The following is a 144179-nucleotide window of genomic DNA, read 5'->3' as shown; positions in this document are numbered from 1 at the left end:
GACAAGGATGACCACTGTCCCCGGTCTTTTTTGCGCTAGCAATAGAACCCTTAGCAGCCAAAATAAGGCAACACCATGAGCATAGAGCCCTGGTGTACCCTGCGATGCAATTGCTAATTTTTCTCTACGCGGACGACATAACGCTATACATACACAAACCCCAAGAAAACTTGTACCCGGTACTGAAGGAAATCATGAAATTTGGAGCCATATCGGGGGTCCAGATCAACTGGTCCAAATCGGCCGTATTCCCTTTGACCAGTAGGACAGAACAACACCAGCTAGACTACCCCTTGCAGTGGGAGATGGAGGATTTCAAATACCTGGGAATACATGTCACCAGAAACAAAGACGAGCTAATGCGCATGAACTATGGTAAGGCTATTGATAAGATTACGGATAGCACTTCCAAGTGGATAAAGCTGCCCCTCTCGATGGCAGGATATCTCTTATAAAAATGACGATTTTACCCACATTTTTATATTTATTTATCAACATACCATACTACCCGGGCAGTTTCTTCTTCCGCACCCTCAAAACACAGCTGATTCGGCTCATATGGGGGGGGGGGAGCAGGCAAGGTTGAATTTAGCAACCCTGATGTTGCCATATCACCTAGGCGGATATGATGTCCCCAATTTCGAGCAATACTATTACTGCGCACAAGCACATTTTGCATGGTACTGGCTGCACCCACCCTTCTTCATGGCGCACTTGTCCGTAGAAGACGGTTACATGGCTCCTACCCCCCCCGAGGGCTATTTGTTTACACAGGTGAGGGAACGGGACCCAACCATAGTAGACTGTACTGTGGCAGCTTGGAGATGGATAGCGCGCACGATGGAAGCCCCTCTAATGTGTTCCCCCCGGTTAGCGTATTGTGTATTGCGTAATCCACTGTTGCAAGTTAAATGTGAGGGATTGGGTTGCAGAATGTTGCGAGCTCTGAAGTTCAACACTTGGGGTGATCTATACACGGGGGCCAATTCCGCACTGCAGAGCAGTTTTTGGGAAGTCAAACGCCCACTAGTATGGACACATTCCTCTACACTCGTCTCCGGCAGAATATTAAAGTACTCACCCAGACATTCCCAGCAGAACCTGATAAATTTACGCCACTGCATGCCCTACTGCAGGCTGAAGCCCCCACACACGTTATCTCCCTGCTATACAGACTGGTCAGGAGTTGTCCTCCTCCCGAGCCCTTGCGTCCTAGAGCAGAATGGTACAGGGACTTGGACTTGGAGGAGCCACTAACTGATGACCAATGGGAACAGAGCTGCAGGCAGACAGAAATGGTCACAGGCAACAGTCGGTTACGACTCATACATTTCAAGTTTCTACATCGCCTGTATCATACCCCTGCTAAACTGTACCACTTTCAGCTAAGGGAGGATGACAGATGTGAACAGTGCGGAAGTTAAGGGGCGGATTTCATGCATTTGGCATGGCGGTGTCCCAGAGTGGAAGCTTATTGGAAAGAAGTATTCGAAGGATTGTCCACGATGTTGAATATACATATCACAATGTCTCCACTGGTGGGTCTCCTAGGTCCGACACACACAGTACAGACAGTACATAAGAAATCCCTTGCAATGGGAGTCATGATAGCGAAAAGGAGGGTGGCATGTAGGTGGGGGCAAGGACGAGCACCCAAATTTAAGGAGTGGATAAAGAACCTATCCACTTGGCAGGAACACTTACATAATTATGCAGATCTATTACCTATTAAATCCCGACCCAAAGATATCTGTAGCCCCTTGGTGACATATCTCTTAGCACAGAATGTAGGCAGCGAGGAAGGACAGGGGGCAGGTGGGGGAGGATCGGACAGTATGGGGAATTAAGGAAGGAGTTCCACCATCAAATGTACTAACTGGGAGGCTGCGGAGCAACATGAAGGGTGGTGGCATTGTGACGACCGGCACTTGTCTGACGTGAAGGGAAGAAAAGGGTCATTGAGACATTCCGGAATGATCGCACTCTGAGTTAAGCGGGAGTAGTATACGTCCATGGTCCACAGCGTACCAGAAGGTAAAATGCTTGCTATGCTACAACCTTTAGGAATTCATATGGAGCAGGGGAGGGGGGGATTCTATGTTGATACCTGAAACAAATGTGAACTGAACATATGTGGAAGAATGCAAACAGTGAGTTACGTATTGTAATGAACACTATGGTATGTACTAAGCTTCAATAAATGTTTTTGAAACTTAAAAAAAAAAAGTTGCACTCACACACCTGTCTCTCCCATAGGGGTGCCTGGACTGCCCATTGTCATCCGCCTAACTGTGTTGCTGACCATGGCAGTGTACAGTCTCACACATTCCCTGTGCAGGATCTCATGTACCTACTCTGCACCTCGGACTGGCCACTCGCCGTGATGTTCACTGCTGTTTGCCCCTTCCCTGTGCAGCTTCTCATGTATTTACTCTGCACCTTGGATTGGCCAATGGCCTTTATGTTCACTGCTGTTTGCCCCTTCCCTGTGCAGGATCTCATATACCTACTTATTACTTTGTACTGGCCACTGGCCTTGATGTTTTCCCATTGCCTGTGCAGCTTCTCATGTACTTACTCTGCACCTTAGACTGGCCCCTGGCCTTGATGTTCTCTGCTGTTTGCCCATTCCCTGTGCAGGATCTCAAGTACCTACTCTGCACCTTGAACTGGCCACTGGCCTTGATGTTCACTGCTATTTGCCCATTCCTTATGCAGCTTCTCATGTATTTACTCTGCACTTTGTACTGGTCACTGGCCTTGATGTTTGCCCATTGCCTGTGCAGCTTCTCATGTACTTACTCTGCACCTTGGACTGTCCCCTGGCCTTGATATTCACTGATGTTTGCTCATTCCCTGTGCAGCTTCTCATGTACTTACTCTGCACCTTGGACTGGCCACTGGCCTTGATGTTCACTGCTGTTTACCCCTTTCCTGTGCATAATCTCATGTATCTAGTCTGCATTTTGTACTGGCCACTGGCATTGATGTTCACTGCTGTGTGCCCATTCCATGTGCAAGATCTCATGTACCTACTCTGCACTTTGCACTGGCCACTGGCCTTGCTCTTGACTACTTTTGGTGCCTACATGTGTAAAATGTGAATGAAGACAGTTACTCCTGTTGTCTGCTTTGTCAGTGTCCTTGCTAAATAAAGGGCGTTCTGTGTGATTATGGTTTAATGTGACACATGCTCTGTATGCCACTTCAACATTGCCAATGGCTTGTTCCACTTTTCAGGGTTTTGCAGAGGTGACAGGCACTTCAGTTCTTCTTGACTTTGAGGCTTGGGAGTGCAATGTTGGTGGTTTGTGATGAACTACTGTTGTCATAATCATTCTTTGGTCAGGTTATCTGAATTGTAAACATGTCATGTTTGGATGCACTGCCATCACAAAGTGGGATTCTATCCACAGGATTGCAGGCAGGCTGGCCATCATGTCTGTGTGATCTATCTGGATGTGTGAACAGCAGTGTTGGTGTATAGTCATCTTGTGATGGTCAGTCATCCTAGTCATATGGGTAACTTTTAATATGTGCACTTGGGTGGTCAAGAAGCGTGCAGTGTGAAGGGGGTGACTTTGTCAGTATTATTGATGTGTGTGCGCCCCTGCAATGACAACTGCACACATGTGTCAGCCAGGAGTTGAGTGCCTGTTAGTTTGATTAGTCAGCCCTGTGCTTGTGATTGTGTGCACATGTGGGAGTTGTAGGTTGTGCACTGTGTAGTGTGGCGGCGTGTCCTTGCACTTCTGTGGGATACCTACTTGTTGTTGGTGGCACTTGCGAGTATGCAGAGTGTGTGACTGGCAAGTCAGTGTTGTGTTTTGTTGATCATCCATGAGTCTTGATACTGTTTATGCTCACTGTGCAGACCTTGTGGGTGTGTTTTTTCATGCATTGCTGCCACTTGAGGCTTTTTTGGCTCCAGTATGGCATGTGGGTTGAAGAGTCATAACATCCCCTATATGTGCTTCTGATGCCTACCCATTATGAGTGTGCACGGCATCTATTTGTATATGGGGCTCTCGAGACATGTCCACTACTGACGTACACAACACTTCACTCTCATGTCAGCTTTCCCCTTGGTTTACCAGTGTGTGTGCCTCCCCAATACATTATTTGTTACACTTTGCTTTGTGGTGCTGATCTGTGCACAGGATCAATGTGCCACTCAGGAGAGTTTACCAATTGGTTATATGTGATTTTCTTGTACTGTTTTGAAGTCATGACTGGTCATATCCAGTTCAATTGTTTGTGCTGCACAGTCCTCTGGTCATGTTGTTTTTACCTGGATGTCTCATACTTGTGCATCTGTGGGTGATGGGTGAGATGTTGCTGAGCTACTACATCCGTTCCTGAGTGTGATGTTATGTAGTCCTGTTCTGTCTGGGCTCACATTGCCTTTCCCCAGTGTTACTGCACAGATCTGTGCTTGTAGTACTTCTGTGTTTGTTGTTAGTGAGTTTTGTGTCTGGCTGTTGTTTTTGTGCCAGCATTGATTCAGGCATCCCTGTGTGTGTGTGATGTTTGTGGATGCACCCCAGGCAGTGTGATTGTTGGTCAGTGTATTGACTGGACATTATTGGCACCATTCTGTGTGTTTGACACTTGTGTTGAGTGCTGCAGGTGTGGGGTATGTGTGAAGGATCCAACTTCTGTTTGACAGTCATGGAGTGTGACAATGGGCCCTGTGTATTGTGCTGCCTGACATACACCTGTCAAGTAGTTGATACAGATGTGTGGCTGAACACTGTTTGACTTCAGAGACTTCCTTTCATCCCTGTACCTTTGCATGGGCTGCCTTGCTGTCTCCCTGAGATGTTGCACAGAGCTGACTGTGGTTTCATTTCACTCACTGTGCCATCCATGTGTGATTTGATGGGCTAAGGGTGTTGTTATATGTTCCTTCTCTTGCATGTGATGTACACTTGTTTAGTGGCTAGCTCCTTGTCCTTCCATTTGGTCCACCTCACTTTAGCTTTCCCATTTCTTGTCCTCCATTGCTGCTGACATCTGGTCTGTATATGTGTCAGTGTGTCAGTGTGGGGTGTGTCTAGTTGAGTGATTGTTTCTATTCATTGTGAGTGCTAATTGTGTGATTGTACTCAGTTTGCTTGACATGAGTGTAGTGTGGGTGTGGTATGAGAGTTGCCCTGGTCCTGAGCTTATGTGCTGTGTGTTACTGTGCAGCACCACTTGCTGTGACTGTCTCCCTGGTTATTTGGTGTGTGGGGCAGGGTGTGGGTTCACCTGGCTTGTTATTGTGCATGGGGGTGCACAGGAGGGGCACATAGCATGTCCCATAAGGGGGGGGTACCTGGTGTGTAGAGGGTGGAGGGGTGTCCCTGTGATCTTTGTGGACTGCCCATGCCTGGCGCTGGCCCTGCCTTCTACGTTGTGCGCATGTTTTCCTCATCTTCACCTCTGTGGTGACGTGACCGAGACATTGCATTGATATCGTGGTTGATGGGTGACCTGGATGCGGAGGGGTGATTTAGTGACAGGTAGGTCATGTGTGGGCACACTTGTGGATGTGTTCCAGTCCCCACCAGAGTGTCTGGTGTGGACTGGAACTGTATATCAGCCCTAGAGTTGTGTGTTGTGGTTGTGTGTGTAGCTGCGTGATTGCGTACCTGAGGCGTCATCCGCGATGGTGCATGACTTGCTGGTAGTGGAACAGATACAGCACCGGGAAGACGTGTAGAGCTGGATCCATTGTGGTCTGGACCAGATGGAGTGGACCGGGAGTCTTGTTTGGCGCTCCGCAGTCGTGCTTCCGCTGTCTCTGGTTGGGCGGTTTCTCCGCTGCGGTGTGACTGGATGTTTGGGGCATCCTGATTTGTACAGCGGTCAGGAGGTCATTCCGTACAGCGGCGGGTCTCCATTAGCTCTCACCGCCGTGGTGGTGGGTGCATTTTGATGGCGGTTCGCGTTGCACCTCGGCGGATGGGAAAAGGGCTATGTTTGTCCATTGTAATATGGCAGGAGTGAGGACCGCTGCTCGCGTGCGGAAAATGGCATTTTCCACCACCGCCAGCACTGCGGTGGTGCCTCCGCCCACCATCATAATAGGCCCCATAGTGTTTGTTTGTCTGTTTGCTTAGTTTAGGTCCTATTTTGCTTAGAGATTGCTCTAGTCTGAGCTTTTGGTAGCTTTTATCTTTTTTAATAGCTTCAATAAGTTCGTGTAATGTTGGTTGTCCTCTTCCTATTGTACTTGGAAAGCATAATGGCATGCTTCAACTGCACTGTTTGTTTTGGCTTTTTGAGCCACAGAACTGGCATACACATTCCACCAGGGGATTTGAAATGTAGGTTGTCTATGATGCCCTGACCTATGTAACCTTCCCACCCAGGTGTCTTCAAAGTAGTCAAGCAGGTGACTTAATTTTGTTTCATTGGCTTGCTAGAAAGGACTTTCTATTAGTAAGTTGTAGTGATTGGCTACTTCAGTAGTAGGTACATAGGCCAGGGCTATTCATTTCTTAATTTGGTATGCAAAGTTGCTGTTAGTTGAATATTCTATGCTTAAAGTAGAATTTTGTAGGTGCCTCCATATGCTTTGGTTAAAATGGCAGCAGCACCCTTGTTTTGCAGTGTGTGGGTATAGTTTGAGTATTGCTTGAATCATTGCCTGTTCAAAATCTATTATTATTCTTTGGGGTAGTAATTTTCTGTGAATTGTTTTATTGTAGTTAGTACTTCTATGTAGGTGGTGTTATATTTATTAGGCAGCAATGCGTAAATGAATGGGATATTTGTCTCTTCAAATTCTCTATGAATTGTATAAAGCTGATAAAATGGTTTGAGACAGCCTTTAAAGGTTCCGTCCATCATCCACATTTCACAGTTTTTAAGGTTTTGCAAATTAGTATTAGTTGCAAACATAATAATTCTTTTTTCGTGACTTTTGTTGTCATAGAGCAAGAATTTTTCTTTGGTGCTAGTGTATTCTGGGAGTAATTGGATTTATCCAAAAGTTTGGGGGATAGGTGGAGTTTGATCTGAAGTTCTCTTAGTTTTTGATATTGATCTTTTGAAGTTGGGGATGGAAGGAAGTTGTCCTGTGACATGTTCTGGTACTGTGGTTTAAACATTTTTTAGAATTTGAGTACTTGTCTGCTGGGAACCTTTGCTTACTTCTCTTATTGACTCTAGGGCATCTCTTACTTCCACTTCAGTCACATTGGGGGGATGGTTGTGCTCTATAACATCCACAACATTTAAATCTATAGTAGTAGCTCTCCCATAACAGGCATTGGAATAATATTTGCTATACTTCGAATGAGTTTTATTTTCATAACTTTTTCTTGGATACAAGTGTAACCCATGTAGCAAAGCATTAGTTTCCCCTTTTGAGATGTAATAAACTTCACTCATTCTGCCATTTTTGGGGTATAGTTGTGAAGATATATAAATATGTGTTTAGTAAAGATGTTATTGTGAATTATAAAAATGCTAGTATTATTAATAATATAGAAAAAATACTTAAATTAGTGTTCTTTGACTTTTGTTAATGGGATTATTTGCTGCTTATTGTTTTTTCATTGTTTTATTTTCTGTTGGTGCGATAGAAACATTTTCATGTTAATTAAATGCTAAATATGTTTTTAATTTGTATTGTTTTCTATTTAGCACCGAAACAAATACTACTTACTTCTTGTAGTTGATGAATTTAATTTTGTGGATGTTCTTTGTAGATGCGGTTTGTAAAAGCTGTGAAGAAAAATGTGTTTTTTAGTTATGGTTTGTACTTTTTATACGTTTACAAAATCAGAGTTATTTACTTTCTTTATAGGTTAAGTTGTACATTTAATTATTTATATTCTTTATTATGTTAAGTTAAATAAGGTACCTAATACCATATTTGTGTTGTATTCTATTGGTGTGGTTGTATTGCACTTTTGTTTTGATTTAAAAAAGGGGAACATTTCATTATTTTAGTTATTTATGTTAAGGATGTCAAGGTATTTATATTTTGTAGAAAGTGTTGTTGTTACCTGTTTTGTGATATAATTTGGTATAGTAGTTTGTGTAGATTTTCTTCCTTTTCTGGCCTCTCTTTTGCAAAGTAATGCTCTCCCTCCGTGTTTGGCTGATAAACGATAAAATTGCATTCATTAATTGTTTGTTTTTATAGAGTTAGTTAACAATTTTTATTGGTTTGTATGTTTTTAGTTTAAATTTATTGGTTGAGATACGTTATTTGAATTTTTTCGCAATTACCTTTTAATTAAGTAAATATAAGTATTGTTTATTTCATGTTTATTTGTATGTTATTTGCTGTTATTAAAATATATTTATTAATAAATGTAATTTATACAATTTATTGTTGTTATATAATATATATATGTAATTTTAGTATTGTTGGAAAGTTATTTATTGTTATATTGTGAATTTATTTATTTATTTGGGTTCATATAATTACATTATCCTTTTTGAAATCATTTAATAATTTTTATATATGTTGTTATTATTTATTATAATTATTTGGGATATGTTAAATAATTACATAATTGTGTAGTGTTTATTCAATGTTAAATGGCATTTGTGATATTATTTATATGTATTTTAGCTGTATTTGTGTAGTCGATATTAGTGTTCTCGATATTTTTGCTGTGTGTCATTATAATTTAATGTTATCAATATTTTGTTATCTATATTTTTGCTGCCAATATTTTTGTAATCCATATTTAATTAGGCAATATATTTTTATCGATTTTTGTGTAATTTCTTGTTTAAGTATAGAGTATCGATATTTGTGTGTACGATATTTTTTCCGCGATATTTTCGCAGGTCGGTGTTTTTGTCATCAATATTTGATCAATGATCCAGCATTAGCAAAGCCAATAGGTTGGGCTTGTCAAGCTGGTGCAATGGGTAATATTTTTGTTTTTAGTGCAAGCATGTGCCAGGAAAAAAAACATGCCACCTAAGTGTGACTGCCATATTCTTGCAATACAAAGGTTTAAAACATCACTGTTTGCAAAGTATGTGGATCTAACCTTATATCCACAGCCAACCAAGATTATTGATTGTATCTCTCCAGGGTTTGCTGTCTAAAAATCACATGTCAAGATGGCTTTTCTCTTTTACAGCCTTGAGAATGATGCATCACAAAATAACCGTCCCTGATTTTTCATCATAGTCAACCTCTATTTATTATCATTTGTGTCCCTGATTTTTGTCGGTTTTATTAGTTTTTCGGTCTTGCCAAGCCAGCATATGTGCTGTCTCTTCGAGACATGCTGTTATCTATTCCTGGGGCTTTTGGCATGCCCATGGTTACATTTGTTTTTCCGTGTGCTGGTCAACTTTCTTGTGTTTTATTTGGTGGATCCTTCTCAATTGTCCCTCCTTCTGCTGTTTTGTTGACACTCTGGAAACTGCCCCTTTAGTGGACTACTCCCTTCACTGCACAGCTCCACCTGGTAGCTGCTGCCCCTGTCACTGCCGCTGACCCTCTGGTCAGGAGTTCGAGTCCCTGGTTTTCTAATGGTAGAGTGTCACTGCTCTGCTGCTGGGCTGCACTTCAGTCTCTATTTTTTCTGCTCTTCTGCTTCGTTTTGTCTTTTTCTGCTTTTACCTTTCTTTTCTGCTTTGGTCTTTCTTTTCTGTTTTGCTTTTATTTGTCCCTTTCTGTACTTTTTATTTTCCCCTAGTTCTTCTGCCTGCCACCCTTGCCGTAGTGAACCCTTGCTGCCCCGCCCCTCTCCAGTGACACTTCCTGCTCCCTGTGTTTCTCACCTTCCAGCTGTCCAACACCCCGCACACTACTTAATGGCGGCCTCAGCACGTGAAGGTGCAGTTCACTGACCTTTTAGTGGACTGCTCCCTTCCCTGCACAGCTCCACCTGGTAGCTGTTCCCCCCGTCACTGCTGCTGCTCTGGTTAGGAGTTCGAGTCCCTGGTGGTCTAGTGGTAGAGAGTCACTGCTCTGCTGCTGGGTTGCCCTTCTGTCTCTCTTTTTTCTGCTTCATTTTTTTCATCTTCTGCTTTTGCCTTTCTCTTCTGCTTTTGCCTTTCTCTTCTTCTATTGCCTTTCTTTTCTGCTTTTGCCTTTTTTCTGTTCCTTTCTACACTTTTTCTTTTTCCCTTGCTCTTTTGCTCGCCTCCCTTGCAGCTGTGATCCTCCATGGCCCTGCCCCCCTCCAGTGACCCTTCCAGCTCCCCATGTTTCCCAGCACCCTGCTGTCCAGCCTGCCGCACGCTACTTAATGGCAGCTGCTGCGCAGCCAAACTGAAGGCTCGCCAAAGGCAAGCCCATCTGCACCCATCCCTGCCTGGACTGCGCCCAAAGCCACGTACCCTGGTTCTCGGACCCTCCACTGATACGAAGCAAGCCCCCTCTTCACACTCATCATAGGACACCACACTGCCTGCCACTTCACATTGCCATAGGACACCCAATAACCCTTCTCCTGCCAGAACTGCATATGCACCTTCGCCCACCCCAATACTCCAGCTCCTCTCGCCACCCGGCCGACCAACAGCGCACCTGCTCGACATGCGCTCGCTCCACAAACACGTCACAGAAATCTGGGAATTCCTCGACACAACCTCCTCCAACATCACCTTCCTCACGGAAACCTGGACAAACCCCAGCTCTGGTCCAAACATCGCTACCGCCATCCCCGAAGGCAACAAAATCACCCCGACATTTAGTATTTGACCTTCAATTAGAATGCACCATTTATGCACATTTTACAGCTAACTTGCAAAAATATCAGATATAGAGATTTAATAGCAAGAAAAGCTTCCATAAAAGGATTGTTGCTTATGCATGCATGCATGAATGCACAAGCATGTGTAAGCAAAGGCAGCATTCTTTGTCTAGTTTTAAAGATGGGCACAACCTGCAGTGGTCACAATGCAGGATGCATTGAACTGCAACCAGATGCTAGAATTTGGAAGCAGTGTCTGAGCTGTTGAAGAATTGCAAAATGAAAACTTTTTTAAAGGGGCAAAAATGAATGTGCATGAAAAGAGGAAATATTGGCCCATCAGTCCTATGGACTGTAGAGGTCTACTTTTCAGGCACACGTGCAACTTGTGCACAGATGAATTAGCATTTCTCACAATGACTGGAGCCAATGGCTGAAGTGGTCTGACCCATTGTCCTGTGTTGAATGCTGTGGTGGGTGTAAAATGTGAATGACACTGCTACAGATCATGAGGACTTACTGAAAGGCCCGCTATGTATGTATGTGCTTAGACGTATGTATTGTTCTCTACTTTAATATATAATTATATATATATATATATATATATATATATATATATATATATATATATATATATATATATATATATCCAACCATCAGGAAGCACAATGAAGAAGGCCACAGGAAGCTGAGTAAAAGTTCTTATTTTAATGAACTTGAACACTTGCCTGCAGCTAAAGCACAAAACCACAGGCTTCTCTTTATGAATGATTTGCCAGACGCGTTTCAGGATAAGAAGTCCTTTCATCAGTGGCAGCAAGCGGAAATGAAACAGCGCGCTGAATTTTTTCAATTAAAACACCTGCCCATGTGGGCGTGGCATTCCTGATGCCTCATGGTGTTTGTAGTCAATGTTCCCAGGTGGGTGCGATGTTCATTCCTGAAATAAGTACAAATAACAAACCCATGTGGGTCGATGCACTTAGTTCAGTGCTGTGACTGCCCTGCTTTGTAGTTATCGAGGACGAACTTGGTGCAGGCTCCAGCTCTGAATTGCAGCCTGCCCTGCTTCCTCCTGGTAATTCCAGGCTCGAAGTCAAAGCCTGGACAGACCCGCAGATACGATGAGCCTTCTTCGTTAGGCGTGCAAAGCCCCACAAATCCAACCATCAGGAAGTACAATGAAGAAGGCCACAGGAAGCTGAGTAAAAGTTCTTATTTTAATGAACCCAAACACTTGCCAGCAGCCAAAGCACAAAACCACTGGCTTCTCTTTATGAATGCTTTGCCAGACGCGTTTCAGGATAAGAAGTCCTTTCATCAGTGGCAGCAAACGGAAATGAAACAGCGCGCTGAATTTTTTCAATTAAAACACCTGCCCATGTGGGCGTGGCATTCCTGATGCCTCATGGTGTTTGTAGTCAATGTTCCCAGGTGGGTGCGATGTTCATTCCTGAAATAAGTACAAATAACAAACCCATGTGGGTCGATGCACTGAGTTCGGTGCTGCGACTGCCCTGCTTTGTAGCTGTCGAGGACGAACTTGGTGCAGGCTCCAGTCCTGAATTGCAGCCTGCCCTGCTTCCTCCTGGTAATTCCAGGCTCAAAGTCAAAGCCTGGACAGACCCGCAGATACGGGAACAAACCCATGTGCACACCGCTTCCGTTAAAGCCCCTGAAGAGAAGCACATGGAGCTTCGAAACGCGTCGGGCAGATCCCGTATGGAGCGGCGTCTACGAGTGGATCCACCTCCTCACCTATACATAAACCAAGCTGCTGTTCGTGTGCTACTCAAAGGTGGACATCTTCGAGCATTGATTTATACACGGCCGTCCAGCCGCGGAGTATGCACCACCCCGGTACCCTGGGGGTCACTAAAGTGAAGCAGCAGTCGTACTTGGAATCGAGGACGGGCCCACTTGTGGAGTCCATACAGGACTTGATTGTGTGCTTCCCGGACCACACTTCTCAGAATGCACAGTCTCATTTGAGCCTCCCATCGGTGGGTGTGTTATATATAAAATGGGGAAGTGGGTCGGCGGTTGCGCACACCGCTTCCGTTAAAGCCCCTGAAGAGAAGCACATGGAGCTTCGAAACGCGTCGGGCAGATCCCGTACGGAGCGGCGTCTACGAGTGGATCCCCCTCCTCACCTATACATAAACCAAGCTGCTGTTCGCGTGCTACTCAAAGGTGGACATCTTCGAGCATTGATTTATACGCGGCCGTCCAGCCGCGGAGTATGCACCACCCCGGTACCCTGGGGGTGAAGCAGTAGTCGTACTTGGAATCGAGGACGGGCCCACTTGTGGAGTCCAAACAGGACTTGATTGTGTGCTTCCCGGACCACACTTCCCAGAATGCACAGTCTCATTTGAGCCTCCCATCGGTGGGTGTGTTATATATAAAATGGGGTAGTGGGTCGGCGGTTGCGCACACCGCTTCCGTTAAAGCCCCTGAAGAGAAGCACATGGAGCTTCGAAACGCGTCGGGCAGATCCCGTACGGAGCGGCGTCTACGAGTGGATCCCCCTCCTCACCTATACATAAACCAAGCTGCTGTTCGCGTGCTACTCAAAGGTGGACATCTTCGAGCATTGATTTATACGCGGCCGTCCAGCCGCGGAGTATGCACCACCCTGGTACCCTGGGGGTCACTAAAGTGAAGCAGCAGTCGTACTTGGAATCGAGGACGGGCCCACTCGTGGAGTCCATACAGGACTTGATTGTGTGCTTCCCGGACCACACTTCCCAGAATGCACAGTCTCATTTGAGCCTCCCATCGGTGGGTGTGTTATAAATATAATGGGGAAGTGGGTCGGCGGTTGCGCACACCGCTTCAGTTAAAGCCCCTGAAGAGAAGCACATGGAGCTTCAAAACACGTCGGGCAGATCCCGTACGGGCCGGCGTCTACGAGTGGATCCCCCTCCTCACCTATACATAAACCAAGCTGCTGTTCGCGTGCTACTCAAAGGTGGACATCTTCGAGCATTGATTTATACGCGGCCGTCCAGCCGCGGAGTATGCACCACCCCGGTACCCTGGGGGTCACTAAAGTGAAGCAGCAGTCGTACTTGGAATCGAGGATGGGCCCACTTGTGGAGTCCATACAGGACTTGATTGTGTGCTTCCCGGACCACACTTGCCAGAATGCACAGTCTCATTTGAGCCTTCCATCGGTGGGTGTGTTATATATAAAATGGTGAAGTGGGTCGGCGGTTGCGCACACCGCTTCCGTTAAAGCCCCTGAAGAGAAGCACATGGAGCTTCGAAACGCATCGGGCAGATCCCGTACGGAGCGGCGTCTACGAGTGGATCCCCCTCCTCACCTATACATAAACCAAGCTGCTGTTCGCGTGCTACTCAAAGGTGGACATCTTCGAGCATTGATATATATATATATATATATATATATATCTATAAATATATATATATATATATATATATATATATATCAGCTACCAGTTCAAATTCCTTATTTAAATCAGAGATCCACACCTGGGAAGACACCACACCACTCCTTTGGATATTAGCTCGTGGGTTTATTTACCGCTGTAACGCGTTTCGGCATTACTTGCCTTGATCATATATATATATATACTAGCAGCCCGTCCCGACGTTGTCCGGGTAGGCTTTGCTAGAGTACTCACCAGCATCGCCGCTCCTCCCCCAGCAGCATCGACGCTCCTCCCCGCCGCTCCTCCACGCGCTGGGCACTCCAGCATGTCACGTGTCGGTCCCGCGCCACCGCTCCTCCCCGCCGCTCCTCCCCGCGCTGGGCAGTACATTAGCTGGGCACTTGAGCATGTCGGGTGTGGGTCCCTTGCTCCTTCCAGCGCTCCTGTCCGGACCCCGAACGGTGCGTTTCCGTAACGCCCCGCCCACACACCATTGCGCGACGCATCTCTACGCTGTAGCATGTCCTCGCATCGTGGACAATGTAAACACCCACATCTTGCCCCTCTTAATGTTAACGCCCACATCTCCTCGCATACGCTCTAATACTGTTTTGTTTTGTACTGTTTTTTTACCGTGAAGTGTGCACTGCGCTGTAATCCTGTTTGGTTTACCTGTTGTAATACAGTTTGGTTTACCAGCATCTCCTCGCGTCGTGGACAATGTTAACGCCCACATCTTGCCCCTCTCAATGTTAACGGCCACATGTAACGCCCACATATCCTTGCATCGTGGACAATGTTAACGCCCACATCTTGCCCCTCTCAATGTTAACGCCCACATGTAACGCCCACATATCCTTGCATCGTGGACAATGTTAACGCCCACATCTTGCCAGATTAACGCCCACATCTATTCACACGCCCACAAGGGACTACTTTACCACTGAGGGCGCCCCCCCTTTTTAATGTATATGGTGTCCATATATATAGCTTATGTCCATCTCCTGGACCCCCCCTTTCCAACGCTATATTGGGTGTTGTAATTGGTGGTGTACTTTTCGAGTTTACCCTCCTCAAAGGTTCCAAGTTCTCCCTTTATAATAGTAGTATAGATATATATATATATATTACCTACTGGCGGTCGCCAGTAGGTATATATAGTTAGGATTTTTTCTCTATGGGTTTTTTGAAAATTCTATGTCTAATAACTTTGGCGTTTGTGGACGGAATTGGCTGAAATTTTCAGGAAAATGGCACATTTTGTTTCTGAGCAGCCCTTGAAAATTTGGGGGGGGTTCGTCCAGTGGGGGCCGAGAAAAAAGGGGGGTCCCAAAACGTGTTTTTAACATTGAGTTTTCCATAGGGCGGTTGGCCTCACTTTTAGCCCGAACGGCTGAATGGATTTGCACGAAACTTGGCAAAATTGTAGGGACTGGTAGCCCGATGTGCCTTTTGTAGGTCTCAATATATGTGCTCCAGTGGATTTTGAGAAATTAACGTTTAAAAAAAGATATATATCTGTAACAGCGGACCGGGCAGCGCACTGGTTCGCGGACTTTTCGCGCAACGGAGCTTTGTGAAGCGAAGCTGATTGGTTCTCCGGCGTCTGTCAACATTCCAAACAGTCCGTAGCGGCCGCCATCTTGTCTCTCGGTAGGATCGAGAGACAAGAGGAGGTCAAAACAAAGGGGGAAATAACTATAAGGGGGCATAGTAGATCCTCGCTGACCCCCTAGGTTTGATGTGGAGGTTTTAAAAGGGCCCCGCGGGGCAAAAAAAAATAATAATAATAATAATTGAACGGCTGAATGGATTTGCACGAAACTTGGCAAAATATTAGGGACTGGTAGCCCGATGTGCCTTTGCTAGGTCTCAATATATGTGCTCCAGTGGATTTTGAGAAATTAACGTTCAAAAAAAGATATATATCTGTAACAGCGCTCCGCTTCGCGTAACGGAGGTTTGCGAAGCTGATTGGTCATTCTGTCACTGGGCTATAGTTGGGCTACATCTGGCTGATATTTGGGCTACATTTGTTTTTTTGTGTGTCTGGCGGCCATCTTTGGGCTACATTGGGCTACATTGGGCTTCATTGGGCTACATTCGGCTAATTAGCAAATAGCTCATCGCAAACTAGGAATGGTAAAGAATCGCTATTTATTCCTTAAAGTTCGCTATTTAGGAAATGCAAATAACTTTGATGATACATATGGCGGTTCATCTCTAACAAGATAAGAAGCATAGGGATACATTTATGATGACTGGCGCATCACCAGGGATGTGTTAGTCATTCTGTGCCGCTGTTCCGTCACCTATGGTGTGCTGCATTTACAATGCGGCGCATCATGGGGCAAAAACAGCACAGATGCGTGATGTATCTGTGCCGTAAAGGTGGCGCATTGCTGGAGTTGTATCGCAAGTGTGATGAAGCTCCAGCAAGGGTCGGGGGTGCCCCTGTCGCAGGGTTTCTGTTCTCACACAGAACTGTGGACAGAGGATTGGAACCTCGGCGAATGCATTGCTGGAGTTGTATCGCAAGTGTGATGAAGCTCCAGCAAGGGTCGGGGGTGCCCCTGTCGCAGGGTTTCTGTTCTCACACAGAACTGTGGACAGAGGATTGGAACCTCGGCGAATTAGGGTGTCCCAAAACTCACGTTAGTAATCAAAAACTCCTTAGCAAGCTAGGTACAGTGTCACATTGGATATAACAAACTCTCAATGTTTAGACAATCCAGAATATGAACTTATAGTACCTCAGGATACGTGGAACTCATGAACAGTCGGTCGGTATAGATTTCTTAGAAACCAGAACATGGAGTTAAGAAGAACAGATGTGTATTTGAAATGTTTATTTACTAATGCCGTCTTCTCAGGCGTAGTACCTTAGATAATAAAAGTACACATATTATCAGTAGCAAAATTACCAGCATAGTTACTAGTACATAAAAAGTGAATGGTGATAGTATGTTAACATGCTGTAAATGAATAAGAGTTAGCAACACTTATAAGCAGCCGCGGGCCGTGGAGGGAGTTACGGTGAGGCAGGGAGGCGGGGAGGGGGAGAAGCAGGGTGGAGAATACAAGTACACATATTATCAGTAGCAAAATTACCAGCATAGTTACTAGTACATAAAAAGCGAATGGTGACAGTATGTTAACATGCTGTAAATGAATAAGAGTTAGCAACACTTATAAGCAGCCGCGGGCCGTGGAGGGAGTTACGGTGGGGCAGGGAGGCGGGGAGGGGGAGGGGCAAGGTAGAGAGGGCTCCACCCTGCTTCTCCCCCTCCCCGCCTCCCTGCCCCATCGTAACTCCCTCCACGGCCCGCGGCTGCTTATATCTCACCCTCCCTAATACACATATTATATTATTTGCTAAGAAGGTCTCTTTGTGTTGGTTTAGGGCGTGCCCATACTTTAGTGTCTTAGATTTGAAGGAATCACATCAGCATACACCAGCTCTCTCTTCATGTGAACCGCATCAACTGTTGTGTATGTGTGTTCGGCAAAGCAATATAAAACCCGCCTCATGCCCAGAATTGGCAGAAGTTGCACTTATGTTATGAGTATGAAGTCGTGGAGATCAGACCTCATAACAATTCTGTATCGTGTTGTTCTTGAAACTTTAGCACTCGCTGTACAGATATAGTTTAACAAGTAAAGCAGATAGTAGACCAATAACATATTATTCTCATGTAAACCACGATGAACTACTAGGTGGAAAGCTAAAGCAACAACTAAGTGTCGTGTGCAGAAGTTGCAAAAAAGGAAAAATGGCGTTTAAACCGGTAATGAGCCCATGCTAACTTAACACGGTGTAAAGATATCCAGGACCTAGATGACACCTCCTCATGATCCGGAAACGAACTGAATAAGATAATAGAAGTGCCATCTCATGAGAGCAGATTGCAAGTTTATATGTGGACGGTCCGCAAGGTAAAGCATTAAAAACTAGGAAAATTTAATGCTAAAGAAAAATAAAACAGCCAAGTACTTTATCGAGTCTTAAGCCAATAGGCAAGGTAAATAATAAAAACTTGACAAATAAGTCAATGAATTGTCAATGAAATGCTAGTACTCAGCATATCAAACATGAAAAAGGTCTATGACATAACTGTGTATGCAAAATAAGCTGCAACAGCCTCCAATAGGAAGTCACCGTCTTCATCCGAAAACAGTTCAGCCATCCAATTTAAAAGCGGAAAAGAACATACGTGCTCTCCCAGCACCGGATCCTCTATCACCATCAGAGGACAGCTCGGTGGGTTTTCAAGAAAGCTCTGTTCCAAGAAAGACTGTGCTGCCGCCAGTAAATTCCAGGGACCAAGTAGTCCATGCATCAATGCCACAGCCATAATCCTTTCGCCAGGACAAACCAACTCGTGAGTAATGATAGGAGTCATCAGCTGATTAAAGTCGACGTCAGGAGAAACCGGTCCGCAGAGACACAAATCAATGGCCCAATCGAAATCACAGGTCAGGCAGTGAAATACAGGCTGGACACAGGTGAAGTAGGAGAACCGAAAAGATAATCCATATGCCGTGCTTAATATCGCCAACGGCATTGTGCCATAATATTCTAGCATGCGATTGCGGAACAGTGTCAGCAGCTGCAGGGTCGGAGGTTGCATAGGAGGGACATCCATATTTAAAAATGTAAAAAAGCACAAGAGCGTCCGCTGGTAATGCAAGTAAAAATGCCAATCTACGAACCAGAGTGCAGAAAATACAATGAAAGGAAGCAGGGATGACTCCAAAGATTTTCTCAAATGAAGTCACGAGACCACTGGTAACAACTTTAAAAAAGTGTGCCAGGGACTTTGTGGAGGATGCGTTAAAGATAGTCGGAAACATGTTGCTGAAATTGAAAGGCAAATCTTAATTGAAAAGGGTGTGCACCTCTGTATGGGTGTTCGCTATGTGAAGTACGAAAGTTTCACGGGCCGAACTCAAGGCCACCTCTCTCTGAGACAAAAGAGCTCTTATTCTTGCCATGCCGTTGAAACGTGTCCCAAGGTTGGTATTTGTGGCCAGATTGAAAACTCCCTATGTTCATGTGTGGGAGGAAATAGAACATTTCTGCAGCAAATAACCCGTTCACTTACTGTTACGATAAAAGGAATACTTTTAATTAACTCAGAACAATCTTCATTATTGAGCATCAAATAACTACCATTTTCCAACAACTTGAACGTGGGGATGATAGCAGGAACTGGCGTGCCTTGCAACACGCAAGCCATATTTGGTCGGTGTTTGTTGCATGAACCGTGTAACTGTATGTGCCTACACATTAGTGAATGATCTGGCGTCTCAGTGCATTCCTCTCCATTCAGATAAACTTCTTGATCATCTTTGAAACATCTGTATGTGTATGGAAGCGACCAGACCTCATGAAGAAAAGCACTACCTAAAGGTTCATAACGACCTATTGGTATATATTTCATACAATTTGAAAACTTATATAAAGCAAAAGGCAGCGTTATTAAACCGTGGATAAGGCATGTTGCCAAAAAACCCGCAATCCTCTGCTGATGATGTCACTGAGCATGTCATGAATGATGTAATATGTGACATCATCAGCAGTGGATTACGGGTAATGGTATCTCTAGTTTACTCCCTTATAGCTGTGTTTCTTTTAACATAAGTGTCTGTTTCCTTCCCTTATACTTACTGTTTTTGGGTCGCTTCCGGTTCGCGTACCGGCGAGCGAACTAGGAAGCGAACTAAGAGAAATAGAGGTTGGCACAGTTCCAAATATTGTACCAATTTTTTAATAACGGGGAGGTAGTTCTGAAAAGAACTTTTTTTTTTATTTTTCTGAACATTTTTTTACTGTTTTTGAATTTTTCGGAACAGTTTTATATTTTTTTGGGTTTTTCTTGGAGGGGGCAATGAAAACGATTCATTGTAAAGGGCTCAACAGGAGCAACAAAACAAAAAAAAGAAGTATTTATTATTTTGGGCGTTTCGGACAAACTTGCATATGATAGTCAATAGCTCTGTTGATCAGAGTGATGCTTTTTTCTCCGTAGGAAATGAATCCATCGCAAAATGCGCAGATGTGTTTTACATCACCAAATCTCATTTGTATATTTGGCACCATCTCCCTGCCCTCTGGTCCCGTTACTTCCGGTACAACAGATCTTCTGGCCATAATAGGGAGATTATCTAGGTCGTTCCGAAACTGTGCAGCACTGTAGTTGTTAGGATGCCACCTAGTCATATGGCGATGCATTGTGTAGTTTCCGAAACTGTATTTTTTGTCGGTCCCTCTGGACAGTCTATCTTGACATATAAGGCAAGTTACGTATCTTGCATTTACTTTTTTCTGACCTTTGGGAATTTTAAAAAATTGCCAAATGAAGTTTTCTTTCCGGTGAGACGTCCTGGGCTGCTCAGGCAAAAACTGCCTCTCTTCGTGCTCGTCCTCCTGTTCCTCTTCTTCTTCTTCTTGTTGAATTACAACTTGAGCAGGTGGTCCACTCTTCCTTGGATGTGGTGGAGGTGGTGGGGAAGCACCAGCTGAAGCTACTAAAGAAGCCATTGCTCAGTGATCACAAAGGGTCTTTCTCTCACAATGATGAAAGTCAGAGTGAGGAAAGAAGGAGGGATTTTCATCATTTGGGAAAAACAAGAGTTCTCAACCAATCAAAAGTGTTCATTTTAGATTATATGACCTAGTCTTACATCATTAGGAAACCAAAAGTGAAATGAACCAATGAAAAGTGTTATTACCAAGTCACATGACTTGCTGTGTTTACGTTAAGCGCTTTGCAGGGCCTCCCGGTTTGCTTCCAGAAACCTGCGCTTTGCGACTCGCTTCGCGTACCAGTTCGCTAACGTAGCACGTCATATGACGTATCACGCGACAACGTGAAACGTCATGCGAACGGGAGGCGTCACGATGTTGTTTTCTAACGCGGCACTTGCGGTAAAGAAACGTTTACCGGCTCGCGGTCTATTTCGCGGCATCAAGGTCAGCTAACGGGAAGCTTCCCGATTCGCGAAGCGGGAACGAAGAAAAAAAAATATTTAAAAAAAAAATTATTCATAAACATATAAAATATATTTTTGGATTTAAAGAAGAATACATTTTACAGCTACAGATATTAGCTGTTAAAAAACCAATGAAATTCACAGAAAAAACCATAGGTTATAGACCATATATAGTTAGGAATTAGCATTTACAAAACCTTGAAAATTCACTGAAAAAACCATAGGTTATAGACCATATATAGTTAGGAATTAGCATTTAGAAAACCTTATTTTACTCACACAAAACCATTGAAATTCCATATATAGTTAGTTGCACTAACTATATATCGCGCACCCGCAATCCACTGCTGATGATGTCACATATTACATCATTCATGACATGGTCAGTGACATCACTGATGACATCACTGATGACATCTCAAATTACATCACGGATGACATCCCTGATGACAACATCCAGTGACTGTGTGTTTCTGTAAAGTTAAAATATGTCTTACATATTGAAGAATGAGTGGAAGTATAAGTGTCTGGACGAAGGATTTAGTAGGTGCATGACTGAATGTATGAGTGAGTGATTAAATGTGTCTCACTGAGTGCATGGGTTAGTGACTAAACTGTCTTAATTTGTGCATCATTATGTCTGTTGTTCTGTAAACTGCAGCATGTGTTGATCAGTAGCTATATGAGTAACTATATGGGTTATTGATTGATTGCGCAAGTATTTGCATGGGAGACTGAGTGTGTGTGTGGCTGGCTGGGAGGTGTGTGACTCTGTGCAGATCAATGTGTACTTGTATCAATGATTGTATAAGAGACTAAGTATGTGTTAGTATATGGTTGAAAACGTAAGGTGCTCTATGTTTAACTGTATAGATTAGAAAATGGAAGTGTGATTGATTCTTTACAGGACTGACTAGGTGTGTGAGTAACTCCATGGATGAGTGGCAGAGTGTGAGTGTCTGTATAGGTGTATGAGTGCATATGATAGTGTTGTAAAGATGATTGATTGTATGTATGAATGATTGTATGGGTGAATGAGTGAATGTGTGTGTAGACGTAGGAATCAGTGAGTGCGTATGTAGTAACTAGTATTGGTGTGTCAATGGTTTCAAAAATTATACTCTGTATTTAACACTGAGTGTAACAGAGGTTATATTAAAATGTGAGGAGATGCATTGTATTGTCACATGAATGATATCATCAGTGATGTGGTCATTGATGTCAAATGAGATATCATCAGTGATGTCATCCATGATGTCATTTGAGATGTCATCAGTGATGTCATCAGTGATGTCACTGACCATGTCATGAATGATGTAATATGTGACATCATCAGCAGTGGATTGCGGGTGCGCGATATATAGTTAGTGCAACTAACTATATATGGAATTTCAATGGTTTTGTGTGAGTAAAATAAGGTTTTCTAAATGCTAATTCCTAACTATATATGGTCTATAACCTATGGTTTTTTCAGTGAACATATATATATATATATATATATGTTCACTGAAAAAAACATAGGTTTCAGGTCATATATAGTTAGGAATTAGCATTTAAAAAACCATTGAAATTGCTCCTATATAGTTAGTTGGACTAACTATATTTCGCGCACCCGCAATCCACTGCTGATGATGTCACATATTACATCATGCATGACATGGTCAGTGACATCACTGATGACATCATGACATCTCAAATGACATCACTGATGACATCTCAATTGACATCACTGATGACATCACTAATGACATCATCCAGTGACTGTGTGTTTCTGTAAAGTTTAAATATGTTTTACATATTGAAGAATTAGTAGATGTATAAGTGTCTGGATGAAGGATTTAGTAGGTGCGTGACTGACTGTATGAGTGAGTGATTAAATGTGTCTCACTGAATGCATGGGTTAGTGACTAAACTGTCTGAATGTGTGCATCAGTATGTCTGTTGTTGTGTAAGATGCTGTATGTGTTGAACAGTAGCTATATGAGTGGCTATATGGGTCATTGATTGGTTGCCCAAGTATTTGTATGTGAGACTGAGTGTGTGTGTGGGTGACTGGGAGGTGTGTGACTCTGTGCATAGATGTGTGAGCAGTTGATTCACTAGGTGTATGAGTTCAAGAGTGCATATTGAAACAGCTCTATGGACGGTTTACTGTGTGCATTGGTGTGTTGGTGAGTGAATGTATATCTCAGTGCTACATGTCCAAGTAAGTACCTATGTAAAACACAGTGCATGTGAGAGTTGGTATATATAAATGACTATACATGAGAGCCAGTGATTATGCAAGTGGCTGTATGGATCAATGTGTACTTGTATCAGTGATTGTTTAAGAGAGTAAGTATGTGGTAGTATATGTTTGAATAAGTAAGGTGTTGTGTGTATAACTGTATAGATGAGGAAATGGGAGTGTGATTGATTCTTTGCATGACTGACTATGTGTGTGAGAAACTCCATGGATGAGTGAAAGTGTGTGAGGGTCTCTATAGGTGTATAAGTGCATATGATAGTATTGTATTGATGAGTGACTGTATGTATGAGTGATTGTATGGGTGAATGAGTGGATGTGTGTGTAGACCTAGGGATCAGTGAGTGCGTATGTAGTAACTGGTATTGGTGTGTCAATGGTTTCAAGAATGGTAGTTTGTATTTAAGACTGGGTGTATCAAAGGTTAGATTAGAGTGTGAGGAGGTGCATCGTATTATCACATGAATGATGTCATCAGTGATGTCAATTGAGATGTCATCAGTGATGTCATCAGTGATGTCATTTGAGATGTCTTCAGTGATGTCACTGACAATGTCATGAATGACGTAATATGTGACATCATCAGCAGTGGATTGCGGGTGCGCGAAATATAGTTAGTCCAACTAACTATATAGGAGCAATTTCAAAGGTTTTTTAAATGCTAATACCTAACTATATATGACCTGAAACCTATGGTTTTTTCAGTGAATTTGCACCGTTTTTTAAATGCTAATTCCTAACTATATATGACCTGAAACCTATGGTTTTTTCAGTGAATTTCCAAGGTTTTTTAAATGCTAATACCTAACTATATATGACCTGAAACCTATGGTTTTTCCAGTGAATTTGCAAGGTTTTTTTAATTGCTAATACCTAACTATGTAAGGATTCAAACCTATAGTTTTTTCAGTGAATATATATATTTTTATTTTCAAGTTTTTTTTTTATATGATTACAGGGTCCGCGCACCGTGAGCGCTCCGAAAGCACACCGTAAATGCTCCGAGCTCTTACCCCGACAAACTTTTTAAAATTTCTAAAACATTATATCTACGTTTATAACGTTGATTTTAAAGGTAGACAATATTTGCTTTAATGTAGAAAATGTTTTTTTCAAACTTTTAACAACAGTATATTACTTTTTAAAGTAGTAACAAATCTCGCGAGGGTGCGTCGCACGTGCACGCAACGTAAGAGCTCCGTCCGCGCACCGTAAAAGCTCCGAGCTCTTAACCCCGAACGTTTTATAAACTTTAAATCGTTATAGCTACATATTCATTGCACAATGTAAAGGTACACATTATCTGGAATAATAAAGAACATGTTAATTTAAACTTTTAAAGACCATATATAACTTTATTTAAGCAATTATAAATCTCACGAGGGTGCGTGCTACGTAAACGCTCCGTAAGATGACGTAAGCGCCCCGTAAACGCATCGTAAGCTTACGTAAGCGCCCCGTAAACGCAACGAAATCGCTCCGTAAGCTTACGTCCAACCATGTGACCTTAAACCAAAAGATTTAATTGGTTTATAATACTTCCTACTCCAATTGTTGAAAAACCCCTCCCATGTTCATCATTCTTCTTTGGCTTTCAGAGAAGCAACACCTTTTTTCTACAGCTCCTAGCTACAGAAAAATACTTCCAAATGGCTGAACATCCAGAGTTTGACCATTCTTCTAATGAAGAGTTTGTTGAAGAGGACCCTCACCCAAGTAAGAAGAAGGAGTCCATAGTCTGGAAATTTTTCAGTTTTCCAGAACATCAAATGAAAGTAAATGCAACATCTGGTCACCTGCAAGATCTGTGACACAGTGTTATCAAGAGGAAATCCAAATAAGAAATATTCATTTGGAACCCACACCATGGAACGCCATGTAAAAAATATGCACCCCAATAATTGGAGCAGAGCTGTGGTGCAAAGATGTCAGGAGGAGGACTCTTCTCCTAGTACATCTACAGCAAGAACCGGAGTACCACCAATGCCATCTTCAACGGTGGCGAACATTCAGCCAGAACTGAAAAATCTAATGATGCAATGCATAAATTGCAGTAAATTAGTAGCCTTCGGACAACAGTCCATTGAAGTAATTTTACAGAAAAACAGGAACCACAGATGCACGAAATAATTTTTTTCTTTCAATTTCATAGTTTGTTCCTGTTGAACAATTATTTTGTGTAAACAGTTCATTTTTCTACCTTTTTCAAGCAAAACAAAACCAAAAAAAAAAAGTTCTTTTTAGAACTACCTCTACTGGTTAAAGAAAGAACTAAATTTCTATGTTTGTATGTAAAAGTTTGTCATAGTGAATGTCAAAGTGCAAAACTATAAGAATGTGGTACAGCATAAACCTATAAGGTGTTTACCTATAGTATACTGTACTACTTCCAAAGCACTGAAATGTAATATATGTATATAAATATGTTACAACTCAATGGGCCAGATGTACGTAATCTCGATTTACCTACTCATAAATACCGAGGGCCCAATGTAGGTAATCCCAGATTACCACTTCTTAAATACCGAATCATACCGATTCTGTATTTAAGAACTGGCAATGGGGATGTAGGTATTTTTACCGAATTAATTACCGATTCGGTAAAATTCGGTAATTACCGATTCGATTATTACCGAATCTGTGTTTGTCATTGATTCCTATGGGCCTTGAAGCCCATAGGAATCAATGGCAAATACCGATTCGGTAATTACCGAATCGGTAAATACCGAATCCTGCCAGGGGGAACAGGGTGTCACTTTGGCACCCTGTAGCACCCCTGTTTTTGACTTGTGTGCAATGTGACACACATACATGCCCTTAGGGAATGTATGTGTGCCACATGGCACAGGTGTACATGCACAGATGTCCATGTTCACTGGAATTCCTTATTTACCACCCAATTGTATTGAGTGGTGAATTCTTAGATGCCTCTAGCACCATCAACAGTGCTACCTACATTAGAATTGACAGATTTAGTATTTTTACCGAGTCTGTATTTACCGATTCGGTAATTTTACCAATTCGGTAAATGCAGAATCGGTAAAAATACCAAATCTGTAAATAAATGCCTCCTACATAGGAAAAGGCATTGCCCGGGCAGTAACGGCCAAATTCAGCCGTTACCGACCGGTAAATGCCTACCTACATCGTGTCCCAAATCATACCACTTCAATATTTAAGAGTAGGTAAATGGGATGTATGTAATTTGTCTTTTGAAATTACCGAATCTGTATAATTCAGTCATTTTACCGAATCGGTATTTACCGATTCGGTAATTGCCATTGATTCCTATGGGCCTTGAGGCCGTATAGTATTCGGTGGTAACTAATGAATATTTAAGGGCCTGTGGCACTGTTTTCAAAACAAAGAAGTGTAAAGAGAGGGGAGAGGAGTTGGCCTAACGGCTAGGGCACTCGATCTCGGACCTGGGGATCTGGGTTCGAGTCTCGTAACGACGCCAAAACCTCCTGTGATTCTGGGCAAATCACTTAATCTCCCCGTGCCTAAAAATGAATGTGTACATCCTCATGTAACGTAACTGGTGCTATGTAAAGCGCTCTGATACCGGATTCGGTTCGGGTCTAGTTCGTGCTATATAAAACTCTTCAAAAAATAAATAAATAAACAAAAGTGAACACAAAAGGGAAGAGGTGTGAGAAACAGATAGAAGGAAGTGCACTGGAGGAAGTGCAGTGCCAATAAATGAAGGTTTACTAACAGGAAAGAAATGGATAACAGAGTAAAGGAAGGAGAATAAGATCAAACCTAACAAAATAAAGAAAGAGTGAAACTGACTGAGGTAAAGAGGAGGAGTGGTAGAAACAGAGAGCAAAGAAGATTAACTGTAAGGATGTGGGTGTGGGACAGCATAAACCTATAAGGTGTTTACTTATAGTATACTGTACTAATTCCAAAGCACTGACATGTAACATATGTATATAAATATTTTACAAATCAATGGGCCAGATGTACATAATCTCAATTTACCTACTCAAAAATACTGAGGGCCGATGTAGGTAATCCCACATTACCACCAGGGCCGGACTGGGAACCGAAATCGGCCCTGGCAAAGTGCTCAGCCGGCCCCCCCTCTACCCTGGGGGTGCGACCACACTCTTTGCCAGGGCCGATTTTGTTACAGGGCCGTTTTTGCAGCTATGCTGCAAAAAACGGCCCTGTAACAAAAAAACGGCCCCCTGGGGCCCAAAACCGGCCCCCACCCATGCAGCCGACCGGGGGATTGCCCGGTGCCTACAACGGCCAGTCCGGGCCTGATTACCACTTCCTAATTACCGAATCATACCGATTTGGTATTTTAGAAGTGGCAATGAGGATGTAGGTATTTTAAACGAATTAATTACCAATTCGGTAAAATTCCGTAATTACCGATTCAGTAATCACCGAATCTATATTTGCCATTGATTCCTATGGGCCTTCAAGCCCATAGGAATCAATGGCAAATACCAATTTGGTAATTACTGAATCAGTAAATACCGAATCCTGCCAGGGGGAACAGGGTGTCACTTTGACACCCTGTAGCACCCCTGTTTTTGGCTTGTGTGCCATATGTGGCACACATACATGCCCTAAGGGCATGTATGTGTGTCACATGGCACAGCTGAAAAAGCACAGATGTGCATGTACACAGGAATTCCTTATTTACAACCCAATTGTATTGAGTGGAAAATAACAAATTCTTACAGGCCTCTAGAACTGTCAACAGTGCTACCTACATTACAATTTACAGATTTGGTATTTTAAACGAGTCTGTATTTACATGGTTTTAGGGCATGCATATGTGCCACATACCACAAATTTGTAAAGAAATATGTAACCCTCAAAAGTTGTCCATCATTATATACATGTATCCATTGCACAATATAAAAGTACACATTATTTTGGATAATAATGAACATGTTTATTTTAAACTTTTAAATAACATATGTAACTTTATTTAAACAACATATATAACTTACAACATATATAACTTTAATAAAACACTTTGCTCTTGAAACCTAGAACCCATAAAACTTACATACCCATAGAACACAGAGAGAATCCATAGAACATGTACCACTCACTATTTACTTAAAACTTTTAAACATTATATATAACTTTAAATAAGCAACTTTAAAACAACATTTTTAACTTTATTAAAACAAGTATAAAACAACACATATAACTTTACCCAGAAAGAGAAAAATACCCAGAGAGAGAGAAATACCCAGAGAGAAAAGAGAAATACCCAGAGAGAGAGAAAGAGAAATGTGCTCTGCTCCCAGCACTTCTTTTAAATCAACAGCAAAACAAAGACAAAAAAAATGTTCTTTTTAGAACTACCTCTACTAGCTAAAAAAGAACTAATTTTCTATGTTTGTATAGAAACCTATGGTTTTTTAAAACCCAGAGAGAGAGAACCTGAGAAACCCATAGAAAACAGAGAGAATCCATAGAACATAATTTTTTTAAATACCCAGAGAGAGAGAACCTGAGAAACCCATAGAACAAAGAGAGAATCCATAGAACAGGACTTTTTTAAATACCCAGAGAGAGAGAACCTGAGAAACCCATAGAACAAAGAGAGAATCCATAGAACAGATTTTTTTTAAATACCCAGGGAGAGAGAACCTGAGAATCCCATAGCACAAAGAGAGAATCCATAGAACAGATTTTTTTTAAATACCCAGAGAGAGAGAAAAAGAGAAATGTGCTCTGCTCCCAGCAACTCATACCATAAGATTACGTCAAACAATGTGACCTCATAACAAAACATTTTATTGGTTTATAATACTTCCTACTCCAATTATTGAAAGACCCCTCCCATCTTCTTCATCATTCTTCTTTGGCTTTCAAGGAAGCAACACCTTTTTTCATTTGCACTTTGCTCTTGGAAATCTTTTGAAATGTTTCAACAGCAAGAACCTGAACATTCAGAACATGAGGAAGCTGAGCATTCTCAAGATGAAGATTCTTTGCATAGATTCTTTTCATTGTTTGTACAGCAGGAACCTGAAGATTATTCTAGTTCATCATCAGATGGGTTTTGTTGAAGAAACCCCTAGATCAACAAAAGAATCCATAGATTGGTAGTTTTTAGAATTCCCAGAAGGACAGAAAAAGTTCAATGCGCCTTTTGTAACATGCAAAATCTGTGGCACAGTACTTTCCAAAGGGAATGCAAAGAAAAAATACAGCTTTGGATCTTTTACCATGGAACGCCATGTCCGAAATTTACATCCCAACAACTGGAATAAAACTGCAATAAAAAGAGCATCAGAGGATCAGGGCTCTGCTCCCAGCACTTCCTCTAAAACAACAGCACCACTAATATAAGCATCAATGGTTAGAGGAACCTGACCATTCAAAACAGAGAGAGACTAGAGAGAGTCCATAGTTGTCTTTTCTTTATATCCTCTAATTGAGGCTTCCTTTTTTTGAAATATTTTCGCCAGTTCTTGGTATCCATAATCTAGTATGACTCTGTAGATATTTACTATCTGTTGAAAAGAGAAATATGACATATTATAGACCACTACTAACATAGCACATAGCAATCATATTATGCATGCAGACTAGGTGATACAAACGTGCTGCAAGGGGCTTCAATGTTAAATACTAATGCTGGTATAGAGATCATGTAATGGTTTAATTAGCATATTTACAAGCCCTGCCTGGACTAGGCCTGAAATTGTTCCACACCCACATAGTACTCCCCAATTCCACACCAAAAACCTGGACCCTGGGCCTTCCCCCCCAGCAACATGGCCAGACACTGCCTGGACCAGACCTCAAAATGGCCTCCACCCACATTGCCAGGCTCCAACAACACCCCCAAAAATACTGTAAAAGTTTCATTCATGTCTTGTAAATATGCCAATGAAACAATTACACAATATCTATACCAGCATTAATGTTAAATATTAAAGCCCCTTGCACCTCCTTTAACAAAAATTGGAGCATATTTACAAACCCTGGCCTGGCCATGTTGCTGGGGGTCAAGGATCCATTTTGAATCCAGGCAATGTGGTCAGGCTTGCATCCAGTTTGCCTTGCTTACACCCATTATGGCCAGGGGTAGTGAGTGGTGCAGAAGAGGCTTGTAAATATACCCTTTTTTCTATATTCTATCTCAATTGATACCAAGGGGCTTGTAAATATGCCCCTCTTTAATATGCACCACTCACTACCCCTGGGCATAATATATCTAAAGAAACCATTACAAAATCTCTATACCAGCATTAATGTTAAACATTAAAGCCCCTTGCATCACCTTTAACAAAAATTGGAGCATATTTACAAACCCTTTCTGTCACATTTAATAAAAAGACGATATACCAACATTTGAGCTAAGCATTAAAAACAATCTAGAAAAAAAGAGATATATATCAGAAAAAAGAGGGGCATATTTACAAGTCCATGTTAAACATTGCGCAAAATGTGACCCTTTTAAAAAATATTATAACCACACATTTCTCCAAAAATCATACAGCATGGTAAATCAGTTTTTCAAACAGAACACAGCCCATTTCAATATGCACTACATTACTGGGTGCAGGCCTGAGCACACTGCCTGGATTCAAAATGTAACCTTGACCCCCAGCAACATGGCCAGGCCCCAACACCACACCAAAAATTCGAAAAACACACAAACATAATACAATGCAGAAACCTCACTTATTTTTTAAAACCAACACTAATAAAGTCCAATATGTTTCTTATGCTTCCCAATACTGCTACCAGTACTCACCTTGAAAACCGCTTTTGAAAAAGAGAACAGTGTCAAAAAATACAGCAGCTTTTCTTAAAGAGAATGCCTGATCTGCACCTCATAGACTGGAAGCAGAAATGGCAGTTTCCCACTGTTCTTCACAGATATCTCTGCTCTTAACCAATCAACTTACTTCATACACTATTTCAAAACTAAACTAACATTCCAATTGGTTCTACACTCCCACACTTTCAAACTCACATAAAAGTCACCCATTCCCCTACTGCTCACTGAACCTGTTACCATGGAAACTCCCACCTAAGAACAGAGTTGAAAAGTTCATCAAACTAAGTTGCAAATAAACCCAGGAAGCTTGTTAGAGCTTTCAATATAACAGCTATTCATGTAAAATGTTCCCTTCAATGATCTTTTCTGAACCATTAGAATTGCATCTTTTAAAAAAAAAAATATGCACCCTAATTTACTGTTTTAATCACGGGGTGCTAGCACGGTGCGCGCACGGTGCGCGTACCCCCGCGATTTTTCGAAAAAAAATAATGAAAAGTGGGGCCTGTGGGGTCCTTGTGGGACCCCTGAGCAGGCCTAGGGGGTCAGGGTGCTTCTACCCTGCCCCCTTTTTGAGTTCTACATGTTTGTTTTTCTGCTTTCCTGTGCCTCAGTCTACCGAGGCACAAGATGGCTGCCAACAATTTCTGTTTTGGAATGTTGACAGACGTCCAACAGCCAATCAGAATTCCGCGCGCGCACGCTAAGGTCCGCGCACGTGCAAGGACGGTGCGCGCACGGGCGTGCACCGTGTCCTGCCTATAGATATATATTTTGAAAAAAGTCGATTTTCTCAATAATTACTGGAGGGATTTTTACCAAATATACAAAATAAATTATTGCATATCAGTCTTTACAATTTTACCAAGTTTGCAGTAATTCCATTCAGCCGTTCGGGCTGTAGCTGTGTCTAAAGATCCAATGCAAAATTGCATAGGACTCAATTTCACATTCAATTTTCTCTCAAAAACTACTGAACGAATTTACACCAAAAGGCACTGCTCCATACCAGGCTCTACCATTTTGCCAAGTTTTGTGTAATTCCGTTCAGCCGTTTGACCTGTAGCCTTGTCAGAATGTCCCTATGGAAATTAACATGGGGAAAACATGTTTTGGGACCCCCCTTTTATCTCGGCCCCCACTTGACGAATCCCCCCGAAACTTTTAGGGAAGGAGCGGAGCACAGTGAGGCAAGTTTGAGGAAAATTACAGGCAGATCCCTCAATCGGCACCAAAGTTATTCCCAATAGAATGTTCGCCATTTCCTATGGTAACTAGGTCCTAACTATATATACCTACTGGCGGCCGCCAGTAGGTAATATTATATATATATATATATATATATATATATATATATATATATATATATATATATATATATATATATATATATATATATATATATATATGTATATATATATATATATATCTTGTCTAATGCCGGACCTAAAAATGCAAATCTTAACACCAAACATAATAAAAACATTCATAAGTTCATTAAAGAGAATCAATTGATGTGGAAATACAAATGTGAAATTAGAATAATGTGCCAAGAAAACTAGAGAGTAACAAAATCAAAGTGAAAGGTAGAAAATAAACACAAGGGAAAGAAAAATTTACTATATCTGCATTTTGCAACATAACTTTTTGCTCCAATAAAAAGCTTTAACCATTAGACCACAATCCTTCTCGCGGCGCTTTAGATTCACTAGAATTCCAAGTCATTTTCTGAGACTGCCTCAATTGAATGTAGTAAAGAAATGCTTGTTCCCAAAAAATATCATTCAAAATAGTAGATGACAACACATTTTCCAGGAAATTGCTTAGGGACAGTCGTCACATTTGAAAACCCTTAGCCTTTGCCATTCGCAAAGGTAGTACACAAAAAGTAAATGGTTATTTCAAACATACTGACAGGGAGGGAGTATTCACAAAGCAAGACAAAGCAAAATATGAAAGCACATGTCCATTTTGTTGACTGCATTGAATGTATTTGAAAAGTCGGCTTTTGAGAATTTCCGTTCATAGCTGCAACACTGTTCATTCAAGCTTATGCCTTAGGATGCCATGAACTAAGTAAGCATTACAATGCATCAGAAGAGCATGGTGTTCTGAGCAGAACATATGTGATGCTTTTAATATAGCACTGATGCACATAACTGCACTTGGATAGCACAATATATGGACTGAACAACCTCTAGACACTAATGTTGTGGACAGTATGATAGTCTGCAGCATACATGCATACTCTGCTAAGTCGCACAGACACTAAAGACAGAGCAAGGAAGAGCATCAGGTCCTCTCTGTGTTTCCATAGCGCTCGCTGTGAATTTCTTGCTCTAAGTCACAAATAAAGCAAGGCAACCAAAAACAATTCTGAGAACTTATTAACCAATTGGAATAGAATCATCTACCACTAGAAGCACAATACATTACAGGAAATAATTGGATTCTCTTTCTTCAAACTTTATAAGATATCAGCCCTTTAAACTCGGGCCACACTGAAGCTCAGGCAATAGTAACATCGACCAGCAACAACAAGTGGATGACAAATCCACAGCCTCCAGAATGCATTGAACAGAAAACCATCACAGAGACTACTGCAGTTATCAAAAAGGTAAGAAACAATGTTGCCACAGGCCCTAAAGGCTTTCCAACAGCACTCTCCAAGATCAACTCTTGCTTCTGGTCAACTATGTTTGCCCAGCTCTTCAATAAATGCATATATTTTCAAACAATTCCTGATTCCTGTCATGGTTCAATTCTACAGCCAGTCTACAAAAAGGGTGGTTCAATCAGCCCCTCAAACTACAGGCTAATGGTCCTGCTGTATATAAAAGCAAAATATTTCACAGCCTGTATTGTACAAGAACTAAAAGAATAGATGGAAGGCCGGAGGATAATCCCTTTAACACAAACTGGCAAGCAACATGGAATAATGACCGACCAAAATATCACCACCTTTGCAGTCCTAATCAGAAAATCCCTAATAACGGAAAAAAATGTTGTATACCAGCTTCATCGACATTAAGGGCTTGATTACGACTTTGGCGATGTTGGCGCAGCGCGGCTCCAAAAATTCTTCATAAGCCATCACCTTAACCCACGGAGCTACTTACTATTTTCTCACAAATGGGCCCATCATTCTAACCTTCCATTCATACACACAATTATTCGGCTCCAAGGATTCAGTAAGGATCCAAAAGAGGAGACGCGGTGCTATAACGGAGTGCCTGAACTAAACTTTATTCATTATTTACAACTGCAGTTTTATTTCTAGTACCATGTTTTTCCTAAAAGTAAGAATGTTAGAAAAAACCACACATTTAGTAGATATTACTGTTATGGAGAGTTAATCTCAGAAGGGGTATACAAATTTTTTTGTTTCCACCTTGCTCTGCCAATGTGGCCCGAGTCTATCCCGCTGCCGCACTGCCAAAGTCATGGTCAGGCCACCTGCAAGAATAAGAGTTTCCTCCTATCTGGCGGGCTATGTTTTTGACGTTCCCACTACAGTGACCTGACAATGGGCACTGCAATGGGAACGCCAAAAACAGTTCCTGCACAGTGTGGACTGAAAAGTTCATACCATGAAGGAACTGGGGTGCATGCAAACAGGGGGGGCACCTGTTGTGCCCCCCCTGTATGCATTCACATGTGGAGGAGGCACAGCCCTCTTTCTTTCCTCTCCACCATGTTGTTCAGGTAGAAGAAACCTACATTTCATATATATATACCTATCCATCCTACAATACGCAGATGACACTCTCTTAATGAGCACTATCCATCCTACAATACGCAGATGACACACTCTTAATGAGCAAAACCCTGATTGGTTTACGGCGGCTATTGGAAGAATTGGGGATCCAATGAAAAAATGATTACTTGGCTATTAACTTACAGAAAACAAAAATCAGGATGATAAGTTTGAAAATTAATAAACCACGGACCTAGTTCATCAATAAATGAAACATCAAAATAGTATCTAGACATAATACTCGACCATCAATGCTACTTCCAAGTGCATAAAAACTTACTGAAGACAAAAGTTAATGCCCTGGTGTATGTGTTTAAATTGCTACACTCCATACTACAGGAACCTTCCTTCAAACCACTTCTTTTTTTTAAGTTTAAAGTTTATTGAAGAAAAGATTATAACATACAGAGAGAGAAATAATATAAAGGTAAAAGTCAATGGAAAACTGCTATGATTATTAAAAAGGGGGAAGAGGAGGGAGGAGACAAAGCAGGAAGGGAGGGAAAAGAAGAAAGGTAAACATTGCTACAATAGTAATATTATGAAATACATTATGAAATATATACAAAAGAAGCTATGCAAAGAAAAAAGGAGTGATATTGGAGAGCATTCAACAGGAGTGTAAAAATAAAAGACAACAAAAATTACGGAGGTTTCCTAACTCCATCCGAAGTCTTAACTATAGTGCAAGAGGCTGAGGCTAAATTTGTTAGATATGAGGATAAGGGGAGTCATAAAATATCTCTTTTAATACATAAAGAGATGGGGGTGACACTGCCTGTATCTAATCTATGCTGAAAACAAACAGCATTCCACCAGGCCATAAAAGTGATTTTCTCAGCATGTTTCCAGTTAGAGGTAATTAGATGAAGGACTATCGCTAATAGCAGATCAATGAGTGAGGGGTTGGGGGTTGAATGTGGCCAGGAGGATGATAATGAGCCTAAAAAGAGGCTGGAAATGGAGAACGGGACTTGGGTATTACAAATGTTATTCATTTGAGACCAGACTGAAAGCCAAAAACGGGAAAGAGAAGGACAATCAAAAAGCATATGTTTTAAATCAGCTGAGGAGCTTTTACATGACCAGCAATCTGAGGAATGATCTATGGAAAATGAGGCTAGTTTTGCTGGAGTGAAAAGAAGGCGTTTGTAGATGAAAAGCAAGGTCTGGGAGGTGTTAGCTGCTCTAGATGTTTTATGAATTTTTAACCATAATTTGTCCCAAAATGAAGTAGGCCAACATTCCACAAGATCTTTTTCCCAAGCCAACTCACATTTCCCCTTAGGCCTATCAGAAGAGAAAAATAAGTTACTATAGAGAGAAGATGCAGAAGTCGTAATAGACAATAAAGGAAATAGAGTAGAGCATTTGGCAGGGATAGTAGGATTAGGTGGCAAGGAAAGAAGATATTGCAAAAGAGGAGGGAGGAGTGATTCGTATTGAGATTTACAGGATGAGGGTAAAGAAAATTGTAATTGAAGATCCGAAAAAGAGAGAGGAGAATTATTAGATATCAATTTGGAAATCCAGAGTAAACCTTTGAATCTCCATGTTTTCCAATAGATGATACGGCCCTTAATAGTTAAGAGATGATTATACCAAATAGGTTGGTGATCTAATGAGGAAAGAGCCGGAAGAGTAGGAAGTTGGAAGAAGAGGTATTAATATTTTACGTGTGTAAGAAATTACTTGAGAACGAAACGAAGAAATAGTGTTAGTAAAAGTAAGAGATTCATTAAAATTCAAAGGGGCTATAAAGTGCTTCTCAATATTTAACCAGATGAACATCGTGAACTATATCAGAAGAAAGCCAACAAGAGGATTGTCTCAAGGAAAATGCATAATGATAAGATTTAAAATCAGGAAATTTTAGGCCGCCAGAAAGTTTATCAGCTTTAAGAGCATTGAGAGCTATTCGAGGAGACTTGTTCTTCCAAAGGAATTTGTTTAATAGAGAATCAATTTTTCTAAAATCAAAATCAGGTATATGGACAGGAATCATAGATAAAAGATAAGGAATTAATGGAGAAAGCATCATCTTAATAGAGTCTAGACGCCCCCACCAGGATCGTAAAAGTGGATGCCAACGATCAATAGATGCAGACAAAGTTTTGATCAGATTATCAAAGTTTCCTTTCAAAGTTTCTGGAATGGTGGGAGAGAACCATAAGCCTAAATATTTAATTCTAGTAGTTTTCCAAGAGAAACCAGTCGAGATAAAATTTTGCTTTAAAAAGAGAAAAGTCGGGGCGTGGCCAAGATGGCGGCCTGAGGAGACGTGTTTGCCGGAGGCTCCTCGTCCGATCCCCCTCACAGCAAAGTTTCCACGGGCTTCCCTGCCTCCCGCTAATCGCACCGGCGGTGCAGCCGGTGGGGAGCCGGGGGGAGGCACCGAGGAAGCCAAGTGAAGCCGGAATCGGCGTGTCCGGGACTGGGCACGGGACGTGGGCCGGCAGCGTGGCGGAGACCCGAGGGGCTTGGTGGCCGGAGGCCGAGAGGGGACGTGCCAGCAGCAGTAGCAAAGACGCCGGCAGGGCCGACTAAGGGGCCTGCAGCCGGAACACGAATAAGGCTGCCTGGAACAGCGCGGACCCCCCCTCGGCAAGCTGCGGCGTGCCCCTGCAGTGAGGAGAGACGCCGGGCCGCGGGGGGCGGAAAGGGAGGCCCCGGCTCTGGCCCAGTCAGCGGAGCGCGACGGCCCGCGGGAAGGGCCAGAGCACCGGATTTGGCAGAGACCCCGCAGCGAAGTAGAGTGAGGTGAGGTGGAGAGCGGTGGGGCGCGAAGCCGGAGCTGTGCCGCCGAGCCCGGGCGAGTGGTGGAGGAGCCTTCCGGCGGTGGGCTAAATTGAGGCCCCGGCTTCGGCCTGCACAGCGACGCGAGGGGGAGGCCCGATCCTCAGGAGGCAGCGGGGGCTGGGCAGCACCGGCGCAGGAAGAGCGGTGCCCGCAGCAAGGGCGACCGGCCACAGGAGCTCGGGGGCGGGAGTTCGGGCCCCCGGCGGACGCTGCGGTCCCGAAGCACCCACCGCCCATATACTGACACACGTCGGGGAAGGGACATCAAAGCCTGCAGTTGGTTCTGGGCCAGGGGCGGCAGGCCCACAGCAGTGACACCACGGACCATCTGCCAGCGAGGCGGTAGTCGGGGGGCAGGGACAGGGCCCCCGGCGGAGGAATGTGAGGGCCAGGCCGAGTGAAGGGTTTGGAGCAGGCCCAAGCACTACAAGAGGCCCAGCGTGAGCCCGTCCGCAACGGCCTAGGACCAGGGAAGCGCCCCTTTTCCTCCCACGAGGGGGGGAACCACACAGAGAGGGGCGATAAGCCGGGCCCCCCGCAAGTAGAGACGCCGGATTGGAAAACGGGGTCGCCTTTCAGAGAACAGGCATTGTGTGACAACGCGGACGGCGGAGGGGCGGCCTGGGCTCGGGAGGACCCACGCGGGCACACTGGGCAGAGCTGCGTGAGACCACGCCGAGGGCGAACTCCTCGGTCGCTACACAGAGGTGGCGACGGGAGAGCCGGCAACAGCCGGACGCATACGGGGCTCGAGGCAGTGGAGAGCGCGGCGCGCGGAGCCCGGAGACGATGTCCTCAGGTGTTCATAGAGGGACACGCACAATCCACGACATGTTGTCCAAAGGCTCATCGAAAGGGGAAAAGAGCCCGGACAAACTGACAACATCCATGCCGCCCAAAGAGAAAGACCGCGAAGGGGGGATGCCCCTGCTACGAAATCCTTTATGGAGTCTCTCTTTACCTCCCTGAAGGAGGACATCCAAACCCTCAGGCAGGACATGGCGGGACAATACAAGGAGCTGCGTAAGGATGTTGACGAGCTCGGAGAACGAGTGGAGACAGTAGAGACCTCCTGCCACGCTAGAGACGAGGAGGTGGACATTTTGAGACAGGAAATCCTCAGACTGCACGATCAGCAGACGGACCTGCAGTCTCACACCGAAGATCTTGAGAACCGCTCGAGACGCAATAACATTAGGGTTCGAAATGTGCAATCTAAGGCGGAGGGGGACAACATCACGCTGCACCTACAGGAGCTGTTTCGGGACATTCTGCAGGAGGATGAGAACTTTGTGATTCGCATCGACAGAGCCCATAGGGTGGGCCTCCCTCGCAGGGCGCCTGCTCCCCCTCCGGATATACTGGCGTTTCTCCCGGACTACCCTCTTAAAGAACGCATCTTGCAAGCGGCGAGGAAGGCGCAACCCATCACCTTCAAGGGTCACTCAGTGGAGCTCTTCCAAGATCTCTCCGCAATCACCCTACAGAAACGGCGAGCATTCAGAGTGGCCACTACCTTCCTACGAGACAAAGGGGTCTCCTACTCCTGGGGCCACCCATTCAGACTTATATTTAAATGGAACAGCTCCCTCCACCAGTTGCGGTCATTGAAGGACGCTTGCTCTCTGCTGGGTATCCAACCGGAGGGCGATGAGTCAGACGATGACAAGGAACCAAGATCCGCGCTCTCCACGGCGTCGCAAAAGTCCAGGGACGGTTGGCAGACAGTGAGGCGTCGTCGCGCAGCCAAGAAAGGATTCAAACCTGACCCAGAAACAGTGGCGCGGGGCCACGAGGCAGCAATTCAGGTAGTCACCAAGGACACAGGAGCCGCATAGAGGGACCAGGACTATGCCCGTGCTCTTTCACAGCACCACGTTGGAGGGGCGGGACGGGGGGCCTCGAGGCCGCCATTGCCACACATTCCCTCCCATTGACACTTTACCACAGGCCTGAACTGTTGCTGTATAGGCCTGGGACAATGTTCACCGGTTGGGGAGTGGGAGTTGGGTTCGGGGAAGAGGGGGTGGGGTAGTTGGGGCTGGGGGGGATCTCGAGGGGGGGGCCAGCTGGCGTTCGGGGAGTTCTGAGGTGGGGGGGGGCTCCGGGGTGTTCGCTCCAGGGAGGCAAGAACGGCAGGGACCCGAGGGGGCTCCGTACTGAGGTTTGTGGCGATAGACACGAGAGCCCGTGGGCGCACCCGGCACAGGCGAGATGGTAGCGGGGTAGGGCCTAGTCCCCCGAATGGTGTCTGATACCTTGCAGGTCCTAACTCTAAATGTTAAGGGCCTCAACAACCCTATTAAACGGCGGGCGGTGCTCTCTTACTTAGAGAACTCCGGCGCGGCAATTTGCCTCCTACAGGAGACACACTTGCTGGCAAAGGACTGGCATCGTATGCGATCCAGGGCCTTCCCGACGCAACTCTACTCCTCCACTATGGAGAAGAAAGCAGGGGTGGCCATTTTGTTCGCTAAGCACTTCAAGGGTCAGGTGGGAGACAAGGTGGCAGAAATCAAGGGTAGATTGCTAGCGCTCACTGTTAGCATTGATACTGTGGAGTTTACAGTGGGATCCATCTACGCGCCTAACACTAAGCAAGAATCATTTCTCACGGGGGCGTTGTCGGAGGTTCTGGGGGCAGCGGCAAAGTATACACTGGTGGGAGGGGACCTGAATCTGGTGATGGATAATGTGTTAGACAGGTCAGGGCACAGATTTGGCGACTCCGGTGCCCTCTCTACAGAAGGGAAGCGCTGGCTCGCCAGCAGGGGCTTCAGGGATGCATGGAGGGAGGTACACCACACGGCCCCGGGGTACACCTTTTACTCACATGTACATCGGACATATGCCAGGATAGATCACTTCCATAATTCGGCAGATATGGCCCCTATGGTAAAGGACATGGAGGTCACCCCTGCGGCCCTTTCCGATCACGACGCAATACTACTACACCTGCAAGTCCCCCGCATCCACTCACGCAAAGGTAGGTGGCGGCTCAGGGAATCCCTGCTCATGCGTAAGGGGGTCGCGCAGCAACTCTCCCAGAATATATCGGACTACCTTAGCAGGAATGACACAGGTGAGGTAGCCATGCCTGCGGTATGGGGGGCACTCAAGGCAGTGGTCCGGGGGGAACTGATGGTGATTTCGGCCGCAGAGAACAAGGAACGAAAGGAAAGACGTCAGGAACTGACCGCACAGGTATTAGAACTAGAGCGAGTGCATTGTCGGACGGGGGCCCCAACTGAAGGCTGCTAGAGCGCAACTTGCAAGTCTTGACTTGGACAGGGTGGAATATGCGGCGCTACGCCTCAAGCACACTTACTATGTGGGGGGAGATAGGACCGGTCGCCTGCTAGCTAGCAAACTCAAAGCGCAAACAGTCAAGGCCAAGGTGCAAGTCATACGCGAGGAAGACGGAAGTGAGCATTGCGAAGACGAGCACATAGCCGAGGCTTTCAGGGCATTTTATGCCAAGCTATACGAGGCCGATCCGGCCTCGGAGGAAGAGGTCGGAACAGAGTATTTGCATGAAGCCAATGTAACCGCCCTGAATGGTGCGAATTCAGGGGCGCTGGACGCTCCCATTCGCCTGGAGGAAGTGGTCTCTGCTAATGCGCGCCTTAAACCACTCAAGGCGCCAGGCCCAGATGGGTTCTCCGTGGGCTTTTACAAAGCCTTTTGCAAAGTTCTGGCCCCGGTGTTAACGAAACTCTTTAACTCATTTCAAGGTCCGGGCTCGATACCACAAGAGATGCTCGAGGAGGACATAATCGTCCTGCCAAAACCTGGAAAAGACACCTCTAAATGCGCGGCATACCGGCCAATATCGCTTCTGAATATTTATCTGAAGCTTTTTACCGGAATCTTAGCTGCAAGGCTGGGGCCGTGCCTCCCAGGCATAATTGAACCAGACCAGGCGGGCTTTATACCCTCACGTCAATGCGCAGACAACACCAAGCGCCTGCTGCATGTGATTGATAAGGCCCACTACAACGATTCGGATGCTGCCCTACTGTCCGTCGGCGCTGAAAAAGCGTTCGACAGAGTGGACTGGATTCACCTCGATAGGACACTGTCGAGATTCGGGTTTGGGGAGAGATTCAGATCCTGGGTAGCAAGCTGTTACGCGACCCCCCGTGCAACTATTAGGGTGAACGGGACTGGTTCCAAGCCACTGGACATCCGACGAGGCACGCGGCAAGGCTGCCCTCTCTCGCCGATGTTATTCGCCCTTTACATGGAACCGTTTGCCCAACGAGTGCGAGATAACCAGAACATCAAGGGTATCACCTTCGGAGGCGAGGAACAGACCATCGGCTTGTACGCAGACGACATCCTAGTCGCTGTTGAGGACCCGAGGGTCTCGATCCCCGCATTTCTGCTAGAAATGGAGCAGTTTGGGAAGGTCTCGGGCTTTAAGATGAACATCCAGAAATCTGTGATCCTACCGCTGGGGTCCAATGCGCGACAGCCTCACAGAGGTTCGCTCCGGATCGGAGGGCTACAAGAACGTCTGAAACTGCCATATTTAGGAATAGACCTGTCTTCCTCGATAGCCCAAACGGTGGAAAGTAACTATACCAAGCTCTTTCACCGTATTCAGGGAGATATCCTCCGATGGCGACACCAACCGTTATCATGGCTAGGCCGTGTGGCCGCCGTCAAGATGTCAGTGCTGCCGAGGGTGCTATACCTGTTTCAGACCATCCCGGTCACTCCCCCACTGGGCAAGATTAAAAAACTGCAAGACGCCATACAGCAGTATGTCTGGGCCGGAAAACGCCCTAGAATGCGTCGTGATCTCATCTCGCGGTCGCAAGCCGAAGGGGGGCTGGGGGTCCCTGACCTGCATCGTTACTTCCAAGCAACCCAGCTGCGGTACCTTTTGGAATGGTCCAGACCGACCTCGGAGAAAAGGTGGCTCTTTCAAGATAGGGCAATGGCGGATATGCCACTGTGGCGGGTCCCATTCCTGGCAAGACGCGACAGACCAGCATATATCAGGAAATCCCCCATCACCAGAACACTCTTACAAGTGTGGGACGCGGTAGCAACAACTAGAGACCTCACCTCCTTTCCGTTGCCGATGACGCCCCTATTCGATAATCTGGCGTTCATCCCCTGGACGGCCCCAAGCGCCTTTCCTCAGTGGCGGTCCACAGAATGTCGCTTGGCAGGACACTTGTTTGACCGGCAGGGCTTTATGACGTTAGAGGCTCTCAAGGAGAGTTACGGGAAAGAACGCCCGCACAACTTCCAATATTTTCAACTAAGACATTGGCTCACTCAAAAAGACGTCGCCCCGCAGGTGGGCCGTTTCCTCGCTTTTGACCAAATCAACGATAAGAGGGCAATCACCGAACTCTACACACTACTGTCCCCACCAGCGCCGGTTGCTAGGTCAGCGGGGCAGAAAAGGTGGGAGAAGGAGCTAGGGCGGACGCTCTCTGACAAGGAATGGCACGATATATTTTTCAGGGCCCATCACACGGCTAGGAACATGGCGAGTAGGGAGGCTGCGGTCAAAGTGGCTTGTTACTGGCACCTGACTCCGGAACGCCTCCACCAGAGCAATCCTAGGCGAGACCCCAAGTGCTGGAGGGGATGCGGGCAGATTGGGACCATGATCCATCTGTGTGGGAATGCCCAGAGGTGCAGGACTACTGGGAGGAGGTACTGAGGGATATAGATTTACACTTTGAAACGGAGGTTCCGCGCTTCCCGGCGTACACGATTCTAGGTCTGCCTAACAAATTGACGTTTCCACTCAAATCACTCCGTGGGAAGCAGATGGGGCTAGCAATGGGCGCAACAACGCAACACATCCTCTCACTGTGGGGCAACTCGCGCAAACCCTCCCACACGGGATGGCTCCACAAAATTTGGTTTATAATGGGGATGGAGCGCATACAGGCCTCTCTCACACAAACCACGGACACTTTCCGGGAGATTCGGGCGCCCTTGATTGCACTACTCACCACTGAATTCCACGAGCTGACATGCCCCAAATATCTCAAAGTTCTCAGGCTAGTTGATGAGTTCCACAAACCTCAAGAAGCTCAAGGACAGACAACAAAACGACGATGGCCCAGGTGATTCCCTAATAAGGCCACGACAGAACACACCGGGGAGGGGGGACGGGACGGGGTATACTGCTGTTGAGTTGGGAGGGGTTACGGGTGGGGGGTTGGGGAAGGGAGTTGGTTGGTGTTTCTTGTTGCTTGATAATGGCTTCCACTGCATACATGGACACATGGCCCAAGGCCTCACGATTTTAGAGCCCCATGCCGGGAGCCCTGGGTGGGGCGTACAAGGTTTGGAAGATTGCAATTGTCCTATCACCGTAATGTACTATGTTGTTGCCAATAAAAACAAATTTGATCCAAAAAAAAAGAGAAAAGTCAAGGGGAGAACTTCACATTTGTCAGAGTTAACACGATATCCGAAAGGTTGAGCGAAATTATTAACTTGAAATAGAAAAGCTGGGAGGGAAGTAGAGGGATTGGAACAATAAAGAAGGATGTAATGGGCGTAAACAGACATTTTAACATGTGAATTACCTAGTTTAAAGCCAGAAATACTATCATCTAACCTAATTTTTGTTCAAAAAAAGGCTCTAAAGCAATTAGAAATAAACGGGGAGATAACCTTGTCGAACACCTCTAAAAAGGGAAAAGTATTCAGAGGATTTCCCATTAACCAAAATAGAGGCTTTCGGTCCTGAATATAATAATGTAATGAGAGGAATTAATTTAGCAGGGAACCCAATCCATTTAAGTGCTTGAAACATAAAATCCCATCCAATTCTATCACAAGTTTTTTCAGCATCTAATGCAATAGCAGCAATGGGATATGTAAGAGAGGAAGCTTTACTGAGAACATTGAAGAAAACCCGGGAATTATCTGAAGATAATCGGCCTTTGACAAAGCCAGATTGCTCCGGTCCAATAAGATTGGGTAAAACGGGGTGAATACGGAGGGCGAGAATTTTTGCAAAAATCTTATAGTCTAAATTAACCAAGGAGATTGGACGATAATTTTTACAGAAAGAGGGATCTTTATTGTCTTTGGGAATACAGCAGATCACGGCCTCTTGAAAAGAACTCGAAGATGCACCATCCTTTATAAAGAACTGATCAAGCGAAAACAAATGGGGGAGTAATAAAGAGGAGAAGTGGGCTTAAAATTCAATAGTAAAACCATCAGGGCCAGGAGCTTTCCCCCTTTTTAGTTTGCAAATAGCATTTTTGATTTCAGATAAGGTAATGTCCGAATCTAATGAGGTAAAGTCAGTGTCATGTGCTGGAGGGGGGAGAATCAAATGAAAGTAAGAAGAGAGTGAGTCAGAGGAAGGTTGTTGCTCCGGTGTATATAAGGTTTTGTAAAAAGAAACAAACTCATTAAGAATATCATCATCCTTGAATAGTGAATCACCAGCATTGTTACGGATGGATTCAATTTTAGTCCATTCTCGACGAATCTTCAAATAATTTGCAAGTAATTTACCCATTTTGTTCTGACCTCCATAATATCGGGCACTGCTTCTTAAAAGACAAGAGGAGGCAGCTTCTGTAGAGGACTTATTGAAAGATATCTGTGCCTCAATGAGATTCTTTAAAGAAGTCTCAGAGTTGGAACGATAATAAGAATATTCAAGATGTTTAATTTTAGCTAATAGTTGGGTATTTTTGTTTTCAAAGAATTTCTTTTTCCGAGAGACAAGGTTCACAATAAAACCTCTAGCCGCTGCATTAAAGGAGTCCCAAATCATTACCGGAGAAGAATCTGGAGTAGAATTAATAGAGAACATTTTGGAAGCAAAGGATGTAAATTGGCCTGTGAAGTTAGGATCTGATAGTAATGAATTATTGAAACGCCATCTGCCACCATGAGGAGAGAAAGGAAGTAGATCAAAGTCTACAAAAACAGGGGCCTGGTCAGAAATTAGGATGGAGCCAATCTCGGAATGTGAGACAAGTTGGGACAAAGATTTGCTAAAAAAATAAATAATCTATTATGGATTGGGAGTTGTGAGGGGGAGAATAAAAAGTATATTCCTGTAAATCCTGATTAAAAAGCCTCCAACTGTCAGTTAAATCTTTGCGACGTATTGCAGAGGTGAATTGTGAGTGCATCTTAGTGTTAGAGAATAGGGTCGTGGACCTGATTACAATCACCTCCAAAAATAATATAGTCATCGTCAAACATGACAAGCTTGTCTGAAATTAGCTTCCAAAACACATTATCAACAGTAACAGGGGCATAAACATTGAACAGTACTAAGGGTATTTGATCAATAAGTAACTTAACAATAACCCAACGACCCTCAAGATCATTTTCCTGATGTAGTATTGAAAATTGGTGTTTTTTATGACATAACATAGATAAGCCATTCTTTTTCCCTAAGGCTGGGGAGGAAAAAAATGACCCACCCAACCTCTTTTTAACTTGGCAGCTGCAGTATCTGATAAGTGGGTTTCCTGAATAAAAGCAATATCAGTATTTAATCTAGCTAAATGAGTTAACACATGTTGTCTTTTTATAGGATTATTAACTCCTTTAACGTTCCAAGTTAAAACTCTAAATGAGAATAATTAAAATGAAAACATGCACAATTGTTGTAAAAAGCATTAAAATGATACTATCAAAAAGAACATAAACATGAATGCTTAGAAAATAGGTATAAAGATAGGTCAAGATGCCACTATTAACAAAAACATGCACAATTCCTGTAAAAACAATAAAAAAATGCCAATGAACTATAATAGTAACAATAAATGAGTAAATACCATAATATGGTAAAACATTCTTACTAAGAGGAAAGAAAATAAAGAAGATAAGAAGGGAAAGTGAATTCAGGGATAAGTATGAAAATAAGGTAAAGAGAAGGAGAGAAACAAGGGGGAGAAGATACAAAAAGAGAAGGAGATGGAGACGAAAGATGTAATTCAAAATTAACACAAAAGAATGAAGAAAGACAAAAAAGAGACATACCACATGAAAACATTGATAATGGGGATGGTGGAGCCACATGAGGAAATGAACACACCAAACTGTAGACAGGGCGGAGCGCAGGGGGAACAACTTCCAAGTGAACATGAAGAAAGAACGAACAGGTCAGGTCAAGGGAACACACCGCCGCACCTAGAAAAAAACAAAAAAGAGAATATTAACAGAATAGGACCACAACCAGACCAGAAAACAAAACAAGAATACAAAATACAGAGCACAGAATAACAAAATTCTAAAAATACGAACGGGGAAGAGGTACAAAGAGGACACCGGGATAAGACATCACTGCAATACATAAGGAAGGTCCGCACGGTAATTATGAATGAGGAATTTCCATCGATTCATTGGTACAGGAGTCAAGAAAATGCTGAAGTAGAGCAGGATCTTCATAGTTTGTCGTTTTGTTGTTATAAGTCACTTGAAATAGGCAAGGATGGAATAAACCATAGCGGGCATTCAAAGAACGAAGAGCAGGTCTCATGTCCAAACACTTCTTGCGACGGTCAGCGGTACTCTTTGCATAATCCTGTGCGAAGAAGAGATTGGAGCCATTCCAAGTAATTTTCCCTTTCTGCTTGGCAATTTGAAGAACCTTGAGTAGATCTTTATACTCCAAAAAGTATAGAATAACACCTCTGGGTTTTGCTGTAGAAGCAGAAGAGGTAGAGATACGGGAAGGTGGACCTAGACGGTGGGCTCGCTGGATGTTTAGAGCCAGAGAGTCTGGGAAATCAAGAAGCTGAGGTAAAAAGATTTGAAAAAAGGATATGGGGTTCGACCCCTCAAGACCTTCCGCAAGTTCGTAAATGCGAAGATTGTTGCGCCTATTGCGATTTTCCAAATTTTCCACTTGGGTCTTGAGACTTTGAATTTCTCTGGGCATATTCGGAACTTGATCGGTGAATACTTGGACTGAAGAGATAGTTTTCTTGAGGAGATCTACCTTTTGCTCCGTATGTGACCAGTTGTCTTCAAGACTTTGAAGGCGAGCGTTAGTGTCCGCCATGTAAGGTTTGAGCGAGCGTATTTCCTCCATATATGGTTTCAGTGAACACATTTCTTCTAGTAGAAGTTCTAAAGAAATAGAGGATGTCGCGTTAGGAGGTGATGGAGGATTTGTTTTCACGCGTTTCCCTGTAGAGGCAGACAACGAGGGAACTTTGGAAGTACTTTTGTTATTTGAGCGAGAAGGAAGAGGAGAGGAGCACTTAGTGGAAGAAGAGGAGTCATTGGATGCGCCTTCTATATTCTCTTCTAAAACACTGAAGGGCTTGGCATCTTCCAGAGAAATTGTAGAAGAATTAACTTGTTGCGCAGAATTGCGACAGTGGTGCGACATTGCCATTGCTATTGCGAGACAAAAAAGTTGAGATAAGATGCAACAAGTTTCAGAGATTGAATGAGTCAATATCTTGAGAGGAGAATGCAGTACTAAAACATTTGTTGAAAATAAAAAGAAAATTAATCCTCAAAAAGAGAACCAAACATATTCAATATGAGAGAAAGGATGGTTCAGAGCCGCAAAAATAGTAATAAGGATTCACAAAGCACAGTTAGAAAAACAAATAAATATGCAGAAAATGCAGGTGAAATATCCTGTAATACAAAGTTCTTGAAAGTATATGTGCAGAAACTCACATACTAAATCATCTTGTCAACATTGTAAGTCCCAGTGGAAGCATAGTAGGAGAGACCAACTGCCAGCGTGAGAGAAAAGGTTCAGTCTAAAATGGCGGTGAAATAACAACAGTGAGGCAAATAGGTGAAGAGAAACATTCCAGCATCAAAAATCTCTTTAGTGCCAAGAACGTCACCAAAGGCAGACAAAAATTAAGACTAAGGGCATAGAAGGTTGTATCCAGCATCTCGTGAGTTGGCTCATGTGGGAAAAACCTGCAGCGCACGTCGGGGTGAAAAGCGCATCAAAATGGCGGGCGCATCAAGGGCGAACCGTCACTGCAGAGAGAAAAACGGCAAAAAACGCTGCATAGCGCTCAACCCATATATCGGCAGGGACATCAAAAGAGGCAGCCAACAGTCCAAAAATTAAAGCTGCGGCCGGGAGACCCCACAAATCGATATATGCACTCGGAGTGCTCCCGTCCCGCTCACGCCGCTGCGGTGCTCCCCGGCAAGGTGGCCATTCTTGACGGCGCCGAAACCACACCCCCTTCAAACCACTTCTGAATACCATCAAATGGAAACGAGATCCAACGCTAAACTGTGGTCTGGCTATATATACATCCAATTGATGTCACCTCTTACCTGAATACTAAAATATCAAAAGTATATAGAAATATATTTTGAGTACACCTAAATTAGCCTGAAATTCTAATCAAACAGGAATTTAGGCTCCAAAATCAACAGATAGTAAGATACATTAAGTTGTTACACCAGGCTGGAAATATTCAACAATCCCAGCCCCAGGAAAAACTGATGGTTTGAGTTACTAAACACGCCAAGGAAATCGCTGGGCGGAGAAGACCTTTGATCTGGTACAATAAACCATAACCTATTAAAAAAATCTTGCCAATAGAATGGCCAAGAAGGTATCCTTCAGCAAAGACTAAATGCTCCCACGCGTGGCCAATCATCAATTTATATAAAGAGCCCAGACTCCGAGAATGTCTGCAGCAACTATAAACATCGAAAGCAAAAATTGAATTATTGCAATACTGATTTGATCTATTACCATCAAAAGACAGAGCATAACAATCCAACTCCCGGTGAGTTGCTGGTTCATCAAATACTTTACAGCAGTAGCCTTGTCATTGTCACTACAATCTAGAGTTATATATATATATATATATATATATATATATATATATTACCTACTGGCGATAGCCAGTAGGTATATATAGTTAGGATTGTTTTCCTATGGGATTTTTGAAAATTCTATGTCGAATAACTTTGGCGTTTGAGGACAGAATTGGCTGAAAGTTTCAGGAAAATGGAACATTTTGTTTCTGAGCAGCCCCTGAAAATTTGGGGGGGTTTCGTCAAGGGGGGGCCGAGAAAAAAGGGGGGTCCCAAAACGTGTTTTTCCCATGCAATTTTCCATAGGGCGGTTGGCCTCACTTTTAGCCTGAACGGCAGAATGGATTTACACCAAACTTGGCAAAATTGTAGGGACTGGTAGCCCGATGTGCCTTTGCTATGTCTCAAGATATAGGCTCCAGTGGTGTTTACGAAAATTAACTTTGAAAAATATATATTGGGCTACATTGGGCTATATATATGTTGGAGCCCAAATGTAGCCCAATGTAGCCCAATGTAGCCCAAAGATGGCCACCAGAGACCAAAAAAACAAATGTAGCCCAAATATCAGCCAGATGTAGCCCAACTATAGCCCAATGACAGAATGTCCCAGAGTGTTCTAAAGAACAACTAGAGTGCTAACAGTCCTACTTATTACAAAGGTATGGCACACCTGAAGCCATCTTGATTGGAATAAAGTGGTAACTCTTAAAACATTTAATTTAAAAAGGAAGAAAATGAGGGGGTTCATTTTGCCATAGAAAGTATGATTAGCGAATATATGACGAAATCCCGCATACCATCAGTCCGCAAAAAAAATCCCGCATGTACTATTAGGCCGCAAATTAAAATAACGAAAACTTTTAGAACGAATATGCCTTTAGCATACACTAAACAACTAAACTACCCTAAACCCTAAAACACTACCCCCAGCATGACCCTACACTACACAAACAGTACAACACTACCCTAAACCCTAAAACACTACCCCCAGCATGACCCTACACTACACAAACACTACAACACTACCCTAAACCCTAAAACACTACCCCCAGAATGACCCTACACTACACAAACACTACAACACTACCCAAAACATTAAAACACTACACCCCAGCATGACCCTACACTACGCAAACACTACAACACTACCCTAAACCCTAAAACACTACCCCCAGCATGACCCTACACTACACAAACACTACAACACAACCCTAAACCCTAAAACACTACCCCCAGCATGACCCTACACTACGCAAACACTACAACACAACCCTAAACCCTAAAACACTACCCCCAGCATGACCCTACACTACGCAAACACTACAACACTACCCTAAACCCTAAAACACTACCCCCAGCATGACCCTACACTACGCAAACACTACAACACTACCCAAAACCCTAAAACACTACACCCCAGCATGACCCTACACTACGCAAACACTACAACACTACCCTAAACCCTAAAACACTACCCCCAGCATGACCCTACACTACGCAAACACTACAACACTACCCAAAACCCTAAAACACTACACCCCTGAATGACCCTACACTACGCAAACACTACAACACTACCCTAAACCCTAAAACACTACCCCCAGCATGACCCTACACTACGCAAACACTACAACACTACCCTAAACCCTAAAACACTACCCCCAGCATGACCCTACACTACGCAAACACTACAACACTACCCTAAACCCTAAAACACTACCCCCAGCATGACCCTACACTACGCAAACACTACAACACTACCCTAAACCCTAAAACACTACCCCCAGCATGACCCTACACTACGCAAACACAACAACACTACCCTAAACCCTAAAACACTACCCCCAGCATGACCCTACACTACGCAAACACTACAACACTACCCAAAACCCTAAAACACTACCCCCAGCATGACCCTACACTACGCAAACACTACAACACTACCCAAAACCCTAAAACACTACCCCCCAGCATGACCCTACACTACGCAAACACTACAACACTACCCAAAACCCTAAAACACTACCCCCAGCATGACCCTACACTACGCAAACACTACAACACTACCCAAAACCCTAAAACACTACCCCCAGCATGACCCTACACTACGCAAACACTACAACACTACCCAAAACCCTAAAACACTACACCCCAGCATGACCCTACACTACGCAAACACTACAACACTACCCAAAACCCTAAAACACTACACCCCAGCATGACCCTACACTACGCAAACACTACAACACTACCCAAAACCCTAAAACACTACCCCCAGCATGACCCTACACTACGCAAACACTACAACACTATCCTAAACCCTAAAACACTATGCCCAGATTGACCCTACACTACGCAAACACTACAACACTACCCTAAACCCTAAAACACTAGCCCCAGCATGACCCTACACTACGCAAACACTACAACACAACCCTAAACCCTAAAACACTACCCCCAGCATGACCCTACACTACGCAAACACTACAACACTACCCTAAACCCTAAAACACTACCCCCAGCATGACCCTACACTACGCAAACACTACAACACAACCCTAAACCCTAAAACACTACCCCCAGCATGACCCTACACTAAACAACCACCACAACTCTACACTACACTAACACAACACTACACTACACAACACTACACTACACTACACAATCACTAACCCACGAAAAAATTAACACAAACCCACTTACCTCTCTCGTCATCGTGGTTTTCACAACGCAAATGCATTTACCATACATGCCTTTAAAACGTAATTCTTTGTAAAGGCATGCGCGATAAATGCACATGCGTTTTGAAAAAATGCGGGATAATGGTATGCGAGGTCAATGACCTTGCGGGATAATGGTATGCGGACTGAAAGTCTGCGGGATAAAAAATGCGGGAAAATGGCTGCAAACCATGATTAGCAGCAGACTTCCCTGGTGAGCACTAGCTTTACTACAGTGATCTAATGAGCAACTAGAGTGCTAACATTCAGAATTTATGGCAAATGTGTGACACATCTGAATGCCTTCTTGATAGAACCAAAGTAAAAAAGCATTGAAAATGCAATAGATCTCGCCCTCGTTTAAGTTAAAGCCATTCTGTTTGTAATGAGGTGGCTTTTTAGCTTTGCTTTTATTAGTGTTTTTAAAACTTTCATGTAAATAACATGCATATGAATGCATATATGTATATGTATGCATGCATTTATATTTATATAGATATGCAGATTATATATGTTTATATATGTATATTACCTACTGGCGATAGCCAGTGGGTATATATAGTTAGGATTTTTTCTCTATGGGATTTCTGAAAATTCTATGTCTAATAACTTTGGCGTTTGTGGACAGAATTGGCTGACATTTTCGGGAAAATGGCACATTTTGTTTCTGAGCAGCCCCTGAAAATTTGGGGGGGTTTCGTCAAGGGGGGGCCGAGAAAAAAGGGGGGTCCCAAAACGCGTTTTTCCCATTCATTTTTCCATAGGGCGGTTGGACTCACTTTTAGCTCGAACGGCTGAATAGATTTACATGAAACTTGGCAAAATTGTAGATATGGTTTGCCCGACGTGCCTTTGCTATGTCTCAATATATGTGCTCCAGTGGATTTTGAGAAATTAACGTTTAAAAAAATATATATATCTGTGACAGCGCTCCGGTTAGCGCCCCGGTTCGCGTACCTGACGCGTAACGGAACTTCGCGAAGCGAAGCTGATTGGCTCTCCGGTGTCTGTCAACATTCTAAACAGTCCGGAGCGGCCGCCATCTTGTCTCTCGGTACGATCGAGAGACAAGATGTGGTGAAAAACGGAGGGGGAAATGAAGGAAAGGGGGCAAGGTAAACCCCTCCTGACCCCCTAGGATTGATGAGGGGGATATTAAAGTCCCCCGCGATTTTTGACGGTAGAGGCGCTTCCCGGTACGCGAACCGGGCAGCTAACCGGCAGCGTAACGGGAGTCCGCCATCTTGTGTTTTTGGAGCGTCCGGTTCGCGTACCGGGTAGCGTCCCGGTAAGCGTAACAAGGGGAAAACCAAGAGAAACAGTAAAAAAAAAATTAAGGGAATAGATTTCCAGCAAACTTGGCAAAATTGTAGGGAATGTTTGTTTGATGTGCCTTTGCAAGGCCTCAAGATATGTGCACGTGTGGATTTTGTCTAATTAAGGTTAAAAAAAATATATATATCTGTAAGCGTGCTCCGGCACGCTTACGTTACGGGTTTTGTTTGCGCTGCAGAGCCGATACGTCACGGTTATGCGACGCGTCATGAGGCGTCTCACGTGGCTACGTGATACGTCACGTAATAAAGAATATATTTTACAGCTATAGATATTAGCTTTTAAAAAAACCAATGAAATTCACTGAAAAAACCATAGGTTATAGACCATATATAGTTAGGAATTTGCATTTACAAAACCTTGAAAATTCACTGAAAAAACCATAGGTTAGAGATCATATATAGTTAGCTGGACATTTTATTGACATAAAACCAATGAAATTCCATATATAGTTAGTTGCACTAACTATATATCGCGCACCCGCAATCCACTGCTGATGATGTCACATATTACATCATTCATGACATGGTCAGTGACATCACTGATGACATCTCAAATGACATCACTGATGACATCACTGATGACTTCTCAAATGACATCACTGATGACATCATGACACACCAATACCAGTTACTACATACGCACTCACTGATTCCTACGTCTACACACACATTCACTCATTCACCCATACAATCACTCATACATACAGTCACTCATTATTACAACACTATCATATGCACTCATACACCTATGCAGACACTCACACACTGCCACTCATCCATGGAGTTACTCACACACCTAGTCAGTCCTGTAAAGAATCAATCACACTTCCATTTCCTCATCTATACAGTTAAACACAGAACACCATACTTCAGTGACATCACTGATGACATCTCAAATGACATCACTGATGACATCTCAAATGACATAACTGATGACATCATGACACACCAATACCAGTTACTACATACGCACTCACTGATTCCTACGTCTACACACACATTCACTCATTCACCCATACAATCACTCATACATACAGTCACTCATTATTACAACACTATCATATGCACTCATACACCTAGTCAGTCCTGTGAAGAATCAATCACACTTCGATTTCCTCATCTATACAGTTAAACACAGAACACCATACTTTTCACACATATACTAACACATACTTACTCTCTTATACAATCACTGATACAAGTACACATTGATATGCACAGAGTCACACACCTACCAGCCAGCCACACACACACTCAGTCTTCCATACATCCACTCATTCTTCAATATGTAAAACATATTTAAACTTTACAAAAACACACAGACACTAGATGATGTCATCAGTGATGTCATTTGAGATGTCATCAGTGATGTCATCAGTGATGTCATTTGAGATGTCATCAGTGATGTCATCAGTGATGTCACTGACCATCTCATGAATGATGTAATATGTGACATCATCAGCAGTGGATTGCGGGTGCGCGATATATAGTTAGTGCAACTAACTATATATGGAATTTCATTGGTTTTATGTCAATAAAATGTCCAGCTAACTATATATGGTCTCTAACCTATGGTTTTTTCAGTGAATTTTCAAGGTTTTGTAAATGCAAATTCCTAACTATATATGGTCTATAACCTATGGTTTTTTCAGTGAATATATATATATATATATATATATATATATATATATATATATATATATATATATATATATATATACATATACATATAATCCATATGGCTCGCTTTTTTCCCAAATGGCGCTGCTAAACGTGGCCGCGTTGCTCCTGCGGTTGAGCCAAACCGCTATAAATCCAAACAAAGATTCCTTCCGCGGAAGGGAATCGCGGAGTCGCAGTTAACCCACACAATTATTCAAGGAGATTGATTCAAAGTTATTTATTTGTATCCATAGGGTGCCAAAACCAAACGAAAACCAACGCGTTTCGACAGCCTCCGCTGTCTTGTTCACGGTCAGTTTGTAAAGTGCAAAAACACAGACATAAGAAGAAACCACATTTCCTGGAACCCAAGGTTACCTCCCCCCGGGGGTGTGGTTTCAGTCAATGTCCCGACCCAAGGAATTCTGGTCTCTGTAGTTTGGACAGTTTTCCCCCGGTTAGTAATGCATTTTTCCTTTACCCCCTTAGTCCATGTAATTTCCAATTATTTTGGTTTTGTTGAATAGCGGTCTCGCTGATTTTGTCCAATCAATTGTTTGTTTATTTGTCTGATTACGATCAAGGCTCCACTCATTTTAGTCACCGCTCCTTTGTGATGTTTCCCAAGTAAATGGTTTCTGGATGTTGTAGTTATTTGGTACGTTAGATAAATATTTCCACAACGAGCCTCGTTTTCTCGAGTTTGGTATAGCGGGAGTGATCTTGAACGCACTTTTAAGTATGCCCTCCAGTGGGCTTAGCGCAACGCTAAGCTCACTGGAGGGCATACTTAAAAGTGCGTTCAAGATCACTCCCGCTATACCAAACTCGAGAAAACGAGGCTCGTTGTGGAAATATTTATCTAACGTACCAAATAACTACAACATCCAGAAACCATTTACTTGGGAAACATCACAAAGGAGCGGTGACTAAAATGAGTGGAGCCTTGATCGTAATCAGACAAATAAACAAACAATTGATTGGACAAAATCAGCGAGACCGCTATTCAACAAAACCAAAATAATTGGAAATTACATGGACTAAGGGGGTAAAGGAAAAATGCATTACTAACCGGGGGAAAACTGTCCAAACTACAGAGACCAGAATTCCTTGGGTCGGGACATTGACTGAAACCACACCCCCGGGGGGAGGTAACCTTGGGTTCCAGGAAATGTGGTTTCTTCTTATGTCTGTGTTTTTGCACTTTACAAACTGACCGTGAACAAGACAGCGGAGGCTGTCGAAACGCGTTGGTTTTCGTTTGGTTTTGGCACCCTATGGATACAAATAAATAACTTTGAATCAATCTCCTTGAATAATTGTGTGGGTTAACTGCGACTCCGCGATTCCCTTCCGCGGAAGGAATCTTTGTTTGGATATACATATACATACATACATACATGCATACATGCATACATAGATACATATATATATATTACCTACTGGCGGTCGCCAGTAGGTATATATAGTTAGGATTTTTTCTCTATGGGTTTTTTGAAAATTCTATGTCTAATAACTTTGGCGTTTGTGGACGGAATTGGCTGAAATTTTCAGGAAAATGGCACATTTTGTTTCTGAGCAGCCCTTGAAAACTTGGGGGGGGTTCGTCAAGGGGGGGCTGAGAAAAAAGGGGGGTCCCAAAACGTGTTTTTAACATTGAGTTTTCCATAGGGCGGTTGGCCTCACTTTTAGCCCGAACGGCTGAATGGATTTGCACGAAACTTGGCAAAATTGTAGGGACTGGTAGCCCGATGTGCCTTTTGTAGGTCTCAATATATGTGCTACAGTGGATTTTGAGAAATTAACGTTTAAAAAAAGATATATATCTGTAACAGCGGACCGGGCAGCGCTCCAGGACGCGTACTTTTCGCGCAACGGAGCTTTGTGAAGCGAAGCTGATTGGTTCTCCGGCGTCTGTCAACATTCCAAACAGTCCGTAGCGGCCGCCATCTTGTCTCTCGGTAGGATCGAGAGACAAGAGGAGGCCAAAGCGAAGGGGCAAATGACCATAAGGGGGAATAGTAGATCCTCGCTGACCCCCTACGTTTGATGTGGAGGTTTTAAAAGGGCCCCGCGGGGCAAAAAAAAAAATAATAATAATAATCGAACGGCTGAATGGATTTGCACGAAACTTGGCAAAATATTAGGGACTGGTAGCCCGATGTGCCTTTGCTAGGTCTCAATATATGTGCTCCAGTGGATTTTGAGAAATTAACGTTCAAAAAAAGATATATATCTGTAACAGCGCTCCGCTTCGCGTACTTTTCGCGTTACGGAGCTTTGCGAAGCTGATTGGTTCTCCGGCGTCTGTCAACATTCCAAACAGTCCGTAGCGGCCGCCATCTTGTCTCTCGGTAGGATTGAGAGACAAGAGGAGGCCAAAGCGAAGGGGGAAATGACCATAAGGGGGCATAGTAGATCCTTCCTGACCTCTTAGGTTTGATGTACCATTTTGCCAAGTTTGGTGTAATTCCGTTCAGCCATTCAGGCTGTAGACGTATGTAAATGTCCTATGGAAAATTGCATGGGGAAAACACATTTGAAAGTGTTGAAATTTAGAACCAATTAAAATGTTAGTTTGGTTTTGTATTTGTGTGTGATGAAAGTTAATTGGTTATGTATATATTTCAAATGAGAGGAAACCACAGCCATTTTGTGATACTACTGTCTGAGGTACATTTGTAAGGAATTTTTGGTGGTGAATTTCTGGTGTTTGATTTACACAGTACTAACACTTCTCCTACTTTTAAAAAGGTGAGTTGTTAATTTGTAAGGGGAACTATGTTGTACACTTGAAGATAATTTGAAAAATGTTTTCTGTTATTTATTTGCAGTCCTTCTGTTATACTAAATACTTGATAAAGTTAGTTTTATATTATGTATTACTAAAAACGATAAATGAAAGTGATTATTTTTTTCTGCAATTTACAGCAAGCAATTTCAAAATAAAATGGCTCACAATGAAGAGACCGTGGCAATTTCTTTTGAATTGTCCACTACATTGATTGAAATTGAGAGCACCAATAATGAAATATTGTCACAAGGAGGAGATGACTTGTATGATTCCATTAGATTGATTGAAATGGACAGCACCAATAATGAAATATTGGCACAAGGAGATGACTTGAATGATTCCACTACATTGATTGAAATTGAGAGCACCAATAATGAAATATTGTCACAAGGAGGAGATGACTTGTATGATTCCATTAGATTGATTGAAATGGACAGCACCAATAATGAAATATTGTCACAAGGAGGAGATGACTTGAATGATTCCACTACATTGATTGAAATTGAGAGCACCAATAATGAAATATTGTCACGAGGAGATGACTTGAATGATTCCACTACATTGATTGAAATTGACAGCACCAATAATGAAATATTGTCACAAGGAGGAGATGACTTGAATGATTTTTTTGATCAATCTCTTGATGGCGAATTTATCGAATGTTTGGAGACCATAGAGTTACAAGAATCATCATTGCAGACTTTTCATGAGGACATTGCTGATGAGGACATGTTACTAGTTCTTTCAAATTTAGAAAATTCTGAAGAATAAATTTATATTTAGAAATCAAAAATTGTTTGAGACATTATTCATTTTTATTTTTTATTTATGAGGTTGTAGCGAAGTGATTGTAGTATAAAATGAGACTTCTAGTATAGAGTGCAACATTTTTATGTTACATGGTAAGTTTACTCATATTTACTTCCCTTCTGCCACTATATTATCTCCAATGTGTATTTGACATCTCTTCTTCATCTCCGGCCTCCTTTCTCTCACTGTGTCTCCGATGCATCTTATCGCTGCTATTTTGTGTAATTACAGAAGAGAGTAAAATAAAATAGTTCGGAACGTGAAAAAGGGGCAAAGTAGAGTACTCCTCACCCCCTAGGCCTTTTTAGGCGGTCCCAAAAGGATCAGTTTCTGCTTTCCTGAGAGATTATGGTATGAGTTCCATATACCACAATAACTTGCATTACAACATGCAAGATATCTATCTCCTTTTGGAGATATTCGCGCTAAGCGCGAATATCTCCAAAAAGTAACACCTGCCCTGAGCAGTTCTTAGCCATGTTATCCAATGGGAGGTGGATAACATGGCTAAGAGCATTAGCTCGGTAATGCATGAATATCGCTGAGTTTTTAGCGATATTGATGCATTGCGGCCGTTTATTATCGCATTTGCGATAAACCTTGATAATAGCAAGGTTTATCTTCGATAATTTCTGACGATGCTTAGCGGTAAAAAATTCGTTGGTAAGCATCGTTAGCGATAAATATCGCTTAACTTTGGTAATATGCCCCAACGTCTGTTAACGTTCGATTCAAAGGAAATGAGGAAGTGTTGAAAAACATTGTTTGCGCCATCTTGCCTTTTTTGAAATGCCACACTTTTGTGGTGCACGGCAGCCATTTTAGATGTCTTGACCAGACCCACTCTCTGCACGCTGTCGATTCGTAGCATGGCTCCTCACCCTCGCAAGCATCTTCCCCAGGCACTGGTCACCCCCGCTCTCTGTCTTATGCATGGGCAATAAACCTCCCCCCATCTGCGCTGCTCTTCCCTGAAAATCACACTCTTTGCCCGCCCGACACCTCCCTTTCGCCCTATTCACTACCGCACCCTCTGACACTCCTCTTCCTCTGTGTCCAATTGTCCAGGCTATCAGCTAGCCCTGCAGATGTAGTTTATGGCCCCAGCTGTAAAGAATCACCCCTCTTCAAAGGAGTTATAGTAGATCAAGGCCCACACCCGATGAGATCCGTCACACCACACGCGTTCCTACTATCTGAAAACCATCCTGTATTGTGATTGGGGAGGGGACCGAGCCTGAAGCGGAAGATTCCAGGAATGACTCTTGGTACATCAAAGTTTTTACAATTATGTGTCACATTAAAAATATGTAGCACTCCAACAAAGTAGTAGGAATATAAAACTTTAATAACATATAAATATATACAACAAAACAAAAACAGTAAAAACATTTAAACAACGAAGAGACCGTGGCAATTTCTTTTGAATTATCCAATAGATTTATTGAAATTGACAGCACCAATAATGAAATATTCTTGTCAGTAGCGGTCTGTTGTGCGAATAGTTACAAGGCAGCAGAACGCGCTGAAATCTAGATGGCACGAAAGTGATGTCTAGTAAGTTGCCGCCCAGCAAATAACGGCGTGGGGCGCCGCGGGGTGAGTGAGTCCAGTAGGCACCACAGCTATTCTTACCGGCATCGCAGAATTACTGCTGGGGACAATGCCTGTGCTGTAGCAGGGTCACAGCAGAAACAAAAAGGATTTTGTTGAAGATGTTGTTGGTTTTAAATTTGAAAACAGTTCTGGTGTCAACTGCTATGCTAATGTAGTGGTTAATGTTTTGTTTTCTCTAGAAAATGTAAAAGAGGGGGAGGCAGTCCAAAGTTCCGTTAAAAGGGCAAAGGAAAGGATCGGTGGTTTGAACTATCAGTGAAAAAGGGGAGGGGGTGCAACAATTTTTCCTACCGGGTCACACTGTGCTTTCACCGGAACTGAGGTCTGCAGGATTCTAGTAATTCAAAGTGAGGCTGGCGCCAGCATGGGAGCGCCGACGTCCCGCGGATACAGTTTCGTCACTCCACGGGCGATCATGGCAGTCATTCCCCATCGGGGGTCGGAGACTCCCGCGGCTCCTCTAGAATCTTCAAGGTCGTGGAGGACTACGGTGGTGGAGTCAAGCAGTGACCGGGCCATTTCTTTATGCTGGGCCCGCTCTTGCCAGGTCGACCGCCATTTTGAGAGTTCGGTAGCTACTAGCGATCGCGGGGTCAAATGAGCGGACGGGCTCCACCCTGCCGGGCGAGACGTTGCAGCATGGCCACAGTGGAAGAACCCTTTTCCGGGCGCCTGGAGCGCTGAGGGTGCAGCTGGGAAGCCTCCACCTGGGGAGGCGGGAGAGGCCTGTTCGCACCATCTCTCCCTCCCAGTGCACCCCACGGCGTCTCGCTTGAGATTTGTTATGGCCGGACCAGGCGATGAGGACGAGGGGGAGGGGGGGGTCGGAGGCATGTGCAAGAAATCCCCCCCCAGTGTTGTCGCAGCCATTATTCAAGAAAGAAGAAGTGTCCCGTCCGTCTTCGGGCCGGGCTTCCGGTAGATGTCGGCCGGACGCCCCTGGCTCTGGCCCCATGAACGGGTTTCTTGGTTTATCGGCTGCAGCCGGATCCCGTCGTCCTCGGCCCCCCGACCGTTGGTGGCCGGACCGGAAGAGCATGTGGCGGGAGTACCTGCAACTCTCAAGGGCCACCGCGGCCGGACTGGGAGAGAGACGGGAGGGTCGAGGAGACATTCCCCCCCCCCTGCAACTGTTCAGCGTTGTAAAGGCAATCCCCTGGCCGGGTCCCGCTGGCCTCGGCCTCTCCTCCGGCTACACCCTACGTTAGGATCTCCTGGCCGAGGCGTGGCAGCAGGACCTGCCTTATATGGGCTGCTCCCGGCTGGGCGTAGCCGCAACCCTGCCCCACCTTGGAAGTTTCCAGAGTGGGGGCGGATGTTCTACTGACTTGCATTTTCCCTAGTCTATCGATTTTTTTGGCGTGGCAGGCGGTGGGACAGCGAGGGGTGATTTGGTTTCTCTTACTGTTTTTCTGGTCTCTCACCACTGGCATATTTTAACGTTTTCTTGTTTCTAGGACATTAATAGGTTTTATCATTACGTTATGTTATCGTTTCTTTGTTCGTTGTTTAATAAAAGTTCATGTTCATCAGTGGCCTACTGATTTTCGTTTTCCTATTCTTTTCTTTCCAGGTTGTTTCATGCTAAAGTTTCTGTTAACAGGATACAGTGATCACTTCGTTATTATTGCATATGTCCTTTTCACTAGGGGTGCTCTCTGGTCGGGCCAGATAACGTATCTCTAGTAAATGGTCCGGGTGAAACAGGTGCATCAATCAGTGGGGAGTAGATAGGCATGACAGATTACAACGGGGGAGAAAGGTCCGCATTACGTACCCTTTCACTACTTGCAAAGATTTTCCTACGTTTATTTGCAAACAGGGAATACCTCCAAAAAGAACTAATTCCCAAACAGTCAATGTTCGGACAATCAATCAATCAATGAGGAATGAAATAGGTACGACGTGTTAAAGGCTTGCGTTACCTACCCTTCACTATCTGCAAAGGGAGAGAGAATATTCCTATTCTTCCTCGTTTGCAGGCAGAGAAGATCCTTAAGAGAACCAACTTCGAACAATTCAATGCTCGATTGAAACAATCAACAAGGGGTACTGTGAACACAAATGAACGCCGCTTATGTACATACGCATTGCTATTTTCAACAGGTTGTTCCTAATGTTTCTATTTTAGCGAGGTCAAAAAGAGATCCCATTAGTGGCCTACTGATTTTGTTCGATTCCTTTTGTTTTTTTACACGATTTTTCGCTATCTGCAAAGACTAAACAGAGTATTGCGACTCTGTGCTTGTTTGTAAATAGAGAATGAACCAAAGAGAACAATCAATCAAATGGAGAGAGAAGCAGGCACGACGGATTACAAAGGGGGCAAAGGGCTGCGTTAACTACCCTTCACTATCTGCAAAGAGAGAGTACTCCTAATAGAAATGAGGGGTGGGGGGCAGCATTCAAAGCAGATCAGTGTGCATAAACACGAAAATGTTTTTACTTACCACGTACTTGACATTCGACAGCTTATGATATTTGCTATTAAAAAACCATTGAAATTCACTGAAAAAACCATAGGTTATAGACCATATATAGTTAGGAATTAGCATTTACAAAACCTTGAAAATTCACTGAAAAAACCATAGGTTATAGACCATATATAGTTAGGAATTAGCATTTACAAAACCTTGAAAATTCACTGCAAAAACCATAGGTTAGAGACCATATATAGTTAGCTGGACATTTTATTGACATAAAACCAATGAAATTCCATATATAGTTAGTTGCACTAACTATATATCGCGCACCCGCAATCCACTGCTGATGATGTCACATATTACATCATTCATGACATGGTCAGTGACATCACTGATGACATCACTGATGACATCTCAAATGACATCACTGATGACATCACTGATGACATCTCAAATGACATCAATGACCACATCACTGATGATATCATTCATGTGACAATACAATGCATCTCCTCACATTTTAATATAACCTCTGTTTCACCCAGTGTTAAAAAGAGTATAATTTTTGAAACCATTGACACACCAATACTAGTTACTACATACGCACTCACTGATTGCTACGTCTACACACACCTTCACTCATTCACCCATACAATCATTCATACATACAATCACTCATCTTTACAACACTATCATATGCACTCATACACCTATACAGACACTCACAGTCTGCCACTCATCCATGGAGTTACTCACACACCTAGTCAGTCCTGTAAAGAATCAATGAGACTTCCATTTTCTTGTCTATACAGTTAAACATAGAGCACCTTACATTTTCAAACATATACTAACACATACTTACCTTCTTATACAATCATTGATACAAGTACAGATTGATCTGCACAGAGTCACACACCTCCCAGCTAGCCACACACACACTCAGTCTCCCATACTAATACTTGGGCAATCAATCAATAACCCATATAGTTACTCATATAGCTACTGATCAACACATGCAGCAGTTTACAGAACAACAGACATAATGATGCACAAATTAAGACAGTTTAGTCACTAACCCATGCACTCAGTGAGACACATTTAATCACTCACTCATACAGTCAGTCATGCACCTACTAAATCCTTCGTCCAGACACTTACACATCCACTCATTCTTCAATATGTAAGACATATTTAAACTTTATAGAAACAAAAAATCACTGGATGTTGTTATCAGTGATGTCATCAGTGATGTCATTTGAGATGTCATCAGTGATGTCACTGACCATGTCATGAATGATGTAATATGTGACATCATCAGCAGTGGATTGCGGGTGCGCGATATATAGTTAGTGCAACTAACTATATATGGAATTTCATTGGTTTTATGTCAATAAAATGTCCAGCTAACTATATATGGTCTCTAACCTATGGTTTTTGCAGTGAATTTTCAAGGTTTTGTAAATGCTAATTCCTAACTATATATGGTCTATAACCTATGGTTTTTTCAGTGAATATATATATATATATATATATATATATATATATATATATATATATATGACATCTTGTTTGATTCCTATTCTGGAACAAAGGTGAGCCGCACACGAAACATCAATGCATACAGCATTTATTTGAGCATGTTGCAAGCGGTCTTCCTGACACGTTTCGTTCAGTGTCTCTGAACTTTTTCTAAGGTACACCCTCAAGCGGAAATGTTCGTTAGCCACAGCTGTTGTTTCTTTTGTACCATTACCGGCCTCTACTGGACTATCACGAAGGAGAATTGCCCGGCATGATGGTACCTGTAATCCGATATTCCCTGTGTCTATTTTCTGAGTGATCTTGCCGCTGGGTTATGCCTGCATTTTCTACTTGTCTCACTGGAGTCGAAGCATCCAGAGGTGTTTCTCCATCACAATCCTATTTCTTAGATTATGTGGAACCATACCAGGCTCTTGTGTCTGGTGGCAGCCGATTACCCTGTTAGTTGTGCGACCGAGTCTTCAAGGAAGGTCCTGGGCGGGTATTGATGTCGGCGCTCTAACTGGCGGTGCGTTTGCTCTGCGACTGGACCTGTGTCGCTTCATATGACATCTTGTTTGATTCCTATTCTGGAACAAAGGTGAGCCGCACACGAGACATCAATGCATACAGCATTTATTTGAGCATGTTGCAAGCGGTCTTCCAGACGCGTTTCGTTCAGTGTCTCTGAACTTTTTCTAAGGTACACCCACAAGCGGAAATGTTCGTTAGCCACAGGTGTTGTTTCTTTTGTACCATTACCGGCCTCTAGTGGACTATCACGAAGGTGAATTGCCCGGCATGATGGTACCTGTAATCCGATATTCCCCGTGTCTATTTTCTGAGTGATCTTGCCGCTGGGTTATGCCTGCATTTTCTACTTGTCTCACTGAAGTCGAAGCATCCAGAGGTGTTTCTCCATCACGATCCTATTTCTTAGATTATGTGGAACCATACCAGGCTTTGGTGTCTGGTGGCAGTCGATTACCCTGTTAGTCGTGCGACCGAGTCTTCAAGGAAGGTCCTGGGCAGGTAATGATGTCGCCGCTCTAACTGGCGGTGCGTTTGCTCTGCGACTGGACCTGTGTCGCTTCATATGACATCTTGTTTGATTCCTATCCTGGAACAAAGGTGAGTCGCACACGAGACATCAATGCATGCAGCATTTATTTGAGCATGTTGCAAGCGGTCTTCCAGACGCGTTTCGTTCAGTGTCTCTGAACTTTTTCTAAGGTACACCCACAAGCGGAAATGTTCGTTAGCCACAGGTGTTGTTTCTTTTGTACCATTACCGGCCTCTAGCGGACTATCACAAAGGTGAATTGCCCAGCATGATGGTACCTGCAGTCCGATATTCCCCGTGTCTATTTTCTGAGTGATCTTGCCGCTGGGTTATGCCTGCATTTTCTACTTGTCTCACTGCAGTCGAAGCATCCAGTGGTGTTTCTCCATCACGATTCTATTTCTTAGATTATGTGGAACCATACCAGGCTCTGGTGTCTGGTGGCAGCCGATTACCCTGTTAGTCGTGCGACCGAGTCTTCAAGGAAGGTCCTGGGCGGGTAATGATGTCAGCGCTCTAACTGGCGGTGCATTTGCTCTGCGACTGGACCTGTGCCGCTTCATATGACATCTTGTTTGATTCCTATTCTGGAACAAAGGTGAGCCGCACACGAAATATATATATATTGTAAAGATTTTAATTACTCTATCAATATATATTTTCTACCTTCACAAATAAAGCAAGGTAGTGCAGACGCTGTGGGCATCATGCACACTTGTGCACATGTACCGGCAAAGGTTGTGTGTGCTCTCATCTTAATACAGCCCCCCCGCCCCCTCCCCGGTCAGAAGAGTAGCTACCAGTGGTGCAGCTGGTGCAATGTACCAAGACCCAGAGGTGGGAGGGGGCACAACTACAAAAGCGCCTTGAACCCCAAGAGGACGCTAGTAGCATAGGAGTTGGAAGTGTGGGGTGGGGCCAAAATTACCTTGCTGCAGTTCCAAATGTGAATGAACGTTAAAGATGATTTAAAATGTTGCTTTTATCGTGTGACATTTCCTGGGTGTTCAAAGACAGAGGACAAATGTCAGTCTAGCCTTCTTACAAATTGCAGCTTATTCTTTTAACATGGAGACAGGAGTTTACCTTTCTTTCTCTTACTGAAACGTGTGAGGATTTCGTAGAGTGAATTGTGTGGCAAACTTGCTGGTATGAAAAGAAAGGCTGCAGGAAGCTATTTCCTTCTAAAACATCAAAGGTAAATACCTATAAATGAACTGTACAAATATTTCTAAATATTTAAAAAGTTAAGGCACAAATGAAGCACTTTTTTCTAATTCCGAAGTGTGATGGAAACAAAGGGCCTGATTTTGATTGTGGCGTCCAGCGAAATATAAATCCCATTGTATCATATAGGTATTATATTTCAGCGGACGGGATAACCGTAACCGTTGTTTTGAGTAACCCTTCAGCCGAGTTCTAAATCAGGCCCAAAGATTTTAATAGGATCAAAACAAATCAAAACACTTTACTTGAGAAGCGCAACTGAAAATATTCACTGAAACCCAATTTCCGCACATTATTGTTTATGCGCTATATAGTATTATCCGTAAAACGGTATGCCTCTGCAAATTTAGTGGTAATTTCAACGACAAAACTGCTGTATGTAAATTTCAATGTGCCATTGTGACAATATGCTATTCAGCCATACTTTTACAATATATTTGTGATAATGTACTCTTAATTGGAACACCATCTACATATTACACCCTTACCACACTCCTGCTGAATTGGTGTGGCTCATTGGAGACACTTATTCTTTGTGTGATACTTGAATTTGTCGGCATGCCTGTGAGATTAGAGATATAACATTGATGGCAGCACACCCAATATGACAATTATCCCATCCCCACTACCTACAAGGGCCCTGGGACCTTTTACAGCACTGGGAACTTGCAGTTAACTCAGTTCCCTCAGCAGCTGGAGTCAGACTTTGAGCAGCAGAATCCCCTAAAGCACGTACGGGGGCATTGCAAACCCCTCAATGCACATGCACTGAGTGGCCGAGCCACGGGTACGCTCACTTTTTAAATCCAAAGTACCCCATTTGACCCTGGCTACCTGTGCTAGCAGTGGTCTAAGAAGAAGAAATACCCATGCTGCAGTGTGGCTTTTGAAGACAAGACAGTTACAGTAACCATAGTGCCCAGCCTGATGGGTGGAAGGCAGATGATGGTGGTTAGTAAAACATGGGGCTCGATTACGAGTTTGGTGGTGTGTGAGCGGACCGCCACGCAAGCGCCCCGCTCCCACACTGCCAAAACCGAAGACCACCCACCAGATTACGAGTAAAATCATGGTCTGGTGGACAGGTGGCGTGGTGGTCCTGTGGCGTTGCAGTAAAAAGGCTCAAATGTGAGCCTTAATGCTGCACTGACATGGGTCAACCACAGCGCGATCAAGCCTGGCATTTGCTGGGACTGGGGATGCATGCACAGAGGGTGGTACAACATGTGCCTCCTGCATGCACCATCATGCATGGGGCAAGGGGGGGGGCTGTAGGGCCCCCTTTGTTTCCTGTCCGCCAGCAGTTTCACGGAGTAAGAACCTCCATAACCCTGCCTGTGGTAAGGAAACTCGTAATATGCATGGTGGTGGCTCAGCGGCACCACCAGCATATTGTGAGCCTCTGAAAGCTGCACCACTGCCAGGGCATGTGGTTCCCTCTGGGTTGAGGAAGTCCAATGGTGGTTTGACCACCAAAGTTGTAACAAGGCAGTCGGACCGCCGGAGCAGTGGTGGACGGACCGCCACGCCACACCACCATGAGTTTGGCAGTCAGGCCCATAGACTTTGGGATGAGTACTAGAACAGGGAAAATTAAGTATTTAGGCATTGCTTCTGTCATTCTATGCTAAAACAATGCACAGGAAATAACTTCTTAGGGTTGTTAATGCACAAATTATTCTTATTGAAAGTAGAAGTAGAAATAGTTACCCTTCAGTGACCAATGGAAATTGGCCAGAATCTCAGAAAACAAGATGTTGCTCCCAGTGACATACTAAGAAAGAGGGAGTTACTTGAGTAACTGTTATCCACGGTAATGTAGCAGAGGTAGACCAGCCAACAAATAAACAGGGAGAGCCGAGCCAATGGTCTGTCTTGCTCCAAGAGCCCATCTTCACTCTAGGAGCCCAAGCACAAGCTGTGCCATTGGAACATTTAGCATGGAAATAGTCCAACAAATATTATGTAAAAATACGATAAAGTGTCTTCAAAATCCCCCAAAATATATTTCTTTAACAAGCAAGCGCTTCACCTTAGTACCTCCAATAATATCACTGTATCGAAAGGCATGTATTAAAAGTGATAGTCTTTAAACATTAACTTCAAAACATTGATGCCTGCTGCACATCGACAGACCATATTATTAACGAGCTAAAAGGCAAGGCAATTGTCATAAATCTCCTATATGTGGAATATATTCTTATTTTATACGGAGCAACATTATAGTCCATTAAGACAAATTGAAGAGAGATTTTTGTGCAGAACTCATCCTCATGTTTTTCAAGGTTTTCTCATATGCATTAATAAAAATCGCAGGCAAGATAAAATGAAAAATTTTCCTAGGATCACACAATTTGGTCAAGTGATGAAACTGGAATAGATCCAAGGGTTTCTGGTTTCACATTGTGCAATTCAGCCACTAGATTGGTAATGCTTTCTCTCTCCTGACTGACATCAAAATGTAATGCTTTTCCTTTCATTCTTATTGCATGAGGTCAGAGTTTGAGTAGCAGGCAAAAGCCACATGAAAGCTCAGCTAAATTTGGACTCGCGGGCTCAAGAGGACCCCGAGCTGAATCAAAACCTGGCATCTGACTCAAGTCATCACTGGCTCACCAACCTATATACTTTACTCTGGGTATTCTGTGCCTGAACTAAGCTTAGATGCTCCTTCCAGTGTCATACCTGTTTTGTATGAGAAAATATATTAACTTACACTACTGCTGACCATCTTGTTCCGGGTGTGAGGGGAACTTACACTGCTACCAAATGCTGCAGTGTGTGTGGGTGGGAGAGACAGTGTGTGTGAGAGGTGTGTGTGTGTGTATGTACTTACACAAAGGGTTGCACTGCTGCTGCAGATGCTGTCCATTTTCTGTACATGCGAGGAAAGATTGCAATATTCCTGGCCAGATCAGTATCTGCTCTCTGGGTGTGAGAGAAGGTTGTACTCCTGTTGGTGCTGTGCCTGTTTTGCGTGTGGAAATCTTGCAATGTTTGTTAGTCAAGCTTGTACTCATGCACCCCAGGACTCTTGCTTACACTTGTACCAAATCTGAAATGCTGCTTATTCGTTGTAGCTAACAGAAGTGTTGGATGGTACTGCCCAGTGCCACCCTTGTTCCATGTGTTTGAAGGAAACGTGTGGTGGCACTGCAGTACCACACTTATTCCATTGTCTTTGAAGGACACTTGCACTGGCTGGTTCTGCAGTATCCCATATGTTTCATGTCAGCAAGCTTGCACTGCCCTGCAGTGCCACACTTGTTCCATGTCTTTAAAGCATGCTTGCACTTGCCTTAAGGTACCAAACTTGTTTCATTTATTTGAAAGAAGCATGCATTGGCTTTGCAGGGCTAGACTTGTTCCATGTCTTTGAATGAACTTTCACTGGCCCTGCAGTACTACAATCATTCCATGCCTTTAAAGGAAGAATGTACTTATTGGTCCTGCAGTAACACACTTGTTCCATGTCTTAGAAGGATGCCAGCACTAGCTGGCACTGCAGTACAGCAGCTGCTCCATATATTTAAAGACAACTTGCAGTGGTCCTGCAGCACCGTGCTTGTTCCATGTTTTCCAGGGAAGATTGTGATGCTCTTGACCAGTGCCGTATGTTTTATGCATGTGCGCCAAAGACTGACTGCACTCCTGCTCCCTGTGTTCCATCTATTCCTCTGTGTTTTAGGTCTGACTAAAAGACTGTTTTAGCATTTTCACTAACCTCATGTTTCTAAAAAATAATACCTAATCCTGCTTAGAGAAGAGGGCTTTGGGTAAGTCCACTTCAGTTATTCATTTGAGAGTGTGTTTTCGCCCTTTAGAGCAGCATACATCCAATTGGGCAGTGCATCAGCCCTCTTCAACCACTGGGTTTGTTGTCAGTGTTTGACTCTGCCTATTAGAGGATCACTGGTCTTTAGAATGTCAGGTAGCCTGAGCAAAAGTATTCTGCCTGCTTACTTTGAATTACTCTGTGTCCTGATTAGTTTGACCTCTGGAGATATTTGCCTTAGTTCATCCACCAGCAGGTCATCCATAATTGCAAATTAGTGCTAATGGAGTAATACGAGTAGAAGCGGCTCTGTCTGCCATTGCTACTGCACCACAACATTCTAATGCAGAGCACCATGCATCTTTGCTGCAAGCTTCAAAAACATGCCACCAGCTTGAAATAGTTTTCTGCACACTGTCATTTTTACACCAGTGTGAAGCTTTACTATTTATTGGTTTGTTTTTGGACTACATGTCCTCCACATTTAGGGGGTCATTATGATGGCGGATTTTCCGCATACTCCGGGCCGGCGGAAGCCACCGCCGGCCCGGAGTATGCGGGAAATCCGCCGAGGAGGCCTGAAAGACCCACCGCCAAATCAGGATGGCTGGTGGGTCTCACAATCTGTCCGCCGCTTTTCCGCCGCGGTCGGAAGGCGACCACGGCGGAAAAGCACTAACATGGCTGGCGGTGTCTATCAGACACCGCCAGCCATATTAGGATGTAGGGAAAGTAATGCTTTTCCGCGGCGGCTTTTCCGCCGTGGAAAAGCGTACGGACAATCACTTTGGGGGCCCGTTGCGGGCAGCCTGGGTGAAGGTTGCATGGGGGGTGCACATGGGGGGTACCTATGGTACCCCCCTGCCTTTGCGTGCACGAAGCGGCAGGCACCGCGCGGTGCCTGCCGCTTTGTGCATGCAAATGCACAGCTTTCGTTTTTTACATTGCGGCGGGTGCTGCTTCAAGCAGCACCCGCCGCAATGTAAAACATACAGGATGTGACCGCCAGGGTGGCGGTCACATCCTAATTGCCATGGAGGGACCGCCGCTGCCCATGCGGACGGTCCCTCCTACTCAGGGGTGGCGGACGGACGCAAGTCCGTCCGCCATCCTAATCGGCCCCTTATAGTTGGCATATTTTTCCTTTGTTTTACTTTCTTTCTGCATATGCCCAAACTGCAAAGAAACCCACCACTTCGTTTTTTAGAAGGCATGTGGGGCTTTATTTTGATGCCAAGACTCTTCCCGCAAACGTCTACAAAGATCAGGCTTGCAGAGGTTGTAGTGCTGGTTAAAGTGTGACTGGTGGGAGATTGGATAACCTCAATGGAAATTCAGGCTTCAGTGAAGCTTACCTCACCAGCTTTGAATTACACTAGTGGATCGATGGACCAGATGCTCAACCTGTGCCTTCTATGCCATCATCTGTCCTAACTCTGCTCCTTCCTTGTGAGCTGTATATCTGAGTGTGAGCAGTGTGATCTGTGAGCAGGATAGCTATGATGTTGTGGTTACATTGCATTGTGAGGGGTGTGTCTGTGTGAACGAAATATTAACATTGTCTTTTGTGTGTGGAGGGTAAGCGGTTTACAGGTTGAAATTTGTGACTGTGTGAGTGCAGATTGAGGCATATGCCTGTGTGAGTGCAACACAAGGAGTATGACCATGTGTGGGAAGCAGTGTGAGTGTGGGTCCCTGCATATTATGTCTTTGTGCGCATGCACTTTACAAGGGCCGCACATATTGGCTTTGGCAATGCTTTTTAAGGTTATGGCTTTGACTTTCAGAAATGCAGTGCAGGGTGTAAATATACAATTGTGTGTGTATGAAAATGGCAGTGAGTTTTGATATGGCAGAGGCAGACTTTGTCGAAGGAGATTGAGGACTGTCAGGGGTAGCTGACAGACTGAGATGTCACCCTAGTGAGGGGACCCAATTAGTTTGTTTGCACTAGGGCCCATGGAAACCTAAACATGTCACTGCCCCTGGTCTTACTAATGCCAAACTCAATGAAATGATATACAGTTTATTTCCTTGGGTTAAGTGTTGTAGCTGGGATTTCTACATGTGGCCTATAAGTTACAAGTGGTTCTGTGCAATGAATGTAGTAGACTGCTGAGTTATCCAACCAGGTTTGGGAGTGAAATGCAGCAGACTGTTGCTATGTCTGTGGAATATGTTATTTTTCATTATTTATCCATTTCTGATTTGTGAATAGCAAGGTACTTCCTTCTGTAGCATTGCCTGTCTCACTCACAACAAATGATGTGTCTCATTTAGAGTGTAGGGAAATGGGGTCTCCATTGTGAATCAGTATATTTCTTGCTCCCCCACAGTGATGGTTCACCTGCCTCATTTAGAAATGAAACCACTGGGTTTCTGATGGCAGACCCTTTGTTTTTTTCTCTATTGGAAACCATTTATCAGTGGTTCATTTGTCAGACGATAGCTGGAAAAGCGCAACATCCCTATTTGGTCGAGACCGACTGTCCTGCAATTTTGGAAATAGCTAAAAGCATACCTCTATAGAGAACACTACAGCTTGAAGAACTAACAGTCATCTTCCATTCTCAGAATCTAGCTACCTCACAATTTCTTATCAATTGTATCTTTGCCTTTAACATTGTACAGCACTCCACTGACTTTCAGCTAGGTTTGTGCATTACAAATACCACATAGATACATACAAAGCAGAGTTCAAAGGTATACATTTTATAGGTACATCCTTCCAGTGGTCTTTTTGCTGGTCATTACTGTCATGAAAATTACACTGGTCTTGAATAGGGAAAAATGTTGACCAACTTCCCCCACATGCGGGATGTTATTTCTATTTATTATTTTCCTGTTTGATCTTGAAACAAAATTGAACAGGCAGCAATGACATATCCACCTGTCCAGAATCACATTGTATGAAATGTTTTCTTGTTAGTGCAAGCTCTTTCTGTAAACACCAGCAGTGGCCTCTCCATAAATTTTCCCTGACGTAAAGAGTCTGTCAAGTTGAGGAAACAATCTTTATGTTCAGGTCAGGCAGTCAGCTGCTATACATGCATTTGATGTGCAGGCTCCTAACCATGGGCATCAGCAGGGGGAGGGCAAGGAGGGGCGCTTGCCCCCCCTGGAGCACCCCTCCTTGCCCCCCCTGCGGACGCCCATGGTGCCAAAGTCTGGAGGCCTGCGCCTGGGAGCTGGGGCCATGATCCTGGGACCCGCTGGAGCACGGTGACAGGGACGGCGCTGCAGTATTACAATGGAGGTGAGAACCAGGTGGTGGACTTACCAACGGTGTGGTGAGCTGGACTGGAACATATGGCCCTACGGCGCCAGAGTACTAGGGCTGGGGGCAGAGGCGCAACGCCCATTGGACTCAAAGGGCTTCAGCCCCCCCACGTGTGTGGCAGCCCGGGCTGAGGCACACACACAGCCGCACCAGAGTACTTCACAGGTCTTTTAAAGACCTTTTGCTTGTTAATGAGGCTTTGATGTCCCCCCTGCTTAGAGCCCCTGCAGCTCCACTCTGCCTTTTTCTTGAAGAATCAGCCCCCCCCCGAATTTTGTATTAGCCCCCACCCCCACCCCTCCCCCCCCTGAAATGTGAATCTAGGTGTGCCTCTGGCTGGAGCTGAACCTGGAGGTGTGCAGCCTGTTCTGTGCATATCGTGGCCTGGGTCGCACCGAGAGCAGGCTGTTGGAGATAAAGGCTCAAAGCTAAAGCTTAATATAAATTGCCCACACCAACGACTCCATTGCTAACTAGCACACAGGGCTGCACCAATGTTTGAATCTGTGCTCTCCCTTTCCACCGTGGGTGTTGTGGTGGATGTCTCCTGGCTTAAACTGGTCCCTTATTGAAACGGACTTAACATGTGCGAGACCTGATGTAAGGGGCAGAGGCATAAGCTGTGCAGCGTTTTAACCCCCACGATACCATTGCCCACTGCCTTATATCCCTCGGTACCCCACACCTTGTTCTCACTGCCTTATATCCCTCTGTACCCAACACCTTGCGCTCACTGCCTTATATCCCTCTGTACCACACACCTGGAGTTCACTGCCACAACATATCCCTCTGAACCCCACGCCTTCCGCGCACTGCCTTATATCCCTCTGCACCCCACACCTCGCGCTCACTGCCACAACATATCCCTCTGTACCCCACACCTCGTGCTCACTGACACATCATATCCCTCTGTACCCCACTCCCCGCGCTCACTGCCTAAAACCCCTCTGTACCACACACCTCTCGCTCATTGCCTTATATCCCTCTGTACCCCACACCTCGCGCTCACTGCCTTATTTGCGCCGGTACCCCACACATCGCACTCACTGCCACACGGTTAGTGTGCTCTACCTCGGACCTGGGGATCTGGGTTCGAGTATCTGTAACGACGCCAAACATCCTGTGATTCTGGGCAAATCACTTAATCTCCCTGTGCCTAAAAAAAATAATGTGTGTCCTCATGAAATGTAACTGGTGCTATGTAAAGTGCTCTAATACCCGATTCGGGTCAAGTTCGCGCTATATAAAACTCTGCAAAAAAACAAAAACATATCCCTCTGTACCCCACACCTCATGCTCACTGCCACAACATATCCCTTTGTACCCCACACTTGCGCTCACTGCCACATATCCCTCTGTATCACACTCCTCACACTCACACTGCCCGATCGCTCACTTTACCCTGCCATTCATCTTCTACGTGTTTTCTCCCCTTCCACTCGTTCTACCTCTGTTCACCCCCTTACTCCTTTTAGTACCTTACTCCTCAATACTATCTCAATACCTCTACTTCTTTTCCTCTTCAGTAACATCTCTCTGACACATCTCTGCACTTCCTTCCTTTATATCAACACATCGCTCTACCTCACCTGTCTACCTCAGTATTTATTATTCCCTTTTCCTCAGCTGTCTCTAACACACCTCACACTCTCTCTACCTGGCCCTCTCACATTCTACAACTGCGTTATTCTCCCCTCTATATCTTTGATTTACTTGTCTCTGCTCCTGAATCTTTTTCTTCTACACCTCACTTCTTTGTCTGCCCTTCACCCCTCGCTACCCTCCTGTTTGCCTCACTACTGTCTTTACCCGACCCACCTTTCAGTGCCTCTTCCCATTTCGCCTCCCTCCCTCACAGCGCTCTCCTAACATGCATCTGTTTCTCCCCTCACCACCATGCCTGCCTCTACCCCTCCATACTTTCTAACCAGCCTAACTTTCTACCTTCCTGTTATTTCTGGTAGTGAACCTTTCATTTCACGCCTCCGGTTGTATTACCTATGCATTCAAATTGAGTAGGTCATTGCTGTGCTCCCAACCCGACATCGAGACCCAGTCCCCTAGCCTCTCAACATGACCACATATAACAAGCAGCATTGGCATAGCCAATAGTTCTCGCCTTTGGGACCTGCTGCATAACTAAATACTTATAAGGTCCCAAAGGCGAGACCTATTGGCTATGCCAATGCTTGCTTTTCTCAGCTTTGCGTGAGCATTACCCGATCCTGATTGTCTGCCATTTTAGCCCCACCCCTATTGATTAACATTAGCCACGCCCCTTCATTTGCCAGGTTAGCCCCCCCCCTGGAAGCATTTTTGCGGACGCTCATGCTCCTGGCTGCCTGAGTTGAACTTTGCCAGGCTGAAGATGCCGTAGCTTCTGTGGGCGTGACCTCTTCAGCCTGTCAAATTGCTTTGAGGACCTTCCGCTCATGAAGAAAGGAAGCATCATTGATAGTCTTGGACCTGTCACTTTAGTTTTAAGCCCTAAAGTGCCCAGGGCTGAGTGTCTATCACTGACAACTCATCACAGAGTGGAGTGGGGTCAGCAGTCACCCTGACCCCATCCCACTCTGTAGTGAGGTAGGGACTGTTCCCGGAACCTCCAAGGACTCCCTTCAGAGACACTGCAGAAGGTAAGCGTTATGTTTTTATTCAATGTTTGGTGTGTGCTGTATATATGAATGCAGTATACATATATAAAGTACGCTTGGCCCGCATGGGGTACTTATTTTGGGGTTTTTGGGCGCTCAGGCATTAAACAGATTGCCTCTTGCCTGTTATGCTGATAGCCTCCATTGATTTAGCAATTTTTAAGAAACATTTAAAAATGTTATGCTGAGAGCCTCCATTGACTTAGCAATTTTTAAGAAACATTTTAAAACGTGACTTTTTAAAATTGAATTAGCCCCTGAGTCCTGCCTTTCGATCAGTCAGAGCCAGGACACTCTTGTTGAGTACCTGTGCATTATATCAAATTCCGTTCATTCATTTATTCATATGTGAGTGTGTGATGTGAATGGGTGTGTGTGTGTGTGCCTGTGAATGTATCGGTGTGAGTGAGTGTTCATGTGTGGCCCTCCACAACCTTCTATGCTCTAATTATCGGCCACCACTTGTTAAAACGCCCAGCATCAGGGGACCTTGACGTGCAGGCTGTCATTGGCCTGGCACAGGTGGTGTCACCACTAGCTGAAGAACTTGGTTCATCCATTAGAGGTTGGCATTATATATTAAAGTGCTCTTGACTAAACAAGCCTTTCTTGCACACACAAAAAAGCTATCAAGTTCAGAATTTTTCAAATAAGGAAACACAAATAGAAAAATATAAATGGAAAACATGGAAAAAAGTAGAAATTTTCAAACAAATATTAAGAATTGCGTAATATCAAAAAAAGATATAAGTACATTTAACTCATCCAAATAAGTCATACTCTAGAAAGGGATTGGGCTGAAGGGCTCTATGTAAAGGGATTTAATAGGCAGAGGATAGCCACTTCTGTATCCTATAAGGATACAATCCTTGCTGTCTTCCCACTGAGGAGTATGGATGCTTTTTATCAGTCTTAATGCTATATGCCAAACCACACATGGACCTGCCTCATAGTTTAGCCAGGTCAATACATTTTTATGAATGGTTTCTTTGTTCTCTGTAATCAAAGTGTTACTTTTGCCTTTGATCTAATTCCTCAGCTTATTGTCTCCGTTCTCTGGTATACAGTTATTTTTGGTTTCAAAATGTTCCACTGGTCTGATTTTTCTTCTTGTAGAACATTGGGCCTTCGCTTTCAAGTCTTTCTTTTTGTCTGCCAAGCTTCCATGAGCAGATGATATGCACAGTGATACTCTAATTATGACATTTTTCCTGCTGACCTTGATTGCTAGCACATTGGGTGTTGGGCTGAGTACTAACATCTTTACTCTGTACAGAAGGGACAGCATACTTGTCCAATGTCTGCTGTGCAGCCTTCTTACGTGAAATGGGTCTATTGCTTTCCCTTATTTGCGAGGAAGAATGAGTGAGCACAGTATTGGAATGTCAATTTGATGCTAGCCTTGATGAACGCTCCAGATGCTATAAAGATTACCCTGTGATTAGCTCCTCCTAGAGTCTGCCAAAAGTTTCCTTTCAGATTTATAATATGCTTAATACATCGGAATTGGGGGCTTCAAGAGAAGTCTGGTAATGTAAGGATTCCAGTTGTATCTAAGCTGCATTGACCATGTGATTTGTACACTTCATAGCATCCTTACAGTCCTCCCTAAGTGGACTATTAGAAATTCTGTTGGCAGCCATGTGGGTTTCCAAACCTTTTACTCCTGAGGACCCCCACTGAATCACTACTGGAATCTGGGGATCCCCAAGCAATTTGTACGATTTAAATTTCAAACATTAGCTATGAAATACAATTATTCAGGAGTGCCAAAGCTATCTAAGTGACTTAGTTACCCATAGCGAGCAAAATAATAAGCCTGAATCCCCTTGAAGTCATGTCCTCTATTCATTCATGTGTAGCGTGTGGGCGGAGCAGGGCAGTAGATCAAGAAGGTCATCTTAACCACTCCCATGCTGGTGACGAACCCCAGCCGTCATGCTCCGCAGTGCTAGTGTGCGGATGACGGCTGGGGTTCGTCACGGCCCCGCCCTGTTCCTTTGTTTACCGCACAGTTGTAAAATTGCGGCCGCAGCGAGGGGGTTAATTGTGTTTATTCAGATGCACTTTTTTAGAATAAGCATCCTGGATTTTTATAGCATTTACTTTCACTTCCATGAGGCTGATACCAAAATACAGAAGCACTTTGTAATTATAATGGTATTTACATAGGGGTGCCGAAAAATCTAGCAGTGCGGCTTTGGCTAACCTGTTAGATCCACGGCACTCACATGAGGTTGCCAAACCACCTGGTATGACGTGAGTTGATAATAACAATAACACTCCATATTTATGGCGCTTAAATCATCAAGCCAGTGTCAGTAAGCCCCCTGCAAACATTTTAATTTTTAATAAACTTTCGTTTAATAAAGACTACTCCTATAAGTAATTTGGCCTCAAACTTACTTCCAGAACTTTATTTCACATGGCTGTCGAAAGCAACAGGACGTCAGACACAATAAAACATAATTGTGAAATACACAAAAAAAGACGTATCGCTAACTTTATTAAACTTACTGCATGAATCCATCATCTGGTAAAGAGGTTTACATATATTACTATAAATGGTGACAGTTAAGGATATACAAACACATTAGCGATTCACCCGTTCCAAGAAACTCAATTATCTTTTAAGTATGATTTTAGGAAAAAGTGCAAGGCTATAGCATGTAAAAGGGCAGCGCCGAGGTAGGACCTGTAGGATTCCTAGTCGCATAATACAACACACATTCACTGGTGTATCAGTGTCAGCCAAAGGTCAAGTGCGACCCTGTGCCCATTTATTTGTACCCAAGAACTGAGCTTGGTCACGAGGGGTGGTGCATGGCTACAATGTAGTGTAGCAGCCGATGGACCTCTACATCCCTCCTTTCATTTAGATACAGAATAACTGGAAATGTGAAGAGAAAGATGAAAGGAACATCAGAACAAAAGTAAATATTACAACTACAAATCATGATGCGGAAGTCTAGGCTTGGGTTTGCCCGTGACCAGCACTCCAACACACATAGGGGGTCAATAGGATCTCGGGCGGTTCACCTCCACCCACAAGACGGTGGCGATCCGCCCAAAATCTGTCCCCACCCACCACCCATTTCCCCCGCCATTTTACTATGGCAGGGGGACCACGGCGGACGGAAAGACCGTCCTCCGCTTTTCCACCCGGTCGACAAGTCTATCGGGCGGAAAAGAGTTTAATATGGTGAGGTGTCTGCTAGACACCGCCATCCATATTATGAAGGGGGCGGACACATGCCTTTCCGTGGCGGCAAACACACATGCCTTTCCGTGGTGGCGTTACCGCCACTGAAAGGCATGTGGGAATCACTTGCGGGGCCCGTTACGGTCCCCCAGGGACTCTGGGGGGTGGGGGATGCACATGGGTACCCCCTGCATTTCAATATACAACATGGCAGGCACCGCGCAGTGCCAGTCACATTGTGCATTGAAATGCATGACGTGCATTTCTAGCATTGCGGGGGCGGTGCTTTCAGCACCGCCCGCCACAATGTTAAATAAGCGGGATGCGCCCGCCACTGTGGCGGGCACATCCTAATGGCCCCCACGGGACCTAATGGCGGTCCCTTTTCACGTCAGGATGGTGGGCGGACAAAGTCCGCCTGCCATCCTGATGTGCCCATAGTCTCTTAACTTCTGGCTGAGTGCGGGGTTGGGTCGGAGCAGGTACCGTTGGCTCCAAGATCCGTTCACCGGTTTCAGCTACGGTGTTTTCCGGGGATCTCTCCGTCTCATCACTCTGTGGTGAGTCTCCTAGGCTTTCCCCTTGGGCACCGGTCGCTTCACTTCCTGCTGTCAGCACTGGACTTGCACTCCGGTCTCCTGCTGGTCCGGTACCCTATGCACAAATTTGTCGTATTCTTCTTCAGGGGATGCCCTGCTAGCGCGCAGGCCTCCGGCGCTTCTTTGAACCAGGACACATATCGCACTGGCTCGACATCCGAAATGGCGGCAGCAAGTCGGGATCCTCGGGGATGAGGTCTTTTGGTGCGTGCTTCAACAGAAGTGTAGCCGGGGCACACCCCGTTGGTGAGTAATGTGCTTGCCGATAGGCTAGCAGGAACTGGTGTAGGCACTTCTCCGGATCTTGGTGCTGTTCCACGCCAATTCGGATGGCTCTGTTGAGTGTCCTCATGAAACTCTCGAATCTGCCATTGGTTTGAGGCCACTGAGGTGTAATGTGGCAGTGTTGAATGGCTCAACGTTCTAGGAAGTCATGGCCCTGGAACGGGGGTCTGTTGTCGGACTTTATTTATTCCAGCAGTCCAAACATGGCGAAGATTTTTTCCAATGCTGGTTGGACATGTGTGAATGCTATGGACGACACCAGCTCCACCACTGGGAATATGGAGAAAGAGTCCATGACAACCACAGTATGCCGCCCATCCGGGAAGTTTGCAAAGTTGACACTGACCTTGTGATCTTGGTCCACGGCATGCAGCATAGTTCTTCCATGATCACAACAGCGAGGTCTACCCTGGTGATAGCGCAGGGATGACACTTCCTGACTTCTTCGTCCACCATGTTATCCATGCCAGGGAACCACACCTTCGCCCTGAGCCTGGACTTTGTCTTGGCTGTGCCCTGATGACCTTGATGGGCCAGCACCACCATTTGTTGGTGTATATCCTTAGGCACCATGATCCTCCGCCCTTTTAAGACCAGCCCGGACCCACTGACGCTGAGTTTGTGTTGTACTCTCCATATTTGGGACCGGAAATTCTGTTCTTCCTCAGTGAGTAGAGGGAGATCGTCCAGGAATCGATGCCACTGTTCTTTTTCGAGAGTCTCATTGATTCTTATCAAAGTGTTGTCTGTTTCTGTAGCTCTGCTCTGACTCTTTGGTCACTGCGAGGGAGCAGGCATTGTCTTCGACCATGCAGACAAAGGCCTCCGTGTTTGAGGTGTCACTCTGGATGGGTTCTCCCTCCTTTGCCATGGGGTGCCTTGACAGGAAATTGGCCGGGTTCTCTGCCCCATGTCAGGATAGCAGCTGAAACGAGTACGCCTGGAGTTGGACGGCCCACCTATTGATCCTTGGGGGTGCCAGGCGCGTGGACCCGCTGAACAGCGGTATGATGGGCTTTTGGTCCGCTATGACTCGAAAGGGGTGGCCTCACAGGTACAGCTGAAAATGCTGGCATGCCAATCGTATCACTAAAGCCTCCCGCTCTATCTGCGCGTATCTTGTTTTTGTCGGGGACAGCGCACGCTGGCATAGGCCATGGGAAACAGGTTCCTTTGGTGTCTTCCTGCATGAGAGCAACCCGAGCTCCACCGGGCAGGCATCAACTACAAGTTCTGTCTTCCTTTTGGGGTGAAAATATGGCATTGTTGTTTGGTCGAGGAGTGCTTTCTTGATGCGTTGAAATGCCGCCTCTTCTTGGGGCATCCATTCCCAAGGTGTTCCAGCTTTGGTCAGTTGCCAAAGGATATGGGAGGGAGGTTCGGGAGGAACCTCCCACAGTATGTCGCCATCACTAGGTAGCTTCTTATTTCTGTGGGATTCTGTGGCACTAGGGGCTCCTGATGGCTTCTGCCTTGCAAGGGTCGACCTGAAGCCCTTCTCTTGAGAAAACATAGCCGAAGAAGTCAATACCCCTGGTAGAAGGCACACTTTTTCCTGTGGAGAGTGAGCCCACAGTCGGCCAGCCTCTGCAAAGTGGCTCTAGGTCGGGCATGATGCTCTTCTAGGCTCTGTGAATATATCAAGATGTCGTCACTTAAATTGATTACCCCCCACTAGGTTGGAGAGGGCTTCCTTAATGGAATTCTGGAACACCTCCGCCGCGGATGACACTCTGAAGCTGGGTCAGGCGTACCTTCTGAGTCCCACATGTGTGGAGAAGGTGGTAAGGTGGTAATGTAGCAACTCTCCTGTGCCAACTCCAATTAGTGGTATCCAGACTTCATATCGAGATCAGAGAACCGTTGTGCGCCATTCAAGTCCACCACTATATCATTCATCATCAGGGTCACATGCCTCTCTCTGCAGATGGCCTGGTTAGGGAGCCTCATAGCCACGCACAGCCGACTCGCGCCCGGTTGCTTCAGCTTGGGCGCCACCAACAGCGGGGACACCCATGGAGTGGGCCCGATACCTTCTCTATTCCGCCAAGGTCCTCCAGGTTCTGTAGTTCTTGCTCCACTAGGGGGCAGAGGTGGAAAGGTATGTGCCGATGTCTGAGTGCACGCGGCTGGACAGCTTGGTAGATGTGCAGCTTTACTTGGCACCCTCTGAGCTTGCCCAGCCCTTGGAAGAGTTGCAGGAATTCCTTCATCATGTCCTCGGCATGATTTTCCTGAACCTGCTTGGCAAAGAAAACTAGCTCCAGGTCTTCCGCCATGTGGCAGCTCAGCAGTGTCCCATTCTTTCCCTCGGTTATGTGTAATTTGGTTTTCACTGAGTACTTGGAGTTTGAAATCCCAACTTCCATCATCCCACGCAGTGGCAGCAGTTCTGTGCCCCCATACGTGTAGATCTTGGCAGCACTGGGCTGTAACCTTGGTTTGGGTGACAGCCTTTCGTACTGGTCTGAATCCATTACATTAACTGATGCCCCTGTGACGATCAGGACTTGTACTGAGGTTACGTTGACCTTGATGCTGCACATCAGAGGCGGAGGCCCCATGCTACCCGGCCTTCCTGCGAAGGAGATGATAAACGTGTCATCATCGTCCTCATAGTAGGCATTGGCACCTTGCTCAGGTGGAAGTTCGGGGTTCTCCCATTCTTCCAGTGTGAGGTTTCGAAGGTTCGTCGATCACCCTCTCAGCAGTCTGCCATGGGATCTCCCTCCGCTACTGCGGCAGATGCTGGCATAGTGATTGGCCTTTCCACATTTTAGGCAGGTTTGTCCTCTTGCGGGGCATCTGTCCAGCTTCCAGTGCCTCTGTGCAACCTCTACAGTCTCTTCTTTCACTGGGCACTACTTTCTGCATAGATGCGGCTGGAGTGTTCCTGACTCAAACCACTTCCACGTCTTCGGTCCACTTGCCCGACAGCTTGTGGGAGCGAGCAAGGATCAAGATCTTATCGAGGGAAATTCCTGGTTGTCGGAGCATCTGGCGCCACAGGGCAACGGACTTGCTTACCTGTGTGATTTGTGCCATAATTTCTTCGTATGGTCGATGCCAGTGCACCTCCACACCAGTTTACAGAGTATGGCATAGAACATCTCCACTGTTTCTGCCTCTGTTTGCAGGGCCTGGCGCAATTTAAACCGCTCATAATCTGGGTTAATTTGCGGGTCATAGCACTCAGCACTCAGCACTACAATGGCTGCATCATACTTGTGCGCCGCCCCTGTGTCCGGAAGTGTCACGAACAGTTCGTAGAGTTCGTCTCCCCCAAAATGCATGAGCAGGGAGCGCTACACCATTCCATCAGTTTCTCGCGTCCCTGTGAAGTAGAGAGTTTCCATCTGGGTGCGGTGGTGGCAGTGTCTGCGAGTTGGCTGAATGGCGCTATCGGCATCACTGATGCATGAGAGCACGGTGCTACTGGCACCTGTGCTTGTTGCTGGGGTGGCGGGGGATCTCCCATAGCATGCTTGGGGTGATGTTACCCTTACGACACCTCCCTTGTTTTGAGTGGCATGTAGTGGTGCTGCTCTTTTCCTCCTTCTGAGGTCGGTGCCTCCTTTGTCTTTTGTTTCCGCAGTGTCTCTTGCTGGGACTCTCCCTGACCTTCTGCCGTTGATGGAGCCTGTATGCTGCCCTGGGCTACCTTGCCCTTCAGGGCCTCTCCTGTTGGGCTCCCCTCACTGCGTTTGTTCCTTTGAACTATTCACTTTCTTTCCTTTCATTGCCCCCTTCTTCTCTTTCTCTGTCCTTGTGCTTCTTTTCAGGGCTTCTGCCTTGCCTGTGTATGCCAGTCTCTGGGGTGCTCAGCCACGGATCAGGCTGCAGGAGGTGACCTCCTGCCTGTGCTGGTCTTTAGGTGCTGTCACTCTGAGGGAATCTGCACTCTTGTGGCATGAAAGCCCTGCCCTCAGCCAGGAGGCACACGTGGCAGGCCTCGGCTTCACAGTGGGGCTGACTCGGAGCAACATGGACGTCACCCCTAGCCGCCGAGCAGAGTGGTTGCTGCGGCTTTCCTTGACTCACCGCTCTTATGCTTGACCGCAGGGGGGGATCGGGCTGCATGGAGAATGGCGCAGTGTGCGTCAGCAGGCTTCCTGGGCGTACGCTGTCGCACTCAGTCTGTCGGGAAAGCGGCTTTGCAGCGTGACAACATGCAGGGTCTTTTCACCTCCTCATCGCCAGTGTAAAAATGCTGCGCAGAGGTAGGGCCTGTTGGATTCTTAGGCGCACAACAGAACACACGTTCACTCAAGTATCAGTGTCGACCAAAGGTCACGTGCAACCCTGGGCCCATTCATTTATACCCTCGGACCGAGCCCAGTCACGAGGGGTGGTGCATGGCTACAATGTAGTGTAGCGGCCGGATGGCCGTCTACAAAGCCCACATTAGGTTGTGATATCACTTGCAGCAGGCCCCTGCACCTGCCTCCACGCCTCCCCTCCCATCTCTCTCTGGCAGAACTCAGTGCTCCACTTTCTCTGTTCATGACTCTTGGGCCCTAGCACTCCTCAGCGAGTCCATTTGACCTACGATCTCTTTTCATCATCCCTAATTACTATCTCACCCTCCTACCGGCAACCCGGGAGTTTGGCTCCTCACCTCATGTTGGCGGCTAGGTCTAAGAATGGAGTTTTTAATGCATGCGTGGGCTTTTACGGTATGAGCATGTCATCAACGCAGAGTTGTGTATCCTGCAGGAGAAAGTACATCGGTTTATGTGATGACCATCACGCTGTACTCATTTTGAGTAAATACGATATGTATGTGTTTTAAGTTATTTTAAGTACGTGTGTGTAGCAGCAAAACATTGATGTGTTTCTCTTTGAGTGGCCCACAGATTCAGCAGGATAAGTGCTTTCCTGCAGGCCTAAAGTGCCCACACACTGTTCGGCGTCGATGCGAGGCACAGCCCATCCATGGCCAAAAATAAAGAGGAGACAGGCATGGGCAAAAAAATGCTTTGGGGCTGGGCCAAAACACAAGGGGGCATAAGTACTTCCGCACTGGCATGTTTCTGAGGCATCCAGACAAAACCCGATAATAAAATATGGCCGATCACCACCCTTCAGCTTGCACCTAAAGCTGAATGGGCAGATTTTATTGTAGTCCCGCCACCCCTGCGCTGTTAGTCACAGCTCTTGTGTGCTTGAGGGCACATGGACGTTTTGTTTATTATGACAAAAGGCGTTTAAGACCTGCAGAGCCCCTGGGAATGTGTCAAGGACCCCTAGGAGTCTGCCGACCACAGTTTGGGAATCACTGTTCTAGAGGAAATAAAATTATGAGATTAAGACTGCTTCTCTACTTTTTCTGTTTCTATGTTGCGCAACCATCAACAGGAGCATTTATGGTATATGACCATATAAGAAATCACATCACTTTTCTGATTGGCTCTTCACCTCATTCTAAGCCATGTGGTGGGAGATAGATGCAAGAGGTACTATGGCCTTATACAGTTTTAGAAACTGCAGCTTTGTATTCTGAGGTGCTTCTTTGTCAACTTCCTCATCTGCCTTATTCAAGCAGATTTTTAAGTGTTGGCTCACTCGTATCAATAATAGGTTAAAAGAAACAATAGAGTCAGGGAAAGATTTATAAAAACACTCACTCGTCAAACGTGGGGTCTTCTGAAACAAATGCTTCAAATCAACAGTCTAAGGAGGACTCATTTGCACCATCTGTCCTCACCCCCACTATCAATCTTGTAGGGAGGCCCTCTTTCCTTTACATGTCCTATCCAACCTTCCAACATTCTTCTCTTTTTCTTGAACCTCTACTTCACAAACTTGACAGACTGTGAACAGCCTGCTTTCACAAGAGTAGATGTGTGTGCTAGTCATAATCTCAGAGTTTGATTTTCTTCATCGTCTTCAATTACAAACTGGTACCCAGGTGGCTCTATACATTGATTTGTAGTCTCAGATATGTTTTTGAAAAACATTTTATTTATCCGTGCTATTATACAAATACCCTAACAAGCAAATGTCATGCTGATGGTAACCTGTACATTTAGCATACTTTTGTGGAAACATTGCAGTAAGGCGGATATGACAAAAATAATAAATGTAACAAGGGAAAGGAGATGCAATATGGCAATATGAGTGGAGGAACTGACACATTGCAGGCATGTGCATACACAAAATATTTTGGGAATTGAACAAATCTTTGTTTATCCAAACATAATTGGAAACGTTTTTCAAATGAACCAGAGATCACGATTCTGTGTTCATTACCACATTTGCTTGTTGCACACTTTTATAATAAAATGTTGCTTGATCTAAAGCCTGCAATGCTCAGCTTGCCTCACTATGTAGCCAACGCAGCAGTTCTTTTAGCCTCTGTTTTCCACAACCCAGATTTACTCTTCCACAAGCAAATGGTAATGAAGTGTATGCAAGCAAAGTGCCTTTCTTCCTACCACAAAATAACAGGTAATGATAGAAAAGTACTGTGTATGCACATGTGCTCTGAGGTTTTCTTTATTTAACCTGATTGATAAATGTCACACATTTAGTATTGCGTGTCAGAGAACAAGCAACCGAACAAACTGAAAGGAATTATGCTCATTGTTAGTAAACATCTTATATAACTCTCCCTTGGAGCTTCTTGTGTGTGCAGTTGCACCATTGTGTATCCCGGCTATTCAGAACCTTTTCACTTATAAAGAGAATGTTTCCAGACCATTCCCTCGACTGTACCATAGGAAATATCTATCTCTTTTATGTTGTACCCGCAAATGTTTGCCTCAATAGTTTTTGCTTGCTGTAGAAATCTGTGCCTAGTCCACAGTATATGGTAAAAAGTGTACCCAGTGTTGTGCAGTTCCCACTAATCCATAGGAACTGCACATTTGTTGGACAACATAAACTTTGGGTGAGGTGCCTAAACTGATTCCTAGCACCCCACAGGATATGTTGCCCTAGAGACCAGCTAGCTCACAGTGCCAACATTAGCCCCCCTAACCCTACCAGGGAGCAAATAGTTTCTGGCAACCACTGAACATGACAATCCTGAGCCCGTGAAGGATCCTGGAAACAGATCAGAACCTTTTGCTCAGTCACTCATGCTTACTTGTTCTCAGAGAAATATACAGAGAATACACAGTGGGACGTTTTCAATATGTTTATTGAACCAACATTATTCTTGAATAAAATACATGTGCTGCGATAATCAGTAGACAGAAGCAGGTGAAAGTGATTACAAGCACCAAAAGAGTAAATAGCAGATATAGTTCTAATATGGTGCTAAAACAGTATATATATGCAGGCATATAATACAAGATAGTAATCAGGCATGTTAGACCTGGCACCATTGGCGTGGGTCTCCCTTCCAGTTTTTGCTATTGCCTCTTATGTTTTTACTGGTTTTAGATGCTTTTGTGCACTGTTCAGAAAAGGGGGTGGTGATGAACAGAGTGTCTGAATTAAGCAGACCACTCTTACCCAGTCCAAAGATCAGGGCTTGATCCATCACCGTTATTTATCTCACTGCCCCATCCCAGCTCAGAACCTGGCTATATGCAAATTAGTCTGTCCCTGGCCCAGTGCATCATGGGAACAGGGCAGACCAAACTACCAAGCCAATTCTTCACCAGAAAGGAGACAAGCTACCGGGGACCGGTTTCTGGCATTTCAGCCTCTTCGGCCCGGCTTGCTTGAATCCTGATGGAGCAGTGAGAAAGGGACTCATGTCTGAGTATACCCTGCCACACCTATAGTGGCCAAAAACGATTCAGAAAAGGGGGTGGTGATGAACAGAGTGTCTGAATTAAGCAGACCACTCTTACCCAGTCCAAAGATCAGGGCTTGATCCATCACCGTTATTTATCTCACTGCCCCATCCCAGCTCAGAACCTGGCTATATGCAAATTAGTCTGTCCCTGGCCCAGTGCATCATGGGAACAGGGCAAACCAAACTACCAAGCCAATTCTTCACCAGAAAGGAGACAAGCTACCGGGGACCGGTTTCTGGCATTTCAGCCTCTTCGGCCCGGCTTGCTTGAATCCTGATGGAGCAGTGAGAAAGGGACTCATGTCTGAGTATACCCTGCCACACCTATAGTGGCCAAAAACGATTCAGAAAAGGGGGTGGTGATGAACAGAGTGTCTGAATTAAGCAGACCACTCTTACCCAGTCCAAAGATCAGGGCTTGATCCATCACCGTTATTTATCTCACTGCCCCATCCCAGCTCAGAACCTGGCTATATGCAAATTAGTCTGTCCCTGGCCCAGTGCATCATGGGAACAGGGCAGACCAAACTACCAAGCCAATTCTTCACCAGAAAGGAGACAAGCTACCGGGGACCGGTTTCTGGCATTTCAGCCTCTTCGGCCCGGCTTGCTTGAATCCTGATGGAGCAGTGAGAAAGGGACTCATGTCTGAGTATACCCTGCCACACCTATAGTGGCCAAAAACGATTCAGAAAAGGGGGTGGTGATGAACAGAGTGTCTGAATTAAGCAGACCACTCTTACCCAGTCCAAAGATCAGGGCTTGATCCATCACCGTTATTTATCTCACTGCCCCATCCCAGCTCAGAACCTGGCTATATGCAAATTAGTCTGTCCCTGGCCCAGTGCATCATGGGAACAGGGCAGACCAAACTACCAAGCCAATTCTTCACCAGAAAGGAGACAAGCTACCGGGGACCGGTTTCTGGCATTTCAGCCTCTTCGGCCCGGCTTGCTTGAATCCTGATGGAGCAGTGAGAAAGGGACTCATGTCTGAGTATACCCTGCCACACCTATAGTGGCCAAAAACGATTCAGAAAAGGGGGTGGTGATGAACAGAGTGTCTGAATTAAGCAGACCACTCTTACCCAGTCCAAAGATCAGGGCTTGATCCATCACCGTTATTTATCTCACTGCCCCATCCCAGCTCAGAACCTGGCTATATGCAAATTAGTCTGTCCCTGGCCCAGTGCATCATGGGAACAGGGCAGACCAAACTACCAAGCCAATTCTTCACCAGAAAGGAGACAAGCTACCGGGGACCGGTTTCTGGCATTTCAGCCTCTTCGGCCCGGCTTGCTTGAATCCTGATGGAGCAGTGAGAAAGGGACTCATGTCTGAGTATACCCTGCCACACCTATAGTGGCCAAAAACGATTCAGAAAAGGGGGTGGTGATGAACAGAGTGTCTGAATTAAGCAGACCACTCTTACCCAGTCCAAAGATCAGGGCTTGATCCATCACCGTTATTTATCTCACTGCCCCATCCCAGCTCAGAACCTGGCTATATGCAAATTAGTCTGTCCCTGGCCCAGTGCATCATGGGAACAGGGCAGACCAAACTACCAAGCCAATTCTTCACCAGAAAGGAGACAAGCTACCGGGGACCGGTTTCTGGCATTTCAGCCTCTTCGGCCCGGCTTGCTTGAATCCTGATGGAGCAGTGAGAAAGGGACTCATGTCTGAGTATACCCTGCCACACCTATAGTGGCCAAAAACGATTCAGAAAAGGGGGTGGTGATGAACAGAGTGTCTGAATTAAGCAGACCACTCTTACCCAGTCCAAAGATCAGGGCTTGATCCATCACCGTTATTTATCTCACTGCCCCATCCCAGCTCAGAACCTGGCTATATGCAAATTAGTCTGTCCCTGGCCCAGTGCACATTGCAGGCATGTGCATACACAAAATATTTTGGGAATTGAACAAATCTTTGTTTATCCAAACATAATTGGAAACGTTTTTCAAATGAACCAGAGATCACGATTCTGTGTTCATTACCACATTTGCTTGTTGCACACTTTTATAATAAAATGTTGCTTGATCTAAAGCCTGCAATGCTCAGCTTGCCTCACTATGTAGCCAACGCAGCAGTTCTTTTAGCCTCTGTTTTCCACAACCCAGATTTACTCTTCCACAAGCAAATGGTAATGAAGTGTATGCAAGCAAAGTGCCTTTCTTCCTACCACAAAATAACAGGTAATGATAGAAAAGTACTGTGTATGCACATGTGCTCTGAGGTTTTCTTTATTTAACCTGATTGATAAATGTCACACATTTAGTATTGCGTGTCAGAGAACAAGCAACCGAACAAACTGAAAGGAATTATGCTCATTGTTAGTAAACATCTTATATAACTCTCCCTTGGAGCTTCTTGTGTGTGCAGTTGCACCATTGTGTATCCCGGCTATTCAGAACCTTTTCACTTATAAAGAGAATGTTTCCAGACCATTCCCTCGACTGTACCATAGGAAATATCTATCTCTTTTATGTTGTACCCGCAAATGTTTGCCTCAATAGTTTTTGCTTGCTGTAGAAATCTGTGCCTAGTCCACAGTATATGGTAAAAAGTGTACCCAGTGTTGTGCAGTTCCCACTAATCCATAGGAACTGCACATTTGTTGGACAACATAAACTTTGGGTGAGGTGCCTAAACTGATTCCTAGCACCCCACAGGATATGTTGCCCTAGAGACCAGCTAGCTCACAGTGCCAACATTAGCCCCCCTAACCCTACCAGGGAGCAAATAGTTTCTGGCAACCACTGAACATGACAATCCTGAGCCCGTGAAGGATCCTGGAAACAGATCAGAACCTTTTGCTCAGTCACTCATGCTTACTTGTTCTCAGAGAAATATACAGAGAATACACAGTGGGACGTTTTCAATATGTTTATTGAACCAACATTATTCTTGAATAAAATACATGTGCTGCGATAATCAGTAGACAGAAGCAGGTGAAAGTGATTACAAGCACCAAAAGAGTAAATAGCAGATATAGTTCTAATATGGTGCTAAAACAGTATATATATGCAGGCATATAATACAAGATAGTAATCAGGCATGTTAGACCTGGCACCATTGGCGTGGGTCTCCCTTCCAGTTTTTGCTATTGCCTCTTATGTTTTTACTGGTTTTAGATGCTTTTGTGCACTGTGGCACTGCTGTTCAGTGCCACAGTGTAAGTGCTCCCTATGGTAAATTGATGTATGGATTAGTGACTCCATGTTTGGCTTGATTGGGTTACTTGTCAGACCCTAGTACAGTGCACTGCGTGTGCCCAGGGCTTGTAAATCCAATGCAGCTGGTGGGCTTGCAGCACTGGTTGTGCCACCCACCGGAGCAGCGTGTAAAGTGTGTCACCGGCCTGCCATTGCAGAGCCTGTGTGCAGTCTGGTACTGCCATGTTGACTGGGCAGGTGCACCCACTTGCCAGTCCCGAGACCTTCCCTTTTATACATATTAGTCACCCCTATGGTAGGCCCAAGGGCAGAGTGCATTGTAGGTAAAAGGTAGGATATGCCCTGATGTGTGTTACAGCCATTTTCGTTTTTTACTATTGCAAGGCTACCTCTTCCCCAGAGGCTGGAATGGGCAGTTTTATTATAACATCTTATAATCCTAACTGACTCAGGGAACTAGGTAGAAATTCGAGTTTAGTATGCCTGAACTCAGAATGATAAAATACATCTTTTAGTGAAGTTGGTTTTAACATTCTGTGTTTGAAAATACATATTTTTAGAAAGCAGGTATTTTCTTGCCTAACTATTTAAGCCTGCCTCTGCTAGGTTGTGTATTCCTTGTCTGGAGTTTGAGTGACAGGGGCTGAGGGATTCCAGGAGACAGGGTGAGTCAGCACAGTGTGTGAATAGAGAGATCTGCATGCAGATGAGAGGGAGGAGTTGCACCTGGGACCTGAATAGGGCTGTGCCTTCCCTCCACAATGCTGGCTCCACCTCCTGTGGTGCGTCTGATGTCCCTGGCCTACACTGTGAAAGGAAAGAAAGAGTCTTGTCAACAAAGTGCTCCAGGACTGACCAGAACTGGTTTGGACAAGGTAAAGGCCTCTCTGCCCTCAGAGAACAAAGAGAAAAGGAATATAAATATTGGGACCCAGACCCAAGAACTTTAGGTCACTTCTGGGAATCAAGATGAACCTTTGCTGAGGAGAAAAAACAGGAAGCTGAAGGAGGAGACTACCCCTGTGCTGTGTGTTTAGGGGTTGGCCTGCAGTGGTGGCTTCATTGCCAAAGAAAGGAGAAAAGGACTGAGTGTGCTTTTTATCCTACTTGAAGAAGAATCTCCAAGGGCTTGAACTAGAGCTTGCCTCCTGCCTGAAGTCTCAGGGATACAAGACTTCACCAACTAGCTCCCCTGATTTCCCTTGTTGGGAATTGAAGTGCCTGCTGTTGTGCTGGACCTTCTGAGAGACTGCGTGTCGCTGGGAGCTTGAAGAGCGCTGTAACGACAAGAAGCGCGTCGCAGCTCCAGCAGCTGTTGTCGCATCGCCGAGGAAGCGAGCCGCCGCTGCCACTGTGATCATTGCATCGCCGACGTGCGGCGCATCACCGGAGAAGTGGGATGCCACCACAGAGGCCGCATCCCTGGAGAAGCCGCGTCGCAGTGCCTGTTGCGGCTCCAAACATCATCAAGTCGCTGCACGGCCGTCAGGCGTGCACACATCACACCAACGTTGTGGCATCGCAACCAAGACACCATTTTGTCACATCGCACACGAGAAGAGTATCGCACCGAGGTGCCATCTTGTCGCATCATACCGGAGAGTAGTAAGAAACTGACGCATCAACTCCCCACACAGTAAGGAAGCGAGAATCAACTCCCGGGCGCAGCAGTAAGGAACCAACGCATCCACTCAAGGAGATGTCAGAACGCCGCGTGGTGAAGTCTCAGCATGCAGGGACCATTGGTGTCAGCTGAAGTGCCTCCTCTGCTAATCCTTTGGGATGCTTGTTATTTATAAAAGAAAGTATTCTTGTGATATACATAGAGATTAGCAATGTTATGGATCTGTGGATAGCCTTGTCACCCCTTGGATGAAGACACAACAACATTTGTACATTGTGCATATAAAGGACTTGTACATGTTGTTCGAGGCACCGGGATAATGTTATAAGAAGCTAGATGTGTAAACTGAAGTTGTTTCAGAGAAACAAATCCAATATTATCATGCACGCAAATATGTGCAAAAGGTCACAACAGAAATGTTATTGTGCAAATTAGGACAATGGAAGAAAATGTGCAGCTTCGTTACTTGGGCCTAACCAGGGCACATAACACCAGGGCCCGTAAATTAAATGTTGCTAGAGCATTGCAGCACTCATTCTGCCACCCACCACAGTAACAGTGTAAAACATTGCTTCAGGCCCACCATGGTAGCCTGCTTAAAGCAGCTTTTAAACTGCAGTTTAACTGCAAAATAAACCCTTTTGACAGGGTTTTGACAACATCTTTCCTTTAAATATCAATAAGCCGTACATATGTAGGCCGTACTTCCTATAAGGCATGGTGCAAGTGATTTAAAATTAGGACGTGGAAAATTGTAATGCTAAAAATGTCCTTACAGTGAAAAGGCCCCAAACGCTCTTTTCACTTTTCAAGGCTGACTGTTCCATAGGAAAACACTGGATTACATTTGATAATGCTAATATCTGTTAAGAAACAGCTAAAAAAATATCGTTCATGGACTATTTTAACAATTTAAATAGTTAATAAAATCAATTTTGTATATCAAATTGATTTTTAAATAATTATTGAGGAAAAGGTACTTTCAGAACATTCTTTTCCCTGCCTAAAGCCTCTGGAGGCCCATTTGTATGAGCTTCAACTATCATTCAACAGCTGAAAATGTTCCTTGATGAGGTGGGAAAACTGCTCCCAGATCAAAGACAAAGGCTTGGGTGTGGCGAGATGTTCCTGTTGGCAAGATGACCATGGAACTTGATTAACTTCAAAGAAGGAGTTCCCTCTCACAGGAACATGTTAGCAGACAACTGGACAGGGCCCGTCTTTGTGCCCTTTTGTGCCCCCAGCCAGGCAGGCTTTATTCACAGTGGGAGAGGATCTGCCCCCACAACTGGTTTAAGATGACGACAGAGGAAGTCATTTCCCAGACCACACCCCTAGGGTGGGCACACAGGCTCTACACAAGGGAAGAAAGGCCTTACAATCTTGGATTAAGGCAAAGTGGGGCGCTCTGGGATTATTTACCATAGGGCACACAAGAAAAACTGCAAATATGTGCAGGATTATCCCTGGGATCTTTTACCCTATTGGTTTGGGAGGGGCTCGGTGTTAACCACACCCACAGGCTTTTGCCAGGCATTAATGTGGCACCCAAACTACCTTCCTGAGAACACTATGACCTGTGAAATATCAAAAGAGGACTGATCCTGCTGCTGCACCTGAGAAGAGCCCTGAAGGACTCGACCTTCTCTCCCTCTTGTAGCCAGGACAAAGAAGTGGACTCTAATGGACTCTAAGATCCATAAGACTGTACTCCTGTTCAAGCTACTGGGACATAAGAAGCTACAAGAGGCCGTTCCTGCAAATTCCCAGCTGATCAGTTCGAATTGGGCCTGATCTAGACCCTGCAGTTGATTTCTACTGGAGTGATTCTTGACTCCTAAGTGCTGTTATTGATGGCCTGGTAACATCCTATAAGTGAAATCTGGAACTTATAAGCTTTTTTGGTTTCAAAGAACTCCGGAGGACTAGGACAAGCCTGCCAAGTCGATCTGACAAAGGTGCATTACCACTAGGCTGATGAACATTCAGTTACCCATGCCCTGAGCTTTTTCGTAGCTGCAAATCCCATTCAGTGGGACCTCGCATAGAAGGTATACAGCATCGTGGAGCCCTCTTGGTCTACATCCTGTAGGCTTGCCCTAATGGAGGAACGCAAGCTCCAAAAAAGTGACTTAGGGTCTGATTACAAGTATAGATGCTATTTATCGCAGCTGGTAAACAATGATACTACATGGTTAATTCTTTATCATGTGCAATAAATAGCTCTTATTCTGAGTTTTTGGGGACTAACATCAGATTTTGGTGTTTAGTGCACCAAAAGCTGCATGATAAGGTAATTACCTATGGTTATCCCTGTTCAATTTCAGCACGTTTAGCCTGCCAAAATGTAATGAAAGTTGTGGTATTTAACGCATCCTTTAATCATGGGCTGCCTTAAATAACATTCAAATCGTAATACCAAATCGTGCATAAACAGGTGCTTAGGCACAGGTGCTTGACTGACTCATAATCAGACCCTAAGTCCAAACACAGAAATCTTTACTGGATGAAGGCACCAAAAGTATTCGGTCAGCAAATGACCTTTCTTGAGCACAAAATTCAAATTTCCCCTGCTTTGAGCTTTTCCCCCAGAGTCAACACCTTCACCAGGACCTTGGATGATAGCTATCCAACCTCGTGGAACCCTTAACCAATTGAACGTGGGTGACAATTAATGCTTTTTTTAATGCTTTTTTTTTTTACTTTCCGAATTCATACCTCTAGCACCCATTATTGAATTCTTTTTATCTTAGTGTCATTTTATTTATTAAAATGTACTTTATTTATCTAAAATGTTTTTTGATTTTTTGTAGGATGTGTTTTGACTTTATTACTGGTTTGCTACTGTATAAATACTTTGCACATTGACCCCAAGTTAAGCCTCTCTGATCTGTGACATGGCTACCAGGAGGTTGAATTCAGGTTCATTTAGTGACTTTAGTGATTCACCCCAACAAGGATTGTGGTTATTGCTTAAAGTGATTTGCCACACCCCTTCACCAATATCCCGATTTTCTTACACATTTATTTTTTCCTGAGAGAAGAAAAATACCACCATTTTCATTAAAAATGATTTAGTTTGCCTATTTGCTTTGAGGAGTTGGAGACCCCTGGTTCCAGAGATTTCCCAATGGTAAAGTATATGGAAAAGTAAATATGTTTATTAAAGTTAAGCTATTCAGTAGTAAAAAAATTCATTATGTTAAATGCTGATAAAAATAAATACTATGGGGCAGATTTACAAGGCCCTTGCGCTACTTTTGCATCACTTTTAACATGGGAAAAGTAGCGCAAAAGTGGCGCAAGGGCCTTGTAAATCTGCCCCTATACATGTATGGTGAGTGCAGAACAAAACAGAAAATGCTACAACATTATTAACCCCTCCCATGCTCGTGACGGAACCGTTCCGTCACAAGCCTCGGGTGGGCTGTGCTGGTGACGGAACGGTTCCGTCACGGCCCGCTCGCCGTGCCTGCGTGGCGCAACTTCCACGCCTGAGCTGACGTTCTGAAGAGCGGGCGGGGCCGTGACGGAACCGTTCCGTCACAAGCACAGCTCACGGGAGGGCCGTGACGGAGCGGTTCCGTCATGAGTACGGGAGCGCCGCGCGGCCCCGCCTCCCCCTTAGCGCTGCGGCGGAATAGCCGCCGCATCGAAGGTGTTAACTTAATTTAAATTTTTTTAAATGTCATGATTTTGAATACTTTAAGGTAAATGTAAATTATTTTCTGTATTTGAATTTTAGAATAAAAAAAATCAAAAGTAATGTATAGTGTTTCATTAAAAGTAACTTGATTACATTTTTTTAAAGAGTAATATTAAATTTGTTTTGTAAATTCAAAAATATCAAAATATACAAAAGTAAATGCATTTTCAACATTAAATTAAAGTATACTTGTAACTATTTAAATTATTTAGTTTAACTTATTATTATTTCTAGTGGGGTTTTATTTTAAGTCCCCCACCTCCATTATTTTCCATGGGGGGTGTTGCAGTTCCAGTGGCTGGCCATGCAGGTTGCTGGACATACTCCATGCCTGAGCTGGACTACATTAAATGCTGTTCTCGATCAATCAATCAATAAATCAATCAATCAGAACATTTGTAAAGCGCACTACTTACCCGTGAGGGTCTCAAGGCGCTGGGGGGGGCGGGGGTGTTGCTACTGCTCGAATAGCCAGGTCTTGAGGAGTCTTCTGAAGGTTAGCAGGTCCTGGGTCTGCCGTAGGAGGATGGGGAGGATGTTCCAGTTCTTGACGGCGAGGTGGGAGAACGATCTGCTGCCGGAAGTCGCTCTCCGGATGCGGGGTACTGTGGCGAAGGCGAGGTTGGCAGAGCGGAACTGGCAGTTGGGGTGTAGAAGGTGAGCCATCTGTTAAGGTCCTTTTTGGGTACAGTAGCTTCAGATGTGCAGTTTGTGAATAGCAATGTACTTACTCTTTGGTGGGTGGGTGCATATCTGTCCTTAATCCCCTCCCTACCCCTCACTGGACTGCTCTTTATACCTCCTAAAGCCCTCTCATTTAGTATTAAGTATGTCCCTTATCCACTCCCTACCTCTTATCCCTCCCATGTTAACTACTAAGGGGCCAATTACGATCTCGTTAGGAAAGCATTCCTACCGAATCGGTTCCGGAATGCTTTCCTAACAACTCTGTTTGGGGGAGTCCGACTGAGCGATTTGGATGCTTCAGGATGCATCCAGATATGATTCGGTCAGACTCCCATTGACTTCAATGGGAGCCTGTGTACCCAATGTGAACACAGGCTCCCATTGAAAAGAGGGTGGGTGAGGAAAAGCGTGCAATCTGTGGTGGGCACCCCATTGTGCCCACCACACTGTGCATGCATGGAAAGAGGGGACCCATTGGTATCCCCTCGCAACCGAGTCAGAGGGCCCCAGCTGAAGTAGGCCTGCTATGGGCACCCAAAGTCCGATCCCCACAGCCCCTTTGTCTCGTCAAAACCGAGTCGGTACGGCTGTAAGAATCAGTCATCATACTCGCTTGTTCAGAAATCGTCCCCATTGAGCTGTACAATTCGGCTCAAACGAGTCGGACAGCCTCAATCACGTTCCGAACTGATTCGGTCAGCCTGGATGACTTCCACGTATCGTACTTTTTCGTCCGGAAGGGTGGACGATTTAGACGGAAACATAGGCTCTGAATCGGATTCACTTAATCCGAATCCCATTTGGAGCCATTCCTAACAACATCATAATCAGCCCCTAAGTAGTAAACTTACAAATGTGAGGATCTTCCCATAAAAAAGATATGAGAGGGAGAGGTGGAAATTTACACTTGTAGGTTTGTGAATTACATTTGGTAGCAAGTAAGTAGCACTGCTGTAGTGCTGATTTACTTACTACAAAATGCAGTTTGCAAATTAGGCCCAATATATCTGTCAGTAATGAGGATAAGTAATATAGTGTAAACACACATAACTATAGAAGCCTAGGCAAGGACAGAGATTGACTCCACAGTGCCAAGGAAGCACTGTAGTATCGGGAGTTCACTGTGTAATTAAGATAAGTGCAGACAACCTACACCAAACATGAGAGAAACATATGCAGAGCAAGAAGGCAGCTCTTTACTGATCTGGAGATTCACAATCCAGTTGTTCTATGAGATGTTCTATTAGTCGTGACTAGCTGGCTAGCAGAGAATGAAGGGGCAGACATAGGTGTAAGTTACTTCTTCTAGGGGAGGGACCTTTTGTAGTGTAATGAAGTTCTTAAGCACCGCCCAGATGGGCATCATGTCAGGGGGAAAAACATCTCCCCACACCCTGGCCTTTTGTTCACTGTTTAGTAATAATACACATCTGAACCCAGGAGAGCCCTTAACAATCAGGTGGCCATGCACACTGCCAGAAAGACACATTTGGCCTAGGTTGGGAATGGCAACTTTCTAAACATAGCGATACAAAAGGGGATGATGGACGGAGCGTTTGAGCAAATCAAACACTCACCCCAGTCAACTGATCTGGGTTTAATCTATCACCATTCTTTAGCCCACTTAGCCACCCAGTTCAAACATGGCTATATGCAAATCAGTCTGACCCTGTGCCTCATGGGAACAGTCCTGGCCGAACTGCCAAGCCATGTCTTCCCTGGACCGGAAACAAGCATCCTGGGACCGGTTTCGGATTCATAATCCTCATCAGCCACAGGGTCAGACTGATTTGCATATAGCCATGTCTGAACTGGGGTGGCAGAGTGGGCTAAAGAACGGTGATGGATTAAACCCAGATCTTTTGACTGGGTGTGAGTGTTTGATTGGTTCAGATGCTCCGTCCATCACCACCCCCTTTTGTACCGCTTTTGGCCGCCATAAGTGTGGCAGGGTATGCTCAGACGTGAGTCCCTTTCTCACTTTGCCACTGGATTCAAGCAAGCAGGGCTGAAGACGGCTGTAATGCCAGAAACCGGTCCTCGAAAGCTTGTTTCCGGTCCAGGGAAGGCATGGCTTGGCAGTTCGGGCTGGACTGTTCCCATGAGGCACAGGGTAAGACTGATTTGCATATAGCCATGTCTGAACTGGGGTGGCAGAGTGGGCTAAAGAACGGTGATGGATTAAACCCAGTTCTTTTGACTGGGTGTGAGTGTTTGATTGGTTCAGATGCTCCGTCCATCACCACCCCCTTTTGTACAACTTTCTAAACATGGCATTTTCAAAACAGTCATTTGACTTTACCATTAGATTGGATTTTACATTATTATTCATTTACGTATTTGAGTTATGGTTCTATCTATTCACAAAGTGAAGTTATGCATTTTAAGGTGTTATAATGTAGCCCAGTGCTTTTCTATGGGATACTCAGCCATGCCACTGTGAAGAATGACTTTGGAGAATTTCCACTTCTGAAACATAAAAATATTTTTTTTTTGTCAGGCCGAATTTTCAGTTTTAACACCTTGTGTGCTCATGACGGCTCATGACAGCTCCAGTAGTCATGTGTTTATGACGGCCGGGAGCCATCCGAACGTTGCTGCTCCGCCCAAGTGCGGTTAATTCCCCGCCTGTGCGTGAGAATTAATCAGTGGGCAGAGTTCAGACGGCTCACGGTCGTCATGAGCACACGCCTACTGTGACTCATGACAGACAGGAGCCGTCCTCAGTATGGCAGCTCCACGCCCAGCCCAGCCCCCTCTCGCACCGCGGGGGAATTTGCCCCACAACGAAGGGGTTAAAACTGCACACTCAGGCTGCACGGACAGGCCTGGACACATGCTTTGTATTTTCACTTTAGTGGCGCCACAATAGGTGCTGCTGTAAGTTTCATTTAACTTACAAGCCCTAGGTACACCGGGTCCCATATACTAGGGACTTATAGGTAAGTTAAATGTGCCAGTCAAGGTTCTTAGCTGATTCAATAAGTTTTTGGGGGTCAAAGCACATGCACTGGCTCCTGGTTAGCAGGGTTCCAGTGTACGAAAACCAACGGCATCATTAAAAAACATGGGGGTGATCTTGAAATAGAGGCATTTTCCTAAAGTTGGCTACTCAACTTTTTGAAAACTCTATTTCCATCATCAAATTGTGAGACTGAATCCACTTTTAGAAAATAAAAATGTATTTCAAAGATACGCCAGTATTGAAACATCCAGTTCCTAAACTGACAGTCCTTGTGGAGACAGATCCTTCTCAGCCTGCTCTAGGGAGTGTTTTAACACAAAGTCACACAATGACAGGACCAATCTACCCTGCAGTCATTCTGTCAAATAAACATGTATTTCGTTTTCCGAAAAAACTCTATCAAACAGACTTTTCGTCAGGGATTTCGTATGATAATGATGCATTTTACATACAGGATAATCTTTATTGTAAGTAAACATTACTGAATTTATTAATAGAGGATGCATGTAGTAGGCAAAGGGCCAACAAAAGCAGGCAGACTGTTTGGTAGCTAATGTTAACAAATATGTGTTCGATCAGCATGTTTTTGTTTAGAAACCATTCAAACTAGCAGGACAGAGAAAGAATACTTTCTTCTTTGTTGCATGTGCTGTAACCGCACATGCATGTAAAAGATGAGCTTTTAGGGAGCCATGTTGGGAGGAAAGAAGAAAAAGTAGCCATAGCTTTTGTAGCTTCCGTATGCTTCTGCAAAGGGACATTGGGGCATATTATCAAGGGATTTATCTCCGCTTTTTTGGCTTTAAAAGCCAAGAAAGCGGAGATAAAATTATCTCCCTATTACCTAGCTGTCGCTAACACCAGTTAGCGACAGCTAGTAGGAGATAGCGACCATCTTGGGCCCCGCTTTGCATGTCAGAGTAAGTTATCACTAATGACATGCAAAGTGGGCGTGCCAAGATGTTAACGACTGGAAACAGTCGCTAACATCGCTATCTCCTATTACCAACTTTTGGAGATATTCGCTCTAAGCGCGAATATCTCCAAAAGCTAACACCTGCCCTGAGCAGTTCTTAGCCATGTTATCCAATGGGAGGTGGATAACATGGCTAAGAGCATTTGCTCGGTAATGCATGAATATCGCTGACTTTTCAGCGATATTCATGCATTTCGGCCGATTTTTATCGCTTAGGAGATAAACCTTGATAATATCAAGGCTCCTAAGCGATAAAAATCGTCGCTACACGGCAATAAAATTATAGCCACTAAGCCAACATAGCGATAAATATCGCTAGTTGTTGGTAATATGCCCCATTGTTTGTAAATTTGCATAACAAAGCAGGAGCTCAGCTTCAGCGACCCCTTCTTGCTTCATAAGACATCATTGGCAAGAAAAGTATATAACGTATCAATGCATGGATGAGTTCAAAGACACAAAGCGATTGGCGAGGGAGATGCTGAAGGACTGCGTTTCAACTTCTGACCCACCGACCACATAAGATACACAGGAAAACTATATGGCATGGTATAAGCTGCACCAACTAATCCACATTCTAGACTCTTCTGAGAGGCAAGTAGATTAATATGTTACGGATAGGTGAAGAAATACTACGAAGGACTATCTAACTCTGCAGTATTTTGTAAATTATCAGCTAAGTTGTTTATAATAACACAAGCGCAGTCTTCATCTGACTTACTTGCAGACGTTAACAGGACCACAGAAGGTATAGCTATAACTGACTAGTAAAGTGAGAAAAGAGTGCCGATTTGCACATATAAACTATTATTTCAGGATCCTGCCTTGTTAATGTAAACACGTATTTAAGAGCATTTTCCTTATCCCATACCTTACCTTAAGTGGAACATCATGTCATGAATAAAAACATCAGTTGTTACAGTTTGCTAAATGAAGCTGGGGAATGCTAAATGGTTCGTCAACGTTTGAGTCGCGTTCACATTCGAAAATACTAAAAAAAATTCACTTCAGGCGTACCGTGACATATTGAATGATACTTGTAAAGCGCACTACTCACCCGCAAGGGTCTCAAGGCGCTTGTACGAATACCGCTGTGGAACCCATCCTGGCTTTCCCTGTGAGGTGTCCACTCCTGGGCACCCCCAAGGTGGAGGCCAGGCATCCTTAGCATTCTGGGGGCCGTTGTTGAGATTAAGCAAGCTATTGCCCAGAGTTGCAGACTGGGACTACATGATTGGAATAGGCACCGAGGTGAGAATTATCAGGTCCGTGGAATTTTGGAGCCCAAGACCCGCCGAGGCATTGAACCCTGGTCCCGGGCTAGACCTCTGCATCAGGGTCTGCCCATTGAGTCACACTTCTCCACTCCACACATATGGAACTTCCCTGTGCAACTTTGAATGTTATTAGCTAGTACAAAAACAATTGAACACCATCTAGGTTCTGGTGAAGCTTCTTATCAAAATGATACACAATATGGCACTAAAAGGACTACATTTGATTCTCTATATTTCCCAAAATATTAATGCAAAAGATTCCATGGCTACTCAGGAGCTCATCATTGCTTCAAACAAAGGCACCCAATTAATCTTTCACTTATTGGTCCATTATTCAACATAATAAGTGCCACTCATTTACTCAAGCATTATCTTTTTTTGTATGCTATTCTTGACTGAGTGGAATCTCTGGGTACTGATCAATGTGGCTAAAACAATGCTACTCATATGGTTCAGGGATATTCACCACTTTACTGAAATCTGGGTATTGTCAACAGATACCACTATTTTATCTAACATTTCTTGCTTCAGTAGTCAGAGGCAAAGCTCTCTATGCAGAGATCACAGGGATCGCAGCTCAACTCTTCGACGAATACCGACCATACAGAATGCCGCAGCCCGAATCCCTAGATGAACCCACATCACCCCCTACTTCAGGGATTACCACTGGCTCTCTGTACAGAAAAGATCACTGTTCAAGCTCCTGACCCATGCATACAAGGCCTACACAGCTGTGGACCCACCTACTTAAACCACGCCTGAACTTTCATCAGCTCACCAGACTCCTCCGCTCTGCATCCCTTTCTCTAACCCTCACCCCTGCATCCAACATAGCAGATGCGGAGGTCTCTCCTTCTCCTATCTAGCAGCGAAGATATTAAACAAGCTATCCTTTCATTTATGCACCTCCCCATCTCTTCCAGAGTTCCAAAAGTCCCTGAAGACCTGGCTGTTCTGCTAATCAACTGAACACTGCCAGCACCGGGATACCCTCACAGGTGATAAGATTCACTCTACAAATCTAGTGATTGATAGATTGATTGAGTTAAGGACTGCAAGTCATATTTACAAAAGGTCCAGGATGAGGTTAAACAAATCATGTCTGACAAAATGTGAACTGCAAAAAGTATGCTTGCACCAAATACACAGATCACAATTACATTGTGGCCAGCAACTACTGTTCTCCACCAGCTTTCTAAATCTTGAAACATCTGGAAAAAATTCACACACACAGGGTTTGCATAAAATCTGGAAGACTGTTGAACTATGTTGCCACATATGTAATGCTCCGGCAGACCATGCATTTTCATCCTTTGTTCCATGTTTCATTGCTGAGACCTGTGGATGTGACTAAAGGAATGTTTACGACCCTCCTCCTGTTCCATTAGATGCTTGAGTGAAATTTGCAGTTTTATCTGCTCTGGACCTTCAAAGCATCAGAGATAAATGTACATAACTATTGGATGTCAATCAAACAATCAATCAATCAGGGTTTGTAAAGGGTGGATTCCCACCCATGAGGGTCTCAAGGCGCTGTACGGGGGGAGTGCAGCGGATCAGACTAAGTGCTGAGTTCATCGGAAGAGCCAGGTTTGAGGTCCTTTACAACTTGCGTCAGCAAAGGTGATTTCCTGAGGTGGATGGGCAGGGTGTTCCATGTCTTGGAGGCGAGGTAGGAGAAAGACATTCCTCCAGTTCCGGTCTTGCGGGTTCAGAGGATGGTAGCCAGGGAAAACTGGGCAGTCTGTTGGGTACGTAGAATGTGAGGTGGGGATTCACATATGCGGGTCCAGCGTTGTGAAGGGCCTTATATGCATGGGTGAAGATTTTGAAGGGTATTCTTCTGTCGACTGGGAGAAAATGGAGGTCGCAGAGGTGTTGAGTGATGAGGCTGCACCAGGGATGTTGAGGATTAGTCTTGCTGTGGCGTTGTGGACATTCTGGAGTCTTCGGAGGAGTTTCTGGATGACGCCGGTGTAGAGTGCATTGCCAAAGTTGAGTCTGCTGCTGATGAGGGCATGAATTACTGTCTTCCTGGTTTCTGTGGGAAACCATCTGTAGGTCTTTCAAAGCAAGCGGAGTGTGTTGAAGCAGGCAGAGAAGTGTTTATCTGGCGGTCCACTGTGAGTGAGGAGTCCAGTACGATGCAGAGGTTTTGTGTGTGGTTCGCAGGAGTAGAGCGGCTTCCTAGAGCAGAGGGCCACCAGGAGTCATTCCAAGCAGAGAGGGAGGCCACCAGGAGTCATACCAAGCAGAGAGGGAGGATGAGGACATCTGTCTTGTCCGAGTTGAGCTTCAGGCAGCTGTCCTTCATCCAGGTGGCAACAGCTTTTATTCCTTCTTGGAAGTTGTTCCTGGCGACAGTGGGTTCTTTAGTGAGGGAGAGGATCAGCTGGGTGTCGTTGGTGTAGGTTCCTGACAATTTCTACGAGGGGGCCATAAAGACTTTGAAGAGGGTGGGGCTGAGGGAGGAGCTCGTAGCTGATCGTTCCTGCCGATGGCTGTGAGGGAGCCTTAAACACTTTGAAGAGGGTGGGGCTGAGGGATGAGCATGTGGCTGATCTCTGTCAGTTTTGAGAGGTACGGTGAGAGTCTAACCCGTTGTGTTCTGTCGGTGAGGAAGGAGTGGATCCATTTTGAAGACTTTGTCTCAGATACCAGCGTCATGGAGTCTTGTGGCTAGGGTTCACTGGGAGACAGTGTTGAAGGCCGCCGAGAGGTCCAGGAGGACTAGGGCCGTGGTTTCGCCCTGGTCAAGGAGGGAGCAGATGTTGACGGTGGTGGCGAGGAGGGCGATCTTAGCGCTATGATTACTTCTGAATCCGGTTTGAGAGATGTCCAGGACGTGGTTGGTTTAGATAAAGTCTGCGAGCTGGGCGTTGATGTCTTTTTCGATGACTTTGGCTGGGAAGGGGAGCATGGAGATGGACCTGTAGTTCTTGATGTCCATCAGGTCAGTGGAGGGTTTCTTCAGGAGGGGGTTGATCTTGGCGTATTTCCACTCATCGGGGAAGGTGGCGGTCTTGAGAGAGCAGTTGATGGTTCAGCATAGCTTGGTGAGGTGGGGGAGGTGGCTCTGTCAAAGATGTGGTGCGGTCAGGGGTCCGAAGATGCTCCAGAGTGGATGCTTTTCATGGTCTTTATGGTGTTGTCTGTGGTGAGTGGGAACCAGCTGTGTAGAGTCAGTCAGGGGGGGTGAGTGTCAGCTGTGGTAGTTACTGGTACGGTGGGGTGGTCCTGTGTGTCGAAGTTGTTGTAGATAGTCTTGATCTTGTGGTAGAAGAAGGTGCCATGTCTGTTGAGGAGGTCTTGGGAGGGTGGGACGTTTGTGGCCTCGCTGTTGGGTTTGGTGAACACTTTGATGATGCTGAAGAGTTCTTTGCTATTATGTGCATTGTTGGTGATCCTGTCTTGGAGGGCCTTCTTCCTTGTGGTTTTGATGAGGTAGTGGTGTGCGGTGGTGACTACTTTGAAGGCGGTGTGAGCTTTCAGGAATTTGTTGTTCCTCCATGTCTTCTCGAGTTGTCTACATTTGCCTCTGGACTCTTGAAGCATGGGGGTGAACCAACTTGCTTACTTGACTTGTTGTTTGCCAGTGGCTTTCTAGAGGAGGTCAAGGTTGTCAGCGCAGTTTGCGATCCATTGGTGGAGGTTGCGAGCTGTGGTATTGAAGTCTGATGATATCAGTGGTGATGTGTCATTGAGGAAGGTGGTGAGTTGATCTTCTGTGACTTTGTTCCAACTTCTGTGGGGTAAACAGTGGCCATGCTGGTGTGCGGTGGGTTTGTTAAAAGGGAAGCGGATGCAGTGGTGGTCGGTCAAGAGGAGTTTGGTTGTGTGGCTGTAGGGATTCTGTGTCCTGCAGCGAAGACGGGGTCGAATGTGTGTCCTGCTGTGTGTGTATAGGACATGTTACAGGTAGGAAAATTATTCCTTCGACCTGTGTGAAACCTACCTGCTCTCAGGTTGACTTACCAATTTCACAGGCCTTACCCAGACAAACATGAACCTGATGGGGATATTTGTGAGCGAAAGATATACTGTCATTCAGCCGAAGCATCCTACTGCTTTGGTTGACTGCAGGTACCCGAGGCACACTCTACCATTGATCAGGCTACTGTTGCGTCCCATCATTAAATGGAGACTGGCTATCGAGCTTGCTCCTTTTAACTTGTCATTCTATTAACTCCCATGATCCAATCTCACAGGCATGGCCGGTTCAGGTAAGAGTAGTGGGGTGGGGGGGAAGCGCAAGGTAATTGTTTTATTTTTGTAATTTATTTTATTTTACCTATTCCCTTGTCTGTCGACTTCTTCCTGCCCGCTCCACTGCCCCACTACTCTTACCTGAACCAGTCGCGCCTGCAGTCTACTCAGATTTAGGCACCAGTTACCATATTTCAGTCCCATGACTTCTCATGATTTAGCACCCTCCGAGGGGTAATTACTTTGTGTCTAGGACTTAATTGGCCATTCTGCGAGTACATGCTTGTTCATCTGATGCTCACAAAATTTAGTTAAAAGTAACTTGAAACTCCTGCAGGAAGCCTCCTACTCCATTTAACACAAGATATATATTAGACAGCTGTATATAAACCACACCCATTCTATAAGATGCCACTTAGCCTCACCAACCTACCTGTACCAAAGACTGTGCCACCGGAGCTCTTACCATGGTATATATACAGGCCCTTGTAGCCCAGTGACAAGCATTCACTGCTTTGCCCGCTAATCTTTTCACCTTCATGGACGTCAGCTTGAATATGCTGAGTGGCAAGCTACAAAGATAAGGAAGGTTACTATGCACTCTTATTCAGTAGGCAAACCACAAGAACATACATCCTGCTAGCCATCGTCTAGCATGGATTCTAATGGGCGGATTTTGCGAATTGGCAATCCGCGAAATTGCGTATTTACGGATTCGCAATCCGCAAAATCCGTGAACTCTCGCGAATTTTTTTTTTTGTGTGTTCGCAAGGATTTCTGCCAGTTCGCGAGGATTTTGTACCAGTTCGCAAACGCGAACTTACTTTTCAGGTAGCAACGGTCGCGAACATGTTGTTTCTACATCTGGTTCATCACAGCACCCTCTGTTTTACCACTGCCACCCTCTGTTTCACCACTGCCACCCTCTGGCTCACCCATGCAACCCTCTGGCTCACCCATGCCACCTAGTTCATCACTGTAGATTATGGGTGGAAAAGCACACCTGCCCTGCCTCAACTGACATAAATGAATTAGGGGCTGATTAATGTGTTACTGAAATTGAACTTCCTGGCTGGAACCTGCTTCCTTATCTGTAATTGCTTATTGCTTTCTCTGAGCCTGCTGTGAGGGTCAGAGCAGGGTCATAGAATAGTTGCAAGTAGGCAACTGAACTCTGGAGGGGCCCCTCAGGAAGCAACACAGGGAATAGTTACTAATGATAAGATTGAACTTTTGCACCTGCTGAGTGCTTTCAGTTTTGCAAAAATCCAAATATCCAGCAGCATCCACAAAAAGTAATCCTTCCAGGTCAAGATCCCTGGCACCTGCTTCCTTATCTGTAATTGCTTTTGGTTGCAGTGTAATTTTTTTAACAGGACCTTTGTTGTATACTTGTAGCTATTCTCTGAGCCTGCTATGAGGGTCAGAGCAGGGTCATAGAATAGTTGCAAGTAGGCAACTGAACTCTGGAGGGGCCCCTCAGGAAGCACTACAGGGAATGGTTACTAATGATGAGTTTGAACTTTTGCACCTGCTGAGTGCTTCCAGGTCAAGATCCAAATCAAAGTGACCAGCACATTAAGAAAGCACTGAGAGGAGCCTGCTGGACAGGAATAGGAAGTTGGAGACTGTGGGGCACTTCCTTCCTCCCACCCCCCCCCCCAAAATGGACTCCTTGCAAAAAAAAAGTGCAGGCAAATGTCAACCTGAGGAGTTATTCTAATGAAAATCATAATTTTCAAGGTTTATGCTGCCTGCTGGTGGATTTCTTGTGTGAAATTGCAAATTTTGCAATCTCGCAATCGCGAGATTGTCGCTGCCCGCCGCATCTACGTTTTCGCGAGTGTTTACTCCCGCAAAATTGTATAGTATTCTAGTTGGCAAGTGCGACCAAGCAAAAAAATCCGCTTCGCACGGATTTACGAATTTTCGGTCATCTAGAAACGTATTGCCTTCATCCTCCTGTTTTATAAGCACGCTTTTGTTGACTTTTAGGACACTGTGCATGTTATCACTGCTAACTAATGCTGAAGTGATTGTGCTCTATCCTTTAAGAATGGTAGAATTCAAGTGGAGATCGTACACACCTCCACTATATATAAGGAGGTAAGGGAAGTAGCCAATTGTTACAAGCGACAAAGAGATCACTGGAGGCAAATGCAATGGGACAAGAGATGTACCAGGAAGACCCCGCTGTGGGAAGGGAGTAGAACAACCGAGATTGGGAAGCTGAGAGGCTTTAGGAAATGGGACTTGATAGGCATTTCCAAAATAGGGAACATCTTAGAGAAGGGTGTGTTGGCCTCTTTTAGCACGCTCCAAGCTAGGTATCAGCTCCATGACACTCAGGCATATGCATACCTCCATCTGAAGCATGCATGGATTGCGTAGGGATTGGAAGGGGAGACACTACCAGAATATGCCCCGTTAGAGGGTCGACTCTTACAGGAAGAGATTCCGGCTAAAGCCGCTTTGTTTACTTATAAAACGCTACTTAATAATATGCCCAACAAACTTGGTCCACTCCGAACTAAATGGGAAAGAACTGCCAGAGTACTGGAAGATATCGACTGGGAGGCCGCTCTCATGCATCCACGGGAAGTGGCAAGTAAACTTAGACTATGCCTCATTGAGTACAAAATCCTGCACCGCACATACTTTGATAGAGTTCGACTGCATAAAACAGGGATAGCGGAAAGTCCAGAATGCCTTAGGTGCCATGTAATAGATGGAACTTTCATACACACCCTCTGGGACTGCACAGAGATTCAAGAGTACTGGGGAAAGATAGTGGGTGAGCTCAACAAAATACTTGATGTCCAAATTGAACTGGAGCCAAAGTTTCTTTTCCTGGCTATCCCGACGGATGTAGATATCCCAAGCAGTAAACTTGTATTGGCTAACTTGGGGTTAGTGGTAGCCAAACGAGATATAGCATATACTGGGGAGTGCAACACATACCTACACTTAATGAATGGAGGGCACGTCTTGATCTATACATGGTGACGGAAGAAGTAACGTATAAGGCCTGGGGCTGCCCTCAGAAGTTTAGGAAGATATGGACACCATGGAAAAAGTACTATGATCTGGAGGTTGACGGGGAAGTGGAGGGAGGGGTACTGTTGTCTAGAAGGTCGAGGGAGGAACCTTGAACGATGCAATGTATGTTCCCGATGTTGATGCGCAAGACTATTATAGGTGTGGTTTGTTCTTCATATACACCCGATTCACGCAAGCCCGTCGATAGAGCCACCTACAATGGACATTATATGTGAAAGATTGCCAGATGAGACAAATGTGGAAGGACCATTATTGGGCGTGGTGTATTCATGCTTTGTTAAACATGTTATCTTCTTTACAAAGCAAAATAAAAATATTTTAAGAAAAAAGAGTGGTAGAATTGGCTGGCATGCAATTGGCACACTTAATTTACATTTAAGTCCCAGGTAAAGAGGTACTGCATGTACCCAGGACCTGCAAGTTAAATTCTTCTAGTGGGCGTACAGCACTAATTGTGCCACCCACTTAAGTAGCCCTTTAAACATGAATCAGTCCTGCGATTGCAGCCTGTGGGTGCAGTAGAAATTGCGTTTTCGACCTGGCAAAAGAATACCTTTGCCAGGCCTAACCCTTACTTTCCAATATATATATGTAACACCTAGGGTAGGTCCTACACTTCCCGAGGGCAGGGTACAGTGTATTTAAAAAGTTAGACATTTACTTTGAGGTTTTACATGTCCTGGTAGAGACAAAAAACCCTTAAATTCGTTTTCCATTACTGCAAGGCTTAAGTGTCCCTGAGGATAACATTGGGTTACTTTATTGCAAGTAATAAGTGATAACTTTCAATTGTGAGCAAGTAGGAAAGTTGAGTTTGAACTCTAAAGAATTGTAATTTAAAACCATCCTTAATGGTAAAGTCGGATTTTAAGTCACAATTCGGAAAATGCCACTTTTAGAAAGTTTGCATTTTCTTACCCCAACCCTTTGGTGCCTGGAGCCTGTATCCTGGGTCTCAGGACTTGGTGTAGCTGGCAGTTCGGTATATTACTTCTAGACAGTGAGGCAAAGGGGACTAGATGTTGGGGCATCTCTGTCTTGATAGAGAGCGGAGCTGTCACCTACCACACTTGCACATCACAAAGACTTTGGCTGTGCCTGAGCACACTCACAAAGGGTTTCAGACTAGTCTTTTGTGTCCCTAGGCACTCTGGGGCCAGGGCAGACAGGCATACAATTCCAAAAACATTCATTAATTTAAATATTTTATTTCAGTCATCGACCATTAAAGTACAGATCAACAATCAATACAAATACATCACATCTTGCTGTCATATAAAATAATGTGTCTAAAAGTAAAGCATACAAACTAATAGCACAAATATAATAAAAACATTAAAATCCTACTATAAACTTTTAATAAAACTATATCTAAGTCTAAAATGCCCAGAGCCAGAATACACACCAACTGAAACTGGGCTACAGCAAAAAAGCAGGATTGGAGGACATTTTAGGCCGAATTGGCCAGATACAGCGACAGAAAAAACAGTAGTCAGAGACGTGTCTGCTCTGCATATTCTCAGGCTGAACCTATACTGTTCAACACCTAAAGAACGACATAGAGGGACACGCTAGCGATTGCGCTGCTTGTGGTAGTTAGGGCAGAAAAACAGTAAATGGTTGTCTGTTTCTTCACCACTTCTGCATGAAGGACAAATTTTACTACCTCCTTGATTTCCATACCAATTAGCAGTAAACATAGCAAGAGGGAGTGTGCCCAACCTGAGCCTCAAGTAGAGGGCTTTTGTAAATGGGGGATCAATATCATCCATTTAATTCTCAAAAAGCAATATTGGCTTGAACTAAAAATCGTTCAGTCATCCGCCACGTACATACCTAACTATTAAAAGAGTTTTACTGAATCATGCTCCCAGTATGAAGACTTCAGTTTTGTATTGCAGATGGTGTGATAAAATCTGGATCCAATCAATACTCATACAGGTTCATAGATTAAAGAGACTGTTTAACATGGTCCAACCATGGTAACAACACCCCTCGCTGAGACCTGTCCAAAATATCTCTAAGTCCCACCCTATAATACACTAACTCAGTGGTGGCCCAGTCTCATAGCCAATATAGAATAGGTTCCAGGCAGACTAGGAGAACTATGGACCGAATACCACGGTCTTGTTAAAAAAGTAGTGGGGAGCTTTGGGGGAGTTTAAGTGCAACTCCCAAAAAATGGTTCTCAGCAACTTCCAAAGCTTTTAGGTTGACATAGCCCCAAAGCTTTGCTCTGTGGACTGCAGCCACTGCAGCTTTGGCCCTCCAAACTTTAAGAATGGGGGAGATTGGTTGGAACGTAGTCTTGTTTGCAAATATTTGAATTTTGGCCACCCTATATTTCAATATAAGGGTGCTTTTTGTGACCTGGTTACCCTATGAGCTGGTACTAGATAACCGAATGCCAAGATAATCAGCACCATACGCAGGGTGTCTCGCTTCTTCACTTTTTCTGCTCTCAAACTTATCATCCTGGCCATGGTGGTGTCCCGCCTGGATTACGGCAACGCCCTATATGCCGGTATCCCTGCATACAGCTTGCGACGCCTACAGCAGATACAAAACCAGGCGGCCCGCCTGGCCTTCAAACTTCCAAAATTCCACCACTCCACCCCTCTTCTGAAATCCTTACACTGGCTCCGCGTGCGAGCCAGGGTCCAATTCAAGCTCGCCTCCATCACCTTCCTGGCCCGATTTGGCCTGGCACCAGCGTTCATCTCTTCTGAGATTGTTCCATACGTTCCCACTAGGGAACTACGCTCGTCCTCCCAGTCCCTCCTCACATCCCACGCTACCGAAGAAAGAAATGGGGAGGCTCTAAATTTGCCACCCTTGCCCCGACCCTCTGGAACTCCCTTCCCCTTGAACTACGCACCATTACCTTGTACCCACAATTCCGTAAACACCTCAAGACTTTTTTGTTTACGAAGTCCTTTGAATAACACTCCTTCAGTTCTCCAATGCTTTTAGCCCCGGATCCTGTTAGTCGTAGCGCCAAGAAACCGCTGGTAGAAGTGCGCTCTACAAGTAATTTCAAACTCAAACTCAATCAGTCTAGTTCTTTTCTAACTCCTCCCCTTCCAAAGTTAGGACCCCTCTGAAACCTCTGTGCGAGTGAATAGCCATAAACGTGGTTTTGTTTTCATTGATTACCAGGCCATGATCCCGACAGAATAAATTAAACTTATTCAAGAGAGTCTCAAGGCATTTGAGAGTTTTAGACACTAAACAAGATATCGACAGCAGAGCTGGTATTTTAGTTCCCCCTGCAACCAGGGAATCGTTGTGGCAGCCCAATAGGTATCCATTAATGAACAACAAAAACAATGTCGGGGCAAGTACACAATCTTGCCTGACTCCCTTGTCTACGCTGAATGGGATGGTGATTCCCCCTGTTTGTCCCCAACAGGCTTATGCAAAAATTGTTTCAATGGAGCTGAGTGATGCACTGGAAAAATAGTGCACCCCCCCAGGCGATACACTGGCGTAATTCATTGGACAACTGGGCAAGGGCGGAAAGTGTGGCGCTGCATAGAGAGGAGACGGCGGGGCTTCGCATGTACCCCATAGCACTGGACTGGGATAGCACCTTGACGACTTACCACCAGGTATGCCTGCAGAGTGGCATTGTATAAACGCTTGTGCCTCTCTTTGCACAATGCCAGCTCCCCCCCCCTTGACGCGCGCACGGTAGGTCTTGCAGCTTGAACCTCACTACTGACATAGAGCAGTGCATACCTGCTCCCCGCCTGCCTCAAGAGCATCACACGTACACATGCATTCGTTGCAGCATCTCTATGTGATTGTCACCATATTTGTGCCTGTGGTCTAGCCACCGCCCAGTCTCTCGTTTTTGTAATCTTTAGATTGTTCTTTACATTTGATTAGTTTGAAATGAAGCTTTGGATATGTGTTGCATTGCTGATGAGTCCAATTTCCCTTGATCTGCTGCCATAGCATAACCTGTGCTCCGAACTGAACAAATCTCTGATGTGAAAATCAGGAACCAGCTCTTGCTTTATCCTTGTTTTTTTTTTCTTTAACCGTTTCGACGCTGTTGACGGAACCGCTCCGTCATCAGCCGCTGTGCTGATGACGGAGCGGTTCCGTCATGGCCCGCCCGACGTGCTTGCGCGGCGCGTTCCATTGAGCGGGCGGGGCCATGACGGAACCGCTCCGTCATCAGCACAGCTCACCCGAGGCTGGTGACAGAGCGGTTCCGTCACCAGTGTGTGAGCGCCACGCGCCCCCCACCCCCTTAGCACTGCGGCGGAATAGCCGCCGCAGCGAAGGGGTTAAAATTGTGCGCTGCCACTTTTGATCAATATTCTCTTTTTGATACGTCTGTAACTAATGAAACTGCCATGCTGTTTTAACTATGTTGCTTTTATTTTGATCCTTGCGACCGAGCTCTTTCATGTGTATGAACAACTGAAGTGATCTGTGACAAATATTCTGCACTACGGCATAGCTCATCATTTACATTTGCATATGTGTAATGTTGTAAAATGACAAAAATGCAATAAACATATTCAAACAAAAAAAATGGAGCTGAGTGATTATGTCAAGGAGAGGACCGGTAAGCCCTAGATCTCTGAGTGACACAATAAGGGATTTCCAGGGACCATATCAAATGCCGCCCTAAGGACTACCCTTTTTTAAGTCCACTTCTTTCCACCTTATTAGCTGGAATCTAAAAACTTGGTCGACCATGCTGGATTAGGAGCGCAATCTGTCCGGGAACTGAGTCAAAACCAAATATTCATCATTCCATGTAAGCAGCCGATCAAGGATGAGCTTACAAAACATTTTTTAGCTGGAATCAATGAGACTGATAGGCCGGTAATTCGCTGGGTCTGACTTTAAACCTTTCTTATGTATAGCTATAATCTCCGCACATTTCTATGAGGTTGAAATATATGCACCTGTCTCAATAGCGTTAGCAATGCAAGTAAGAATAGGTGCCAAGAGAACTGAAAAGGTCCTCCGGGATTCAGTCCAACCCTGGGGGACCTTCCCAGACTTCGGAGAACTAATGACCTGCGGCAGTGAAAAAATATTCAGCTTCGAGGGAATCAGTTTGAGTGGTAGTCGGACAGGATGTGTAGCCAGCATGGAGCTGGGCTTGCCAGAATTCTCAGAATATGGGTGAAGTGAAGGGCGGCTATATAAGGATTTAAAATGGTTCACCCAATCTTGTGTCAGAATATGAGATTCAGGCTGCATCCTATTTGCCTTTGTACCATGCGATATTATATGCCAAAAAGCTGACTGGATCCCTGAGAGTACAGCAGTCAGCATATCGCTCCAGACTGCTGTGTCCAGGCAGATTTTGCGAGTTTTAAAGCTAATTTGAAGTCAGCTTTGGCAAGCTGGATGTCAGTCAAAGTCAAATGCTTTATTGTATGATGACTTTAAATCTTTACAATACCGTCATAGCACACACACAATAAAATATCATAATAAAATCACGGACCGTGAGATTTCAGGATAAAAGCTGACAACATAAAGGTATAAGTCCATTTAGTCTAAAAGCAAATTAAAGCAATGCATCCCAAGGAGGTTACAACACAGCAGGAATAGGCATTTCAGATGGAATTTAAAAAACAGGCATAGCATTCAAAGGGCAAGGTGTCAAGTTGTCAAAACGCATCAGACGTCTCAAGGCAGAGCATGGCAACGACCAGCAACTCGTATAACAAAGGTGCACATTCGCTAAAGTATCACGTGCCGATCCGACAGCAATTGTAAAGAGATATTACTTTCAAAGTGGAAGGTGCCAAGCTGCCAGGCCATTCACTGAAGTACCAGCCCCTAATTCAACAATGATGGTAAACAGGCAATTATTCAAGCTGCCAAATTGTCAGGCCATATCAAATAACTCGAAGGTGCAAGTTCACTAAAGTGGCACATGCTATTTCAACAACGATTGTAACCAGAGAGACCTTTCAAGGTGCAAAGGTGCCCAGTCATCAGGCCATACCAAATAAATCAGGACAGTGGGACTGAGTGCAAGATGCCAAACCTGTGGGCCAGCAAAGTTTGGATGTCTTGTGAGAGCCCTCCTTTGAGAGCACTAAGAAGATGCCTCTTGGCTTCCCTACAAGCCCTATTGTACCATAATTTGATTTCCTCAAAGCATTTAATATGGGCATCCAGGATCTTGTGGGATACTAACTCTGTTTTGGCTATTAGGGATAGGATGGGAAGCAAACGCCAATAAACTTGAGCAAGAACATCCTCATTGTTCACAACACTCTCCCACTTAACTTTCCTCTGGTTTTTACTAATCAACAGATCACCACTTGGTAGTTGTTAGATCCTGTTTGCCCCAACAGCATTTCCATGAAGAGAAAGGATCAGAGGGAATGATCGTGCTAATACCTGGGCAGAACTACAATGTCATCAACATTTTCTAAGGATCGAAGATCCTCAATAAAATAATCTATGCATCTCTAGTAAGAGTTCCTTTTAAAAGTAGGATGCCTCTCTACATTGGATTTGGTTTGACTACTACAGGCCCTCAGATGGCAACACATACAAAGACGATAGGTATGGGCCGGGACTTTGGGAGATACCCTAATGTTGATCTTCCACTCCTGATATTCCCCTTTGTAGTGCAGAGGGTTGAAAACATACATTGAAATCCCCTACTGCAATCACGACTGGATCCTCCTGTATATGGGTATTAATGTATTCATTCAAGAGATGTAAAACATGGGAATCTACTGTTGTAGGAACACTCCTACTATACACATTAAAAATAAATATTTTTGGCTCTGTATGAAAGGAGACCTTGAGGCCAAGCAAATCAAGCAAATCAATAGGTAGCAGATTAACATGACACCCCAGTGAAATCCTTAACCAGGTGAATAGGCCACCAGAGGGTCTACCTGATGTAGACTTATGAACTGACACATGAAATGTCCTAACGCCTTGCTTGTGAGAGAGATCAATCTCCCAGGTTTCTTGAAAGTTAATTCTATCAACCGACTCTACAAAGTCCCCCTGTCCTCTTCAGCATGCTTACTTCCTAACACCTAAATATTACAAGAAACCATAATTATATAATTTGTGGGAATGATCTAGGGTGAAACTTGCGTATCCCTAGGGGGATGAGAAGGTTCCTTAGGCGAAATATGCAAGGAATCACTGGAAGAATGTACATGCACTTCTGCCCCATAAGAACGAGACAATCTACCATGATCTTCCAGCAAAGGTGTTAAAACAGGACATGGGCCGCCGATGGTAGCCTGAACAGAAGAGAGTTTTATGTAAACGTATTGGGCATAATGGCTGTCCCTATGCTATCCGGTCAATCCAATAGAGCAAGGAGAGAAAGGGATTGAAATTGAACCTCTCTCTCTGGAGAAGGAATTCTAGTTTGAACTGGATTGGGGAATTCGTAGGAATAAGAAATCTTGCTTGTAGGAACCCATTCCCACTTGAGAGGTGAGAAAGCTTCAGCTCAATTCAGTCTAAGTTATCTGAAAAAGGCAGGCGACTGGCCCTGACTATGTCAGAATATATTACGCTATAGCATTTCCTCCAGTCCCTGATCCAGTGGGTTACCTTATTTATCAAGGAGACCTTGTCCTCCTTGGCGGGATAGTGGGTGTTTGTACCCCACTTATGAAAATTGTTTTTCAATTAATGAATGGCTTGGCGTGCCTCGTTTGGCGTAACAGGTTTCCAGGATGCAATTGAGATCAATAGACGATAAGAGAATGGATGAGTTAGGTTAGGCATAGGACCACTCGCATTCCTCTCAGGAACATACTGTGCATGATTAAAATGATGGTCTTGACCAAAGCAAATAGGGCTTCTACATCCCATTTTCCTCCCAGTCCTGGCTCCAGGCTATCAGCAGTGGATAATCAGCCTTTGACTGGAAAAGAGAATACTGCCTATTTGGATTGAAATATCACCTTCCCTCTCTCTTTCTGCCCAGGAAGAGCTATTAGAATGCAGATGATTGCAGATGAGTTCTCTGTCACACCTACCCTTCTTGTGTTTGTGGCTGTCTTGAGGGAATGCACAAAGTGTGGCTGTCACCCACCCCAGACATGTATTGGAAACAGGCCGCAGGCACACAGAGTAGTAAGAGTAGAGATATGCCAACGTGGCATTTCTCAAATAGTAATGTTAAATCCAACTTTACAATTAAAGAGGATTTATGATCACTAGTCCAAAGATATAAAACATGATGCAGCTACTCTTTTCTGCTCAGGAATTACAGTTTAAATGTATTATAAGGAATTCCCAATGTTAACCTCACAGTAGTACAACACGATTGGGGTATTTTTCACTACCAGGACATGCAAAACATAACAGTATTGTCCTACATTTTACTTACACAACACCCTTCCCCATGGGCTACTTATGGGCTACCTCACAGGTTACATACATGTAATAAAAGGGGGGTTTAAGGCTTGGCAAGTAGTTTTAAATGCCAAGTCAAAGTGGCAATAAACTGCACACACTGGCACTGCAATGGCAGGCCTGAGACAGGTTTGAAAGGCTACTTATGTGGGTGGCAAAATCAGAGCTGCAGGCCAACTAGTTGCAGCTAATTTACAGGTCATGGGTATATGGTATTCCACTTTACAAGGGACTCATGAGTACATTAAATATGATAAACAGGTGTAACCAATTATACCATGTTTAGAGGAGAAAGCACATGCACTTTAGTTCTGGTTCGCAGCGGTAAAGTGCTCAGAGTCCCAAAGCCAACAAAAAGGTCAAGAAAAGAGGAGGAGGAAGGCAAAATGTTTGGGGTGACCCTTCAGACTGAGACATTTTCCAACAATCTGTAACAATCACCAATAACGAGCATTCTAGGATTTGCTTTGTTTGATAATACCAGCCGGGTTTTGAGATGGACTCTGACATCCTTCACTGGTAGTCTCTTTCGTATTTGTTGTAGGAGCTATTTAACACGGATTAGGCAAATATGCATCTTGAACATGTAACAAGAATCATTGCCCTCCTGAGCTGGTGCCCAGAGGAGACATCTGTATTATGTTTGTTATTGTGGAGAGATGTATAGGCACCTGCACTATTCTACAGGCACTTTTTACCTAGGACAACCTGAACATCACATTTCATAAGGGGCTGATACTGCTCAATCAGAACAGATACATGGCATAATGCGATCCATCTTTCCGTCACATCCTCCCATGTTTTAACTTACGGCATCTGTGTTCATGCTCAGCCACGTATTCTTTTTAAAAGGAAAGACACTTTTATTTCCAAATTGTCAAACTGTTACGCTGGGAAGCAGCTGGCTGTGGGCAGTTGCATAGGTCAGATATGGGAAGCATAAGTGGTATTTGTGCCTCCTCTGCTTGTAGTCTTAATATGTTATTTTCAGTAGCATTTCCCCAGCAGCCTATGCCACGGGGCATCTTTCTTACTGTAGGAAACGTGATTTTCCATTGAATGGCTACATTGTGATCGTAAAGTGAAAATATAGCAACAGTTGCAGTGTGCAGATGGCCTGGACAGGAAAGACTAGTGGTGAAGTTAATTCCCTTTTAGCTATTCCTCCTATAGTAGGTATGAAATGAGAAATATATTTTGCTTGTGCATTCCAAAATGCTTGAATGTTTTTCCTGGGATGACATTATAAACATTCTTTCTGGTGGTGCTGCTCTTCTGCTGCCACTTTAAAGAACTGAGAAAACAATACCAAGGATCAGAGGGAGGACACTCCTGGAGCCTATGACCTGGGGTTATCAAGGACTGAAAAAACCCATTAGTACCTTTCCATATACAGAAGGAAATCCGAGGCAGCCCAGTGGAATTAGATCCTTCAGAATACCTGAATGTTGTCCCCCAGGATGTAGATTATCTCTGAAACTCAAGGTGCTGAGCTGGGAGGTCCTGGGTGGAGATGCAACGTAGGGGATATTATGCATTGCTGAGGCTGGAATTCACCAATTTGGAATTTTTGGAAGCAGGTCCAGCTTCATCCACTCTAAAGAGAACTGAACAGGAGAAAATGCTTATTTGCCACCTGTACTGACAAATGCCGACCTGCTTGCCAGAGGCCAGTGATGGGAGGTATCTCCCGCTCTCTATGAACCTCTACTTAAAACAGCTAGCCCTGATGACTCACAGGAAGGCACTGAGCTAGAAGATGCTGCAGATTGTATGGAAAAATCCAAGAAGACTGGTTAGAAGTAGACACTTTTTGTGGAAATGAAAGCTAAGTTGTAGAATCAAAGCTGTCTGTCTGCAGGATTCTCAGGGGCTATTCCTGAATACTTGAGAACTGTCATCTTGGTGGCACTTTTACATGACCTTTTGGACTAGCAGCAGCTAAGCGATCTTCCCCGAAAGAGCTGCAGCCTTAGCGGAGACTTTCCTTGGTTTGTATATTGCAACCTGCTTGGATCATATGGGAATTGGTGTAGTAAACAATAACAGTGCAACCTATTCACAAAGGCATTTTGGAGTATGTAAAGTAGCACTCTGTGAGTGCTTGTTCACTTTTGTTATATGGCCTTGTGAATTTGCCTCAATCATCTAAAATCTAAATGAAATTGGAATATTCGTTCATATGGGAATTGTTGTAATATACAATAATAACACTGGAGCATATTCACAAGGGCATTTTGGAGTACGTGAAGTAGCACTCTGGTAGTACTCTTTCACTTATTCTTATATGGCTTTGCGAATTAGCTCCAATCATCTAAAATCAGCATGAGATTGGAATATTGAAATATTGGCTTTACTACTAGGTAATTGTCTGATTCATAAAGTCATGTAAGCAGTGCCTAATTTGTGCCGGTGCTTTCTGGTGCTTAGCAGCGGGCTTGTGACTGCCTGCCACATGGTAGTGGTGTCTGCCAATTTAGGTACGAGCACAACATCTTCTGTTTATTATTTCAATTTACCTTTGCCTCCAAAGCCATTGTTATAGCTTTGGGGGCCTGTAATAGTATGAATTGTCACCTTTTTAAGAGTGTGATGAGTAGTAGTGTGTTGGTGCTGTCATTGGCAGTGCTGCCAGGGGCAACGGATGGTGCAAGCTCTAGTGTCCTCCTGTCAAGGGCCCCGGCACTACAATATTCATAAATGAATTACTGCATGTAAGAGTACGTAAAAGAGCACTACAGTAGAACCGTTTCCCATGCTCAAGTTTTATATTGCTTCCACTGCATATGTAATTGTGTTACATCCTCTCCTATACCTATACCACCATACTCCTGCCTTGAGATTTCTTGAATTTTGGTTATGAGGAATTCTATGGAGAGGAATAGGAACGGAGAGCGACGGAGCATGCAGCAGAAGGGTGCGCTGCCTCTGTAACGCCAGGGTAGTAATAAAGAGCCTACAGCTTCACAGGTGCTCTGGTGTGTGCTTACAAGAGCTCATTAAAGCTTTTGTTGACTCAGTGCTAATGTGTTTATGCAATTTCCTGGAATGCTGTGTTTAATTTATGAAAGAATGAGTACTGGTACCCAAAGCTCTGCTCAGAAGCTGGCAGCCAGAGATGTTAAATGTCAGAGCACTGAATACCAAGGCTGGTAGTCTTAAATCCACCTTAAACCTCTTTAATCCACTACCAGACACCCCGGTCCCTTTATCTCACTCTTGTCAGTTCCTGCTTTCTTCTTTTGTGATGATTTTAACCCCTTTCTCTCCCTCTTTCTTTTCCCTTTGTGTCTTTTTCCCTCTCTTGCTCTTGGAAATGTCTGAAGAGGAAAAAGAAGTGTTGGTCCCCAAAAAAGGAATACAGTGGCCCCCACCGGAAACCACAGGCCCAAAATCAGCGCTGCCAGAAAGGCATCTTAAAGAGGTTCTTGCTCTTTACATCACAACCACTCTCTGCAGTCCTGTAAAACTGTCTGGTGGGAAGAGCTGTTACTAGTGCCCAATAGCATTCAGCATCAATATGAGCAACAAATTGACAGCATACCTGCCTTGTGACATCATGAAGGAAGAAAGGCTCAGAAATACTTCCACTACCTATGTTTATTTCATTTGAAGATTTTTAGAGCACTGGCATTTCATCTTGAGGAAACTTCAAGACTTTGGTTCAGAGTGAAATAGGACAAGGAATGATAAAAAGGAGGACTAACACAAAGCATTTAAATCATCACACAGGATAGCTCCACTCCACCCTATCAAATGCTTTTCTGTGATGCAATGAAAGAAGAGCTCCACCAGTTTTTGTGGATGATTCATAAGATCATATTTGATTGGTTGACTGCCCTGCTTAGATTTCTTGGAGTTGCTTTCACCATGTCACAGCTACTCACCTAGAACCTTGCTCTGGTTATTCACCCTCATTGCAAAAAAGAATAGGTATGGAGGAATGAATGCAACTTTTATTTTAGTATGGGGAACATTTAATGACCATATCTTCATCTTTAGTCTTACAAAAATATATTGCCTGATTAATTAAGGACACACATACAAAATGGGACCAATCTTCAGACAACACGTAATGACAAAATATTACACACAAAAAAACATACACAAACACATGTGAAAAATAATATAATTGAAGATCGAGTGTGTGGGCTGAGTCAGTCATGTGGGGACCCCAGGATGCGACCGAAGTTGCAAGTTGCATGGGACATTGCTTTCCACGCTATGCGAGTCATCCTGCCCTCCGCTCAACATCGCTGACATTGTGCAGCACACTCCATGCACCACTTACCTGGAGGTCCTGAGAGGCATCCTGGGAGATGTGGTCCACCTGGGCTACGAATGGTGCACATGACATCGCAAGGGGTGGAGCGGACATTCACCAATTGTAGTGGGGCTTGATGAAATTTAAATCGCACTTTGCAAAGCCTACTGAAAAGACCCTGGCACTGATGAAGGCCGACTGAGGCCGAAATGCATTTGCCAAAATAGCTGCAATAAAGGACGTTACTGATGTTCCCCACGGGCTTCTGCTCTTTCTTTGTGAGGAGTATTTTTGGATTTACTTACGCGTCGGCCAGAGACGCGTTTTAGAGGCCCCTGACTCACAAGCAGGCTTGGACTAAACCTGGCACCCGCTTCGGCAAAACTCTGTTCAATGGTGATTGAAAGTCGTAAGCCCGCCTGCATCTTCGGGACTCTAATTGGCAGTACATTGAGGCTACTAGCCTCGGTAGGGCGAGAGGCACTGTCTTCCTGCCCCCGCTTCATTGAAGATCGAGTGTGTGGGCTGAGTCAGTCATGTGGGGACCCCAGGATGCGACCGAAGTTGCAAGTTGCAGGGGACATTGCTTTCCACACTATGTGAGTCATCCTGCCCTCGGCTCAACATCGCTGACATTGTGCAGCACACTCCATGCACCACTTACCTGGAGGTCCTGAGAGGTATACTGGGAGATGTGGTCCACCGGGACTGCGTGGACTACGAATGATGCACATGACATCGCAAGGTGTGGAGCGGACATTCACCAATTGTAGTGGGGCTTGATGAAATTTAAATCGCACTTTGCAAAGCCTACTGAAAAGACCCTGGCACTGATGAAGGCAGACTGAGGCCGAAATGCATTTGCCAAAACAGCTGCAATAAAGGACGTTTCTGATGTTCCCCACGGGCTTCTGCTCTTTCTTTGTGTGGAGTATTTTTGGATACATATATATATGTGGATAAGGTAACTCCCTACTACGCTGCACATTAGGCACTTGGCGTTTTCAGCGCTTTCAGTGTATCATTTGCGGAAGCGAGCACTTCGTTTTAAAATATTCCCTGTTGTTTACCTTTATAATTTACATCTTTCGTTTTTATCCCCTGATTTTAATTGGCATACTAGCGCTTACCTGCACAGTAATTGTCATCTTCACCGCTGTTTGAGCGGGTCTTTAGGTGCTCCACACGGCGATTCGGCAGCCATCTTGGGGGTAGGCTGGGACACCTGACGGGCGCCATCTTGGTGAGCGCTCGAGTGTTCCAGGCATACTCACGGACCTCTACTTAAACCTGTTATGGAAACGCGCAGCGGTGACGCGCAGCGGGCGCGCCCTTTTCGCGCCAGAGTCATGCCCGTCTGCGCCCGTCAGTGCCAAGGAAGCGCTAAGCGCCAGGGACTCGGCATCTCAGGTTTTAGTAGGTCAGTATTCCAGGGAGGAGCTGCTGACCATTAGACAACTGTCTCAGCATTGTGCCTCTGGGCCTTTTGACCCGCTGTTGGGTCCTTCCAGGTGCTCATGTAGCAACTTCTCACTTAAGACCTCAATTCCTATCTCAGCTCTTACTGAGCTTTCTCGGGCTGACTCTCCACATACAGGCCTTGTGACTCAGCGAGAACTTATTATCTTGAATCTCAATGTGAGATCGATGGTCAAACATTACTCTGAGATCCATGATCTCATTTTGGAGGAGGTCCCGGATGTTTTCCTTATGACTGAAACGTGGCTGCAGGAAGAGGCCTCAGCAGTAGTGAATCTGGCACTCCCGCCGGGGTATTCCATCTATACCCATAACCGCAACACTAGGGACGGGGGCATTGCTATGGTAGTTAAGTCTTGCTATCCTTGTGTCTGGAGGGTACTGAATTTGGATGGCTGCGAGAGTGCACATTTTAGTGTCATGGTCAGCCACCACTTTACCTTCTCTGGCCTCTTGATCTATCGTCCGCCTGGCAATGATAATGCCTTTAGGAAAGCTCTTCCTGAATCAGCTAGCTACCTTGCAATGGGCTCTGCCAATTTTAGTATCCTTGGAGATCTCAATCTCCATTTTGATTATCACCATACTCCATCGATAAGCAGTACTATTGCAGACTTAGAGGCACTGCAGCTAAGTCAGCTGGTCACTCACCCTACACATGTGGGTGGACATATATTGGATCCCATATTCTCGAATCTGTCGGGAGCTGAGGTGCCGCAGCCAAGCCCAGTTGCCTGGTCCGATCACTTTTTAGTGAGATTGTATCTTACGATCAGAGACCTCCCTTTCAAACCGTTAGATAGAGTTGTTTTTAAACGCCCCTGGAAAAAATTAAAGCTTGAAGACTTCCACCGTCAACTTGCTGAAAATCCGCTTGGTCCCCTTAACGAGGTGGAATCCGGCTATGATCTTTTTTGTGCTTGGATTATCCGGGTTCTAGATGCTTTGATCCCTGCCACGTGGAGCAAATGTCGCTCTTAGAACCAAGTCCTTGGTACGATAGTACCCTGGTGCCGCTAAAAAAAGCATGCAAACAAGCGGAACGGGACTGGCGGAAAACCTACGAGGTTGGGAAAAAGACCGCATACCTTACTAAAGTTAAAAGTTATCATAGAGCCATATGCAGGGCCCGTGCGGCCTACTACTCTAAAGAGTTTAAAAACAGTTCCAACTTGTCGAAATTGATCTTTAAAGTCCTTAAAGACCTGACCGCGAAAAGAGCTCCTACAGCTGAAATCTGTTCAGTGTCTCATTGTGAAGATCTAGCGGCCTTTTTTCTTGAAAAGGTTCAGGCTATCTATCGTTCTTTTCCTAGCTCTATCCCTTCGAGCGAGGCTCCGAGGTCCAACCCCTCCACGAATGTGGTTCTTTCGACTCTCCCTGGCCTGTCGGAGGAGGTGTTTAATAGGCTGGCTACTAAAGTAAAATCTGGTTCTCCTGCCGACCCTCTCAGACCGGCGCATTTTAGGGAACCATCTATTCTCGGTCTCCCTCCTGTGCGCCATCTTATCAACTTGTCCTTTTCCTCAGGTACGGTTCCAACTAAATGGAAACAGGCTTTTGTCACCCCGATTCTAAAGAAACTCACGTTGGACCCCCTCAAATTGGAGAATTACCGACCAATCTCTTTGCTCCCGTGGGTCGCGAAGGTTGCCGAGGCCCATGTCAATGGTATTCTGTCTGATCATCTACAGAGGGCTAAAATCTTGGATCCCTCCCAGAATGGTTTTCGCGCTGGCCACACCACCGAGACAGCCTTACTCTCGATGACGGAACATCTGTGGTCCATGCTTGATTCCGGTCAGACTGCGGCACTGGTGCTACTTGACCTCAGTGACGCGTTTGATACGGTTTCACACACGATTCTGCTGCAATGTCTGGAAGAGGCAGGTGTCTCTGGCAGAGCATTGGACTGGTTTCAGTCTTTTTTAGCCGATCGTTCATTCAGGGTTGCAACTCCACCCTTTGAGTCTAAATCCTACCTGCTCGAACTGGGAGTGCCTCAGGGATCGGCACTGAGCCCCACATTGTTTAATCTTTATGTGCAGCCGCTGGCTGTGGTCGCCAAGCAGTGGGACATGACTATAGTCTCCTATGCTGACGAAACGCAGCTGGGGGTGACACTGAGTGGGAGGTCCGACCTTGATGCCCCCAGGTTCCGGGACGGTCTCTTAGTGGTAGCGGGCTGGATGACAGCTAACTGTCTTCAGCTCAATGCTAAGAAGACAGAGGTCCTGATCGTGGGGAAACATAGTAACCTTTGGGGTGAAAAGTGGTGGCCTTCAGAGTTAGGTGTTACTCCAACTCCGGTTTCGGAGGTTAAAAACTTAGGTGTCTGGCTAGACTCTGCCCTCAGCTTCTGCAGCCACACGAAAAAAGTGGCAGCTACTTGTTTCGGGATTTTGCGAGGGCTAAGGCCCATCCTGAAATTTTTTGATGCCCCCACTAGGCAGCTGATTATGCAGGCTACTATTCTATCACGGCTTGACTATGCCAGTTCGCTCCTGTTGGGGGCCAATCAGACGGAAGTTGCCCGGATGCAGCGTGTTCAAAATGCTGCTGCCAGAGCCCTGGTGGGTCTACCGAGGTTCTGCTCCATGAAAGAAACTATCCAGACGCTACACTGGCTGCCCATGGCACAACGGATTGACTTTAAGACCTTATGTCTGTCTTTTAAGATCCTCAAATTGTCCTCCCCCCAGATCCTTGAGAATCTTCTCATTCCCTATGTTCCTTCTCGTTCCCTGAGGTCGTTGGGTCAAAATCTGGTTGTGGTCTCACGGTTCAAGCTCTGCCGAGCTGGAGGACGATCCTTCCGTGTCCTAGCTGCTAAATTATGGAACTCACTTCCATCCCAAATTCGTGCACTGGGTGAGTTGCTTGACTTCAGGAGGGCTATCAAAACCAATTTGTTCCCTTCTGTACTTTAGCATTTCGCTTTCCTGCCCTCTGATTCTCTGATGTCTTTTGTGTTATGTCTTTTATGCTTGTCCAAAGCGCCGGGACGCCCCTTTGCTGGGGCAGCTGTGCACTATAAAAGTGCTGATAACATAACATAACATAACATAACATATATATATACACAACAAAAAAAAAACAATGGATTCAACTTTTCGTTGCCAATACCCAAAAATATGTCTCTATAAGTGTTCACACACTAATTCTGAGTGATACACACAGAGGTAGTCAAGAAGCGCACTTTCGGCAAAGGCACCTCTTTTCCCTTAGCTCAATAGTGTCACAAACAATTATCAAATCACTTTTTTGTTATTTGTATAGAGACTCCTCCAAGACATGTCGACGCGGATGTTTTTCAGCCTTTGGTTTCTTCTTCGCCACCTCAGGACAAGGGCAATGGAACAATAATAATGAAATCTTTTTAGGGTCGCGTATACTACACGCCCTATTTAGTCACAGCTAGAAAAGCGCCATCTAAACGAACTGAGCACACCTCTCTCATGGGTGAGAATTGACCGTACAAGGATCAAAACGTCTATTATCAAGTTTGGGCAACTGCCTTTTGGTCAGTCCTAAGGTGTCCCGCATGCAAAGTGTTCTCTTGGTCTTGCGCTGCAACTGTCAGCGTGTGCCTAGACTCTGGCCAATCGCTTGTAAAGCACCTATCTGCCAGTCATAGAATGGATCATGCAGGTCCCCGGTCATTTGCGCTTCTCATATGTACAAATACTACCTGCTGTATAGAGAAATGTATGTACGGGCACTTGAAGATTGCTACTGATGCACCAGAGGGAATTTGAAGAGATCTTGGAGAGGGGGAATCCGGTGTGTGTTCTTCCTTTAGAAGAAGTGAAAAGAAGGTAGTCTATTTATTTTAGCAGAGTGTTGGGATCCTATGTTGTTTTAAGTAGGTAAATAGGGAATGGAAAGTAGTGTAAAGGACAGAGGTGTAATGCTTTTTAAGATGAAAAATTAGTCTAGAGAGGGGTTCAATAGCCTTAAATTAGGAAATTAAGTTGGGGCTAAGGATGAGGAAGGCTTTCTTTCATGTGGAGTTGGGGGTTTGTTTCCCCGGAAGCTGGAAAAAAAAAACTGTTGAAGATCCGGAATGCTTTTTTATATCAAGGAAGGGATCCAAGAAAATTGTCCACTGGAAGAAGGAAAGTAGGGGTAAAAGTGGTTATGCAGGAAACATACTAACAGGAATAAAGAGAATTGAGTCATTGCAAAGGAAGGGGTGATGATTATGATGATTAGAGGGTAGACTATCTCTAAAACAGAGAGAAACAGCACGAGGTTGCTCCTTGTAATAAATAGTCGTCTCTTCAGGCCCTGCCATACACCACATAGCCAAACTAGCAATAAGGTGTTATGGCCTGATTTACGAAGGCAGTCATAATTTACACCACTAGAAACTTACACCTGTGTCAATCATGCCTGTTTGTGGTATTTTCTGAATGTTCCTATCAAAAGACGCATAACTTTTGCCTGTGATATGTTATGCATGGGATTGACTAATAAAATTCATGCTTACGCCTGTTTTCATAGGTCTCCCTTTGCGTAATCCAGTTTGGGGTCAGGAAATTAGGCACTTTTGTAATCTTTCTTACCTCACTTAAAATACAACTCCGTCATGTGTTATTTCCACATTTTCACCCTCTTGTAAAGGCTCGAATAATTGATGGCCTTTTTCTGCACAATTTACTTTTGTGCCTTTCAGCTGTTACATATGTGTGCAGATAAGAATATGAAGTGTATTTACAGATGTTTGTGGGTATCCATTAACTTACACTTTAATGGTGATCACTGGATTTGCCTAGGATTTTCATGTTTACGCACCTAATATATACCTGGGTCTAAGCAGAAGTGAAACAGTGTATGAGTTAGGAAGTTATGCTCAGATACTGCTGGCATTTCACTGGTTAATGCCACTTAGTACACTTTAAAAATTGCGCAGCAGCACTATCTTGCAAGCATAACTCAGAAATTACTTAGCAAATCAGGACCAACGTGCATACTAATGCTAAAATGTTTTCAGGGTTTTTTTTAAATAGCTGTCATTATTTGGAGCAAGTATGAAAATATGGAATTTACTTTATTAAATAAAAAAAGTTGCAATTCTCAAAGAGCAGTTTGTGCTACAAAGTGTTTTGCAAATAACACTTTATCACTATATTACCATGCTAAAAGCTTGTTTTCCACGTGCAATTTTAGGTAATCTAATGTAGAAATGTGTTTAAAACTGTTTCAAACAGGGTACAAAGGTGCATTGATGTCTTTAAATATACCGTAGCCTGCTTTTTCATATCAAAGACAGACACGGTATTTGTTATTCTCATTTCCGGCAGGCGTTGCTCGCTTTTCATGTGCACAATTATCTTTAATATTGATGGAAGGCTGTTGCCAACAATCTTGTTCAAGGCATTGTGCCGCCCCTCATCTTTCTTGTTTGTGCATGGTTCATCAAATATTTTTGCTTCAAAGCTGTTCCAGGTTTTTATATCAAATGTACTCAAAGTCACATGCCATGTCTGCTGATAAGCCAAATGCAAGTATCTTCAAAATAACACATCAGTTCTTCTAGTGCAGAGTCATGTGTAGTGTGCAAGGGGCTATCGGTGAGTTGTTAAAATAGCTCTACTCCTGTTCTAGTGATACGAGTGCCAGAGCTTCAAGGCATCTTATTCCAAAGCATCTGTACTGAGTTGTTTCATAGCACGGGTTCTGTGTGTCTAGATGTCTTGCTTACTTTGAAAAAGCAGCGTTTTTGTTTTGAGCCTAGGAAGACTTTCTGAATTGCCACATTGCTCCTTTTTTAAATTCTATTATTCTTTTTTCATCTTTCTTGTGTTTTTGTGGTAGAAAGGGTAGATTTATTTGTGTTCATATTCTCAACGCTTTAAACCCCAGACGTGAGTCCAAAGAATGAGCACTGGGGAGGTTTTTTGTCACAGCCGCCGCCCAGCTCTGGCCCTACTTCTCAAACATTTTCTTCAATGCTGTGGTCATGTGTACTATATTCAGCTCTTTCATCAACGATTTCATTGAAGAAATCATCAGTGAAGACATAAATTCGCTGAAGACAACAATCAGAGAAGATTCTACAGATGTCTTCAATGACCCCTTGATGAGCCATGAACAGCAGATGGTGGGACTTGAGTCATAGCTTGGTATTTCAGGCTTTTCATGTTTGTGGTGTAGATGTGTAGATACCAGATCGCTTTATCTGTAGTTTTAAATGGAATACTTGACGTTTTTCTACACAAAGGTTGAGCAAGGATAACTATAACTTAACGTTAACAGTGTTTTTACAGTGGATTCTTGGGGGGTTTAATCAGCCCTATCCAATCTAAAGTTACTGCATTTGGCTTATAGACATGCATAGCGACCCCTGGCACAGGGCCTAGTATCCAGCTAGGCTCTGTCTTAGAACCCATCCCATTCAATCCAGCAGTGCACAGCTGTCGCCAGGTCCTCTGCACAATGTGACATTCCAATAAACTAGTTCTGGTCATTCACAGCAACCACTGGGCATGCAATCAAGCCCTGTGCCAGACCTCACCTTTCCCAACCGAGATGTGCACAGTTGCAGAGACCACTGGGTGCATGGCCTGTCCAAAATCCGTACCAGGCCACATCACACCCATCACACTGGTCCTTGATCTTCTGCCAAAAGCTGTGAACTCTATGGACAAGGTCTAACAGGGAGCTAGGACTTGCACAAGAGGTCTGTCAGGATTCATGACTTATTCACATCAAATAATCTGTACAGTAGGGCAAGCCGAGGTAGTCTGAAGAACAGGACTTTGGAGATTTGGCTCACAAAGACATTAGATTGTACAACACAATTTCTAAATATAGTCCCACTTCCTGTGTAGTCTGATCACTTCTGGGATATTGATGAAACAGTCAGTCTTTAAGACCCTTTCAATACATAGTAGACACTTGGCAACGTATTGCGTAGTTGATGTGGGTTTCCCTCTTTGCTTTAATTTGCACATGTTAGCCATCCATACATCTTTGTTATTTGCTCCTTTTCCGGTCCCACCGCAATTTGGGTTTGGCTTTTGCTCCTTCCTTGGTTCTATGATTCTGTTGTTGGCCTTCTTGTATGTTCCTGTTTGATGTTTTGCTCCTCAGCTGAAGACCTGACTTCTGGAGTCCTGGGTACTTGCTATCTAATCTGGTGGGAGGCTGTTACATTGCATTCCACTATTTTAACAAGTAAGCCCTTCATTCTCCATTTGTTATTAGTGTTGGCTTACTGTATTAATTACATTTCGTACTCCTAACTTTTGCCTTTTCCTTAACTACTACTCGTTCCCAATTCTTCCACGTCCCAAGGTTGTTTGTTATATGTCCCCATGTGACAACATCAGGTAAGACAAATGCACCTAGAGGGTGAATCCAGCCCTGATCTTCTGCTATCCATCTCCCTATTTTTTCATTGGGTTCCTCCAATGGGGGTATCATAAACTAATACCCAGCACAGGTATTTAAGGACATCACGGATTCTCAGTGGTTGTGAAAACTGTGTTCACTGTCTGTGTCTACCTTGTCTCATAGGTGCCCTCAGTCAAAGGAAATATGATTCAGAATGACTGCAGTACACAGGGAAAACCTCTCAATGCATGAAAGCGACAGCCATGTGGCAAACAGGCCTCTGGGATTGCTTGTTTGCAAACAGAACCAGTGGTGGTTTGACCAATAGAAACAGTAGCTCAAACGCCTTTAAATGAGTCTGGGGAAGTGAACGTTAAGTGTGCTGGAAACTCATTCATTTCTGGTAGATCTCCTGTCCTGCCAAACTTTAGATGTCAAATTTTATATAGCCCCTAAATAGTAATTGTTTGTACTGTGGCTAGGAAGGATAGGTTGTTAAAAATTGCAGCAGAAAACCTAAGATGACTTTGAAGGGGAGCAACCAGTCACCAAATGGCAAAATGCATCATACAGAGCAATGGACATAGCCTTGATTGGAATCACATGTTTACTGTACTAAGCCTCTATCATGGTTAAACTCAGGAAGTGTCTTGTTTCTGGCACTTCCTCACTTAAACCACATCCCTGTAGAACATAAAGGTCATGTGGAAGTTGGTGTGTGTGGTGGATGGGATCCAGCTCTGTTCAAGCCTACCATACACCAGATAGCCAAGCTAACAATAAAGTATATAGGGGCCTCAGAGAGAAGAGCTATTTAGAAGTGGCAGACATTATAAAATTGTGGCTGAACACCAATTCCAATAGGCCTTGGGTGTAGCATGACACAATCTCTCGGTGTGCTAGACCCAGCTTAAGAAGTGCATCCAAGATGTATTCTTCACGGTGCAAGTGTCCTCCCAGGGCCCTTTGTAGGGAGTTTCATGCAAGAGGTCAAAACCAACAGGGACTTTCAATAGTAACAATAAATATAAGTATATCTTTGAAATATGAAATGCAACTATGAGTGAACATTGCACTCTAAGGTTATAAAAGAGATACAGCTTAATAGGTCTATATCCCATGACTAATTATGGAATTCGTTTGATTTTTGTAGTATTTCCAAGGGCCTCCATAAGACAAAAGTGGTTATCACATTGGTTATACATACCCCACTTTGGCATATTTAGTGCCAGTGCAGTGTTACTGTACCATATTAACCCTTTCACTGCCTGTCACTACCGACAAATTATGGGACAGATATAATCATATTATTCATGTAATGCAGCTCAGGATCCAAAATTGCTGCGCTGTATTTCGCAACGGATAAAACGTAGCGCAGCGATCTATCTACAAAGATCGTCCTGCTGCTGGTATTATCCCCTGGCGGGTGCACAAACACGGTGCCTTGCATGACACTCAACTTTGCAGTATGGTCATGAGTACGCGTCCGCTGTCTACTGTGGATTTGGATTGGAGCTGGCACGTGATTTTCAATTTCTGCTTATGTGTCCCACACTGCATTTAATTTATTCATGTGCATCTTGCTCATTTATAAATATGTGATTCCTTTAGTAATAATTACACGTTTATCATTTAAACTTTATTTTATTATAGGTTGATAATGCACCAATTGCTCATATATAATAGTGTGAATTATATGTACCATATTTTAGTGAATGGGCAACATAATTTGTATGCTAATTCTTGCATTCTACATCAGTAATCTCGAGGTCTGACCTTTACATAATATGGTCTCATGCAGGCACATCTTTTCAGAGAAACACCTTCAGCTTTCCTAGAGAACTTTGTTCAAACTGTGTACTGCAAACGTCTTAGCTGAAGGCCATGGACTCTTGGAGCTAGGCCTTAGCTGTGCTTTTTTATAGCTCAGGATGCTTTAATAGCAACAGACTACGACCTTCCCAAAGCACAGTAACCGACTGAAAACCACTTTGTTATCCATCAAAGGCATGTGCGTCGTAGCCCCCACCCCCACTCCCGTCACTTAGAAGGGCACATGGTGCTAAGAATGTATAACTAGCGGCTAGAAAGAAATGGCTTTAATCATAGGTTAGATTAATCATGAAATGCATTAATTGGATATTGGAGGGGTATTTGTAAAGCGCATACGTTCGCTCCGAAGGGAGCATCTTGGCGCTATGAAAAACCTGGGACCAGCTCAGAGGGAGGGCAGTGGGGGGTTTAGATGGCTGCTTTAGTCCAGTCGTCGGAGAGATTAAAGATCCATGTTTTGAGGTGTTTCCTAAAGGGTTTCTCTTGCGTCTGGGATCTAAGATGTTTTGGCATACTATTCCAGGCTCTGATAGCTAGGGTGCAGAGAGTTTTTCCGCCTTTAGTTTTTAGGTTGAATTTGGGGAGGGTCATGAGATTTTCTTGAGAGGATCTAAGAGTGCGACCCGGAATGTAATGAGGGAAACGTTTCGCAAGGTAAACTGGGCCAGATTTGTGGAAGGCTCGGAAGGCTACGACGAGAATTTTAAATAGGATTCTCTTGTGCAGGGGGAGCCAGTGGAGGGATCTGAGGGCAGTGGAAATAGAGGATTTACGTGGGAGTTTTAAGACCAGACGCGCAGCAGTGTGCAGGACACTTTGCAGTTTTAGTTGGGTGGATTTCTTGGTCCCTGCCAAGAGGCCGTTGCAGTAGTCCACCCGAGAGAGAATGAGGGCTACTGCAATGGTCTTTCTGGAGTCGAGCGGGAGAAAGTCGCAGAACTTTCTCATGGATCTTATAATGCCAAAGCATTTACCCGCCACGGTAGTGGCATGAGAATCAAAGGACAGATCGGAATCGAAGATGACTCCGAGGTTTCTGGCCGATGAAACTGTCTGGGGTGGAGCAGCAGAGTTATCAGGCCACCACAGAGCGGGACAAAAGGATGCGTTCTTCCCAATGGGCAGGATTTCGGTTTTGCTGGGGTTACAGCGAAGGTGATTGTTATCCATCCATTGAAAGACCGCTGTAAGGCAGCATTTAAGGTTGAGTTCGGCCAGGTTGGAATTGTCTTCGAGAGGGATGACAAGCTGAGTATCGTCGGCATAAGACGTGACGATTATGCCAAACGATTCTATGAGTGAAAGCAAGGGGATGAGGTATATGTTGAATAGGAGGGGACTTAAAATGGAGCCCTGGGGTACTCCACACGAAATTTTTTTTTCTTTGGATTGGAAGGGGCCCAGTGAGATGGTCTGAGACCTGTCACTGAGGAAAGACCTGATCCAGGCTAAGGCTGAGTGGGTAATGCCGATACCCATAAGTCTGTTAAGCAGTATGGAGTGAGAAATAGTGTCGAAGGCCGCCGTGAGGTCAAGAAGGATCAGGATGGCCTTCTTCCTCTGATCTTGAAGGTTTTTAATGGTGTCGGTCAGCTCGATCAAGGCGGTCTCGGTGGAATGTCTAGACCGAAAACCGGATTGCTGGGGGTGAAGTAGGTTGTGGGCGTCGAGGAAGGCCTTAAGTTCTTTATGGACTAATTGTTCCGTGATTTTGCCCAGTGCGGGTAGTAGGGTGATGGGACGAAGGTTAGTTAGATCAGAGGGGGGTTTATTCGCCTTTTTCATTAGAGGTTTAACCGTACCTTTTTCCAGGTAAGTGGGACAGAGCCAGATTTGAGGGAGAGGTTGATTATTTCGTTGATGATGGGGTTTATTTCATCAATAATGATATGAAGGATCTTGGGGGGACAAGGGTCGGAGGGAGAGCCTGATTTGCATGAAAGAATCACTTCTCTGGTTTGAGTTAGAGTTACCGGAGAGAAATGAGTGAGGCAATTAGTGGTTGGGCGAGATTTGTCAAGCTCTGAGAAAGAGAACACCGGGGGGGAAGGGGGAAAGTTGATGTGAATGGAGCTTATTTTTTCCTCGAAGTAGTCGGAGATCTTATCGCACAGCTCTTGTGACGGGGGGATCTCCGGTTGGAGGGCTTTTGGTTTGGTAAAAGACTTTACTATGGAGAAGAGGGTTTGTTGTTTCTGATTGGCGGCATTGATGGCGTTTACATAGTAGGTTTTTTTAGCTGATTTTATAGTTGAGAGATAATTTTTTCTCAGGAGTATGTAGTTGCTACGGTCGTCGTTGTCGTATGATCTACGCCACTTGCGTTCTGCTTTCCTGCAGAGGAGGTGGGCGGCGGTAAGCTCAGGAGTATACCAGGGTGCTTTGTTTTTCGTTGTTTTTAGGGTGTTGACTTTTTTATTAGGTGGACATCGTTCAGAGATTTCTTGCGAAAGCCATTTGTTGAAAGAGACAGCATCTTTATCGATGCTTCCAGAGGAAGGGGGGGCGTTAGAAGGGGAGAGGGGGTGAGAGATAAGACTTGCCTGCACAGTTTTCCAATTAATGGAGTGAGTGTGTTGGCGGATTGGTTTTTTGCAGTTAGAGGGGAGGACATTGAGAATGTGGAAAGGGATCAGGCTGTGATCCGACCAGATTTGGGGAATGGGTGGTGAGGTGGAGATGGCTGGAAAATTAGAGCAGACACCGTCCAGGGTATGACCAAGCAAGTGTGTGGGCAGCTTGACACTTTGTTGAAGGTCAAAGATGTCCAATGTCTGCAGCAGGTTACTGGTGGAGGGGTCGATCGGTATTTCCAAATGAAGATTAAAATCGCCCAGGAGGGTGAAGTGAGGGTAGCGGAGAAGGAACTGACCGAGTGCGTCGTTGAGGGAACCGAGGAATTTCGACGCATTTCCCGGCGGGCGATAGATCAGCCCACCTGAAAAAGAGAGGGTGTGGCTAAGCTAATGAATGCCATCTAAAATGTTGCAATTATTTTTAATATATTGCTTAATCATTTTTTTATTACAAGTGATATACTTATATTTATAGTAACATGCATTTATGGACTCTGCACAAGATTAGGTCAATCATTTTTAATGAAGACTTTTAAATATATAGAGTAGGACTCTTGTGTGACTCCAAGCATGGAGGAAAGAGGCTCTGGAACTCACTAACGCAAATAATACTATCAGGCACATGCATCATTGTTGGCTTTTGCGATTTCTTAATTGCGATTTTTAAGGAATCGCAATTAAGAAATCGCAAAAGCCTATGCATGAAGAAATCGCTGAAAAATGTGCGATTTCTAAACATTCCTTAATTGCGACTCGCAAATTGCGAGTCGCAATTAAGGAATACCTCCCTATTCATTCCTATGGGCTTAGAGGCCCATAGGAACGAATGGGAAGACATTCTCAATTTGCGATTCGCAATTAGCGAATTGCAAATTGAGAATGCGATTTCAAGGGTGCAGGGGTATCCAAATGACACCCTGTTGCACCCCTGAAATTAATCTGTGCACATATGTTGTGCACACACATGCCTTAAGGGCACAACATGAAACTTTGAAAAATGCACAAAAGTTCAAAGTTTTCGCAAATTACCATGAGGTTCAACCTCATGGTAATTTTCTCCCCCTAATTGCGAAATCGCTATTTTTAAAACTGTCATGCATTGCATTTAAGGAATCACAAAATGCGATTCCTTAAATACAATCGCAATTTGAGAACTCGCAAATATTTGCGAATTCTCAAATTGTGAGGGCCTTCACCCTTGATGCAGCCCAAAAGCTGATTTTGTGATCGCAAACGGACGATTTTTGCGATTCGCACCGTTTGCGATCGCAAAAAGTTTTGATGCATGTGCCTGTATTGCTTTACAAGACTGATTGCGCCATCCTCAAGTAAAATGTGGGCACCTTCGCTCAAGTTGGCTGTTGGCTAAGCCTGCAGTTTCCAGGGAGGTTTGGATGTCTTACACTAGGGCATGTATCCTAACAAGCCTGAAAAAACATATACGGGCCATACCCTTCCAGAAGACATTTCTCTGCATTGACAAACTCAGACGGTTTCAGCGAATTGGATCTGTGTTGTACACTGTAGCATACATGCAACACATTTCCTCCTGTTTGCGCCTGTTTACATTGGTGCTAGTTTTTGACACCAAGCCCAGACTGGCTATCTCAGTAGATTGGGTTTTGCACCGAAACCTATGGATATGTGTATTGATCCTCCCCAGTAAACCCACTTGACACAGAGTGATGCACAGTCGTGCAAAGTAGTTTATGCACTCTGAAAAATTCACCTTTCCATTGCTAAACACATTTCATTTCTCAAATGGACCAACATAAATCACAGAATGCTAACCAAGAAAAATTGGATGCCACCCTAGCAGTGCTGGGACCGGCTACCAGGGGTGCAGTGGTCCCGCACCGCCAATTAGGATGTGACCACCACCCTGGCGGTCGCATCCCGCATCTTTATCATTACGGCGAATGCTGCTGTAAGCAGCATCCATCACAATGCCAAAGTGGCATGTTATGTATTGCCATGCACAACGTGACAGGCACTGTGCGGTGCCTGCCACCTTGTGCATAGCAATGAAGGGGATAACATATGTCCACCCCAAGTGCAGCCCCCCAGCCCCGAGGACCCGCAATACGCCCCCACAGCAATTCCCGCCTGCCTTTCCATGGCAATAATTTACAAACTGAATTCATCAGTAAGTGATCATTAATTCAACAAATTTAGGAGCATATATACATTGATCAGCTCTATCCAGAAATGCATATGTTTATAAAACAATACAATGGTCTGGGCATAAAATAAACAACAGTATCAATGAAAGAGCAATATTTTTAATTCATTGCTCCTCAGTCACACAAGTTAACAACAGTTCATAACTGCAAAACATTACAGTCCATAGTGGTTGCCCCAAAGGAGCGTGCAACATAGCAAAAGAGTGCCAAAAAGGATGTGAATAGTGATTAGAGAGAAAAAGAAAATCAAATAAATAGTGACACAAGGTGTTCAAGTTAATTAGTAAAACAGTAAGGGATCATCATTAACCCATCCTGCAAAACCTGACCACTAAATTATTTAAAAGAGATCCTCTCATACATTGTAAATTAATAAATCATAAATGTTGCACATCAATGAAGAGAATATTAATCGGGTCCAGGTTATATATATACTGCGTCAACGTTTCGACTCGTCTTAAGGCCATACCGGTCATTTTATGCCTGGGCCGTGCGAGTCTTCATCAGGACAATACAAGAGTGGGGCAACCAAGGGAATATAGATGTCCCCTGACTGGTGTAAGGTGGTGAAACTTCCCACGCAACAAGCTGGTGGCTCTATATCCTTATAAACTCCAGATCGAATCCGAGTTTCAATGGATGGTGGTTGTTGAATATTACCCTGTAATTTAGTTCTGTAACTTTGAAAATATCCTCCTCGACCAATTGTAATGTTTATGAGCCTATACTGGTTTGAATATAATATATATGCTCAAAATCTCCCACGTCGTAATCAATTGACGTAAACGTTTACTTCACGGAGAGCTCCCGGAGGCAGCTTGTTGCATGGGAATTTAAGGCAGAGGTCTGGCCCGGGACCAGGGTTCAATTCCCGACACGGCAGGGTCTTGGGCTCAGTGTCCACGGACTCGATAATTCTCGCCTAGGTGCCTAGTCTAATCATGGGTCCCACTCGGCAACTTTGGGCAATAGCTTGCTTAATCTCCACAACGGCCCCGAAAGCGCTAGGATGCCTGGCCTCACCTTGGAGGTGCCCAGTAAGGGGCATCTCACAGGGAAAGCCAGGAAGGGTTCCACAGCGGTATACAGCGCCAAGATACCTTCTAGGTGATAGTGCGCTTTACAAGTATACACACATTTACATTTACATTTACATTTTGCAGCAAATTTTCAGAGGATCCACAAATCCAAAGCAAACATTTTTTTTAAAGAAACTTGGGCTTTGCGCTTCTTTCAGAAAATACCCCCAGGGTGGGCAGGGCCTGGTGGGGTGATGCATGTATTTATTTTGGGTAGAGGGGTGTGTGCCCCCACCTCGATCCTCTGAGAGACCTTGAGGACCACATCCCTCTGTGCTGAGGTATAAAAGGGAGGACCCCATCCCCCAGGACTGAAATGCATAAAAAATGGGAGGAGGCCCTGTGGCCTCCCTCCTCAAGCCTAAAAGAGGTCCCTGAGAAAATTATACGAAGGGAGGGGGGGCATGAAGCCCCCTGCTGGAGCCGAATTTGTCCCTGAGGACCCAATCCCCTGGGGCCCTATTGTAAAACGAAAAGAAGGGGGCCTCATACCCCAAAGCCCTAAAATGGGCCCAAGAACTCCATCCTCAAGACCCGTCAAAGTATTTAAAAGGAGGGGGACCACCGAGCCCCCCCCCCCTTCCTGAGCCTTTAAAGACCCCTTCCCTAAGCCGGCTCAGTAACTGTGTCCCAGTGAGCCCAACCAGTAGTTTCTCTGCCCGCATTGACGTGGGCAGGGAAACTTATGTTTGCTCCCGTCTGGTGCGAGCATGTGTAAATTTGTCACCAGATGGGAGCAAACATGCATGTATGCTCCCACCCAGTGGGAGATTTAAATATGCTCTCGCCAGCTGGGTGCAGACTTCTGTTCTGTTTCCCTGCCAGCACTCCTGTGGCAATGGAAACAGAACATTTCTCCCACCTTGAGGAAGCAAGCATAGATAGCTGCTCCTTCCGAGCAAGAGCAATGCCCATTCCTGCACTTTGCGTGATTCCAGCTGAGGCCATGAGGGCACTGGGGCTCCCCCCATCAAACCCAATGTGTTGTTTGTGGGTGCTCTGGATGGACACCGTGGCACCCACCTGTGGCCCCAGGGGATGGGGTCCCAAGAATGGTCGGGGAGGGAGGAGAAATGAACCCTTACCCTTTTAAATAAGATATGCCCCAGGAGATGGGGTCCCCGGAGTCTATGAAGAGTCAGGAAGGGGGCCCACGCAATCCCCCTCCCTTTTTAAATACAATACGACCCACCTTTGTCTCGGGGGGCCTAATGAGGCTCGGGTAAACTGGGAAGGAGGCCATGGGCCCTTTTCTATTTAACCAAGTGTTGTCTGGTGGGAGCACCGGGTGGACATGGGGGCACCCACCTACAATTTAGAGACCCAAAGGGTGGGTTTCCCAGCACTATGTTCCTCCTAGAAGTTTGAGGTCCTCAAATCAGCTGCTCTCGCAGATCCCAAGTTTCTCCCGCTCTCGTCTGGGCGGGCAGTTCTTTCAGGTGGTAGCTTTATGGCTCTGGAATAATCTGCTGCCAGCCTTACGTCAGGTACAGGACCTCCTTAGCTTTAGACGCAGCTTAAAAACTTGGCTTTTTTCACAGTAGGTCAGCGGCCCTGGGGCTGCCTGTTTGGCTCTGTCATTGGTTCTCTTCTTCTAGCGCCGGGACACTCCAGGGAGAAGCCGTGCGCTTTATGAGTACCCAGTAACATAACATAACAATAAGCTCGGGGAGGAGGGCCATGCAGCCCCCACCCCTTTCTAATAAAATTTGGCCCGGGGTGGAGTCCCCTGGGACAATTAAGGCTCGGGGAGGGGGCCACACGGGCCCCTGCCCTTTTTATTAGAATGTGGTCTTGTGGATGGGATCTGTGCATGGAGGGGGCATGAGTTATAGTTACCTTAAGGCATGAGTTATAGTTATATATATATAGCCAAGAAAAGATCACTGCAGGCAGTGCTCCCTGCCGGAGGTATTGAGTGGCTTCAGGCGCAACTACTGACAAAATATCCAAAGCTAAGAAAGGGTAACACACGCACTCTAGAGGATGCAAGTGCTGTTTATTGAGCAAACAACAGCCCCTGCAACGTGTTTCGGCCATCAGGCCTTGATCACACATAATTGGAACTGACACCAATACAGCATATCTTGTACACCTTATAAGGGAACACAACAGTAAACATAGAATAGGGGCTGAAACATGAATGTTTTACACAGTTTAGATGTCGGCCATCTTGGAAAGGATAACATGGCGTGCATACAAAATCACAAAGTAACATCAACAAATGTCAAAAAGAGCATGGCGTGCCACCACAGCCAAAATCCTAGGGGCAAACAATGAAAGCTCGGTGGAAAATAACAGAAAACATGTAAGGATTCTTGTTCGATGCACTTGATATGCACCATCATAGATAAAGTGCATAGTGAACTCATATTGTCATGTTGCAAGAAATAACCCCAAAATATATAGATTGTATAATACTGAAACTGCACATGCCCTCCATTACAGTAAGATGTGGCATAATTGAAAGTAACAGGAGTCCAAAAATGTATAAGGGAGTTACACTGATGGTACAGAAGCACATTGGCTCTCACCATGCGTAATATGCTAGGATCGTCCCATGTGACTTAACTCAAAATGGCTTGCAATACATGCACAGGCAACATGAAGCAGATTATTGCTCAAGCAATACTAAATGGAGCCACAGTGGGCAAAACAAATACAATGAAATACATGTGGCTGCAAGTATCATCCAAACAAATTACTAGATTGAAGTCCAACTGGGAAAAACAGCATACTTCCAAACACATGAGAAAACACAAAATGTAAAGATGTAAATAAATAAAAGTGCATAACCATGATCTACACCCTGTGTCACCAGTGCTGGTGTGACAGAAGCCTAGGGTAGGGTGCCCCAGCCGGGGCGCCCTCTCAGAACCAGCGAAGCTAGATGAGAGTCCCTTCCTGTACTCTCTACAATAAAACAGAAAACAGGTATCAAAACATGACAGAGAACAAGAGGCAAGAAGAGCAACCTAATCATTACAAATGTACATATAGCTCCTCATCGGAATTCAAACGATTGGGGATTCTAGTGTAAAACTCCCCAATCTATCTGGATTCTAGTTTACGCAGATTATCCAATCTGTTACAACCCCTGGCATCCAGGGTCACCTGCTCAATGCCAAAAACATGCGCTTTCTGTTGCTAAATTGATATGTCCGAAAATGCCTTGCAACCGGGTAATGTTTATCTTTGTTGGAAATAGCTCTGGCATGCTCAAAATTTCTTCTATGCACTGCATGTATTGTGCTGCCCATGTACCAGAGACTACAGGGGCACTCTAGTATGCATACTACGCAGGTAGTGCTGCAGTTATTGAATTGGGTAAATGTTTGTACTTGTTGATTTTTTCTATTTTTACTGATCTGACACTGGAGGAGGAATGGCAGGCTTTGCAATTATCACAGATGTTGAATCCCTTAAACTCTGGACATTCCACACCTGCACTGTCACTTTGGCCTTGCATGTCACATCACTCTTGACCAATATGTCCCTTAAGGTTTTATTCCTGTGATATGTGATTTGTGGGTGGTCAGGCAAAACATTGCCAATGACCAGGTTGCATTTAAGGAGGCCCCAGTTTTTTCAGGATCCCTCTAACTCTGCCCGGGTCATTGTCAAATGTTGTAATGAGTGTGTTGGAACCCTCCTCAGTGTTGGTGTCCTGCTTGACAGGGATGCCAAAGAGGATGTTTTCCCTGGAATGTTCATTGACCTTGTTTACTGTTCTCTCAAGAACCCTCTTGGGATAACCCCTCTCGTCAAACCTCTGTACCCTAAGCTGTTGTTCACGGAAGAAGTCAGCATTATCGCTGCAATTACGCCTAGCTCTAATTAGTTCCCTGTAGGGTATACTCCACTTGAGTGAGTTTGGATGGCTGCTTTGGGCATGCAAGAGGCTATTGCCTGCTGTAGACTTTCTATTTAGAATTGAGGTTACTTTGTTATATATAACAGAAACCTCAGCATCCAAGAACACTATGCGTTCACTGTGTATATTACATGAGAATGCCACATTCAGCCTTCTCACAAAATCAGTGGCTTGGTGTTCGTCCTGATGCCAAATCAGAAAAAGGTCATCTATGTGCTGTTGTTTGCTCAATAAACAGCACTTTTATCCTCCAGAATGCATGTTTTACCCTTTCTTGGTTTTGGATATATATATATATCCTCCTGTTCTCGGTGTGTTGCTCTTGAGCTTCCCTAACGCTGGCAGTGCTTGTGATTCAGCACTACGGCGCACGCTTATTTTGAATTACTTCACAAATAGCTGTCTTCAGATAAAGAACGCCACAGCACTCCAATGTAGTAAATATTGTTTATTTCACTCTACAATGCAAAGGGAGCTGCATCAACGCGTTTCGGTGCCTTCCGACAGCTTGCTCACAACGCAAACCACTTTCATGAAACACCATTAGGTACATGGTAAACATAGAGAAAAGGAACACAAAGTACAGAAAGGTAATTATTTATATCGGCTGACAGGTTACATCCATAATCAGCAAAAGACATAACATGTTACATTATTTGCTCCTACGTTTGACCATATACAGTTTATAATATCACCTCAATGCAGATTCAATCCTTAATTTTAACACATTGGGACTTGAAGTGCACGTGTATTACTCCTGTGAGCCGTCTTGGAATCCAGCAACCTATTACCTCAGTGAGTCGCTGTATCACATTTCTTTAGCCAGCGTATGCACCTTGTTGCCTGAACAGACCACCTCCGTCCTGTAACTGATGACTGCCGCATGGCGTCTTCCAGGTCTGCAGCGCAGCGGGACTCTCTCATGGCTAGGAAGGCCGTTTCAACATCATACTGCAAGAGTTACCTCATAGAGAGAGTCGCACACGGGTGAGTATGGCACAACAATTTATTCAAGGCTTCAGCGCTGGTCAGTAAATGTCCACAGCAGTTGGTGATGCCAGACGCGTTTCGGGCCCCTGCCCTTCATCAATGGCATTAAAAAACTGAAAATTGAAGACTGGTCGTGCACCTGAGATAACTTAAAGTCCTCCGCCTCAGTGGGCGTCACCGCTCGCACAGCACTCTGTCATCAGTGATGTCATGAGTGATGTCACTGACCATGTCATGAGTGATGTAATATGTGACGTCATCAGCAGTGCATTGCAGGCGCGCTAGTTATAGTTAGCTGAACTAACTATAACGGGGGAATTTCAATGGTTTTGTATGAGTGAAATGTCCAGCTAACTATAAC

The sequence above is a fragment of the Lissotriton helveticus genome, chromosome 8 (assembly GCF_964261635.1).
Source record: "Lissotriton helveticus chromosome 8, aLisHel1.1, whole genome shotgun sequence".
Taxonomy (NCBI): Eukaryota; Metazoa; Chordata; class Amphibia; order Caudata; family Salamandridae; genus Lissotriton; species Lissotriton helveticus.
Note: the sequence above shows the minus strand (reverse complement) of the source record.